Here is a 144,179-nt window from a genome sequence, read left to right as displayed (position 1 = left end):
GTGATACTATTCATTTGATGATAATGGAAAAGATGCTAGCTTAGATTTTACGCAGACGAACAGCCAACGCCACCAGCTAAAATCGTCAAAAGAAATGAAATAATCAGTAGGATTATATTTATATGCTTTCATTATTAAAACTGAACACTAAAACTAACAAAGAGAATAACCGAAACAGTCCTGAAAGGTGCAAAACACTAAACAGAAATTAACTACCCACAAAAAAACATGTGGGAAAAAGCTACCTAAGTACGTTTCCCAATCAGAGACAACGATAGACAGCTGTCCCTGATTGAGAACCATACCCAGCAAAAACAAAGAAATACAAAAACATAGAATAAAGTACATAGAAAGGCCCACCCAAATCACACCCTGACCAAACCAAAATAGAGACATAAACGCTAAGGTCAGGGCGTGACATACACTGAGTACAAAATATTAAGAAAACCTGCTCTTTCCATGAGATAGACTGACAATGTGAATCCAGGTGGAAGCTATGATCCCTTATATATGTCACTTGTTAAATCAACTTCAATCAGTGTAGATGAAGGAGAGGAGACAGGTTAAAGAATGGTTTTCAAGCCTTGAGACAATTGAGACATGGATTGTGTATGTGTGCCATTCGGAGGGTGAATGGGCAAGACAAAATATTTAAGTGCCTTTGAACAGGATATGGTAGTAGGTGCCAGGCACACCGGTTTAAGTGTTTCAAGAACTGCAACGATGTTGGGTTTTCCATGTGTATCAAGAATGGGCCACTGCCCAAAGCACATCCTGTCACGCTGGTATAAAGGACTTGGAGACAGGCGCAGGTATACACAATAGGGTTTTTTAATACACACAAAACAAACACGTATACAAAACAACAGGGCTGTACCCAAACAAAAGGGCGAGGGTAAACCTCGTTGAACAACACGGGACGATACCCGTAATACACAATATATAAAGCACGCAGCATAACAGCTGCACCAACGCATAGGTACTCACACCACCAACGAACATGGGAACAATCAACGACAAAGACAGAGGGCACATATAGAACATACTAATCAGGGGAAATGGGAACCAGGTGTGTAATCAGACAAGACAGTCCGGGGTTGATGATAATGAATCCAGTTCAGTGAAGCCTAGAAAGCCGGTGACGTAGAACTGGTGAACAGAATGAGTAGCAGTACCGGGGGGGATCCGTGACACATACAGCCATTTTGACACAGCTGTGAGAAGCATTGGAGTCGGCATGGGCCAGCTTACCTGTGGAATACTTTGACACCTTGACCCGACAAATTGAGGCTGTTCTGAGGACAAAAAGGGGTGCAACTCAATATTAGGAGGGTGTTCCTAATGTTTTGTACACTCAATGTATATTTATATGCTAAATGATTTCCTATACATTAGCTGTGCTTGATGGAGCTTACCTGTTGACATGGAAATAACAGAAAAGTTCCCAGAGGTTCAAATCCTGTCCACCTGAAACTCCGAAGTCTAAACCAAACGCTCAATCTGAAATATTTCAAATAGTATGTGAACCCAGGCCTGGTTATCACTTCAAGACCACTTGAACCCAGGCCTGGTTATCACTTCAAGACCACTTGGCCTCAATGTACGAGACTGTTGCGTCAACTTGATTTAGTTGGTCAAATGAAGTGCTATGCCAACCCAAAACTATGATTATCAGGGGGACCATTTGTTAGTGTAACTTGTGACTGCTAAGTATTATTATCACTAGACAGCTTTGTGAGACTTAATTGTTGTACTGTAACAAAGTAGCTGTTGTCTGGGCCCGCATATTTCGACTTATGCCCTCCAACCCTACATATTTTCCCTGTGTTGCTTCTGTCCCTTGCCAAATGTTTTGTGTTATTGGTCGAAAAAGGTCAGGGATATTGTAGATAATTTCCTTTCAACACAGTGAATTTGCAGGAAGTACAGGAATCAGTATGACGCTGCAACACATTGTATACGGTTGTCATTAAGCATGACTTAGAAGATAGATCAATTTGAATGATTGGTCATAAACTTTCTGTCATTCTGTCACTTTAAAGGCTATGATACACTAGCAATATTTGGAGGCAATGAAAATACATCTTTGATGCAACATTTTTCCATTGAAAATTAGCTCGTAGGCAATTTTTTGAAATCCTTCAATCAGAACACAGATATTGAGTTTGAGTTTGAGTTGATTTATTCTTGCTCATAGATGAAACTGAAGAAATGCAGAATTTACTTGACTAATAATTGCAAAACACTAATTTAAAATAGATAACACATAAAACGTGACAAATAGAATATTGAACAATTTGAAATGTAAATATTAAAATGTGTTTTTTTTTTTTTTTACTATTTGGAGAACCATTTAAGAGCTAGAGTTATATTATACAGTCTGATAACAGTGGGTAGAGTGGCATTTCGCAGGCGGTTCGTACGGGCAGTTATACAGGACAATTTGTGGCTGTTTCTCAGGAGCCTTGTGGTGCAGTTACCTCTTTTTGGAGGGAGCAGGCCATTCAGTGGATGGTCAAGTGTATGCATGTCCTTCACCAGTTGCACTGCAGCCTGCTCTTGCCTGCACTGTAGTGAGGGGAGCTGTGGTTGGACTGCTTCTCCTCTGGAGATGATCCTCAAGGCCCTGCTCTGCACCCGGTCTAGTTGGGCCTGCTGCTTTTTACTGCATCCAACTAACAGCACTCCACTGTATTCCAGACAAGGCCAGACCAGTGTAGTATGGACTGTGACCAGATCTTCAGTGGGTAGGCCATTTCTGGCAAGAACAGTTAGGTTAGAGTCTAGATGAAAACCAAAATACTTAGTTGTTGTTACCACTGGTACTTCCTGTCCTTGGTTGTGGATGGTCTCTAGAAAAACACATCCCAATTTCCACAGACTTTTTCCCATTCAGGAGCATGTTGTTGGATGCGGCCCACTCTTCCAGCTGCTTTGGCTCCAAGCCCATGGAAAAGTCCTTTTTGAAGCTGGTTAATGTGTCACTTAATGTGTCACTGAAGACAACTTTTCTCGGATGGACATGTGATGGAGGAACAGATATGGAGAGACCACGCCCCCTTGTGGCACACCAGAGGTGACCTCTGACCCGGAGCTAAAAGTGCCATTTGCCATCACCCTATGCCTTCTTCCTGTGGTGTGGCTGTGGAGCCAGGCTAGTAACCTTGGACACAGTTCAATGTCAGACAGATGTTGCAGGAGCTTTGCTTGATTAACTCGATCAAAGGCTTTGGACATATTAGCAAGTAACACCCTCACCATTGTTGTTTTTTTGGAGTCTGTAGCTGTCAGCCAGGAGTGTGTGGCTTTCACAAGGGCAGTAGTTGTGCTGGACTTTGGTAGGTAAGCATACTGATCCCGCCCCCTATAATGTAAGTCAGGGGCCTAGCCCGAACCTTGAAAAACATCCCCAGACCATTATTCCAGGAGAACGCTACCTGCCCCAATGCATAGTGCCAACTGTAAAGTTTGGTGGAGGAGGAATAATGGTCTGGGGATGTTTTTCATCAATCCAGAGAATAAGTTTCCACTGAGTCCAATGGCGGCGAGCTTTACAACACTCCAGATGACGCTTGGCATTGCACATGGTGATCTTAGGCTTGTGTGCAGCTGCTTGGCCATGGAAACCCATTTCATGAAGCTCCCGACAAACAGTTCTTGAGCTGGCGTTTCTTCCAGACTGAACTTGGTAGTGAGTGTTGCAACAATTTTTACACACTATACACTCGGCGGTCCCATTCTGTGAGCTTGTGTGGCCTACCATTTTGCACTGAGCCGTTGTTGCTCCTAGACATTTCCACCTCACAATAACTACACTTACAGTTGACCGGGGCAGCTCTAGCAGGGCAGAAATTTTACAAACTGACTTGTTGGAAAGGTGGCATCCTATGATGATTCGGTGTTGAAAGTCATTGAGCTCTTCCGTACTTCTACTGCCAATGTTCGTCTATGGAGATTTCATGATTGAGTGCTCGATTTTACACACTTGTCAGCAACGGGTTGGCTGAAATAGACACATTTCTAATTTATGATTATGAAGTTAATCTGCACTGTGATTTGTCTGCATTGCCATTGACTTGACTGGCAGCAGGGGCAACAGCTCTTTATTGCTTGTTTGTTAGCTGATACATTTCAGTACAGCTGTGGCAGTCAGCTGCCAATAACAAGCTATAGGAGATAAGTAAATGAATGGAGAAATTGTGTTTTAAATTGATGTACATATGAAATCTATTATTTATGTCCATGTGGCTCCAGTGTCTCATACCCCTCTCCGTTGCAGGCAATATTGCTGAAAAAAAATGTTTGTGTTTCATAGCCTTTACTGTCGAGAGAAAGCATAGTAGAGTAGCCTACACAACGTGCAATTTCGAAATGTGGTATTGCATCAGCAGTTTCTCTTGTTGTGTCAGTCAATGACAGCCAATCAATTAGCCCATGTCAGCTAACATTTTAGAGATTTCTAGGTAAGTTAGTCTAGCCAGCTATCTAAACTTTGTATTAATCAGGATCAAATCATGCCCCAATTGGGGGGGGGGCCCAATTGATTGTGTTAGTCACTCACTCAGATAAAAGTCACTCACTCAGATATCATATGGATATCATATATCATATAAGTCACGGCAAAATGTGTAGAATCGCATGAAATGAATTCTAAAAGTGAAAATGTATTCTAAATCTTGCTTATGTCCCCCAAAATGTCTAGGGGCAACTAGGAGCAGTCCTTGAGAACCACAGTATAGCTATGATACAGTGGGGTGTAATGTGCAAGAGGCGTCTGCACCGCAGGGCTCTGGTCATGAGGCTTGGTCATCCCATTAGGAGTAGAGGCATGCTGTATGCCAGTCCCACCTTAACCATAGGGCATTCCTGTATGGCCAAGAACCGACCCTTATGTGGTCTATAAAACCTATAATACTTTTTCTCAGAAGTCAAACAGGCTAGACATTACGTTATATAGACTAATGCAGCATGTGTCTACCGTTGTAGTAATTAGAAATCATGTGAATTAATTCATATTAATCTATTTATTATCTCATGTAACCACACAAATACTTATTTTCAGTCAAACAATACATTTAAGGGTGTCAGGAGTTGTGCACTTCCTGACAATTTTTCTGTACAATATTTCTGTTCATTTAGAGGATCCTCGTTTTCTCAAGAGCACCTTCAGAGGCAACGGTTCCATATAGCCTCTTTAACTACTGTGAATTAATGGGAAGTTGGATATATGAAGGAATGATTCTCATAATCACATGACTGGGATAAGAGAGGAGAAGAAGAAAATGTGGGGGTGGGGGATAGTGGGCTCCATCCAAGAGGTAGTCAAATGAACAGCTCCTACATTCAGTGTTAATGACTCCCATTGGGCTTTTTTGACCATGGGCTCCAGTCACATATTCTCACATGATCCAATAGGTTGTAAAGTGTGTACTGCACATAGACAGAATAGTAAAAATGAAGGGTAATTAGGAATAATGGTTGGTCATGGGATGTGCGCATGCATGCATCTGAAAGAGCGACAAAATCTGGATCCCTACAAATCAGCTGGGCTAGACAATCTGCACCCTCTCTTTCTAAAAGTATCTGCAGAAATTGTGGCAACCCCTATCACTAGCCTTTTCAACCTCTCTTTCGTATCGTCTGAGATTCCCAAAGATTGGAAATCTGCCGCAGTCATCCCTGTCTCCAAAGGGGGAGACACTCTAGACCCAAACTGCTACAGACCTATATCTATCCTACCCTGCCTTTCTAAGGTCTTCGAAAGCCAAGTTAACAAACAGATTACCGACCATTCAGAATCCCACTGTACTTTCTCCGCTAATCAAGACAAAGGAAAAAGGTAACATGGATCGGTGATGACTAGAAAGCCGGTGACTTCGACCACCGAATGACGCCCGAACAAGGAGAGGAGCCGACCTCAGCCGAAGTCGTGACAACTACCCACCACTGTGACCTGTACGCTCTTGTTGGCTGGCCCTCGCTTCATACTCGTCGCCTTACCCACTGACTCCAGGTCACCTGCAAGTCTCTGCTAGGTAAAGCCCCACCTTTTCTCAGCTCACTGTGTACCATAGCAGCACCCACTTGTAGCACGCACTCATATCTCACTGCTCACCCCCAAAGCCAATTCCTCCTTTGGCCACCTTTCCTTCCGGTTCTCTGCTGCCAATGACTGAAACGAACTGCAAAAATCACTAAAGCTGGAGACTCATATCTCCCTCACTAGCTTTAAGCACCAGCTGTCAGAGCAGCTCACAGATCACTTCACCTATACATAGCCCATCTGTAAACAGCCCATCCAACTACCTAATTCCCATATTGTATTTATTTATCTTGCTCCTTTGCACCCCAGTATCTCTACATCCACATTAATCATCTGCACATCTACCATTCCCGTGTTTAATTTCTATATTTTAAATTTACTTCGCCACCATGGCCTATTTATTGCCTTACCTCCCTTATCTTACCTCATTTGCTCACACTGTCTCAGCCTCCAGTATTTATGCTCGCACTGTCTCAGCCTCCAGTATTTATGCTGCAGTAGTTTATGTGTCGGGGGGCTGGGGTCAGTTTGTTATATCTGGAGTACTTCTCCTGTCCTATTCGGTGTCCTGTGAATCTAAGTGTGCATTCTCTAATTCTCTCCTTCTCTCTTTCTTTCTCTCTCTCGGAGGACCTGAGCCCTAGGACCATGCCCCAGGACTACCTGACATGATGACTCCTTGCTGTCCCCAGTCCACCTGGCCATGCTGCTGCTCCAGTTTCAACTTCCACCTGACTGTGCTGCTGCTCCAGTTTCAACTGTTCTGCCTTATTATTATTCGACCATGCTGGTCATTTATGAACATTTGAACATCTTGGCCATGTTCTGTTATAATCTCCACCCGGCACAGCCAGAAGAGGACTGGCCACCCCACATAGCCTGGTTCCTCTCTAGGTTTCTTCCTAGGTATTGGCCTTTCTAGGGAGTTTTTCCTAGCCACCGTGCTTCTACACCTGCATTGCTTGCTGTTTGGGGTTTTAGGCTGGGTTTCTGTACAGCACTTTGAGATATCAGCTGATGTACGAAGGGCTATATGAATAAATTTGATTTGATTTGATTTGTATATAGACTTGTTTTATTTTTTCTACTGTATTATTGACTGTTTTGTTTAACATGGCATAAGTAATGGAAAAATGTGTAGCATTGCAGGAAATTTGCTTTAAAAACTGCAGAAATGCCTCCACAACCCCATGGCAAAATGTCTAGAATTGCAGGACATTTGCTGGAAAACTGCAACAACAAAAAAAACTCTGTAGAGCCAGCGTATTTGTTTTGTCCCCAAAAAATACTTGTTCTGCTACAGATTAAATTATAGTTTTTAATCCCGATGCTGAGTTAATGTGAGTTAATGTGTAGCGGAAAACATATAGCTAATAGGCTATGTGTTTGTATATCGTCTGAGGTAAATGAAGCTACAGCAACCAATGTGATAATGGCTGTGGTCATTTTATATTGCTTTTGCTGTTCTCCATAAAGCATTTTAGATTTTCTATTGTATAGAAATGCAGTAAATGTGTCACGTTCTGACCCTAGTTATTGTGTTAATTGTTTGTTTTCGTTGGTCAGGATGTGAGTTGGGTGGGCATTCTATGTTTTGTGTATCTAGGTTGTTTTTCTGTGTTCCGCCTAGTATGGTTCTCAGTCAGAGGCAGGTGTCATTAGTTGTCTCTGATTGAGAATCATACTTAGGTAGCCTGGGTTTCACTGTTGTTTTGTGGGTGAATGTTTCCGTGTCTGTGTTTTACACCACATGGTACTGTTTTCGGTTTTCGTTATGTTTATTGTTTTGTATGCAGTGTTCAGTTTGTGTGTTTAATAAACAACCATGGACACTTACCACGCCGCATATTGGTCCTCCGATCCTTCTCGCCTCTCCTCTTCAGACGAAGAGGAGGAAAACCATTAGAAAATTAGCTTCAAATGTCTTACAATTTCCCAAATCCCCTGGCTACGGCCCTGGTTATATGTATTCAATACTTATGGAGGGATTTGTTATTATGTTGTACATGTATTGTATGTGATTGTCCTCATTTATAACGGGAGTGCCCAGCATTGCCGTAATTTTGACCATATATGAACTTTCATTCCAATCATGCACTTGCACAAATATATTGGCACCCTTACACTTTTCTTAAATAATTCTCTATTTCTTCTCAAATATATTTAAATTGAAAACAAGGGTGCCAATATATTTGGCCACCACTGTAAGTAGATACAAATCAAAAGTGAAATGGGTTGATTAGTGGAATCAGGTGTGTATGTTAGGGCAAAAACAAAAATGTGCACCCTTTTGGGTCCCCAGGACTAAGAAACACTGACCTAGAGATGTGACCTTATAATGGCTAACATGCATGAGAACATTACCTTCCAGGACATTAGCTTGTTTAATTATTCAATATACATTGAAATGAAATACCATTACATGAATAAATTACGGTTCAGGACTGTCAGCAAGCAGGAACTGCTAAATAAGATTGTATTGTTTTTGAGACAATAGGTATTCCATCAAATTATTACATGATCAAATATGACAGTACACCTGCATTTAATTTAAAACAAGGAAAGGCAGTTCAAAACAGATTCAGATATAGATTTAGTGATGCTTAAATTATCAAAAGAAAGTTCTGTAATGAATCTACAATATGCATTTCCCTACACAAACCTGTGATCTTACAACTCCTAAGGAATGTATTTTCATATGTATTTCATTAGAATGGGATTACATCTTGCTTATCCTCACACCCCTATTTAAGAATCTTTCCCTTCAGTATGTCTGCTGGGAGCCAGATGAGTAAAAATGGCCTGACTTGAAGGCTGATACGTAAGATGAATAAATGGACGTGATACTGCCAAGAGCAGTGTGCAAGTTTCTCTTTTCTTTTAAGATATCATACAAATATTCCCGAGCACCAGCAACAAACCAACTCAGATGTGCAAAAATGTGCCTATTTTTAGGCCTACATGAAAAAAAGTATGTGATATAGCTAAATTATTAATACACTTTTTCCATTTGCAAACAATGATACTTGGACATTACAAAGAGTTTATTAAAAAATAATCTCCTATATGTACTTGTTAATCATTTCTACTTCAGCTACTTGGGAAAAATGGCAGGTTTTCGTTTGTAGGACAACATGAAGAAAATAATGCGGTGGATTCCAAAGTCAACTTTTCATTGGCTAACAATCTGACTGAGCTCTTACAGAGATAATTAGAGGTAAATTGAGGACTTGTGTTTTCTTCTCATAAACGGACTTTTTCATTATTACTTCTTCCTTTACACACTTAGCAGCCTTACAGCCTTACGGTCCGCCTTCCAAAATGACGTGGCTCTCCATTCCTTTGTACCTGTTTAGCATTTTAAAGGAATGTTGGCTTTCTGCCAAGTTCTTTCCAACAGTGCTGTCTGTGCTTTGAAGTGGGAAAGAGACATATGGTAATTCAAAGCTAAAAACCTGCCATTGGACTTTCTTTCCACAGCACTCAACTGATGTTTTCGCCCAACTATCCATCAAACCATAGCACCGAGAAAAATGGCCCTTCGCTAATTAGGAGGAGTTCACCCTCCTGAGGAGGACGAAACCATCCACGTCCTAGTTATTATGAAATAATGACTACTAATTAGTGCCAATAAACAACTACTGTCTGTATTCGGAGATAACCTCGGAATAACCCACTGCAAAGCAAACAGTATAATGTGGGAAACTTTAAATATATTCCTTGCAGGTTAGGTTTTGGCCTTTTTGTGATTCATGTATTGTGATGTTCTTTTAGGTTTGTTATCACACTGGTGGTGTCTTCTCAATGTGTTCCAAATCCATGGAACTCCACATATCTTGAAAGAGGAATACGTTTGAGCTGATGACGATGCAGTCCCAACTAAAAAAATCATTAACAATATGTAAATGCCAACTGGCTATGAAGCCATCGGCTGAGAGTTGGGATAAAAATGTCCAGAATGCTCTCCATTCCTAGAGGCAAAAGTAACGTGTGGTCTGTAAGAGCTATTCAACTATACTCCCTCGCTATACCGTGCTGCCACTATCACAAGGGCCTCGAAGGATTCTTAGCTCACATGAGGAGGGAATGACTGGAGCCAGGGAGGAAAGGGCAAGCGAGGGTGGAGGGGGTGAACGAGTAAGGGAGGAAGGGGTGCTGCGTGAGAAGTCAAATGACTTGGGTATGATGATCACATTCCAACATGAACTCATGAACCTGCGAGCGTAAACAATTAGGGATTAGCTAAAGGAGAGCTCATGCATTGCATACCTTTTATTTACCTTTAACGTTGTATCAAAAGTTGTGTTTTATCTGTGCAAATAAATAACCCAACTGAACTGATGACACTAGGTGTAATGAAACAAATGAGTGACAGTAAGCAGTACATCACAAAGGACAATGTAGCTGTTCTCTGTGTTATTATAAGACTACTGTAATGGTCGTTAGGTCGAGGTGGGTTCTTTTGCAATCACATCCAGATGAGTGGGTTGTATTAGTGATAAGGTCAACATAAATATATGTAGGCATAATAACATGTAAATATGGTTCCATTTTATTCCAAGTGACACTTAACCATGTACTGTAGCAGACCACACTTTGTTTGTTGTTGCTGTGTACTTCCTTTGATTTGTAATACTAACTTAGAGCAGTCACTCTATTTTGTGGTTTTCAATGTGGCCATGTAATTTAAGTGTAATCCCTTTTGACAACATGTGGTGAAATGAGTCCAGAAATTCATAAACATTAATTGATGGGGTTAAAACTGGAGGACAGCATTAATTCAATAGCTTCCACAGGTGACATGCCAAATTATGTTTCACAGTAGGACTGGTGAAACAGTGTGCGTGACTACCTAACCTCTATCCCTCTCAGTCCGGTAAGAAATGTGATGTGATCACGAGGAGATCAGAAATCCGGGCAGTCATGCGCTAAATCCAGTATTTAAAGGCCATGGGGTTATTTGGCTGGTGTTGGGGCAATTAGTACAAGAGGGTCGGGCGGCATGGAAATACAAACGCGCACTGAATTGAAACAGAAAAATAACTTTGAAGTGATGAGGTTACGAGTAAGGTACTGACTAACGTTAGTGTGATTGAAGAAAGAGAATTGGGTGATCCATCTTTCCATTTAACTAACTTTCTGGTGTGTGTCTTTTTTTGCCTATTCGTGGCTATGTGGAAGTATGGCTTGCTGGTGCTCTTGGGCGCAGTGTTTGTGCGCGCGCAGTTTCCGAGGGAATGTGTGACTCCAGAGGGACTTCGGAGTGGTCAGTGTTGTCCATCCCCGTTTGGGGTCGCGAATGACGACTGCGGGTCCGCTACTGGACGTGGTCAGTGCATTTCGATAGCGGCAGACGCAAGTGCACACGGCCCCCAGTACCCCCACGATGGACGGGATGACCGTGAACGTTGGCCTATCCGCTACTTCAATCGAACCTGCCAGTGCAACGGGAATTTCACCGGTTATAATTGTGGCCGTTGTAGGCATGGATTTGCCGGGTTAAACTGTGACCAACCGGTTGCTGTTGGTACGTTTTTTTTTATCCCCCTGGGAAACAAATATTGCAGTTTCCATTACAAATGATTTTATGTTTTTACGCAATTGAAAGTGCATAGTAACCTCCAATATGTGTTTCATTTAGTGGTGTGGTCAATCTCACACTTAAACCAATTTAACTGAGATCAACAGTCCATATATATGTTGATTAAAATAAGTAAATGATAGTCTACTACAAGCAACCTCTATACACGGCACCGCCACACCGTACTTTACGTACGGCCGCTCAACTGGTTGAAAATCACATTTCTGCACGGGATTATGGAAAGCATACAAACTTTACAAATGTCAAGGACAAGAACGTCAATGGATTACATTTAGTTGCATTTAATGTACGATATAATGACATGTTTGCCTCAAATTTAGGCAATGGTGTAGGTCTATGCGTAGAGGTTAACGGTACTATGGATAGACTACCTGCCCTATCTATACCCAGTGGGCACAGACGTCAATTCAAAGTCCATTCCACGTTGATTCAAAGTAATTTCATTGAAATTACGTGGAAACAACGTTGATTCAACCAGTGTGTCCCCAGTGGGTAATTTCTCAATTTCTTCCCACACAAGAATGTGCTCATTAACGCATGACTGGTTTTAATCCTTCAGTCCGGAGAAACGTGATGCAGCTCAGTGTGGATCAGAAGCGAGCTTTCGTGACCGCGCTGGACCAGGCCAAGCGCGCCGTGCACCCGGACATTGTAATTGCTACCAGGCGGTACCAGGAGGTATTCGGTCCGGATGGAAACACCCCGCAGTTTGAGAACATCACCATCTACAATTACTTTGTGTGGACCCACTACTATTCGGTCAGCAAGACCTTCTTGGGGGCCGGCCAGCCGAGCTTTGGTGGAGTCGACTTCTCTCATGAAGGTCCCGGTTTTGTGACCTGGCACAGGTTTCACCTGCTCCAACTTGAGCGTGACATGCAGGTGAGATGGGGTACCGGCAATATGTCACTGTATACATGTAAAATATGAACTGAAATAATGCATCATAATGCAAATAACTTTTTTTTTGTAGTGTGCCAACCACTGGGGGTTGATTATTTAATTGTATATCACAGTCTAATAGGCCATCATCTAATGCTATTATGGATTTTCACCACCAGCAAATCCATTTGAATCTGTATTTATTGCCCATCAATAGTCATTTCACTTTCCCTATTGTTTGTTGGAATTAGTGCCATATTAAAGGTGAGGATATCTTTCCAGAAGAAGCCATTTCCTGCCAAAATCAAGCAAGCTTAGCAGAAAATGTGCATCTGTTGCCCAAGTCATTTACTGGATTGTGTATTAGTCATTGGTTCATTACTGACAAAGATTGTTTATTGTTTCCAAAGATCATTATCTTGGTCATTATCTTGGCATAACCATACATTAGGCTATAGCAATAAAGGCAAATCATTGTTTCATACAATGAAATACATTGAATCAGTTGCAACTAAATATTGAGATTGTGGTGTGTTGTTTGTTCAATTGAATGGAAATAATGCAGCCACGATATACTCCTCTATGCCCATTTGTAACTATTTTAATTGCAGTTTATTAAGGGGTTTCTAATTGCACAATATGATTATTAGAATTGTGTGCCCTTTATGTAATTTTTTCTTACCCTACTTTCCATTTAGGATATGCTGCAAGACCCGTCCTTTGCCCTGCCCTACTGGAACTTTGCCATTGGTGGAAGCACCTGTGACATCTGCACAGATGACCTATTGGGAGCGAGGAGCAACCTCGATATGAATTCCATCAGCACCAACTCCATCTTCTCCAACTGGAGGGTGATCTGTGAGAGTGTGGGGGACTATGATACACTGGGGACCATCTGCAACAGTAAGCCTTCCGTAGTGCTCTCATATCCTTCCAAGTGTTGAAGAGAACCCCCTATATGGTGGGTAGAAGTTGTCTGTGGGCACAGATGTTAAAATCCGTAAATGTCACTGAGATTATATAAACATGCTCAGTAAGGTTGAAAAATGACCAGAACATCAAAGGACGTGTAGTGTCCCTTTGATCAACTTCAACATTCCATATTGTGATGCCTGTTGATTACTATCATTACTTGCTTAAGCCTGGTTCAAGTGTTGGTGCTATTGGCGCAACACCTTGTCAGAACACTAGGGGAAGCAATGAGCTTGTCAACATTAGTCCCCAAGCACTATCTCCATCTCAATTCATCTTTCCTCGATTCCTTGCATCCCCTCTCCTCGTCTCCTCAAAAACCCATCAGAGAACAAGATTCAAAGTGGAGGGGCCTTCTCCTCCACAACAGGGTGATTTCCAGAAGGAAGGAAGGAAGGAAGGAAGAAAGGAAGGAAAATAATGAAATATCTAAATAGTATTTAAATATGGCCCTGGTGTTTTTTTCAGCACATCCCAAGCCCATTTATTATTCCGTCTACCCAGGTTACTAAGACCACCCTTTTTAACCCTCTCCTCTCTCTAAACCCAGATACTGAGACCACCCCCATCAGGAGGAACCCAGCTGGAAACGTGGCCCGCCCCATGGTGCAGCGTCTCCCTGAGCCCCAGGATGTGGCAGACTGCCTGCAGGTGAACACCTTTGACACCCCTCCCTACTACTCCACCTCTTCAGAGAGCTTCAGGAACACCATCGAGGGTGAGTGGCTATTGCTGGTCTACACCAATAGATATAGTAATTCACATTGAAACACACAGATATCACTACACTTCCTGTAGTGTACATAGGCTCACACACACTGAACGTTGAGGGTTGTTGTGCATGATGATACACACCGAGACACACGCACGCATGCACACACGCAACAGAGTGCATTCTGTTCTGTCCCGAGCAGGGTGTGAACCAACAACCTTCTGCACACGATAACACACGCAACTCAAAGCCAACTGTCTTAGAGCAAGAGTCTAGTCACGCTGAGAGATGTAGGTCACCCATTTCACTGGTGTACTCCTGCCAACATGCTACTGGCGAGACTCACATCCACTACACACAGTTTCCTGTATTTAATCCACAAGCTACCTGTGTTGTGTGCACAGGCTATAGTGCCCCCCAGGGAAACTACGACCCAGTGGTACGGAGCCTCCACAACCTGGCCCACCTGTTTCTGAACGGGACAGGGGGACAGACCCACCTCTCGCCCAACGACCCCATCTTCGTGCTTCTCCACACTTTCACAGATGCCATCTTTGACGAGTGGCTCAGGAGGCACGCCCCTGGTAACGGATCCCATCCTCCTGTCAATCTCATGTTCAATACCTGATCTGTTGTCTTCATGTATTGGCTTTGTCTGTGCTTGCTTGTCTGAAGATATAATGTTCTTCTATGTACTTGTTGACTATGCGGTACAGGCCGTTTCTAAATTACATGGTAAAATGGTAATTACACAACAATTACACGATTACTATGCACCCTTTGTTTATCTCTGGCAGGATTTTTTCTTTGTACATCAGCGGCACATGTTCATAAGCTGACTCTTAACTGATACATTTTGCAGATTTGGCAGTCTATCCTTCAGAGAATGCCCCCATTGGTCACAACAGGGGGTACAACATGGTTCCCTTCTGGCCTCCAGTGACCAACGCTGAGATGTTTCTTACAGCCCCAGAGAACCTTGGCTACTCCTATGAGGCCGAATGGCCAGGTGTGTATAATGTCAATATAAATACAGGCTGAATAGCCAGGTGTGTATAATGTCAATATAAATACAGGCTGAATGGCCAGATGTGTATACAGGCTGAATGGCCAGGTGTGTGTATTATGTCAATATAAATACAGGCTGAATGGCGGCTGAATGGCCAGGTGTGTATAATGTCCATATAAAAACAGGCTGAATGGCCAGGTGTGTATAATGTCAATATAAATACATTGTGGATATTTGTCTTGTCTATTATATACAGTCAGGACCGGAATTATTGGAAGCCTTGATAAAGATGAGCAAAAAAATACTGCATAAAATAAATACAAATACTGAGCTATATTGTATGGGAAAAAGGGAAAATGATATATTTTATACCAATACAATTAGAAAGAGATTTTGTTTAGAAAGTGATAGATCCACCACCATATTTTATATATATTGTCCCATTGTTTTGTAGCTCAGTTTTTATTATATTTTATACCGGTTTTTTGCTCATATTTGTCAAGTGACAATAATCATGGACCTGACTTTATGTGCAATGTTATGATTATAGTTTCTTCATTGTATCTATTTTGGTGAGTGAGTGAGTCAGTCAGTCAGTCACTTTGCGAGTTTCACATTCCATATGACGAATGTAAATGTTATAAATCTTGTCTCGTCTCTATAGCTGCTCCTTTAACTTTGACTGAGATCATCACCATTGCCATCGTGGCGGCCCTGGTCGTCGTCGCTGTAATCTTTGCTGCAACCACATGTGCTGTGCGCTCCCACTCTTACAGCAAACTGGAGGGCCGCCAGCCCCTGCTAGGAGAACAGTACCAACGCTACGATGACGACAAAGGCCAATCCGTGGTCTGAGCTGTATATGAAACTAAAGGGTTATGTTCGTTAGGGCACGCTTTTTGCAACAACATTTGCGCAACATAAAATGAGTCCATCCCTGTTTGTCAATTTTCTCCTGTTTCGTGCCTAATGATCATGACCAAGGCTTAGCTGAGCGTCACATATGTTCAAACTTTTTTATTGTTAGCAGTTATGTTTAAAGTGCCGTAGAATATGCATCACAAACTGTATTCCGGGAGTGGCCAAATGTTGGCAATGCAGGGTGTGGGTTGAATGTAGTCTAACAAAAACCTGAACACTGCGGTCCTCCCATTGCCAAGTTTTACCACCACTGCTGACTGCTGTAGTACATAATATGGAATCTTATTGATTGCATCACTCATTCTACTTTACGGAGTGCCTTGACCTGTATACCTACAGATTCTGAGTATAACGATGGTTTTCTGTAAATTTGTAAACATATTTCGGTCAAAATTGAATTTATTTGTAATTCCATTGACAATATTTGGTGATTAAACAAAATAAAAGGTTAAGAATTTGTCTTGCATTATTAGAATTTCTGCAACACTTGTGGAGTACAATGTCATGATTCATACACATTTTCTCTCCTTATGTGCCATGACAGCTGAGAGCAAATTACTATGTGGACGAAGTAGAAACAAATAGAATGTAATTTAATAGAATAGCGAAAACGACAGGATCCTCATTCTCATGAGGATTCTCAAGTTGTATAGCCTACTTTGCCATTCTTGTGAAGGTAATGTCAATTCTCATGTATTGCCACAAGGGGGTAGAAGTGTGAAGTCCAATACGACTTGAAAAGGAGTCAATAAGGGTTCAATTAATTTGTGTTGCTTTGAAGAAATATATAATTATTAATCAGGTCAAACTTAGGTTCATTTGCTTGCTTTAAAATCGTTCAAGATAGCCTTTTAAAAAGTGTTGATTTTATTATGCTGGTTTAATAACAATGTATGCAAACAGGCCATTAGGATGGCTACACAACATTGGTTTGAATTCAAATAAATTCAGAAATACAGTTTACTGTAGCCTACTTTGCTGACATGAAATGGCAATGTAATCCGTTGTATGATTGAACTGATGATACTGATGAAAATACTGTCGGCTACCATATGGGTGTATTTTGTGCACCATACACCAAAATATATGCTGCGACAATTGCCTTATCATTACGGAAAACAGGCGTAGTTGTATAGTCCCACTTGTCCGGGGTGTAAGGTTTCAGTCATAAACTGTGTGGTTGAGCAGCACGTCGTCATCCTACTGTGCCGCTCCGTGGTACGAATATTGTTTCAACGGTCACGGCTGACATCCCTGCGCAAGGGACTTCCGAATCTCTCAATTGACGTCTGTAGTGGCTGTGCTACAGGAATAACAGGGGTTGTTTCGATTTTGTTTTGAATTGCACTCTATATTTTGAGTTGGTGATAAGAAGTGGATTGGGAAACTGTGTTACTGTGCGCCTATGGATATAGCAGTCGCTTTCAACATCAGACCACTAAGACCATCCGGGCTATGACCTTTTCTTTGGAAGTGAAATCAGACGGAGCCGTCAAGCCACTGAACCCCATCATTTGCTCTCTGTGTTATTTCTACTGCACGTAGCATATATCGTTTTTTTCGTTTATATTCTTACTGCAATTCTATCATGGAAGAGGACAACGTTTTATCCGATTTTAAGGACATTGAGAAAAAGTTGGGTCGCAATGTGCCTGAAAGTCTCATTCGTTCCCTAGCGGGAGGACATCATCATCACGACAAACATGAGGAGAGAAAACCAGCGACACCGAAGAACCGCTCAAACTCTGCTGACTTAAAACGACTGGAGAGCAAGATATTATTTTTGAAACAGGAAATGGTAGGCTATGTGGTTGCCTTAAAGATGCAACTTCAAATATATCTCCCTCTGTCGCTGTTGGGTCAGTGAGTTGTTTCGTGCAGTAAGCCTATAATAAAGTTTATTGAATACCGAAGCAGACATCCAAATCCGGTACAATTTCAATTCGGACCCAGGCTTTTTCAAGTCAGTTCACTGCTCCTTCAAAACCATGCTGTATATTCATTGGTGCATTGCATTAAATGCAATTGACCATCGACACAAGATAACAAAACAAGCTTTTAGCTGCAGTAGTCTAGTTGTTGCCGCTGTTTGCTTTAGGCCTTAATAGAACTTGGACGTTACGTTAGTTCACTGACCTGTGATATGATAACTCGGCATTGTTATGCAGTAACTTCCAGACGACTGATGGCAATCCAACTGTATTGGCATTGTGTTCATAGTGTATATTTGTCATCTCGGAAGTTTATGGATGACTTCAAATGCCGCCTGGTCGCAAGGCATCGGAAATAATAGTGAGTGGCATGTCTTATTTATGTCAAATTGACTTCCACTGTAACTCCATCATCTGCAAAAGAAGGATATACACACTACAGGATACAGTTTTTTTGCCATATTTCTGGCCGTCATTTAATACATAACAAGACAATGAGAGTCAGTGTCTCAATCCCAAAAGGATCAACATTGGCCCACCTCTTAAATAACCAATTCTATTGAGTATTGAGCTATAAATCTATGGATTTAAGTGATGTTTCTCACGCTCTATCAGCTACAGATGTGATGCCACCCAGTTGGCGAAAGCCATTAACACTTTCTCTCTACACATAACAACAACAATGCATAGTTCTTAACTGACTTGCCTAGTTAAATAAGGGTTAAATTAAAAAAAATCTATTGTCCGGTATCACGCAGGCAGACAATTCTCACCTCAATTAAAGCTCATTTACACAAATTCCAAACTCAACAAAAATACAGGAGGATAGCCTGGAATTCAAATTGATTATCACTTGGATTCCATGCTACTACTTGCCTTGTTTTGTCCCCCTGTATTGAGGAGACCCCCCCCCCCCCCACCCCTTTTAAGGCTTAAGGTCAGTCAAGGCATTAGGACCCTTGAACAGATGGTCAAATTGACAGAGTTTGTACAGAAGGGTACTGTGTCATTGCCTGGTTAACCAACTAATGGAAAAATACCTCTCTCATGTTAGTTTCCATGTTGAAGTCATTGAAAGGGTGGTTCATAATATGATTATGATGACAGGCCCAGTAAACTATAATAACAGAGAAGATATCCCACCCAGGAGTGCATTTTGCCGGACACAAAGGCGTATCGTGATGTAGGAAAGCTAGTCTTTGTCTTCTGACTGGACAGTCAAAAATTATATTGATGACAATGACTGAAATACATCCACCATGCTCTCTTGGGAGTAAAGCAGAAAAATACCAGTATTATTCCATTCAGTTTAATTACATTTAAAACAAGTATAGTCCGCTGTGCTCCCTAGGACCCTACTATAGTGAATGGCACATTTGGGCCATCTAAGGCTTTTGCTCTGCTGTCACTTCTTCAATCCAATTAGGCTGCTTTTCTCTTGGCCATTTGGCTAACCGACTGGTTCACTTTACAATATACATGGTCCAACAGTTTGTCAAATCTGTATAGGGTTGACCTGTGTCGCCTGTAACTCCAGTTTTAGACAAAAGTCCAGAATAATGTAACTAGTTTTAAACAGAGTTCAGAAAATATCTTAAACATATATCATAAGTAAGTATTGTTAGATACTAAATCAATGAAGTTGAATTTCAATGACTAACAAACAGGCAGCAGTAAATTACATTAGCTATACCCATCTTGTGATTCACCACCCCATTCAAGCCAACTTTAATTGACACTGCTAATGCTTCTGTAAAATTCCACTATGCTCCGGCTGGGCGTCTGTGCACACATAAAGGACAGGTTATATCTGTAAGCAAACACTGGCAGCATTATGAGCTAGTCACGATCCACTCCCAAAAATGGCACTGTTTTATAGCCAGCCAGCTGTCTGGGCCATTGTATCAGCCTTGTCAACCACCATCTGGCATAATGCTTTTTGACTGGCTCGAGACTGCTGCTACGGACTGTCCATTGGTGTAAACGGCTGTCTATTTGTCACTAGTAGCCAGGGAAAATCTTATCGTGAAGTGATAAATCAATGGTGGTACTGTATGGGTGTCAGGGCGAGAATGTCCTGCTATGCCCTCACATACCATGCTGTTACATGCCAAGGACGGAGTGATTTCCTGTGGCATGCTTTTTTGTTTTACCTTTGTCCTTGTCCACATGCCAAAGAGTAGAGTGGTGTCTTTACAATCCCCAAGGGACAATTAGATTTTTCAGCATTACTTTGTCAACTCAAAATACATGCTGGTGATGTTCTTCTCACAAGAATGGAATAGGAAAGCAGTGAATTTAGAAAACAAATAAGATTGTGGGCCTAAATGTTGGAAGTGTGATATTGTGTGTAAATGTTGCCAGTAAAAATCTATAATAAAGTCCTAAAATGAATCTCCTTCTAACACCAAACGCAGGCCCACCTCCGTGCCATCGATGTCAAGCTGATGCAGCAGCTGATGTCAATCAACGAGGGCATCGAATCCATCAAATGGGTGATGGAGGACAAGGGGGGCCTAGCCAGTCGTGAAAGCAGCCTGACCGGCAGCCTGTACAGCTTAACGGACAGCGAGGACGACACCTCTCCACGCGGCAGCTTCACCAGTCTGCAGGATGGAAACAGTGACGGATTGGACGGGATATCCGTGGGCAGTTATCTGGATACGTTGGAGGAGTTAGCAGAGGACCTCCCAGACCACCCTTCTCCAACGGATCTTAATCTCTTCTCAGATATACCCATCATAGAGGACAAGACTTTCAGCAAGCCACCCATGCAAGTCAGAGTGGATTCCGATGAGTACTATTGCTTTGGATAGTGCTATCAATAGTGCCATCAGGCGTTATCAATGAGTTGGCATGGTAATAGTTCATTACAAATGTTTCATATGTTGTCTGGTTCATTGAGCTCGCTGTGGGAAATATAGCACATGGATGTTTCCCTTGATGATCTGTTATTTTCCTGCTGCTAAGTATTCTACAGTGACATTTAAGTTGACCTTTATTTAATAGGCAAGTCAGTTAAGGACAAATTATTATTTACAATGACGGCCTACCGGGGAACAGTGATTGTTCAGGAACTGCCTTGTTCAGGAATTTGTTCAACGCTCTAACCACTAGGCTACCTGCCGCCCCTTGTAAACCCATTTAAGTGGGTTTACCAAGGGGCAAATACTCAGTTGTGCTATTTTGTATCATGAAACCAAATTCTTTTTTTGTCTTTTGATGCATTTCCACCTCACTAAACCTTAGCCACTTGTCGCCAGTTCGGAACATCATTGAGAATTCAACAAAGGTGCAATTTATCTGCCCCCAACAATATGAACTACAAACACAATCAACAGGTCTGAAACCAAAATAATTTAAAAAAAATAAAGTCATGCATTCTCATCATCTTTGGTGTTGCGTTCGAGTGCTCTTACCAAGACCCTTCCCTTGAATCCTCCAGAAGCATTGAGGCGACTCTTTGACGGGGAATCTTACTTACAAATCTAACCTTTAAGAAGTATTTTGTTGTTTGTTTTGTTGTTAGAACAGCACGACTGAATTGGCAAAAATGTGATGTGTTTTTCACAAAATGTTCATTCAGTGCACTCTGACTGTACTCCAAAGAGTCTTGATACCTCAGTCTCTTCTTTTCTTTTTCACTTAGATACCATGTCTTTGGTTAGCCGCTCATCCATCTGAACTAAGTTAATGTAGTAGATAAGGAATTTGTGGTCATTTGGAGCATTAGTGGTTCCGTGCGGTGACATCGACTGGACTGGTTTAATGCGGCAGAAATACTGTTTTCCCTCAAATAGAGGCTGTATCATTCAAGTGCAATTTGTGAACATGCCAAATCGCTGTATTTTAGCTCATGTACCTAATATGGAAGCTAGTAAAATGAAAATTAAACATACATTTTTACAGTTATATGCTTACATATTTAACATTGGACAGATACATTGTTCTTGCTGGCTTTTTTATTTAGACAGATGGCAGTCGAATTTCCATAACAACAAGGTCATTATTTTACTCTTTTTGTTTTGTTGTACCACAATAGATGAATTACAAACCATTTACAAAGTGGAATTCTTGACATTCACAACACTCAATTAATTTAATTACTAGATAGTATTTGTCGATCACAGTTTATAACTTACTGTTGAACCAGTCAACTAGTTAATGACTGGTAACTAACAAAATTCAAGTACAAAAGTAATGCCATTTATTTCTGTACAAAGATGATATAGCTTTAAGCTCCACTTTGTGTCGATTCACATTACCTGTGAGTATTGTTTCATGTTGCTTACTGTAATTTATTGTTTTTATTGGTGTTGTTGAAAGGTTTGTTGGGGAAAATAAATAATATATTGTGATGGTCTTCTTTCTCAGTTTCCTTCTCACACACACACACACACACACTGGTTCACACAAACATGCAATTAGTGGAGAGAATTGTTGGATTATTTATTAAAACCACAGAAGCGATTATATGCAGATTTTTATGATGAGGCAGTCTTGCTCCATTTTTGTCAGACTAGTGAAGTTCCAAAATGTGTCAATTTGACCAATGTACCATAGATAATTGTACCCTGTTAGAGCTAGATTCTATCAGATCCGAGCTAACTGACACCCGCATAAATGGTTGTTTTGGCTGTGTCGGAGGTGGAACTGCGTTAGATCTGTCAAATCTAAAAGCGTCTCGACATTATACCTAAAGTGGACATTGCCATTGGCTGCATAGAGTCGCATTAAGAGAAATCCCATGCAGCCTTGTTCACAAATTCGAACACTGAGATATATAGTAATCTACACCTCGATTAGGCAGATAGAAATCCTCATTATTTTGTTTAATGATGTCCAATTTGAGCTTCATAATTTCTATATAGCCTACACTTTCTCATTCTGAACTTCTAACGCAAGTGGGATGGGTGTGGCTTCGTGACTGAGCAGCTGCTCACTGACTTGGCAGCTCCAATGCAGTTGCACATAGGACACCGCCAAAACATCAGCTATGTGGGTGTCGGCTATCGCCGGTTAACGCTAGATCTGATTAAATCTAGGCCTTTGTTTTTTAATCTCCACACTTTAGATTACTTGAAAAAACAACTCGAAGAGGGCGATTCATATCCTAAATTCTGGAAATGGTAGTTTACTTTCTTTTAAAAACCCGTTCAACTATTAATGGAAGGAAAACCATTTGGGATTACACTTTAGTAACGACTTAACTTCTCATGAACGAAGCATAATTTTACTCGAACTAAACCTTGGGAGTATTCAACACACAATATTATAGTCGGATCAAGTCAATAAAAACGAATGTCCGTCAGAACGAAGACAGAAACACAAAATGAGTGCTACCCACAGTATGTTTTATGGACATTTTAATTCACCACGATGGCTTGTTGGATGCTAAGGGAGATAATTGAATTTCAAGACCGGAGTGTACATATATTCATTGGAAAGCGGAGGCCCTTGTGGCACGATGAGCAGCCCCACTACATTCCAGTTCCCACACAGTGATGACATCACCATCTGCTCTGTTTAACACTGCAGCTAACCCATATCACCTATCACGTCTTTTTTCTAATGAGACTACAATGATCTATTCTATTTAACTGCATACAATATCACTTCACTTTATTTTGGCGTTAAAGACAGCCATTGTGGTCACATACGCCTCTGAGTCACAGATAATTCTGATGATGGGCAGCATGCAAGTTAAATACAAATACCCTTGCAAGGGGTTTAATATAATTTCATATTGGTTCAAATGACATGTTTTCCTTAACATTGGAGGAGAAGGGATTAGTGAAGAATCACAGTTAAAAACAGAAATAGGAAATGCATTGAATTGGTATTAATCACTGCATAAGGATTGGGAGGAATTACAGTACATCTCAGTTAATACCACAATGATTTGTGTTTAGCTGCAGCATAGAAAATGCCTTTTGTGCTATATGTTTGGGTGTCTAAAGTATTGGTCACATACTGTTTACCACTTTTATGATAGCTCTTTCTCTTTCTTCAGCCTCACACCATATTGTCTGAGATCACACTGAACTGGTGTTAAGCGAGGGGAAAATTGAGCATACTCTTGATTCCCTTAACTTGACAATCCAACAAATTTCCATGACTAAAAGCAAAGCAGCTTTATTTGGTTTACTTTGCCTTATCTCGGCTTCTTAGGCCTTTAGCACACTTGTCAAAGCCAAACGTACCACCCCAGAAAGCCTTTTTGAATGACTGTTTGACCATATTCAATTAGAAACAGACAATGTACCATCATCATTTCCTGTCAATGAATCTTAACTTTGTCGCCACTGGCTATTATTTGACTATCCCCTTCAGGGAAACAGAATGACTAGACCTAGTGGCTCATAAGGTAATTGGAGGATTTCAAGAAACAAGAACAGGTTCCTCAGGTTGATTTGCTAATAACCCCTTCCATGCATCGGAATTCCTGAGAGAAGGGCATGGTACACCACCCATGTACAGTTTTTGGGTATTTTGTATTTCCAAGGCGGGGATTAAAAGCTTACTTTCTCTCCACATGCTCATATTCCTTTAGCACCTTTGTGACAAAAGATTCTAAGACTGTCTCTTTCACATTAACATTCAGCACGTCAAGTCTATCTCTCTAAATACTGACTCAGCTAAACATGGCGTTGGTTGCTAGTGCAAACAATGCAAAGACAAGGGCTCTCTTTGACACAGCATGGGGTTCAACAGTTTACTGTTCACCTTCAACAGAGGTGTGTCAACCCAATGAATCACAAGGTGCACGTGCTCCTTCAATTTGATCAACTCTTAATGTCAGGACAGTGTCAACAGAAAAGTGGCAAATCTGATGTCGAAGAAAGGCAGGTTTTACATCATATTTTTTGTTAGTGTAAAAAAGCCTGTTGAATCAAAATACAATTTTAAAGATTGAATTCGGTATTTACAGACAGTCAAGGTATTGAATATGGTTCATTCGTTTTCCCTTAATTTACTCCTTGGACCTTGAACTAAGGGTGGATTTACATTAGTAAAATATGTCTAGTGAGATCTACAGTATCTTCAACATCAGATTTGCTCATTTTCTGTTTACACTAGCCTTAGATAGAGAAAAATGTACTTTCTATAGCTGTGATATGTGGTTGTCCCACCTTTCTATCTTAAGATGAATGCAATAACTGTAAGTCGCTCGGGATAAGATCGTCTGCTAATTGACTAAAATGTAAATGTGTGAGTGCAGCACACATACATATATACATATACATACATACATACATACATACATACATACATACATACATACATACATATATATACATATATATATACACACACACAAACAAAATAAGTATATAAATTCAAACTATGAATTGAGCTTCTCATCTAAACCATGTTGTACATAGTATTGCACCCTTTATTAACTCAACGACTCACAAATGTGTGGATATTTTAAAAGCCTTCCATTTTCAATTTGGCTAGCAGAGAAAAATAATGTGTCTACTGACGCTACCAAAATCACATAGAAACGTGAGTTATAGATCTGTCATTATCATTGAAATCAAGCCTAAGAAGTGGTAGATATGTTCTATGTGCGCTATTTCTGTGCTTCAGGTACTTAAGTTGTGTTTTTGTCTCTTTAACTTTTGATTTTGGACACCAGCTACAAACAGCTGATATACAATATTTTTGGTTATTGGAAATATATTTCACAGCGGTTTAGATAGTACAATGATTCCCTACACAATCCATTGCTTGTTTTGTCACATAAGCTATTTGAATTTTAGCAACCAGGAAATGGCAGGAGTGATTTCTGCGTATTGCACCTTTAAGGTAATTAATGTAGTTCTTGCAGGGACATGTGGTGTGTAAGAGCCTTGTCTTTACACTGTACCACTCAGAGGAGGTTATGTGGTGTAGATGTCTCCCACACTACCTCTGGAGGACATCCCTTAAAGAGATATTTGAATCTAGATTTGTCTGTTTACAACACATACGTATCTTTCCTGGACTTAGTTTGTGTCCTCAAAGTAGTGCAGCGTAAAGAGGCCCCAACAAGAGCACCAGGAAAGTTCAGAGAACCACTTTTTTCTCACCACCTTAATGAACCATATTCTAACCAGGTGATTGAATAGGCTATCTGCTAATAATCAGCTCCCTTCAGTCCTGTCATGTCATGGCTGTTGTACTATGTACTGTATTTCCTATTCACGTCATGCAGTCCGCCAGATCACAGAGAGATGTTAGAATTGTTTTGGAAGCTAAGGGAGTCGGCTAAAAGTCATAAAACGGACCTGTTTGGCATAGTAATTCCATATTATCATAAGAGGCCTTGGTAAGGCCACATTTTCAGGGATATACAAACATAGATCACTTCTGTTTCCATACTAATTTTGTATAGAAATGCCAAGGCTATGTCAAAGATCCTACCTCCAAAAGACATATCTTTGTACTAAATGTCATAATAATTCACAATTGGTACACAATTTCCTCTGACATTTCTGTTCCAGTTTCACACGGAATGATCCCACAACGGGGCAAGTCATGCCCTTGTCTCAACTACATCCGAAGGGAAAGATACGCATGGGAAACAAACACAGGGGGCCTAACTATCTCCGAGTCAAAAAGATCACACAAGTCCAAAACAATGATTTATTCATTCAAGTAGCTTGGCCCCAATTACTTCCCTCCAGAGCAAATAATTACACCGACATGCGTCTGAGAAAAAGAGCTTCCAATGGAGATCCATTAACAAATTAGACACTGTATTGGGCCTGTGCCACCAGGCTTGGGATACCAATATCATGTGGTATCTGGGGAACTGTCACCATGCGACACTCAGGACACAGGATATGGGTTAGTGTAGTAGGGGGATCAAAGGGGGTCCGTACAGCAAAGGCAGGGGCCCCTGCAAACAGGAAGGAAGGCACAGATATAGACGTCTCAAACAAGAATCCCAAGTCAATTTAAAAGTCATTTAATAAGATAACTGTCATTATACTATGTGCTGTGCTATATCAACGAGGCAATGTTTTCCTGGCATTGAGAGAATATTGAAAGTGGTTGAAAATGTACTTCTGATGGATTATTTTCAACATCTAAACAAAGTATTAGTGTTAATGCCTAGCTCAAAAAATTGTATACTTTATCTCTTGGTTTGACTAATGCTTTTGGATCTGTGGCCCCCATAGCAAATCGGATCCACTGTCAGCCTGCCATTTCGCCATTTCGCATTCCGAGACATAAAGGAGTGCATGTTGGGAGATGTATGAACCTGTGTGGAAAACTTAATAAGGGTGGTCCTTTACCATGAATATCTTGTTTCTTCCTCGGGAAAAATACTTAGTGAATGCCAGTCAACTTCACAGCCACGCCAAATATTTCAGACCAATTAGAATTCTCCTCATACATAACTGGAGAACTCTCAACTGTGACGCCCACAAGTGTTGGGAAAATGTCCCAAATGTTTAATGCATCTCTAGTGTAAAATAAGCCCCTGTTGAGCACTTTCCCATCACTCATCAGAATATGTTATTGTATTGTTAACCTGTTGCAATACAAGCTAGACTAACAATGGGAGCCTCTAGTTTGGAACAGAAATGCTTTGTCTGAAGTTTACTACAATTTCCATTGTGGAAAGTTATGGGAAGCTCAATATACAAATGCCCACCACTCTGAGAACGTATTACCCTCAAGTCTATTGTGGTGCATTCCACACACAGTAAACTTTTCTGAGACATTTATCAGATTTTAGAGTGGGTCATTCCCAAGTACTACAGACATTCCCAATCGAAGGACATTGAAAATGCAAAAGATCATTCTTCCCCTATGGTTTTTATAAGGTAAACTATGGAGAATTGTTAAGTATATTTATTATGACATTAACATGATCCAACCAGGCCCAGATCCCCGTTATTTGCTGGAGAAGGACAACACTAAAGAGAAAATAACTACCCACAAGACACAGGTGGGGAAAAGGCTACCTAAGTATGGTTCTCAATCAGAGACAACAATAGACAGCTGCCTCTGATTGAGAACCACACCCGGCCAAACACACAGAAATAGAAAACATAGAACACAAAAACATAGAATGCCCACCCCAACTCACGCCCTGACCAAACCAAAATAGAGACACAAAAAGGATCTCTAAGGTCAGGGCGTGACACCATGCCTTCCATCCTGTTAGCTAACGTTCAATCGCTGGAAAATAAATTGGACAAACTGAAAGCACGTTTATCCTACCAACGGGGCATTAAAAACTGTCATATCTTATGTGTCACCGAGTCGTGGCTGAATGACCACATTAAGAACATAAAGCTGGTGGGTTATACACTCTATTGGCAGGACAGAACATCAGCCTCTGGTAAGACAAGGAGCGGGGGCCTATGCATTTATGTAAACAACAGCTGGTGCATGATATCTAAGGAGGTTTCGAGGTTTTGCTCACCTGAGGTAGAGTATCTCATGATAAACTGCAGACCACACTATCTACCTGGAGAGTTTTCATCTGTATTTTTCATAGCTTTCTACATACCACCACAGACCGATGCTGGCACTAAAACCGCACTCAATGAGCTGTATACCGCCATAAGCAAACAGGAAAACGCTCATCCAGTCTAGTGGCCTGGGACTTTAATGCAGGGAAACTTAAATCAGTTTCACCTAATTTCTATTAGCATGTTAAATGTGTAACCAGAGGGAAAAAAATTCTAGACCACCTTTACTCCACACACAGAGACTAGTACAAAGCTCTCCCTCACCCTGCATTTGACAAATCTGACCATAATTCTATCCTCCTGATTCCTGCTTACAAGCTAAAATTAAAGCGGGAAGCACCAGTGTCTCGGGCTATAAAAAGGTGGTCAGATGAAGAAGATGCTAAACTACAGGACTGCCTTACTAGCACAGACTGGAATATGCTCCTGGATTCTTCCGATGGCACTGAGGAGTACACCATATCAGTCACTGGCGTATCAATAAGTGCAAAGTGCATCAAGGATGTCGTCCCCACAGTGACGGTACATACATACCCCAACCAGAAGCCATGGATTACAGGCAACATTCGTACTGAGCTAAAGGGTAGAGCTGCCGCTTTCAAGGAGCGGGACTCTAACCCGGAAGCATATAAGAAATCCCACTATTCCCTCAGACGAACCATCAAACAGGCAAAGCGTCAATACAGGACTAAGATCAAATCGTACTACAACGGCTCTGATATTCGTCAAATCTGGCAGGGCCTGCAAACTACTACATACTACAAAGTGAAGCGGAACAGAGCTGCCCAGTGACACGAGCCTACAAGACGAGCTAAATAACTTATCTTCTCGCTTGGAGGAAAGTAACACTGAGACATGCATCATGAGAGCATCACCTCTTCCGGATGACTGTGTGATCACGCTCTCCGCAGCCGATGTGAGTAAGACCTTTAAACAGGTCAGCATTCACAAGGCCGCAGGGCCAGATGCATTACCAGGACGCGTACTCCGAGCATGAGGTGACAACCTGGCAAGTGTCTTCACTGACATTTTCAACCTCTCCCTGTCTGAGTCTGTAATACCAACATGTTTCAAGCAGACCACCATAGTCCCTGTGCCCAAGAACACTAAGGTAACCTGCCTAAATGACTACCGACCCGTAGCACTCACGTCTGTAGTTATGAATTGATTTGAAAGACTGGTCATGTCTCACATTAACACCATTATCCCAGAGACCCTAGACCCACCACAATTTGCATAACAGATCCACAGATGATGCAATCGCTATTGCACTTCACACTGCCCTTTCACACCTGGACAAAAGGAACAGCTATGTGAGAATTCTATTCATTGACTACAGCCCAGCGTTCAACACCAGTGTCCTCAAAGCTCATCACTAAGCTAAGGACCCTGGGAGTTAACACCTCCCTCTGCAACTAGATTCTTGACTTCCTAACGGGCCGCCCCCATGTGGTAAGGGTAGGTCACAACACATCCGACACGTTGATCAGGGATGCGTGCTCAGTCCCCTCCTCTACCTCCTGTTCACTCATGACTGCACGACTCCAACACCATCATTAAGTTTGCTGATGACACAACATAGTCACTTTATTAACTCTACCTACATGTACATTTTACCCCAATTACCTCGACACCGGTGCCCCTGCACATTGACTCTGTACCGATAGCACGATATTGTTACTTACTGCTGCTCTTTAATCATTTGTTATTCTTATCTCTTACTATTTTTTTAGGTATTTTCTTAAAACTGCATTGTTGGTTAAGGACTTGTAAGTAAGCATTTCACTGTAAGGTCTACACATGTTGTATTCGGCGCATGTGATAAATAAAATTTTATTTGATTTGAAGTTCTTCGCCTCATTTAGTCTGTCATATTTGTGCTCATTACATAGTTTGGGATATGGTGCTGCATAACAATATTAATGCAGAAATGTATCATGCAGAGAGGAAAAATGTGCCTAATTCTTTAATAAGACGCATATTGATTAGATCACAATGATGGTAATTTATAATTACAACCTAATTGTACACTTGTGTGGATCATCCCTAACATTAGACTATACAGAAAATATATTTGATGACAGGCATTTCCCCCCCCCCCTATGAATAGTGTACGTGTACACAAGACACACATGTAAAAAATCCCTGTTCTGAAGTTGCATGTGTCTACTTTCGCCATCCCCAACTGGTACAAGCAGTGTATAAACTATAATAAAGTCAATATTTCTGTGGTGACATAGTCATTCAGGTACATGTCCTTGGAAGACATGTTTCTGTTTGACTTGTGATGGGCTAATTAGTCAGTATTAGTCACACACTCTAGGCCTTGGGTGTGGTATATTTTAGATCTGACTTGCCCTTCTGTTTAGACTGTAATCTGGGGGCACGTTTAGCAGGACTTAATGCTTTAGAACATTCAGATAGAAATGTGCTATGTAGAACAAGCATGCCTCTCTGAGATGTAGAATAAAGAAGAATGTTTGCTCTATTCATGGCCTTTCTATCTGCAACGTTTAACAATGTTTGGCTACTGAACGTGGCCCTGTTGTTGACTTCACTGTGACCTTTTGACTCCTAGCTTGTGTCACCCCCACCATTTTGAAAGGCCAAACCAAGGTATAGCAGAATGCCATACTGATGTGGTTGTCCAGATTTGAATAGAAAATGGCTACGTGTGACTGAATGACAGACGTGTCATCACTGTAGTAAGGTTGGGTTTGAAGATCATCTCCCATCATGTAATGTGACCATACAGTGGATAAACAGTTAGGACCAGACCAGAGGAGGCTGGTGGGAGGGGCTATAGGAGGATGGGCTCATGTGGATGTTTGATACTGTTCAATTTGTTCCATTTTAGCCGTTACAATGAGCCTGTCCTCCTATAGCTCCTCCTGTAGGCGTATGTGTTCTCTGTCACCTGGGGCTGCATGGCAAATAATCCAGGAACAAAGGACAATGCCAAAGGACTAGTCAGCCCTTCCGTCCTCTGAGGAGAACAAAATGTATCTTGGTTACAGTATCCACAGGACTGACTATTGAATGAGTGATAGAATAATGATATAGTATCTATGCTTGGTATCTGAAACTTGTTCTCTGGGGATAACTCTGATGCTGTCAATATGGATGTATGATCTCTGTGGTAAGTTGTATCTGGACAGGGTGAACTCTAAATTACACTCAACGAGGTTCTATTGTCCTCTCAGGCATGCTGTCTGATTTCCATTGGTCTCATCCCCCACACAAGCTATTAGATGCTATGACATCCTGTGGAGATTGGACCTTGGTTACACTGTAAACTTGGTATTGTTTGACTGGTCAAAGGTGATTGGTTTTGTGTTGAAAGGTTACAGATGTTATGAATGGAATTGAATGCCTTCGTTCTCTCTCTTATTCTGTATTCAGTCCACGGAGGAAGGTTGTACGATCAATTTTAATTTCCTAGGCTCCTAAGCCTCTGGCCTAGTAAGACTCTTTGTTCATGCTTTGTCTTCTAAGTTAACCTGAGGATCTATATGCCTAGAAGTATGCTTTGTAATGCTTGTTAATGCTTGTTACTTAAGCTTCATGCCTTGTATGTGAATCCCTGAATTGTACCATGTTAATTAAATATCCGCCTTTGATATAGACCATTCTCAGACCAATTCTTACTAGTCAATGTCAACTCATTGCCTAATGTTTGCATGCATATTTTACTTATCTTTATGGAGTCAGATAAACATTTCAATAGGCTAATTGCTTATTACAAGTCACATGTGAGGTATTTATAATATCATATACAGTATACTGTATATACACATGTCAAATATTATTGCCCACTACACTCCCACCAGCCTCCTCTGGACCAGAGACTGTGTTGCAATGAATTTGAGCCCAATACCTATCTTTAGTTTAGCAAGCTGTAACACGTGAATATGCAGTAACCACAAGAATATGCACAAGCAAAGCAAAAAGCAAAGCCTGTCTCAAGCATTTGCCGAAAGCTTTGATTAGCAATACATGGCAGCATCAGAGCAGCAGCAACATTAATCACAAACCAAACTGGGCTCCCGAGTGGCGCAGTGGACTAATCAAATCAAATTGTTTTTGTCACATGCGCCAAATACAACAGGTGTAGACCTTACAGTGAGATGCTTACTTACAAGCCCTTAACTAACAATGCTGCGGTTTTAAGAAAATACAAGAGATAAGAATAACAAATGATTAAAGACCAGCATTAAATAACAATAGCGGGGCTATATAGAGGGGCAACCGGCACAGAGTCAATGTCTGGGGGCTCCGGTGTCAAGGTAATATGTACATGTAGGTAAAGTTATTAAAGTGACTATGCATAGATAATAACAGAGTAGCAGCAGTGTAGAAGGGGGGGGGCAATGCAAATAGTCATGGTAGCCATTTGATTAGGAGCCTCATGGCTTGGGGGAAGAAGCTGTTTAGAAGCCTCTGGGACATAGACTTGGTGCTCCGGCACTGCTTGCCGTGCGGTAGCAGAGAGAACAGTCTATGACTAGGGTGGCTGGAGTCTTTGACCATTTTTAGGGCCTTCCTCTGACAATGTCTACTATAGAGGTCCTGGATGGCAGGAAGCTTTGCCCCGTGATGTGCTGGGCCATACGCACTACCCTCTGTAGTGCCTTGCGGGAGGATGGGCCGAGCAGTTGCCATACCAGGTAGTGATGCAACCCGTCAGGATGCTCTCGATGGTGCAGCTGTAAAACCTATTGAGGATCTGAGGACCCATGCCAAATTTTTTCTATCTCCTGAGGGGGAATAGCTGTAAAACGTATTGAGGATCTGAGGACCCATGCCAAATTTTTTCAATCTCCTGAGGGGGAACATGTTTAGTCATGCCCTCTTCACGACTGTCTTGGTGTGCTTGGACCATGTTAGTTTGTTGGTGATGGGGACGCTAAGGAACTTGAAGCTCTCAACCTGCTCCACTACAGCCCCATCAATGAGAATGGGGGTGTGCTCGGTCCTTCTTTTCCTGTAGTCCACAATCATCTCCTTTGCCTTGATCACGTTGCGTTGAGGGAGAGGTTGTTGTCCTTGCACCACACGGTCAGGTCTCTGACCTCCTCCCTATAGGCTGTCTCATCATTGTCGGTGATCAGGCCTACCACCGTTATGTCATCAGCAAACTTAAAGATGGTGTTGGAGTCGTGCCTGGCCGTGCAGTCATAAGTGAACAGGGAGTACAGGAGGTGATTGAGCACGCACCCCTGAGGGGCCCCTGTGTTGAGGATCAGCGTGGCGGATGTGTTGTTACCTACCCTTACCACCGGGGGCTCATCTGGTAGGCTCATGTCACTGGGAAGCTCCCGGCTGTGCTTTCCTTTGTAGTCTAATAGTTTGCAAGCCCTGCCACATCCAACGAGCATCGGAGACTGTGTAGTACGTTTCGATCTTGGTCCTGTATTGACGCTTTGCCTGTTTGATGGTTAGTCGGAGGGCAGAGCGGGATTTCTTATACGCTTCCGGGTTAGAGTCCCGCTCCTTGAAAGCGGCAGCTCTGCCCTTTAGCTCAGTGAATGTTGCCTGTAATCTATGGCTTCTGGTTGGGGTATGTACGTACAGTCTCTGTGGGGACAACGTCCTCGATGAACTTCTTGATAAAGCCATTGACTGATGTGGTGTACACTTCAATGCCATCGGAAGAATCCCGGAACATATTCCAGTCTGTGCTAGCAAAATAGTCCTGTAGTTAGCATCTGTTTCTTCTGACCACTTTTTTACAGACTTTTATAGACACTGGTGCTTCCTGCTTTAATTTTAGCTTGTAAGCAGGAATCAGGAGGATAGAATTATGGTCAGATTTGCCAAATGGAGGGCGAGGGAGAGCTTTGTACTAGTCTCTGTGTGTGGAGTAAAGGTGGTCTAGAATTTTTTTCCCCTCTGGTTGCACATTTAACATGGTGATAAATGTGCAACTGATTAAAGTTTCCCTGCATTAAAGTCCCCTGGCCTTCCCCTTGTCTATGTCTAGGGCACTGCATCTCAGCGCAAGAGGCGTCACCATAGTCCCTGGTTCAAATCCAGGCTGTATCACATCCGTGATTGGGAGTCCTATAAGGCGGCACACAATTGTTCCGGGTTTGGCTGGGGTAGGCCGTCATTGTAAATAAGAATTTGTTGTTAACTGACTTGCCTGGATAAATAAACGTTAACATTTAAACATTAAAAACTCAAAATCATATGCGATAAGACTTTCTGTATTGAATATAGCCAGTGATGCATCCATAAATGTTGTATAATTTGTAAATTCATATTTATATTCAATGTGGAGATGATATAGGAGTTAAACAGTTGATAAAATGCTGAATGGGATTTAGCTCTGCCTTCCTGCCAGTCTCTGTCTGACTGTCTGTCTTGCTCTCACTCTCTCTCTTACTCTGTATACTTATGCACTGAACAGTCACATCTAAAGTGCTCATTTTACAATGTGCCACTTGATTCAAATCTTGATGTCCCCATCCCCAAAGTGCTGTATTGAATATCAGGAATATGATGGAAGATTTGTGTTAGTAGGGAATGATATGTTGTGATACAACTCTGTCAAAGTAATGAAAATCAATGGTAGCATGAACTGCTTATGTAGTTTCATTCCTCTCACTCTATTTCTCTCCCATTTACTTTATTTTTCACATAATCTCCCTCTCTCATCCTCTTATCTCATTCCTGCCTCTCTCTCTGCCTCTCTCTCTGCCTCTCTCTCTGCCTCTCTCTCTGCCTCTCTCTCTGCCTCTCTCTCTGCCTCTCTCACCCCCACCCTTTCTCCCTCCCTACCCCGTTCAACTCCCTCTTTCACCTTGATGTTTGTAGGGAGGGTTACCTCCCAACCCCTTCTGTGTCTGTCCTGTTTGATTTCTGTCTGGGATAGATGCTCTCTCTCCTCTACCACTCTATACAGAGGCTCTGTCCCAAATGGCAGCCTATTCCCAATAAAGTGCCCCATGGGCCCTGGTCCAAAGTATTGATCTCTAAAGGGAATAGGCTGCTATTTGGGACACAACCTGATAATCAAGCCACTGAGCTGTGTAGATTAATAAACACAGTGGAACATCAGCCAGGAAGCTTCAACTGTAAAAATATGTATATATAAATAAATACAGTTAACAAAACAAACTCCTCATTGAATTTGATCTTTTTACATTTTTAAATGTTACTTCTCTCGAGCCCAGAAACCCTACATGGCTATATTAGGAATCAAAGACTAGGCTGTTTCAAGGCTTTGACACCTTCAGTGCTTTTGACAGCTAACTTTATGTATCATGAGTGGTAATAGATTGCAGAGAAGAGACAGGAGTTATTTTTGTTTACTTTGAAGAGATTGTTCACTTCACATGTAGTTTTATTTCCACCAGCTTGGAAATTGTTATCACGCCTAATATGACAAATGTGGAAAGTTGTAACTTCATTAGTGTAGAGAGCTGGGAATTCCACCCAAAGCCCTCAGACACTGACCTTTGAACCTCAGATCCAATGAGGCCAGTTTCAGGTCAGCAGTGTGTGGTCAGACACCACAACAACAGATAAACAGGCTTACAGAGGTCAAGTGAATTTGATCTTCTGCCCTATAGAACATGACCACCCCCCCTGAACAACAGACAGCATTGGGGTTCCGCAGTTGACTCTGGACTTTGGTTTTATTAGCTCATGGTACATGTTGTTAAAACCTTTTTGGGTTAACGTTAATATGGTAAATTCATTCAATTTGACTCTTGAATGTTCCTGTGTTCCCATGTGGCAAAACACACAACAAAAAAAGATTACTCGTGAAAATGTTTAATCTTATGTATTTCCAATTCAACATAATTACACTGCAATCATGTCATTTCTAACTTCATTCCATCAGAGAATTCATCTAGAACCCCATATTGTATTGGCCTTTCGTGTCTCCTTTCCTGTCCTGTTCATGCATTGTGGAAAGAACAATGTGTAGCTTTTTAAGACTGGCTGAAGAAAAAAAACCAGCCTCAAACCAACAACACACTCATATGCATGCACGCACGCACGCACACACACAGTATTCAGTGGAGACAGACCAGACAAGATGTGACAGAGACACAAGTGTGTAACCTGTACAAGTGTGTGGGGATAAATGGAAATGTGTTTTTTTGCATATCCAACTGCCCTTGAGAGACACACACAGACATGATGAAGAAGGTAGTTGACATCGAAAAACATCCTGTCAGACTTCAGGAGGATTCCCCATTACCACTGGCTGGAGCATCGACAGCGCTAGTGCTGGTGCTGGTGCTGACCGATCTACTTCATTAAGTCTTCATTTTAGTTCTGTTTTTGTCCCCCGTCCCTGTCCCTGTCACTCTTTTGGCTCAATTTCTCTAGTTGTATTAATGTGTTCATTCAGACTCTGAATTCATGTCTCATTATTGTCACTCAAATACTATTTTATATCATCTCAAATACATGACTGAGCTTGCCTTGCACAATGGAACAAATAGAATAGTTCAAAATCGCAAACCCCAGCTACCTGGCACTCCAGGCAGGCTAAAGCAAACTCTAAATGTATCTGAAAGATATCAAATAGCATGAGAACCTAGTTCTGTCATTATGGGGCACCCATCATCCTCTGTTCCAAACCGTCTGTCTGCACTTCTTCATAAAAACGTCTTTGAATGTTTTGACAGTGCTTAAATGTGGCTGATGTGAAATGGCTAGCTAGTTAGCGGTGGTGCGCTAATAGTATTTAAGTCGGTGGCTTCACTCGCTCTGAGACCTAGAAGTAGTTGTTCCCCTTGCTCAGCAAGGGTCGTGGCTTTTGTGGCGCGATGGGTAGCGATGCTTTGTGAGTGACGTGTGCAGAAGGTCCCTGGTTTGAGCCCAGGTTGGGGCAAGGAGAGGTACGGAAGCTACTTAGCAGGGATGCCATTCCCATGGGAAGAAGCACAAAGTACGCTCCCGATCACTCTTTTCCCAACCAGATCCCTCCCTCGTATCTGTATCACAGGATGGATTTTCTTCCAATGATGGCCGATTTCTCTGATATCATTCAACCTCATATGTACAGTAGAATCATTTTACACATATTCAAATCTGTTTTGGGGATGTAGTATAAAAAGTGGCTTGTACTCTTTGTTGTGTTTGCAATCACCACATCACTGTTGTTGTTGTCACGGATAGCTAGGAGTGGTGGGTGTGGAGTCAGGCGCAGAGAGCAATGCGTCCAATGCATATGTTTATTAAGCTGGGTCTAGCCAACAAACAGGTAAAATTACCAATAAACAGGTACAGTGGGGCAAAAAAGTATTTAGTCAGCCACCAATTGTGAAAGTTCTCCCACTTAAAAATATGAGAGAGAGCTGTAATTTTCATCATAGGTGCACTTCAACTATGACAGACAAAATTAGAAAAATAATTCCAGAAAATCACATTGTAGGATTTTTAATGAAATTATTTGCAAATGATGGTTGGAAAATAATTATTTGGTCAATAACAAAAGTTTCTCAATACTTTGTTATATACCCTTTGTTGGCAATGACAGAGGTCAAACGTTTTCTGTAAGTCTTCACAAGGTTCTCACACACTGTTGCTGGTATTTTGGCCCATTCCTCCATGCAGATCTCCTCTAGAGCAGTGATGTTTTGGGGTTGTTGCTGGGCAACACGGACTTTCAACCCCCTCCAAAGATTTTCTATTGGGTTGAGATCTGGAGACTGGCTAGGCCACTCCAGGACCTTGAAATGCTTCTTACGAAGCCACTCCTTCGTTGGCCGGGCGGTGTGTTTGGGATCATTGTCATGCTGAAAGACCCAGCCACGTTTCATCTTCAATGCCCTTGCTGATGGAAGGTTTTCACTCAAAATCTCACGATACATGGCCCCATTCATTCCTTCCTTTACACGGATCAGTCGTACTGGTCCCTTTGCAGAAAAACAGCCCCAAAGCATGATGTTTCCATCCCATGCTTCACAGTAGGTATGGTGTTCTTCGGATGCAACTCAGCATTCTTTGTCCTCCAAACACGACGAGTTGAGTTTTTACCAAAAAGTTATATTTTGGTTTAATCTGACCATATGACATTCTCCCAATCTTCTTCTGGATCATCCAAATGCTCTCTAGCAAACTTCAGACGGGCCTGGACATGTACTGGCTTAAGCAGGGGGACACGTCTGGCACTGCAGGATTTGAGTCCCTGACGGCATAGTGTGTTACTGATGGTAGGCTTTGTTACTTTGGTCCCAGCTCTCTGCAGGTCATTCACTAGGTCCCCCCGTGTGGTTCTGGATTTTTGCTCACCGTTCTTGTGATCATTTTGATCCCACGGGGTGAGATCTTGCGTGGAGCCCCAGATCGAGGGAGATTATCAGTGGTCTTGTATGTCTTCCATTTCCTAATAATTGCTCCCACAGTTGATTTCTTCAAACCAAGCTGCTTACCTATTACAGATTCAGTCTTCCCAGCCTGGTGCAGGTCTACAATTTTGTTTCTGGTGTCCTTTGACAGCTCTTTGCTCTTGGCCATAGTGGAGTTTGGAGTGTGACTGTTTGAGGTTGTGGACAGGTGTCTTTTATACTGATAACAAGTTCAAACAGGTGCCATTAATACAGGTAACGAGCGGAGGACAGAGGAGCCTCTTAAAGAAGCCAGGTCTGTGAGCCAGAAATCTTGCTTGTTTGTAGGTGACCAAATACTTATTTTCCACCATAATTTGCAAATAAATTCATTAAAAAAATCCTAAAATGTGATTTTCTGGATTTTTTTCTCATTTTGTATGTCATATAGTTGAAGTGTACCTGTGATGAAAATTACAGGCCTCTCATCTTTTTAAGTGGGAGAACTTGCACAATTGGTGGCTGACTAAATACTTTTTTGCCCCACTGTATGTCCCCAAAACCAGGGAAAATAACAGACAGCAAAATACGTAAGCAAAACAATTACCACTGACAGTGAGAAAAACCCTGCACAAAAGCAGGCGGGCCCTGGAAGTTTAAATAGGCCATAATTAACACCAAATAAGTAACCGGTGAAAACAATCAAGACAAAATTAACAGAAAAGAAAAAGGAATTGGTGGCAGCTAGTAGACCGGTGACAACGGCCGCCGCCCGAACAGGGAGAGGAGCCACCTTCGGTGGAAGTCGTGACAGTTGTTCCCAATCGTATCAGATGGGAGCTGATTTGTTATAGGTCTAGGAGGAAATAGACGTGTCTTTACGTTTTAAATCCTCTTAGGACTACTGACTGAGTGGTTATCCAGTTTTGGTGTGATCGTGTAACTAACTTTATCGGATCAGTATACAGTATATCCTCCTCTTTCACAGACCTCCACTTCTTACCGTCTGAGATATCGCTTTCAGCCCCAAGTTTGATGATGTGACGGCGCAAAACAGACAAAGGTCTGGTTGTCCATCCCGCTGCAACTGGAGTATCGTAGGAAGCCAGAAATAGGAATTCACTATTCAAATTTGAGGCTAGACCGCAAAAAAAAGAATCTATTGCTAGACAGTTCTAACCGATGTAGTATATAAAAAGTCTACCCAGGTGACCAATCCTCATCAGAACTGGGTTCAACTACTATTTGAAATCTTTCAAATACTTTGAGCGTTTGCTCTACTCTGCCTAGAGTGCCAGATGGGCAGGGCTGACCGTTTTGGGACTATTTTATTGGGCCATTAAGCCAGACAAGCTCAATCAAGCACAGATGAAGTATTTAAAATTCATTCAAGTACTATTTCAACCCAGGTCTAATCCTCACTCCACCATCAAGACTCTCTAAACAGTGGTTGGTTCATGAGGAACCTCTAACATCTGGGCAGACTAGGCCTTGATACTGACAATTGGCACAACCTAAAGCCCCCTATTCAAATAGGAAGAAGAAAAAGAAGATATTTTGTAGAGAGGGGATTTGGAGCAGCGTAATGTCAGCAGGTCCAAATAACTGTCAACGACCCCTCTACTCTGTCAACGACCCCTGTACTCTGTGGTGTGTGTTCTCAAAAAAACACTGATGCTTTGTAGACTCATGTTATTTGGCTTCTGTTTTTCCAAGAATAAAGTCCAGACACTAGAATTATATCCTAAATTAGTTTTACATATGCGCCGTGATACAAGAGCCTGATGGATAATTAAGCCGATGAGTACAAATTAAGTATATTAGAATACTTCAAATCTTCTTCCAGTAGTCCTTTACACTCGTACCTGTGTGCGGGTTGAAAATAGCAGATTTGGACATTGAAAGCGCTTCAATTGGAACAGTGGCTTTATACTAACATACTATACTTGACGTCAGACCTCAGGGTCTGCGCTTCACAGCGCTGTATGGGTTTTTGCCAATGATGTAAAGTACCAATCAATTGTTTGGACACACCTACTCATTCAAGGATTTTCCTTTACTTTTTACTATTTTCTACACTGTAGAATAGTAGTAAAGACATTAAAACTATGAAAAAAACACATGGAATCATGTAGTAACCAAAAAAGTGTTAAACAAATCAAAATATATTTTATAGTTGAGATTCTTCAAAGTAGCCACCCTTTGCCTTGATGACAGCTTTGCACACTCTTGGCATTTTCTCAACGAGCTTCATGAGGTAGTCACCTGGAATTTCAATTAACAGATGTGCCTTCTTGAAAGTTCATTTGTGGAATTTCTTTCCTTCTTAATGCCTTTGAGCCAATCAGTTGTGTGGTGACAAGGTAGTGGTGGTATACAGAAGACAGCCCTATTTGTTAAAAGACCAATCCTTATGGCAAGAACAGCTCAAATAAGCAAAAAGATATGACAGTCCATCAAGGCAAAGGGTGGCTACGTTGAAGAATATATTAAATATATTTTGATTAGTTTAAAGCTTTTTTGGTTACTACATGATTCCATATGTGTTATTTCACAATTTTGATGTCTTCACTACTTTTGTACAATGTACAAAGAAAATAGTAAAAATTTCAAAAAACCCTTCACGCCTTGGTCTTAGTGTTTTGTGTTTTCGTTATATATTTTGGTCAGGCCAGGGTGTGACATGGGTTTAAGTGTTGTGTTTCGTATTGGGGTTTTATAGGATTTGGGATTGCTATGTTTAGGGGTGTGTCTAGTTAGGCTTGGCTGCCTGAGGCGGTTCTCGATCAGAGTCAGGTACTTCTCGTTGCCTCTGATTGGGAACCGTATTTAGGTAGCCTGAGTTTCACTTTGTATTTCGTGGGTGATTGTTCCTGTCTCTGTGTTGTGTCACCAGATGGAACGTGATACTTATTACAGCCTGTTTGTTGTTTTTGTATTTATTTATTTCATGTATCATCACTTTTTCATCATTAAAGAACTTGAGTAACCACCAGGCGCATTTCGGTCCGACTCTCTTTCAACAAACGAAGAACGCCGTTACACCTTGAATGAGTAGGTGTGTCCAAACTTTTGAACACAGTAAATCCTAGATTGCTGGTACTATGTATTGGCTATTGAGTTGCTTTGACCACCACCGGTCGGCCATTTTGGCACTCCCCAGTAGAAGTAGTTTTCCATGGAAATGAATGGAATTCCACAGTATTTCAATTAAATGTTTCAAGGACAAAAATCATTTGTATTTAAGTATTTTTGTTGTTGTTGTGGGGACAGTAACATTAGTCATCTCAAAATAATATATTTTAAGGAAAGGGTTTTATACATTTTTTATTTTTTTATGTTTAGCTTCCATAATATCATTTAACAGTAGACATTAAGGTGTCTGAAATATAATTAACGTGGCAAAAACAAATGTAGACATTACTATAGCTTCCAAAATTACAACAGTGAGGGAGTGCAAAGATGAAAAATGTGTCTGAGTGGGGACTCTATGTATTTTTAAAGATGAGACATTGAGGATTATAATACATACCGTTTTGATGTCATACAAGCAACCCATTCCCTCTTGAGTCCAAATGTGCACTTCACATTTCCATATCATGAAACTCCTGTAATATACAGTGTCAGCGTTTATGATTACATTTACAACTACCTGTCCTGATGACTCTTGGCTACCCCTGTCCTCCTGGTCATGCTGCTGATCCAGTTTCTGCTGCCTGTGACTACGGAACCCTGATCTGTTCACCAGACGCCCTACCTTGTTCCAGACCTGCTGTTGTCGACCCTCTCCCTACATCCCTCCCTTTACCGCACCTGCTGTCTCGACCTCTGAATGCTCAGCTATGAAAAGCCAACTGACATTTACTCCTGAGGGTCTGACCTGTTACACCCTCTACAACCACTGTGATTAGTATTTGACCCTGCTGGTCATCTATGAAAGTTAGGAACATCTTGAAGAACGATCTGGCCTTAATAGCCATGTACCCGGCACAACCAGAGGAGGACTGGCCACCCCTCAGAGCCTAGTTCCTCTCTAGGTTTCTTCCTAGGTTCGTGCCTATCTAGGGAGTTTCTCTTAGGCACTGTGCTTCTACATCTGCATTGCTTGCTGTTTTGGGGTTTTAGGCTGCGTTTCTTTATAAGCACTTTGTGACATCTGCTGATGGAAAATAGGCTTTATGAATACATTTGATTTGATTTAGTGTTTTTACTGTCTTATGTCCCCCCCCCCCCTTTTATGTATTGTTTTTTTGCTCATAAAACTTGGGGCCAAATAAAATCACCACCTGATGAGGGACCCTGCTCTAGTTCCTCAACAGTACAGGTTAGGAGAGCTCAAAAAAAGCACCTTGTGGTGAAAGACTCTTCTTTGAGTCATAACAGTGCATTGAAATAACTTAGGGACTGTGCATCCTTTGGAGAGGTGTGTGGCCGCTTGGAAACACCAGTTAGACCTCTCACTCAATATCCTTGCCATTTTATTGTTTTATGTTGCACCTACCCAACATTTTCCAGGAATATTCTTATCATGTTACTGAACGTATCCAGAGTTATCAGATTTTGTCGTCAACAAATGCGGTGAAAAGAACAGTAAATGTAAAATTCACATAAAATCAACACTAATGTTTGAATTCAGTCTTGTGTCAGATGAACTGTTGTGTCCTCACCTTTATTCTAATCATTTCCCCATAATCTCCAAACTGTTCCCTCTCAATTGCTACCATGGTTATGCATATGCATTTCTTCTGTAAGAAACATTTCGATTTAGCCCTCTCCCTATAGGCCAATTCCCACAAGTGTAAGGAGCTAAGTGGCCATAAGCCATTGCCTACAGCGGAGGGAAACAATTTAATGCATGGAAAAGGCGGTTGAACTCTTTAACCGTTCTTTAAGCCTCTTCTCTTACTGGCCATTTTGAACTGTCCCAATATTTATTATCTCTAACATACCACAGAATATCCATTATATTGACCAGATACTCAAGTGGCTGCTCATAAAACATGTATTAGGGAAAAAATTGAAGGCAGTCGGGAGTAGGCAAGATCAGGTGGGACCATTCTAGCCAATGAGGGAGGGGGCAGATATGCGTGTGGAACAGGCACAACTCCGATATAAAGTGTTTTTTCTCAGAATTGCCAGGATGTGACGTGTCCTACGTATATCAGTACACTCGTAACAACCTAAGCATTATGGAACTTCTATTCGATCAAATAAGACAAAGAAAATAAGCCATTACATTTTTCGTTCACCAAATTTGACACGCTCATTGACCTCAAAGCAAAAAAATATGCCACTTGCTGGAGAAGACAGATTTTGGGCCCAGTTATTCCTCTCTGAATATACCTTTGACCCAGCCATGGTAAGCATGTTGTTGAACAGTTAGAAACCGTTTGAAACACACACCGCACACCAGCCGACACCACCACAGCACATTTGTCTCAGCCACACTCACTCCTCAGCCCCCACATACACTCCCCCTGAAGATAGCCCAGTTGACTCCAGGGATCCCCGGATCCCCCTGGCCTAACAGACAGCTCTTTGTGCTTAGGAGAAAAGCCTCTTAGCAGCCTGTTACTCATAGGACTCCTGGGGCCTCTTCTGTTCAAGGAGGAAATACAACTCTGTATGTTCACTCTGCTGTCGTGGGTTTGTACTGTTATGTTTTTACTCAACGAATACATGCTTTTTGGGAGAAAAGAGTTAGGGAATTGAAGTTGTTCTTATTTACTTAGCTATTATTGCTACTCTGTTCAATTTTGATTAATCTCTACGGTATGATTTATAAATAACGATGAATAGAAGGCTAAAGAGCCAATGAGTCATTTGAATCAATTGCAGGTAAAGCATTTGAGCCTCCCCTATGCCAGCGTACTTTACCAGACACATGAAGTAGCTACATTTCAACCTACATCACTACACTGCCCTGACTATTTCTCATTGGTCCTTACAGCGAGGTCAGATGTGATAATTGCAATTATTACATTTTCTACAACACATTGTAAATGTGTTTGATTTCTTCTGATTTGAAGGTGAAAGAAATGCACACCTGTTTAGGCGAGGTGCTGCTAGCAGAGTAGAACACTTGAAAAAGAAAAGGAGAGCTGCACATTCTAGGAGCTCAGATGCAATAATTTAATAACCTAATAACCAACATTTGGACAGACAAGCTGATTTCTTCTGATTACCTGAGGACTCTGACCTTTGCTCTATGCCAATTTACAATGACTTCAACTCAAACACACGCCAGAGAGACATCGTCTGCTTTCCAAAACGGCACCCTATTCCCTGCATAGTGCACTATATAGGGAATGGAGTGCCATTTGGGACGTAACCAGCTGGCTGTGCATTGCAGCAACCAACAGGGAGGTAATTGCAGTCAGGCATTCAGCAGTGACTGTTAATGATTATCTTTAGGCGGGCTAATCATTATGCATCCCACTGACAGGCATTATGCATCCCACTGACAGGCACCTTGTCTGTTCATTGAGGAGGATGTCTAACCCTTACAACAGTCCTCATTTACCACTGTCATTGGATAGTGAGACATGTCGTACGGCTGGGAAGACTGATAAAGACAAATTAGTTGTCAGATGTGTAAATGGTCATTCATGTGGGAACGTGTGAATGTTGTGGGATTACATACGTATACATTGTTGTGTGCCTCACGTTTGAGAATCTCTCTCTCGTTCTCAGAGCAAACGTTTGTTAAGTATTGTTAAAACCATTGGTCTGACAGGAAGATCTGGGACACATTGTCCCAATGTAACCCCGTGGAAGTTAATTTAATGTTGGTGAAAAACTTTTGAAAGTAACTCTCTCGCAGCTTTCACTGTATTTCCTCATTTCAATTCTCTCTACATCACAGCTTGTTTGCAACATCTCTTGTTACTGTCTTCAGAGACTGTATCTCAGAAGATTCACAGAATAGGATGTCACACATCACTCAAAGATATGCCCTTTCTGTTACTCTGGAAAAGGAAAGCATTATTTCATTACCTGATGAAAGAACGAAAAATGCTGCTAATTCTCTTTGGATATGGAGGTTTTTCAAATAGCACAGCAAGTTTTACTATGAGTAGCACAGTACAGACGTGGGAAGTCGAGCGTTTGTAGAAAGAAAAGTAATTCTGGCATAAGCACAGATATAAGTAGCTGGCATTAGCCATTTGCTGAATGTTGGCTAGCTAGTCAAAATGCAGTAATTCCTTTACAGCCCACCAGTGAAAACAGTAGTATGATAGATTCCCAGAATGAACTGGTTGGCTGAAAGACCCCCGTTTGTAGTCAGAAGAAGGCTATTGTCTGTGGCATTATGGCAAAAAAATTATAGCATTTACTGTATTAAACATTCCTTATAATGTTAGTATTTTGCATTTCAATGGAATACAGTTATATTTTCATCCTCAATGTTTTTGTCTATGATACTTGCCACTAAGGAGTGTCTACAGCATAGCAGATTTACCAACCAGATATACCAACTAGTAACTACTAGCCAAACTGGAACATTCAGGTAGGCAATTGGTGACTGATAACCCTCAAACCACAAGTGAGACTTGCTTATTGGACGTCACACAAGTTCAAAAGATACATGTTCTACTATTGTATAAGGCTGTTTCCCCTAAATGGATTGAAATAGCATGGGAATGAATGACATCGATTGAAATGCAGACAGGCCTAGCCCCCAAGTCTAATTTAAATGTACATGTGAATACGAGAAATTAGAAAGAAACACATGGGAGGATTATCCATTATTGAATCACATCACCATTAGTGATTAGCATTGATGATTATTTAGTACCTACAGGTTTTGCCCCAGGTGAGTGTGGCATGCTGTGTTGCAACATGTGCAAAACAAATACTGCATCTTTAAAGGGATACTGTGATACAGGCGTTTTTCTACTTTTCCAGAGTCAGATTAACTTGTGAATACCATGTTTAGGTATCTGCATGCAGTATGAAGGACGTTAGAGGTAGATTCACAAGCCAATGCTAACTAGCATTAGCGCAATGACTGGGAGTCTACAGGTTTGGTAGAATAAGATATAGGTCATGAGAAAGCATGTTGTAAGGGAAGTTTGGGCAATAATGGTGATTAAGTAAGTACAGAAACCCAAATAGACTTGTCAGATGTTTTAACTAATCTAATGTCTCTATAAAGTAGACTCATGCCACATCATTTTATGGTTATGAATTACGATCTAATTCTATCATTCTTTCTTTGACATTTGCCCGTAGGAGAACAGATTAACATGAGGTTTGAGCATGTCTAAATTGTTGATCCAGTGAACAGGTTGATACGTGTCTGATGGAACATTTCAGACAATGTCAGTGAAGGAGGACTCATTCTGCAGTATCGGATGCTTGTGTATGTAGCCAAGACCTATTAAAGACAACTACTACCACAATCGGGACAAATCGAGGTCGCGTTCAGTAGACACCAAATTGGAGGAAAGGTTTTGATGTACTACCATAACTGAATAGGAATTGGCACCTTTCATTTTGAAGTTCAAAAAGCACACAATTGGGTCAAAGTGAGCCAAGCAAAGACAAGCTGTACTAGAACCAGCACAGTAAGGTCCCGTTCGGCCCTATAGTGTGAAACGGGCAAAAGTGAAGTATGATTTAAAAAAATGGAACTGACAACACTTTTCAGAAGCTGAAAGCCTTTGCCTCAATGAGTAATGCTCTGTACTTTAGACAGTGCAGTCAGTTACCAGGTGTGTGCGTGCGTGCGCGCGCGCGTGTGGTTTAGTTTGGTTTTATTAAAGGTTGGTTTAAGGGAAAATAGGATTTTGAATGGAAAAACATTCTTGGGTCCCCACAAAGATAGTAAAACAAATGTGTGTGTGTGTGTGTGTGTGTGTGTTTTCTGTATTTATATTCTTTAATAATGTGCCATTAATTATATCCTTGTTTTTGCCGATCCAGTCAGGAGGCTAGTGGCGTGTATCTTAAATGCTTGTTCAAACCCTTTAGCCTCCAGCACCATGGCATGATCTTAACCACACTAAAGAATCCACGGTGTGAACATATTTCTGCTGTAATTATTTCATGGAGACGCCGGACGGCATTCCACTCTCCACGGTGCAAAGGTGACAGACAGCATTTGCATCACAAAATTGCGTCCATGGAATCCACTCCCAAGGAGAGATGAAGAGTTTAGGCTGTTGTTAATCATGGCTGCAGCTGTACGTAACCTACACCTTCAATGTTTACTTACTGTATGTATGCATTTGGGTGTAAAGGAATGCAAATTCCATCCCAACATGGTCGTGAACTCACAACCCTCTGCTCACCAACTCAAGAAGCACTGTCAATACCACTGACCCCAAACAGCAGCAAGGTTGTCAAACTGCATGTTTTATGGAATTTAATGGGGAGGTAACACTCACCTGGCAATGGGAGTGTAAACAGGTTTTAATGCCCCTTTGAAGATGGTATATTGCCTGTCACACTCTATTTAAGAGGCATATGGCAGCTCTTACGAGCGTCCGTCCCAATGTAGGCATTCTTATTCCCTACATAGTGCACTACTTTTGACCAGAACCCTATGGACCACGGCCAAAAGTTGTGTACTATGAAGGGAATGTGGTGCCATTTGGGACAGAACCCTGCTGCTTCCTCTCCAGGGTACGCTCGTAAATCAAATGGTGGAACTGGATTTGAAGCACTGCACAGCCACTATGATACACTGGTAGGTCATGTTTTGCAAAGACAGTAGCATATGAGCATACTAAATTCTTGTTAACAAAAGACACCTTGTGTTTTGACATTCATTATGTAGGACAATGCCATGCATTATTGTGTTCACCGTTACATGTGTGGTAAGGTGAAGTATATACAAATCAAAAGAAAATACATTTCTTTAATCTCATTGGCCTATAATGTACTGTAAAGCCAGAGTGAACTTAACATTTTCAACATCTTCGAATTTAGGGATACCTACAGTACCAGTCAAAAAATTGACATACCTACTCATTCAAGGGTTTTTCTTTACTTTTGACTAATTTCTGCATTGTAGAATAACAGTGAAGACATCAAAACTATGAAATGACACATATGGAACCATGTAGTAACCAAAAACAATGTTATCTTTGAGAGTCTTTAAAGTAGCCACCCTTTGCCTTGATGACAGCTTTGCACACTCTTGGCATTTTCTCAACCAGCTTCATGAGGAATGCTTTTCCAACAGTCTTGAAGGAGATCCCACATATGCTGAGCACTTGCTGCTTTTCCTTCACTCGGTAGTCCAACTCATCCCAAACCATCTCAAATGGGTTGAGGTCGGGTGATTGTGGAGGCCATGTCATCTGATGCAGCACTCCATCACTCTCCTTATTGGTCAAATAGCCCTTACACAGGTTGGAGGTGTGTTTTGGGTCATTGTCCTGTTGAAAAACAAATGATAGTCCCACTAAGCGTATCGCTGCAGAATGCTGTGGTAGCCATGCTTGTTAAGTGTTCCTTGAATTCTAAATAAATCACTGACTGTGTCACCAGCAAAGCACCCCCCCAACATCACACCTCCTCCATGCTTCATGGTGGGAACCACACATGCGGAGATCATCTGTTCACCTACTCTGCATCTCACAACGACACGGCGGTTGGAACCAAAAATCTCAAATTTGGATTCATCAGAAAAGGACAGATTTCCATTTCCATTGTTCGTGTTTCTTGGCCCAAGCAAGTCTCTTCTTATTAGTGTCCTTTAGCAGTTCTTTGTTGTTGCAGCAATTTTACCATAAAGGCCTGATTCATGCAGTCTCCTTTGAATAGTTGATGTTGAGATGTGTCAGTTACTTGAACTCTGTGAAGCATTTATTTGGGCTGCAATTTGAGGTGCAGTTAACTTCATTACAGTTATCCTATGCAGCAGAGGTAACTCTGGGTCTTCCTTTCCTGTGGCGGTCCTCATGAGAGCCAGTTTCATCATAGCGCTTGATGCTTTTTGCGACTGCACTTGAAGCAAAACATTTTTTTCCTTCGAATTGACTGACCTTCATGTCTTAATATAAAATGACTCAAGTAAAAGTAACCCAGTTAAACACTACATGTGTCCAACATTTTCAGATTTGAAATGTACTTAAGGTCAGTGGTGGAAAAAGTACTCAATTGTCATACTTAAGTAAATGTACCAAGTAAAAGTAAATTCTACACAACAAATTCCTTATATTTAGCAAACCAGACGGCACAATTACCTTATTTATGAATTTTTTTTAAACTTCGACAGCCATGGGCACACTCCAACACTCGGACATAATGTACGAAGTCTACCAGATCAGAGGCAGTAGGGATGACCAGGGACGTTCTCTTGATAAGTGTGTGAATTGGACCTTTTTCCTTTACTGCTAAGCATTCGAATTGTAACTAGTACTTTTGGATGTCAGGGAAAATGTATGGAGTAAAAAATGCATAAGTAGTTAAAAATGTATATAGTAAAGTACAGATACTCCAAAAAAACTTCTTAAGTAGTACTTTAAAGTCTTTTTACTTTACACCACTGGTTATTTCATAGTTTTGATGTCTTCACTATTATTCTAAAATGTAGAAATGAGTAAAAAAATTAAGAAAAACCCTTGAATGAGTAGGTGTGTCCAAACTTTTGACCTATGTAGGGGAACTGTTGAGTCATTTTTCCTTTTTATAGGTCCGTCTTATTGCCTAACCTTTCAAGAATGTCTTTGACTTCTTAAAACCATCCCTGGAACACTGCTCGGCTGATAAGACGATAATAGAACGCTGCATAGGAACCGCTGCAAAAATGCCACTGAGGGGTTTTAACTGGGGAGCTAATAAAATAACATTACAAAGACAGATTTGACGACTTTCTTGGATTAAGCTATTGTTTTGATGTGGCGATTGTTAAAGGCTATGCCATATGCTTTCATCTGGACATAATTATGGCTCGAACCTCACAATGACATACACAACAGAAGTGATTGACTGCCGTTTACAATGACTGATTTTGACTGCCGTAGACGAACGCCCTTATCTTGACCCTGACAATAACAGGAAACGGCAATAATATGTCATTTTAACACTTGAAGTGATGACAGAACTGAGTACACCATGACATATGGCTTACTTCTAACCCTAAAAAAAATGTACAGTCAACAATAGTATGGAGGGTTAAGCTTTTATTATGTGCTGTTGTGATTGTAGAGAAAACTGTTTGTTATGTTGTTATAGCTAGGGTTGGTGTACACTTGATGTCTGATGTCTTTTGAAGTCGGATTTGAGTGTTAAAACATAGACAATGAAGCTCCACAAGCTATACCTTAACAGATATGGATAGACATTTAGATCAAAGCTTGAAGAAATCTCCTTGACTCCTTGGGTGATACAGTATATCATACTTGATGACGATGAATATTGTAGGACCTACTCTGAAACTGACGGCATTTCATCAAATGGTTCAAAACATAGCTGTTTATCTGTGTAACATCCAATCTAAGATCTACTCAGAATATCGTCTACAGCCTCTCCCAAGTCCGTACGGGAGTTGCAGCGATGGGACCAGTTGGATATCATGAAATTGGGGAGAAAAAGGGAAAAAAAGAAAAAGAAAAGTGAAATATATATGTATATAGAATGTTGTCTACAGTTCAGTATAGTTATTTCTTGGCATTATACACGCTGCTTTTTGGATGGTAGCCATGCTTTCTCATTTTGCTCACAGATTAAGTGGTTTAGCCAGTCGATGAATGATGATAATGACCCGTAACAGTGGTGTCAGCTGCTTAAATCCTATAGGGGGATCATGGGATGTTTTTCCATGCCTACATCCCTCACTCAATCAATGGAGTAGCTTTATTTTTTTACATACATACGTGGCAGAGACTGACATCAGTTAATAATGCAGTAGGTCCATTAGCAAGTCAAAACACAAACACATGACGGACTGTAATAATAGTGTAGCTTGCTTCACTAAGTAAGGTCCATTATGTAGCACAGTGTTCCTTCTTTGTCAAGCATTGTGGGAGTTTTGGACAAATCCACGTTAACAGAATGACGCTGAGACTCCGATTAATTACAAATGTAAACAAAAATCTCCATGTACAATTACAACTTTTAACAATTTTTAACAAAAATCAATTTAGCTCGGAGAACAGTGCAGATGTAAAGTTTGGTAACAGAATGACAGTAAAATCTCCCTCAGTTTTAAATGTTTTAAAAAACAGAAATAATGGGGTGTCAGCTAATGACATGACACCTTGACTTTGAAAAAATATATTTTAGTTATTGAACTACAGTAAGTGAAGTGGACTAACACCTGGTAACAAAATGATAGTAAAAGAATGCCATCACGGGTCTCTGATCTGTACTATACAGAAATGCATCATTATGAATGTCATTCTCTTCATGCCAATGTTTTCTGAAAAGATACATAAAGGTAGAAAAATAGAGCATCCTTCTTTGTATGTTTGGGTTTTATTCTTCACACTGGCTATTATTCTAATGAGCCAAACAAGACCAAATTTGGTTGGTCCGGACCAAATCTGTAGCAATCATAGATGTCCATATTCCACAAGTTTGGACAGTACAGCACAGCACCGTAAAGCACAGCAGAGCACAGCACAGTATAGTTCAGTACACTAAAGTAGAGTACAGTACAATACAGTAAATTATACCTTACTTATCTTTACTGTACTGTACTGTAAATATAGACTGGCTTTCATCAAGCTGACCACTCAAGAAAAAGCTTCAAACTGTAACCAGTGCCTTCAACCAGGTTCAGGTTATCAGTCAACCAACCAGGGTATTTACAAACACAGGAATGAAGTCATCAACATGTATTGATCACATCTTTACTAAATCGGATGAAATTCGAAGTATCCAAATCCATCAGAAGTAGTGATCACAATATAGTAGCCATATCTAGGAAAACCAAAGTTCCAAAGGCTGGGCCTAATATAGTGTATAATAGGCCATACAATACGTTTTGTAGTGATTCCTATGTTGATGATGTAAAGAATAATTACTGGTCTGTGGTGTGTATTGAGGAGCCACCAGGCGCTGCACTTGACACATTTATGAAATTGCTTATTCCAGTTACTAATAAGCATGCACCCATTAAGACAATTACTGTAAAAACTATTACTTCCCTATGGATTGATGAGGAATTGAAAAACTGTATGTTTGAGGGATTTGGGAAAATAAATGTCAAATAAGTCTGCCTGCACAGCCGATTGGCAAACGTACTGTAAATTGAGATATCATGTTGTTAAACTGATGATATTGCCACTCCTATTTTCCATCTCTTTAAGCTAACCCTACAGGAAAGTGTGTGCCACCAGGCCTGGAGGGAAGCAAAATTATTTTCGCTACTCAATAACAGCAAAGAACCATTTACTGGCTCAAACAGCTGACAAATCAGCCTGTTACCAACCTTTAGTACACTTTTGGAAAAGTTTGACCAGATACAATGATATTTCACAGTAAACAAATGAACAACAGATTTTCAGCATGATATTATAGGGAAGGGCATTCAACATGCATGTCACTTACACGAATGACTGATGATTGGCTGAGAGAAATTGATAATAATAAGATTATGGGAGCTGTTTTGTGAGTCTTCAGTGCAGCTTTTGACATTATCGATCATCTGCTGCTGGAAAAACAAATGTGTTATGGCTTTACACCCCCTGCTATATTATGGATTGCCTGTCTAACAGAACACAGAGGGGGTTCTTTAATGGAAGCCTCTCCAACATGATCCAGGTAAAGTCGGGCGTTGCCCAGGACAGTTGACCTTTTTCTAATACTAATGACCCTGAGTAAAGCATGTGTGTCTATGTATGCTGATGACTCAACACTATACACATCAGCTACTACAGCAAGTGAAATCAGTGCAACACTTAACAAAGAGTCACAGTCAGTTTCAGGATGGGAGGCAAGAAATAAGTTAGTTCTAAATGTTAAAAAAAATAAAAAATACATTCACTAAAGGCTAAACCTCAACTAAATCTTGTAATCTTGGAAATTTAGCTGAGGAGTTGAGGAGACTAAACTGCTTGGAGTAACCCTGGATTGTAAACTGTCACGGTCAAAACATATTGATGCAACAGTAGCTAAGGTGGGGAGAGGTCTGTTCATAATGAAGAGTAACTCACTAGTAACGACTATCAACAAGGCAGGTCCTACAGTCCCTAGTTTTGTCGCACTTGGACTACAGTCGTGTGGTCAGGTGCCACAAAGAGGGACATAGAAAAAGTACTATTGGCCCAGAACAGGGCAGCACGGCTGGCCCTTAAATGCACACGGGGAGGTAACATTAATAATATGCATGTCAATCTCTCCTGACTCAAAGTGGAGGAGAGAGTGACTTCATCACTACTTGCTTTTATAAGAAGTGTTCACAAGCTGAATGCACTGAGCTGTCTGTTTAAATTACTAGCACACAGCTCACACACCATGGTTCCAAAGGTCTCTTCACAGTACCCAAGTCCAGAACAGACTATGGGAGGTGCACAGTACTACATAGAGCCATGGCTACACTATTCCACATCAAGTAAATCATGCAAGCAGTAAAAATCAGATTTGAAAAAAATGATAAAAAAATACACCTTATGGAACAGTAGGGACTGTGAAGAGACACATGTACAGACACACGCATACACACACAAATAACATACGCACTCCACACATACGGACACACATGGATTTTGTGTTGTAGATATGTGGTAGCAGAGTAGTGGCCTGAGGGCACACGCTTAATGTGTTGTGAAATCTGTTGCGAAATGTAATGTTATGTTTTTTAAAGAGTAGCTGCTGCCTTGGCAGGAACTAATGGGCGTCCATAATGAATGCAAATACAAGTACTGTGCTGTCTAAACTTGTGAAACATTCTAAGATTGGTTCGGGTTTGGAAGGACCAAATTTCAACTGCTTTTTAATTAACATCCATGGACATCTGGTGTTAGTCAGAGCTCAGTGGGTGAGGGGACTGGTTACAGTACATGGAAAGACAGGCTAGGTGTCAGTAAGAGCTGGGAGAGGTGACATTAACTGGAGAGAGAGATAGGGGGAGAGGGAGGGGTTTTCCAGACTGTTTAATCAATCTTGCTTTGACCACCAGACGTCAGAAAGAAAACAGCTATGAGCTGAACAGTATGCCAGTGGAAGGGAGGACAGTAGCAGGTGACCCAACTGTGGTGTGACTATTATGATTCCCCATTGTAGCCAATTCAGTAACAGAATGACACATTTTAATCATACAGTAACCCAAATTGTTATTAGTAAAAAAAACATAACTAAATGGTCTACCTTTAGTTGTAACTTCTGTGAACTTGTTTGGGATGCTCATGATCGACATGTATGACAGCGTGTTCCAGTTCCCACCAATTCCCAGCAACTTCGCACAGCCATTGAAGAGGAGTGGGACAACATTCCACAGGCCACAATTAGCCTGATCAACTCTGAAGGAGATGTGTATTGCTCTGCATGAGGCAAATGGTGGTCACGCCAGATACTGACTGGTTTTATGATCCATGCCACTACCTTTTAAAAAAAAAAGGTTTTTAAATACATTTATTTCAAATGACTGATTTCCTCATTTGAACTGTAACTCAGTAAAATCTTTGAAATTCTTGCATTTATATTTCTGTTCAGACTCTTAGCTTTCATTTGAAACCAACCTGAATGTGCTCCTACAAACTTCACATGTGTAATAATGGAGCTGTGAGTCAGGAAGCAGGTGAAAAATTTAATAAAACAAAACCAGGAATGAGACAATTCCATGTGGCTACACACCAGTACACAAGAATAATACCAACTGGTGAACGAACATGAGAGTGACATATAAAGGGGAGGAAATTATAAAGGTAATGAAGTCCAGGTGTGAATCATAATGATTAACAGGTGCGTGTAATAATGAGTGCCAGGTGTGCGTAATGATGAATCCCTGGACCGGTGGTTGTTATTCCAGCGACGTCATACAGGGATAGCTCACCCAAATTACATATTTGTTTCTTTGCCTAGTAACCGATCTATATGAACCAGAAGAGACTGCAATCTTCGGGTTTGCTTACCTAGCCACTGACACCAATTAATGATACATAGCCATTGATTTTTGAAGAATGTAAGTTGTCCGTGCTTTTGAGAGTGGTTACATTTCTCCAGCCACATCCCTCAGCTGTTTAAAAAAAATAGTGGAAGGCCAACCACTTGTTGTTTTTCCAGTTGCAGATTGACCCTTTAATGCCCATACCAAATTTTTGGGCTACACTGTTAAAATCTGAAAATTCAAGTTTGCTTCTCACACATTAAATCCTGATTTCTTGATTACATGATTACTTGAATCCAAATGCATTTTTTCATCCAGTTTTATTGAAAAATACCATCAAAAGGCTTTCTTTCTGAAACGTTGCTTGGACCACCATTTGTTCGTCATTCTTACCGATTTCCCAGGTATCTTTTCTCACTATTGTCTGTCAGGTTAATAAATTGTCCTTTACCGAGGCTACGCAGCACGTGACCCTGTCGTGTTCAGCCTGGTGGTCTCCCAACCGTCAGCTCTGTAAACATACCGTGCAGCTCGCTGTGTCATTACATCACTTCGCACAGGGATCATAAAGGTTGATTAAACATGGACTTATCAGGCTGCTGTGATATAATGAGTTGGAAGCTGTAGTTAGAAGACAAACATACCAAAGGTAGCACACAATGTTTGTATTTTCTCCCTCCTCCCTTCCCGGGCATAGCTGACAGTTATCAGCTGAGATATGAGAAGCCCATGGGAATGGGAGACTGCAGCTACATGGGTATGGAGTGAAATTAGTGCCAACAGAAATTGAACCAAAACTGTAAATGTTTTACTGAAGCAAGGGCAATTACACAATTATTCCCTTAAATATGATTGATGGATGGTTCTTCACCATAAGGATGATTACTATTCAAATCTATTCTACATTTGCCAATTTATTTAAATATTCATCCAGTCTCTACTAGATATCTCTGTACCGTGACTAATGGTTGTCAATTTAACTTGAGTATATTTAAACTAATCCAACATATATAGCGGGGCTTCCAACCTGTCACAATCTATTACTCTACTCTGTGTGACAGCACACCTTGTCCAGACTTCAGGGCACTTTACTGTGCTGCTGTAGGTAATGTTATCTCCCCCAGACATCTTGCTAAGACAGTGAACCATTGCTTACTGAATTGATGATCGACTTCAACCTCTTTAAGAGACAAAAAGTAGAACACGGAATCCAAACCGGCTGCGCGCGTGCGCCATCGTGCATAAATGTAGTTTGTCCCCCTACACCAAATGCGATCACTACACGCAGGTTAAAATATCAAAACAAACTCTGAACCAATGACATTAATTTGGGGACAGGTCGAAAAGCAATAAACATGTATGGCTAGCTAATTTGTCCCATTGAGCTAGCTTGCTGTTGCTAACTAATTTGTCCTGGGATATAAACATTGAGTTGTTATTTTACCTGAAATGCACAAGGCACTCTACTCCGACAATTAATCCACACATAAAACGGCCAACCGAATCCTTTCTAGTCATCTCTCCTCCTTCCAGGCTTTTTCATCTTTGGCTACTTTGAAGAATCTCAACTCTAAAATATATCTTGATTTGTTTCACACTTTTTTGGTTACAACATCATTCTATGTGTATTTCATAGTTGACATCTTCACTATTATTCTAAAATGTTAAAATAAAGTAAAACCCTACGTGTCCAAACTTTTGACTGGTACTGTATGTACACCTGTTGTGACATATATTGCGTTATTTTATGGCTGGTTATGACACCTAAAAAGGAGTGTCACAACCCTCCTTTATTTTCCTTGCCAAGAAGTGTGCTTCTTACTATAAGTCCTTTGTTGCTGTAATGAATTCTTTAAAGCCATGTTTTATTTGAAAAAGCTTGCATAAAATACACTTTATGACACTATCATGAAGCACTTTGACCAACATGTCACTTTTCTTGGACTCAAAAAATGCACTTTAAAACAGTGTTAATTAAGAATCATGACCCTCCTGTGTCACTTTACTTGGACTTAGAACATCCTCTTTAAGATACCGTCAAAAATAATATAAACCAGATAAGTCTATCACTTACATGCCCTTATGTCAGTTGTTAGTCAAAAAGAGGGTGTTTTGTCCTGCATTCATCCCAGTCATCAGCAACAGAGCATTGTGCATTGTGGGGGTAAGTGCATGTCTGACATCAATTTGTGTGCAATTACAATGAAAATGTAAGATGGTTAGTTTCAGAAAATGTTATATAAGATAAACATACTGTTGATAATGGAATGTTTTGCCTTGTGTGGTAGATTTGATGGGTTTTACACTCTTATGTAGGTGTCATAACCAGCCATAAAATAATGCAATAAATGTCACAACAGTTCTAAATATGTGGCATGACAGTGTTATGGCCATCTTATGACAGGTTATGACAAGTTATATCATGACATATTACATGGTTAAGACCGTGTCAAGTAAAGCTTTACCCTGTTTGTAACGGTTCTCTTCTTCCTCTGAAGACACAGCGTGGTTATAATTCATGGTTATTTTAATAACGAAACTATACATGAAATAGACTACAAAACAAGAACATAACAACCCGAAACAGTCCCATGTGGTACTGACACAGGAGACAACCACCCACAAAACCCAACACAAAACAGGCTACCTAAATATGGTTCCCAATCAGAGACAATGACTAACACCTGCCTCTGATTGAGAACCATATCAGGCCAAACACAGAAACAGACAAACTAGACACAACATAGAATGCCCACCCAGGTCACGTCCTGACCAACACTAAAACAAGGAAAACACACAAGAACTATGGTCAGAACGTGACACTGTTGGTCAATATATAGAAGAAACATGAAAATGTAGATTGTATCCTTTGCCAATCAATTTCCTCAACTGAAAAAAAAAGATGTTAAAACGCATTCAAAAACATCAAGCACTGCTTGGTATATCAATTATTATATATCCTTATTCATTATATATCCTTGAGAAGCCTAAGAGAATATCAAGGTAAAAACCTGTGTTATTTCCTGTTAAACTCAACATGACACTGGGTCTCTTCCTCCCTCCCCTCCCCGAACACACCTATGCTTTTGTAACCTAGCTTCTGTTAACCTAAGCCACCTGTCCACCACCAGTTTCTTTCTCATTTTTTAAAACATTTTAATTTAATTTAATTTTAGCTTGTTCTCTTGCAGATAAACCCCTTAAACAGTTTGGGTGCCTCCGTTGTTGCCATTATGACTGAACCTTTACTTCATCACAACGTCTCGTCTGAATCAGTGCTAACAACGAGCGCGCTTGCTAATCTTATCATCCAGGTGCATATTTTCCATTGCTACCCAAACCCATGTCAACCGTGTGTAAATGTGTATGTTGCATCTTTGAAGATGTTTATATCCATGGAGATTATAATACTATTGCATAATGTTGAAGAAAGAGATTTAACACCAACATGTGATGTCACATTTAGATCCTATTTCTATTGGCTACCTAATTCATTGTCAACACGTTGATGAAACACAAACCGGGTGTGTCAGTGGACACAACCATCTCAAACAGAACCTGCCCAAACAATTCAATATTTGACTGACACACACACACACACACACCCCTTAGATTTGGTTACCTCCCATCTCTATTTGACAGTCAGGAGACATAAAACTAGCAAAGCTTAAAAGGGGCAATCTGGGATAAGGTTGATACGTTTATAAGTAAATACTTCAAGAAAAAATGGCTATATTCAAAAGTCCAAAAATGTATGTACCAATCTCAGATTGTCCCTTTAAACCTCCACTCAAGAAGGAAGAAGCTTTAGTAATATGTTAAAATCATAAATCATACCATTTATCATCCTTGCCAAGTATGGCATTCACAAAATTCAGAGTTGTTTCAAGTTTGTTTGTTTATTATGACGCCTGAGACTGAGACAAGCTATATCATCTATGTTATTATAATCTAAATTAGGACATAAATAAAGTGTATTTGTCTCCTTGTTCTCGTTCCTTTGCTCTGTCTGGGGCTGGAAAGTGACACCGGAGAGGCAAACGGGGACATGAGCACCTAAAGAACTGTTCTGCAGGTGTGGGAGAACCTTTTCATGCAGCGTCTTTTACTGAAAAAGTTGTTAGAAACGAACCACTTGTTTACTAATGGCAGACAACGTCCACTGTAGGTGACAGAAATGACATGCCCTCATCAATCCCCATTGACTGACTTTATGAGTTATTTGATTTACATTCATTAAACAGTGTTGATACCAACCTTATCTAACTCTTATGAATAGGTATCTCACCCATGACATGGTGCGTCATCCCAAGTGACTAGGTTCTTGCATCACACGTCAACACTTGCCACCCGAACTGTACACACTGAGTCCTTTGTGTTGACTGAGCAAGACTTTTCGGAGTGACAAAATGTATGCCGACTTCAACAATTCAAGGATTGTGCAAGCACGTGCCCTCACTGATCTCTAAAACAGTGCTTCATCAAGAGCACTGAGTAATAAACCCACAGGCAATATACAGGCACGGTGTAAGAAGGACAAGCGATTGCTTCACATGACAGGACAGTTGTTCAATAAACAAGGCATCTGTTGACGTTAATGGAACGCATTGTACCTCGGTACATTTCATTACCGCCTCTAAGGAAATTAAATTATGTCTGCTAGTTTGTCTGTGCATATATTAGAATTAACTATGGCTCAGTATGCGATGACCTTTGACCCTTTGCACTCTCAACCTGCTCAACTGGTCGGTAGACTGTTTTCCTTGGTGTAGCCTACATAATAAGGCCTTTCATATAAAGTAGAAGCCAGATCCATGCAAAAGATAACAGCCGTGCCCCTGTGTGCAAACATATATCAGTGTTCTGTGACACTTTTTTTTTTTACATGTTAGGGCATGTCTGAGATCAACAGGAAAATGTATTCCATACCAGAATAGTGACTATTAAGCTGCACTGGGGAATCGCAAAAGCAGTAGGTTTGGAAAATAAAACAAGAACATAATTTTTTGCAAGGCTCACGTGGAGCCCAGCACACTTATGCCCAGATTTAATTGAAATTAATATAAGCGTCTCCCTGCAAAGTTACCTGTCTAGTGTAGTAGTCTAGTAGCATACATGAGTTGCTTTAGCAAACCAGCCATGACACTTTTATGAGTGTTGCAGTATCATTCATAACAACCTTCAAGAAAACAGTTACCTGAATACCATTGTGATGACAATAATGCGACATATGACTTTCATTTCAAGTGAAAAAATGCCTACACTACAGGAAACGGTCGTGAGCCCATTTAAGTTTTACGGTGTCGTTATGGAGCAAAAGTTAATTGCCCTTTTGAATCATTGTGTAAGAACTGTCTACTTCAACAACTAAATACCATCAATTAAAAACGTTTGGCTGCTTGTCAGCATAGACTGTTCTGATCCACTGTCTATCCCCATTCACTTCTTGGTTAACCAGACCGAATGTTCTGCTGCTTGATAGTTTTGCACTCAAACAGGACAAAACAAACCTAAATCTTGCTAGGTTTGTTGACACGCTGTCTGCACACTACTGATCTTGATATAATGTAGTCTTTCCAAACATTGAATTTAGCCACTGTAACGTCTGTAAGGTGACAGTGTGTGTGTGAAAAGTGTGAAAACCTTGCAGTCAATGCTTATCATAAGACGATGAGGTTGTTTTAGGTCAATACTTGCAACAAACTACTACTGTAACATACTGGGCCAGCGTTATGAGGGGCCTTAGGGGGCCTGGCCCACCCTACTGTGCCTCCTTGCCCATCCAAATAATATTTATAAAGGTAGACTCAGGAATGACGTAGATGCAGAAAGTAAATAGCACATTGGGTCAATGTCCGCATCAACTAAGAGCGTTGAAGTGTGACGCTCAACTTCTCCGCTATTTTGGTCCCATGGGTACCACGCTTTAACAGCGTGAAACGAATCGTGCACATGAACAGGTACTTTGTGTGGATGTGTGAGAGCATATATAAGTCATGCATCTTGCTCATCTCAATATCTGTGGTGCTGCTTGCAGAGTCTACTTGCTTTTCTGTGGTTGTTTTTTTACAATTTTTGGGGAATTTTTTAAAATATATATATTTTTACAATTTAACAATCATCAGCAAATATGACACAGATAATGCCCCGTTATTCCTTCCACCTACACAAAACAGCATGCTACATGGGAGCATATCTGTAACGGTTTTCTTGTGGTGAAGGAGAGTCGGACCAAAATGCAGCGTTGTGATGATTCATGTTATTTTAATAAAGGAAAACCTATACATGAATAAACTATGAAATGTGAAAACCTAAACAGTCCTATCTGGTGAAAACACAGAGACAGGAACAAGGACACTAAGGACAATCACCCACGACACACTCAAAGAATATGGCTGCCTAAATATGGTTCCCAATCAGAGACAACGATAAACACCTGCCTCTGATTGAGAACCACTTCAGACAGCCATAGACTTAACTAGAACACCCCACTAAGCTACAATCCCAATACATACACACCACATACAAAAACCCATGCCACACCCTGGCCTGACCAAATAACTGAAGATAAACACAAAATACTTCGACCAGGGCGTGACAACATCGTACAAAACCCTTCCTTCCCCAACCATGAACACCCCCCTCCCTCCCCTCTACCGGTATTAGCTTCAATGATTAACAACAAAAAAAATTAAAAGAATGATCTTAACATCCAATGCTAGAAAATGTATTATTCAACGCAAAAACAAATAATAATACATTAATGAAGAAAATAATGAGCCAGCTAAGGTCACGACTCTAGAAACTGCTGAAAGTCCCCCCAGACATCAATCAATTCTAAGGGTTTATTACGTAAATTGTACGTAATCTTTTCAGATGGAACATAGGAAGTTAGTTATTTTATCAACATCTGCTTGCTTGGCGGAGTGTCACTCTTCCATATAATAGCTGTGCATTTATTGGCTGCAATGACTGCCAGTTTAATGAATCTGGTTTCGCTACAATATAACTGGTAGAACAGTCATCTCCAAGACGAATAAGGGAAGGATATAGTGGTAGTCATATAAGTGACCTGTGATAAGATCTGAATAATCATCCCAATAATTGCCTAGTTCAGGGCAGGACAAAAACATATGCATAAATGTGCCCACCCCCTTTTTACACCTTGGGCAGCATTTTATACATTTAGAATTGATCTTATACAGTCACTCTGGTGTAAAGTAGACCTTCAGAGCCTCATCGTTTCCCAACAGATCTTGAAGACCAGAGTGCATGTAACAAATGAAACCTTTTACCTCTTTCCTCTCCAGCCACAGTTTACCAGTTGCAGGTTTACTCATGGGCTGAATCCTACCTCTCTGCCGAGTGGCAATATAATGCCTAACCTGTAGGTCCGTGAAGTAATGGCTTTGAGGTAACTGAAAATGAGATGCCAGTTGTTGAACAGATAGTAGTTCACCTTCTCTATACAGATGACCAGTTATTTTAATTCCTTTGTTGAAACAAGAACATGTAACAGCATCTCTCAGGGGTTTGGGTAAGATGGGGGTTATTATAGAAAGGTGTTTGTTCATATATTGATCTTTGTTTTCAGACTTCAATCAATAGATTTAAAGTGTTTTTAATGAAAGGGTTGTTTATGAGACCTGGCAAAGCTTTACTATAAGTTAAAGATGCCAATGAAACAGGGGAAAGACACTCTTCCTCTATCTGTCTCCAAGAGGGTGAACTTGTTGTATCTTGCCACACAGCCTTTAACTGAGATGCCCAGTGAAACAACTGGAAGAGAGTAGAGTAAGTCCTCCTTCTGAGTATGGTTAGAATACAGTTGTGTTTCACTCCAGGGGGTTTCCCTTTCCACTGAAATGAAGAGACCTTCCTTTTAAAGTTGTTTGAAAAATAGGAAATGTGGGAATAGGAAATGGCGAGGATTGAAAAAGGTACAAGAATTTTGGTAATATATTCATCTTTACACAATTGACACACCCAATAAGAAGAATTGTTAAATCCCTACATCTATCCAATTATTCCCTAACCTTTTTGAGATGGGGAGTATAGTTCAGTTGATATGCAATCCTAGATATGTCATTTTCTGAGGTCTCCAAGAAAACGTCTGGTCTAAGATCGGGTTCTGCAACGCTGCCCTGTTAAAAGGCATGATTATACTCTTCTATAGATTTTTTTATATCCTCGAAAAGGTCCCGTACTCTTTCAGGATGTCAACTAATGCTCGGGTGAAATCTCTGGTTTCGTGAGGTAAAGCAAAAATGTAATCAGCATATAACGAGACCAGATGTTTGCGCCCACCTATACGAACACAGTGGATGGATAATCTACAAGCTTCTGCAATTGGCTCGATAGCCAAAGAAAAAAGGAGAGGAATAGCGGGGCAACCCTGTCTTGTGCCACGTGATACGGAGACCTGGGAGGAGACGTTTCCATTAGTCAGGATCTGAGCTACCAGACCTTTGTACATTCATGTAATCAGACCTACATACTGATATCCAATAATCATCATCTGTAAAACTTCAAACATGTAGTTCCATTCTATGCAGTCAAAAGCTTGTTCCGCATCTAATGAAGCCGCCACTACAGGTTCTTGGTCATTCTCTACATAATGCATACTATTAAATAATCTCCTGATATTGGTCTATATCAACCAAGTCAGGAAGAACTTTATCTAACCTAAGAGCTATGAGTTTGCAAGAATTTTCTCTGAAGTGTTCCATAAAGATATTTGTCTTCACGACCCACAAAGCAGAGGATCTTTCTCAGGTTTTAACAAAACTGTGATCAGTGCTTGTTCAAGTGTCTGGGAGCTTTTCTGTCTCTATGGCATAATTAAACATACTGCGAAGAGGCTCAATTAGTTTGAACAGAATTCAATAGAGAATCCGTCTAACCCTGTAGATTTTCCCCCAGCAGTTTTGAAAATGGATTTCCTAATTTCCTCAGATGTAATCTCTTTCTCCAAGGACTCTCTATCCTCATCAGTTAAATCTTGTAAATTGAGTTTGTTCAAAAACTCATGCAGTGTGGCAGGGGCATCCGTTTCAGATCTATCCAATGTTTCATAAAACTCCCTAAAGACTAGATTATTTTCCTCAGGACCCTGAACAGCTGTGTTATTTGGCAGCTTAATAGAGCTAATAACTCTACTAGCTAGCTTCCTCTCGCCTTATCTGCCAAGCAAGCAACTTTCCTGCCTGATCTCCATGTTTATAGTAGTTTTGTTTTGTTCTCCTAAGTGCGTTTTCGGTTTTGTGGGTTGTCAGGGTACAATATTCCAATCGCTTTGAGTCAAATTTTTGTAGAGTTGAGTCGTCAAATGTTACAATATATTCCTTTTCCAGATCTCTAATTTCTTTCTCCAACGAATCTACTTGAGCCTTATACATCTTACAAACACCTAAACAAAATGATTTCCCACCTCAGATATGCAAGGAGAGCTTCCCATCAAATTAGGGGGGAGAGTCTACATTTAAATATTGAAAATGTATTTGACCGAGACACGCACTGACAGAAAGACTCATCAATCTCACATAAAGCATCCGAGCGAGTGAAACAGCCCCCCTCTGTCTCTGTATGCATAGCACATGTTTCTGATGCTGTCTGGACAAACAGAGTAGGGCATGTCATACTATTTTTGGCCTGACAGCATCAGATACACGGGCTACATATAGTAAGACAGAGGGGTGCTGTTTTTCTGTTTTGCTCTGAATCTTTCTCTGGTGAGATAGTTTCAGCCCCACAGTGCACTGTTCGGATGCTGAAATTATTTCAACATCCCCAAATTATTTGGGACAAACGTTTGAAGGTAACCTACTTTTGGAAGTGATTTGCTTGATAATCAGATGAAAACATCTAACATTGACTGTTACTGTTCATGCCACATTAAAAGGTAATACATTAAGATACGTTTTTACTATAAAACCGGCAAAAAAGAATTGGGCACCACCAAGTGCACACAGGAGGTTCTGTGAAAAAAACTTGCCCCTTTATGGAAATAAAATGCCTGTCCAACTGATTTGTTCTGCTTATGTACTGCTACTGACATCCTTATATGAAGGCCCCCTTCAGCTGTAGCATTCCCATGAGATCATTGTATTCCATAAGCAAACTGAAGACTGCTGTAACAAGGGAAAGTACCATTCTCTGTGCTCTATACTCTAATCCATTCCACCGCCCCACTGCACGCACTCGGGTATTCCAACTATGTGAGTAAATCCTCATTAAGTGGCAATGAACTGAAATGTCATGAGAGTTTGGTAACATGACGTACCCTACCTTGGCATGTTAGTTGAGTCATCATGGCACGCTCGGTTTCTGTTCGCTTAACCTCAATGTCCACAACGTGTAGTCACACCACGATGTGATACTGTAGTAGGTTTTTGAACAACTGACAGTTACTGGCTTCACAACCATAGACTAACGCCCAGGGGTTGAAGCATTAGTCAGGGGTTGACGATTGTCTGTTGGGGAAGACATGGAAGTGACTATCGCTGTAAAAACGTATCATATTCATATTTTGGACCCTAGTGTGCCCTTATGACTCTGATAGTTCATTCCAAATTCAAACTTTGTCTGACTTTGCTGGACTCATAAGTCTTAATTTCAGTCCATCTTAATTTCATCATTTTAGTTGGTGCCTATCCTACCTATTAATTTGATGAAACTAGACCTACATAAAATATAGTACAGGGCTTGGACTCCTCTCAAAATTTGAGGTCTGAAAATGCCTGACAACATTAACCTCGCTCGCTACAGTAGGCCACTGAAATCTGACCTTGCTCAGCTAAGCGTGACCTGGTCACCACATCTGATCATACATCTAAGGAACTAGCCCAGACAAGCCTTTCCTCTAGTCAGCCATCCCATGTGTCTTGAGTCTGGAGTGTTTAGGTAACTAACTCACAACCCCACAGGAAATTAAAGCAGCAGGTGTTTGGAATAGCTCAGCTGTCTATAGCATGTGCTGGGTTCTTGAGTTGTGGCACTGGGCTAGCAGCTGTAGGTGACAATTCTAGCTAGTAATACAGTGAAGAAAGGTCCTAATCATGCAGCAATCCATGTAGTAAATGTATATGTTTATACCCTTGTCAGCTATTGTACTGTAAATGCAATGTGATTTATTGCCCATGTTGGTGTGGTGGTATAGGCTAATTGTTGATGCATTTAAATGTTCCTTGGAATCTCGTATTTACAGTTCTGAAGTCGTAAATATGACATGATTGTGTTCAAGTGCTTTTAAAGTCAGAACAATTCTTCAACATTACATTTGAGCGAGCTAACGTCACAGATAAAGTTGGCTAATCTGCTAATGTTGAGAATTGGCCAAACCAGCTACATTATCCACAATGTCAAAGTTTGACATTGTTTTATATTTTGGTTGAAAAGGTGTAAGGTCAGTAATGAAACGCCACAAGTTGTTATTTCCCAGTTGGAACCTCATATTTCTGAATGTCTAACACGCGTTCCTTTTTGTGATGCTTTGTTTGTGGTTCTTAGAGTTACAATAACAAAATTGTCCATGAATTGATGGATGACTAAAAAGGAAAGTTTCCCCACCTGAATAGGGGCAATTGGTGGAATGAGCACTTGTTCAGGTTAGGCTTACATTGTGAAAGGAAACAGGAGATTAAATAGGTCTGGCTGACTTGAGATAGTGGGTTGAGGTCATTTTCCCATGTAATTGTGAATCAGTAACCCCTTGACAACACCTTAGCAATAGCATGACCACGTGCACACAGACATCCCATTGCGCGATCTACAGTAACAAGCCCAGCCAGAGACCTCTTACAAAAGGTTTCACCCTTTCAACCGGTCCGCTTGACTTCCCTTGGTAATTGGACACTTGTTTTCTGTAAACCAGCTTAAGAAAAGGATTTCATGTGTAGGAGGACTTCACATGGACCACGTGCTATGCTGTAAAACAGCAGTCTGTAGGGTAAATCTAGTCAAACAGTCCACTGGCAACACTGGTTGAATCAACGTTGTTCCCAAGTTATGTCAATGAACTTACATTGACGCAACATGGAATATGCGTTGAATTGATGTGTGTGCCCAGTCGGATAGCCTTCTTTCTCTACCCCCCCCCCCCCCCCTCAACAAGCTTCATAGAATAACCGAGGGTTATTCATTAGGGAACACACCCAAAACATTAAAACAAACTGTGTTTCTTAGCTACATTTTCTACTGCGGTGCCTAATGAACACAGCCCAGGATGAAGTAATTTAAGACAAGACTACTTTCTGATGCATGAACCCACTGAGCAAAACCTGGTTGAATCAATGTTGCTGACACGTCATTTAAAAACAGAATTCAATTTGGTTACATTGAATCAATATGGAAAACTGACTGGATTTGAAAAGTTAACGTGCGGGAATTTCATATTTTTTCTCACAGCTTTTAACCGAAATCCAATGACATGGAGACATTTTTTTTAAATATTTCACGTTGGATTCACATTAGTTGTCAACTCAACCAAATGTAAATCAAAACTACACATTGAAATCCTACAAAATTCTGTTTTCATGTACTATACAATTCTACTTAGATGTGTGGTTTTGAAAATAAATATATTATTATCTGGCCATATCCATGATTAAGACATCAGATATATAATCCACAGTTGCGCCACACATCCTCAAAATAAATAAACATGAAAAAATATGATATATTAGTCAGATGTGAGGGTCTTGTGTCATGCCATGGGCCTCCAATAATAACCCCCAGCTGGCTCACTACCAAGTCTCAATAGAATTCACAGCAACTGTTAAGAAACCAGTTAGCCACACAACTGAAGAACCTATGGACTGTGACTTTACCCAACTGGAACACATGAAATCAATCAATAACTGGGGTTTGAAGGTCAATTTTATTAATTCATCCTGTGAACTCAATACTGTGCTGGAAATACTAAGTACACATGTACGGTGGGTGACAAGAGTGTGACTGATGCCACGTTGAATAGGGGATCCATTATTGTGAAACTAGAACATGGGGTATCCAGCTAATGCTGGAGATAGATAGGGAGCACCAACTCCTACCAAAAAGTAACTGGGTATACAGGCTTTTGCTCCAACCCAACACTAACACACTTGATCGTGGTCCATATTGAAGAATGTCAACGGTTGATTATGTGAAACAGCTGTGCAAGTGCTAGGTTGGAGTAAAAGCCTGCATACCCAGTAGCTCTCCAGGACCAGGGTTGGAGACCACTGAGCTAGACCATAGAAGTTGGCTGGTTTCACCTTCTATCATATTATGACAAAGTACGGTCATGACAGAACAAAAAAAAAGATTAATACTTGAACGTTAAAATAGTGTAAAACAAGGCTTCACATCATCATATGCATTAGCAGCAGTGAATGTCTCACACATACTCTCCTTTCCCTGACTGTGACCCGCGTACACACACTTAGACTTGGTCTGTATAACTTCTGACCAAGAAACCAAAGATTTCAGACCATGTCCCTTCAGAAAAGGTGCTTTGCATCACAGATAAAACCTTAATCAAAAATGATTGAAATGTTATTCAAAGAGTCTAGACTTGCTCTGTCTCTTCGCTAGATCCACAGTGACTTCAATATAGTGCTGTCCGTCCATATAAGTGGACGGACAGCAGTTTACAGTAGCATAAGCCTTAAATGGCCCTCATTCTATAGAAATCTTTTCAAGGGCTATTAACCCTAAATATCATAACACTACAGTCCATGTCCGAGCACAGAAAACTAGAGTATAGATGATCTGAGCCACAGTGTCCAGTGAATACGTCAGTCTACCCGCAGTAGCTTCAAATAATATTGATCACAGTGTTTCTTGCTACAAAACAAGGTTAGCGCTTAGGAACATATGGTAGTGTGTGTTCACATTTCAGTATATATTTCTTTAGGTGTGTGTGTCTCCCTCGAGGTATGATTCTTTGTCTATGTGTGCATCTAGGAAAGCACAGTCAGGGTGATTGTTCCTTTGGTCCTCTTCAGGATGCCCACGGCATCCTCGTGGGTGACCCCCTCCAGACTCTGTTCGTTAACAGCCATAATCTGATCCCCTCGCTTCAGATGCCCGTCCTCTGATGCTGCCCCCTGGAGAAAACACACCCACACTTTCAATTACAACTGTTTTAACTATCAATTCAAAAGGAATAGATTTCATCAATCTTCAAATGAGCTTGTAAGAAATATACAAATTTAGCATTATGAAGTGGTTTACCTTCAGTTTTAATGGGAGGTATTCTAACATCAGATAGACACAAGCAAATCCCCTGCAGATTTCAGGTCAGAATACTGACCTGCTTTAGTTAATTATAAAGTATGTTGAGCAAAAAGAGATTTCCCCAACCTTTCCGAACACGGTTTTCACATAAATGGGCAGGTCTCCGTGTGGGCTCCCGAAGCCACCAACGATGCTGAAGCCCAGTCCGTCTGGGCCTCTGTCCAGTGTGATGGTTTTATATTGAGGAGGTCTGTAGGACGTACAGAAATGTTGTCATTAGATATCTAGATATGAGGAGCTCTAGGAGGAAGGGCTCATTCCATTCCAGTCAATACAATGAGCCCGTCCTCCTATAGCGCCTCCCAACAGCCTCCTCTGCTAGTTTGCTTCTATTGATGTTTATCTAGCTTTTGTACGGGTTTCACAGGAACGACAGGTGTGTGTGTGTGTGTGTGTGTGTGTGCGTACCCCAGGTCATCGTGGAAGATGCTAGTAGCAGTAAGACCTGAGACTGAGAGTCCGGTAGCGGTCTGCTCATGAAAGGGGCCGGTCACTGTGGTATCACTCCCTGCTACCACCTGTTGGGTTTTGTGGTTGCAAGATGAGTGATACGTGAAAAGGTAATTTGGGTGTTTAATCGTTCAGTTCATCAGCTCAGTTATTGGCCTTTTACAGGAATTTGTCTCGCATTTTAGTAACGCTGAGATAAAGACAACATTAATCAACATTTACAGACAACATGACAGGGATGACAGCAACCACATCAAACAGACAGACAAGCTACAGATAATACACAGTTATCATTGATGAAGTGGGCATTGTCGCTAAAAGACCAGTATAAGGTTACTGTAGTTGGGAGAATGACTGAAAGACAAGTATTTCACTGACCTGAAGGCCAACCGTGCCGGTGGCGTTCTTCAGCAGGGTGACGGCCTGGCTGTGGCTCATACCCTCAGTAGCAGTCCCACAGATACTGACGATAATGTCACCGATCTGGAGGTCAAAGAAGTCACGAGGTTCAAATCAAAATGTATCAGTCACATGCGTCGGCAAACATTGTGGACTAACAGGGAAAAGCTTACTTACGAACCCTTACCCACAATGCAGAGATAAAGACAATAGCGAAATAATCAAAGTAAAAACACATAATATTAGGCCGTCATTATAAATAACAATTTGTTCTTAACTGTCACGATCGCTGTATGAGTGAGACCAAGGCGCAGCGGGAGTAGAGTTCCACATAATTTTAATAAGCTGAAACTCACCTAACAAAACGAACCATGACGCTACTGCTGTGCACTAAGACAACTAAACAGAGACAAGATCCCACAACACAAATGAGGAAAATGGCTACCTAAATATGATCCCCAATCAGAGAACGATAAACAGCTGTCTCTGATTGGGAACCATATCAGGCCAACATAGACATAAAAAAAACCTAGACATACAAAAACTAGAGTACCCACCCTAGTCATACAAAAACTAGAGTACCCACCCTAGTCACCCCCTGACCTAACCAAAAACAGAGATATCTAAGGTCAGGGCATTTTTCTATATACACTGCTCAAAAAAATAAAGGGAACACTAAAACAACACATCCTAGATCTGAATGAATGAAATATTCTTATTAAATACTTTTTTCTTTACATAGTTGAATGTGCTGTGGTCTGTGGTCACCACCTGCAGAACCACTCCTTTATTGGGGGTGTCTTGCTAATTGCCTATAATTTCCACCTGTTGTCTATTCCATTTGCACAACAGTATGTGACATTTGTTGTCAATCAGTTTTTGCTTGCTAAGTGGACAGTTTGATTTCACAGAAGTGTGATTGACTTGGAGTTACATTGTGTTGTTTAAGTGTTCCCTTTATTTTTTTGAGCAGTGTATTTTGGTTAGATCAGGGTGTCACTATGGTGGGTACCCTAGTTGTTGTATCTCTAGGGTTTTTGTCATCTAGGGTTTTTGTAAGTCTATGTTGGCCTGATATGGTTCCCAATCAGAGACAGCTGTTTATCGTTGTCTCTGATTGGGGATCATATTTAGGTAGCCATTTTCGCCATTGTTAGTTGTGGGTTCTTGACTATGTTTAGTTGCCTGTCAGCACTAGTTTGTATAGCGTTTCGGTCAGTCGTTTGTGTTCATTCATTAAAAAGAGACTGTACACATACCACGCTGTGCCTTGGTCTGATCCTTATGAGGAAAGTGACATTAACTGACTAGTTAAATAAAGGTTAAATAATTTTTTCCTTTGATTTCAAATATTAGAAGTAGTAAGGTCATAGCCTGTGTTAACCCCTTGGACACGATGTTTGTAATACCGATATATTTGGGTTAGAGACAGAATACTAAATCGACCCCTAACCCCTACCTCCTAGGCCCTTGTAGGCGTAAAGCAGAAAGGAGATAGTGGTCTGTGCTGATTGAGACTAGAGATGCATTAACCCTAATCAGTCGGCTTTCAGCCAGGCATCAAAAAAACAATAGATTCTGGTAATGAAAGTAATACTGACTTAGTTATGATACAATGAGATAACAACTGATAACATTAATTTAGTTCATATCTAATGCAAGCGAACCATATGTATCAAAACCTCTGCTTTGTGTCTTGCCTGTTTTAGTTCACCCTGAAGGGATACCAATGTGATTGTTTTCCATTAACGTGTAAAAAGGAAACAAAAACAGCTTCTTAGCAAGGACTGTCTGGGAATGGTCTGAGTGGGCATTTGAAGGGATACCAACATAGATATTCTATTCAAGACATCCACACAGGCCCTCTATTCTGTTACATTTTATGGGTAGAGTTAGATATATGGTCCCAGATGGCTTACTGCTTTAGTATTGTCTGCTGCCAGTCTGTATGTGGGGGCTACAATGGTTAGTTTGTCTGTCCTTCTGCAGGAGACCATAGGCCATCGCTTTCAGCTGTGAAGGCCCTCGAGCCTAATGGGACCAACCTACGTGATGACTTGAAACTGACTAAGGGGAGTATTTAGACTTGAGATACAATTTTCACCCACATCCCACATTGACGTCACTGAACGATTTATGAAAAAAGTCTGAGTTACACACAGAAATCTCAAATCTGAATAGCCCACCGCCCCAAGTGAACCAGCCAAAAGTGAAGGGGTAATACACTTAGTTGTAAATATTCTAGAAGTTGGCTTAATACTGATGTTTGCATTTGTAGCTTTGGGGAATTTGTATGACCAACATGTCGACATGTTGAAGCTCCTGATTCCATGTGATCTGCGGAGTCTGACTTTCTAAGAGGATTCTAGAACTCAACCAACAACATTAGTCTACATAGCCCTGTCCTGTTTAACTCTTAAGGATCCGTCCCTTTTTTCCCAATTTTCTCCTAAAATGACATGCCCAAATCTAACTGCCTGTACCTCAGGACCTGAAGCAAGGATATGCATGTTCTTGATACTATTCGAAAGGAAACACTTTGAAGTGTGTGGAAATGTGAAATTAATGTAGGAGAATGTAACACATTAGATCTGGTAAAAGATAATACAAAGAAAACACCAACCGGTTTTTTTTTTTTGTACCATCATCTTTGAAATGTAAGAGAAAGGCCATCATGTATTATTCCAGCCCAGGCGCAATTTAGATTTTGTCCACTAGATGGTAGCAGTGTATTAGCAACATTTTTAACTGATTCAATGAACCATTTTATTTCTGTTCAACATTTTGTTCAAGACTGCCCAAATGTGCCTAATTGGAATATTAATAACTATTCAAGTTCATAACTGTGCACTCTCCTCAAACAATAGCATGGTATTCTTTCACTGTAATAGCTACTGTAAATTAGACAGTGCAGTTAGATGTCACATCTGCTCCTGCAATGCACTCTACTGCTCATCCTGTGTCTCCTTGACCTGCCGCCACTCCCCCAGTACTCTCTCCCTCTCCCTCTTTCTCTCTCTCTCTGTGTGGGCGGAGACAGGTGTGCTGGAGTCAGAGCTGATCCCCACCAGCTGCAACCTGTTACATAATCAAGACGTCTACAAATACTCAGCCATGCCAATTCCCCACTGCCAGATCATAATCTCTGCTCAGTCAGTCTACGGTTCGAGCCGTTTGGATACTATTCAGATCCTTTTGTGCCTGTTTTCCTTGCCTGTTTTTCTCTCCGCTACAGTTCTGCCCGCTCTGACTCTGGTCCCTGTCTCCAGTCCAATGTCTCGTCATCCTGCTACTCTGTCCTGGATTCCCCACTCTACTACTCCCTTGGATTCCCCTCCGGACCTGCTTACCCTGTCTCAACCCCTCTCGGTCCAGCCTCAGCCTCCGCACCTGGTTTCCAGCAACCCGCCCAGCTTACCCTGACCTGCACTCCATCTCCCCCCTGTGTTTCAATAAATACCTTGGTTACTTCATCCCAGTCTCCTCGTCTGAGTATGCTCTTGGGTTCCCCTCTTCCACTCCGCGTAACAATAGATTAACAAGAATTTAAGATTTCTGCCAATATCAGATATGTCTATGTACTGGGAAATGCTCTTGTTACTTACAACCTCATGCTAATCGCATTAGTGCACATTAGCTCAACTGTCCCGTGCGTGGGACACCGATCTGTAGAGATCCTTATTAACAGGACCCTACAGCTGCTGCTGTACCAACCTACCTTGAGTTTGTGTGTCTGGACAACAAGGCTAGTAGGGTTTATCATGGCGATGAAGATGGGCACATCACCCAGGGGACTGCCCACTCCACCCGCAATACTGATGCCCAAGGAATCAGTAGGGCCCTATGAGGAAAGACAACCAATTACACAAAGTACATCAAAATCCCTATAACCACAAGGTGTATTAAGTTACCCCCCTAAAGACAAATACAACACATATAGGAACAGTAGTAGTGGAAAAACCAGTACAATCCATATGTTGCATATCTTAATACAAGGACAAGCTAAAAATTGTTTTGTTTTTCCAAATAATGATGAATATTATAAAAGAACACTGACCTTAGTGAATTCAACACTTCTGATCTCCTGGTGGTCCAGTGCTGTGCAAACAACAACAGTAAACAGCCTAAATGAATCAAGACAAATGAATCAAGCCAACTTCAGTTTTCCAATCCAGTACATGTTAACTGAAAATGTCTTACACTCCTGATTTGTGTGTTGTAAGCTGTCACAGTCCACTTGGAGGCTTCCAGAGGAGGCTGACAGAGAGTGAGGGGTCACCTTGCAGCTGCCTGTTTCACTCATCTACCCAAATACAAGGGAAGAGAAACTTAAAAATGTATGGCATAAGTTTCTTTCCTTCTTTTCATGTTGGGACTAAGGACTACCAATAGGACATGGAGGCAGTAGAAGAACTGGGGTGTATTCAGTGAGCTGAAATCATCAGAGTTTCAGATAGAATTTCAATGAATAGAGCTGACAGGGTGTCCCTATTCTACATGGGTCATATCTGTTAGCTGCATTTCTATCTGAACATGCTGTAATGTTGCCCCCTAAACAGTCCCCAGCATATAATTAAGGTCCAGAAAACAAAATGGCAGCTTACCTGACTGTTCTGTGAGAACCTCCTCTCAGAGTGGAAGGGCCCGGCTTTAAATCTGCCCACCTCCATCACTATGGGTCCCACACCACACTGTGAACACAAACATGTAAACACATAAAATGTTTTTTAAACTAAACAAACCATTAAATAACAGATGCTAGTGACGTATTCTACACCAACTGGTGGGAAAAGAGCCAAAACAACACACTTTAACAAATTCCCCAATACATAAAAACAATTTGTAACTTAATATGAGACAACAAACACATTGAACCAAGCCTGGCCCCAGATCTGTTTGTGCTTTATAGCCAAACCTGTGGTAATGTATATGTATCTAGCAAGATGGCAAAAATAGATCTGGGACCAGGCTTAATTTGACCCAGATGGGATTTCCCATGGTTTCTATATAGGCTCACCTTCAGCAGCTCGGCCACTAACTCCTGGGTGGCATTTCTGACGTCCTCCTTGTTGACGGACAGGATCTGGTCTCCCTGCATCAGCCTCCCGTCACTCTCCACCACGCCCCCTTTCACTATGTCGGACACAAACACCCCTGTGTCGTTCCTGTTGGGGATAGAAACATCATCATATGAGTGAACCAGGGTTTATGTTATGTTAGTGTGAGTGCTTGGTGTCTCTGTGAATGTGTCTGTCATTTGTGTGTGAGCATTTTGTAGTTAGGGTTAGATAGATACAAGATCAAATCAAATGATGTACTTTGAAGTGTCATAATTGTTTGTGTCGTCACAAAATGTTGTATTTAACTAATAGGCTGTGGAAATAATTGTCCTCTCTGAGGAAAATAAGGTATCTATCTATCTATCTATCTATCTATCTATCTATCTATCTATCTATCTATCTATCTATCTATCTATCTATCTATCTATCTATCTATCTATCTATCTATCTATCTATCTATCTATCTATCGCCACCTGCTATAGTTGGTTGACATCCATTTTGTTTTACCCCAGTAAGAGGCATGGCGGTTCAGGATCTGTAGGTTAAAGTAAAGCAGGGTCCAAAGCAGCATAGAATGACCCAAATACACTGAAGGCAAACCCGGGTAAAAAGCCAGGGTATCAGGCTTTGTGTATGTTGGGCTTGTCCATCTACTAGGGCAAGGGCTGGGTATCTTTGGGAATTTGTTCTGTTCCGATACCCGTTCCAGTTATGACTCTTATATTCGGTACCGGTTGGAGAATGTTTCCTTTTTCGATCCATATGTTGAATGAAAAACACATTTAAATCTTGAAATGCCTAATATGGTTTTCGAGCAACTAGTCAATTCACTGACCGATGTCAATCACTGAGTTAGGAAAGGTCAAACACATTGAACCCTGCTGCTTAACAACCTGTGGCCTACACGTACGCACACGCGCACGCACGCACGCGCACGCACACACACACACACACACACACACACACACACACACACACACACACACACACACACAGCTCTAGTGAGTCTAATAGGGGATTAGTAACTCTCTGATGGGTTGTGTAATGATTCAACATCCTAAATACTTGAGGGGCCCTCCATCCTAGTAAAAGAAAGCTTATCTCCAACATCCTTACAGACATCCATTTTAGGACATCCATTATTTATGATGTACATTTTAGGACATCCTTGTTAGCGGTGCACATTTTAAGACCTCCTTTTTGCGGGGTACATTTCAGGAAATCCCATAAATGTTTTCAGTCAAACGTCCCTAGAAGACGTATAGGTTCTAGTACCTTCTCCCCACGATACTGAGGCCCAGGCCCTGGCCGGGCTTCTTGTTCAGCTCCACGGTGAAGGCATCCCACAGGTCCTCCTCCTTGTACTGAGCCTCGTCCCTGTAAACACTGAGACGCACCCGCTGAGGGGTCTGGCGCAGCACGTTGATAGCTTCATCATGAGTGGCGACGCGCAGGTCAATGCCATTCACCTGTGGAGAGAGGGAGGGAGGGAGGAGATGAAAGAGGAAGGGATAGAGATATATATATATATATATATAGAGAGAGAGAGAGAGAGAGAGAGAAAGGAGAAAATAAATCACACGTCAACCATCCACGGCCTAGCTAAGGTCAACCACTGTTCAACAGAGTTTAGAAAATGAGAATCATGTAGCTATGAGCTTTGCTTTATATCACCTGAACTCCAGAGCGAGAGAGATTGCAAGAGAAAGAGAGAGAGCGAGAGATTGCGAGAGAGAGAGAAAAACAGATTTGTCCATTTAAAAATGTTTCAGCAAGAGTACAATCAATAGCATTTGATATTGTTCCTATGTATATAAACACTGTAGACTGAAACACATTGACAAACACGAATATTGGTGAAGGATGTGAATAGCGTGACATACACAGTCAACAGCTAGCATGAGGGTAGGTCTATACATTTTGAAAACGTTGTCTGGTAATAAACACCATAAGGTACTTAGCTTAGAGCTGAGAACCGCAACCTATTCTAAGGGTCCATATCAAGGGGAAATAGCCCCATTAGCGCTAGCATAGCCATAGCAGACTGAAATGGGTCACTAATGACATTGGTTCTGCTTGAACCACAGAATGGGTGGCCACTCTTTCACTTTTCTCCCTGACCCTATCATGAGCAGTATGAATACTACGGCTTGGCTGGTGGCCCAAAGTAAATTACTTTCGAGGGGGGAGTAATTAAGTCATAAGGGTGTGTGTGTGTTTGCGTGCATTGAAAAGGGTTGACTGAGCTACCATGACTAACTGCCCCAGTCACACCCCTAGTCTCCATAACAAAGCAAAGGGCAAAGGGGTGGCTGTCAGAGAGTTAAGCTGGCTTTTAAGATGTCATTCTATATATCATGCCATCTATACATGCTGACTGGTCAATTTTAGATGTTATATATGATTCAAGTGAAATTGCAAAGTTCTTTTTTAGACTATGAACCAAATCCTTAGATTCTTAAGATTCACGTACGTATTGCAACACAATATTATACCAGAGATTGAAATATGTGCCATTATCTCAAGTTAGGATTGGGTTCTCCTATCTGATATTGTCCATCACACGGGATTGCTGAAGATGCACGGGCCTGGCCAAATAGTCTCAGAGTAGGAGTGCTGATCTAGGATCTGTTTAGCCTTTTATATCATAATGAGATTACAGCGAAGGGGGGGGGGGTCTGATCCTAAATGATGAACGCGTTCCAATACCTCCAGGATCTGGTCCCCAGCCCAAAGTCTCCCATCCTTGGAGGCAGCTCCGTCCTCATAGACCTCGTGAATGATGATGGTCCCCTGGAGAAAGAGAAGCAAAAGAAAGAAGAGTATGAGAGAGGCGAAGAAACAAGTGACGAAATCGGAGAGGTGTGTGGTTGGAGGGAAGGAGAAATAGAAGACAGAGGGAGGAGGGATGAATGAAGATTAAATTGAGAGACGTTGTCAGATAGAGAGAGAGAGAAATGAAGATAATATAATGACAAGACAAAGGAGTTCAGGAATACATGAGAGGCAGAGTGGAACAGGTTGGCATTAGCTGGAGTCTGTGTATGTGGGAGGTGGGTCATTCTCAGGTCAATGGTCACATTCCAGGCCTGGATATTGTCTCCTGTGGCTGAGGCTAGACAAATGGCTATTCCTCAGGCCTGGCTGAGCAAACAGAATGGAGGGGAGAGAGGAGCAGCGGTGTGTGTGTGTGTGTGACAGACTGCATCACTTCCTATATTCCTTTGCCATTCCACTGCCTCCACAGCTATTTCCGCCCGGGATACTACTAGCAGCTCTAATAGCACAGGAACCAAACTTTCAACTTTGTTTAAGTAGTAGTGGGTCTTCTCCTAATGTTAGTGGCTGAAGTTGGGACTAATTGTTTCTTATGTATTTTTATAAAATATAGAATTGGACAAAAACACATTGTAAATTCTGATTTAAAACTCCAGATAAAACTATGTATATATGTAAAACTATGTAAAACTAACCCATATTCTTTGTCAGTATCTGTGAATTTGCAGTCTGATAATTGAGATCCAACAACCAGATATTATTCTATAACACGAGTGGACACTTCAAAAGCCCACAGTCATATCCACAGTCATATCCACAGTCATATCCACAGTCATATCCACAGTCATATCCACAGTCATATCCACAGTCATATCCACAGTCATCACAGAGCTGCTTTGATGAAAAGTTCCTTGGTCGTGGTCTTTGGCCTACCAGTAGAGTGTCACAGCCCCCCACGATGCTGAGGCCCAGGCCTGTGCGGCCCTTGGAGATGTCTATGGTGGTCTCACAGCCGGGGATGATGGGACAGGTCACAGGGTCAGAGGAAGCCAGAGTGCCAGGGGTGGATGAGCGACTAGAGCCTGATGAGAGAGAGAGTGGGAAATTGAGATGAAAGGATCAAATAAATATATTAATTCTAGCCTGGTCCCAGATCTGTGTGTGCTTTTAGCCAAGTCCTCTGATTATTATTGGCATGCCATTCAATATATCCCAATGACAAAAATATTGGCGAAAGCCATTCGATGCCAGGCTGAAGTCAGACTAAAATCTCTTCCGACACTGTTGACAAGGTATACAGTGCATTCAGAAAGTATTCAGACCCCTTCACTTTTTTCACATTTTGTTATGTTACAGCCTTATTCTATTAAATCGTTTCCCCCCCTCATCAATCTACCCAAATACCCCATAAAGACAAAGCAAAAAACTTTTATTTATTTATGAAAAAACAACATTTTAGCACATAAAAAAAAAGAAAACTGAAATATGAAATTTACTGTATAAGGTATATTTAGGTAATATTGCTCTTTGGAGTTTTGGCTGGGTTTGTGTATAAGCACTTTGTGATAACTATTGATGTAAAAAGGGCTTTACTAATACATTTGAGTGATTGAATATTATATATTTTTAATACTGTATCTGGTTTATTCTCCATTATGTAAATCAACAGAAACAGTATTGACTAACAATCACAGACGTGATTTCTATACCAAGTGATTGGTATTGAAGTTGGGGGCACTTGCCCTATAAACATATAACTCTGCCCTATCTAACTGATTGAATCATACTTCTTTCAGATTTTGTGTTATAACTAGCTCCAATATTTAAGTGTAAAACATCCTCAGTTAGGTTGTTTATGCTTAATAAACCCAATTGCTAATGATCTATCACATTTCCTCCTGACAACACATGACAAGCGGTTTACTTACTCCTGATTGGCTCTGACTCAGACTGGCCCAGGGTAGCCATGGAGATTCTATGAATGCTGGCTAGGCTGGTTGCCTGATCAGTACAGTGAGGGAGAAGGGGTGATGACTTGTCTGTGCAGATAGTCAATTTCACTGAGCTTTTGGCCTTCTTCAGTAAAGAGTGGACCTGAAATGTAGGAAAAAAACATGAATAGAAAAAAAGTGCTATCTAGAACCTAAAAGCATTATTCAGCTGTCCCCATAGTAGAACCCTTTGGAGAACCCATTTTGGTTCCAGGTAGAACCCCTTTGGGCTCAAAGTATTACCCTTTTCACAGAAGGTTCTACTTTAGAACCCAATAGGGTTCTACCTGGAACCAAAAAGAGTTCTACCTGGAACCAAAATGGCTTATCCTATGGGGACAGCCGAAGAACCATTTTGGAACACTTTTTCTAAGAGTGTAGTCCCCAACAGATGGTCTATGTACGGGATAATAAACGAAGGGCTATGCGTTCTATGGAAAATAATGAACGACGTGAAAGGTGTGTTCGACGACGCGCTAGCGGAGTGGAACTGACCTTTCACGGAGTTGCATTATTTTTCAGAGAATGCATAGAGCCCCGAGTTGATTATCCCTTTTATACCAAGGCTATAATTGACCACATTTGAAATGTGTTAATTTGTTCAACATCCACTGAAGTAGCTAGCAAGTTGCCGTGGTAACCAAACAAACAGACTTGCTAGTTTAGCTAATCAAATCATCAGTCCTAGCTTGCTATTATGAAAATGAAAAACTAATAGCCATTGAATTCTACATTAAATTATACAGTGGGGCAAAAAAGTATTTAGTCAGCCACCAATTGTGCAAGTTCTCCCACTTAAAAAGATGAAAATACTTATTTTCCACCATAACTTGCAAATAAATTAATTAAAAATCCTACAATGTGATTTTCTGGATTTTTTTTCTAATTTTGTCTGTCATAGTTGAAGTGTACCTATGATGAAAATTACAGGCCTCTCTCATCTTTTTAAGTGGGAGAGCTTGCACAATTGGTGGCTGACTAAATACTTTTTTGCCCCACTGGTGGTTCGAGCCATGAATGCTGATTGTCTGACAACCATGGTATATCAGACAGTATACCACGGGTATGACAAAACATTTATTTTTACTGCTCTAATTACGTTGGCAACCAGTTTATAATAGCAATAAGGTACCTCTGGGGTTTGTGCTATATGGTCCATATACCACGGCCAAGGGCTGCGTCCAGGCACTCCGCGTTGCGTCGTGCTTAAGAACAGCCATTATCCGTGGTATATTGGCCATATACCACACCTCCTCAGGCCGTATTACTTAACTAACACAAGATAATCGCACAGCAAGATAATCATCTAATATACATTAACCCTGGAATAGGGTGTGGGTCTCAAATGGCTGCAGAGGCAGCTCTTACCCTGTCCACAGTATAGCCCATCACTGGCTTATCCTCCACAGCCAGGAGTTTATCTCCAGATTTGATGCTGCCGTCCTGCATAGAGAAATACAGGACTGGTGTTAGAGAATGTTTTGCAATGTGTAATATGTGGGCAACCAATTAGCATAACATGTAGGATTGTCCAATAGGATTTTCTGTAGAGTATTGTTCTTTAAAACTAGTCATGGACCACTACTCTGCCCTACCCAGCAAACAGGCAGTAACTGCTCATTGCGTGGAACTGAGAAATATGCCTTTTATTTACCTTGGTCTCACAGTAACTTTATGCAGTTACAGCTAACATGACCCCCATTTTCTCCAAAACACATTACAATAGAGGTAGGATACTAGTCCACATGATTAAGCATGTATTTAATGTAGCAAAAATGACATTGACTCATTTTTGATCAAATGAGCAGTTACTGCCTTTTTGCTTGATAGGGCAGGTAGTACAGGGTGTACAGGCTTTTGGTCCAACCCAGCCTTTTATTGATTCAACTAATCAAGGTCCTAATGAGCAGTTGATTAGTTATTTATATTTTTGCAGACGCTCTTATCCAGAGTGACTTACAGTAGATTCATTTTCACATTTTTATCTTCCATACTGGTCCCACATGAGAATTGAACCCATGACCCTGGCGTTTGCAAATGCCATGTTCTACCAACCGAGCCACATGTGACCAGTAATATTAGGTGGTTTTGCGCTGGGCTGGAACAAAACCCTGCTCCCTTTGTGGGTCCCCCAGAACACTTCGATATAGAATACCTCTTTGAATCAGAAGAGTAAGAAACAGTAGAGTGACATACCTTTCCTGCTGGTCCTTTTTCAGTTATACTCTGAATCACAAGCCCATCCTTGGTGTCCTCACTGAAAGTGATGCCGAATCCACCCTCCTCCTAGAGTTAAACGGTGATAATGTATTTGAATTGTACTCAATAGCTCCCTGTCAACCATAATTATAGGCACAGTGAATCACAATTGAAAACATAATTATGCACATGAAATGTGCATGACGACACATTAAACATGAACATAGCGATCAGAAACAACACAGGTTTGTTTTCTAAATTGTGAGGCCTTTTGGAGCATTATGGTTCTACCGGCATCAAAGACTCTAAAGAAACAGGGAGGTACCATCTGAACTTGACTAATACGAAACACTTGTTTACATTTTCTATGGCAAAATATTTTGGTACGATGTGCCGTAATGAACACTATCCAGCTTCCCTCAGCATCTTGATCTTTTGTTCCTGGAGTGCGAGAGGAAGTTACAGGGAAGTACGTGTCTGGTATGTGCCCATACCAGATGTTACCTTCATACCTTGATCCTCTAATAGACCATGTGGATAGATAGCTAGGCTGAGACTCCCATCCAGGTGTTTGGCTTGTCAAAAGACCCATTAATTTAGAATAGGTTCACATCCCCCTCTCTTATTTTTTCTTTCTCTCTCTGTCTGTCTATCCTGCTCTTTCTCAGTTCCCAGGGTAGATTGCTGTCGTTCCTCGATCATTTGCTTCCTCCTCTCTCTGTCTCTCTGATAACAGACTATCCAATTAGAATAGGCCCATTTTCTCCACTCTCTCATTCTCTCTCTCTTTTACCAGCCTATTAAACTAGAATAGGCTATTTAGACCCCCCTCCCTCTCTCTCTTTCTCTCACTATGGTTCTCTCTACTTCCCTTTGTTTTATGACCTCATCAATAAAACCTTTTCCTGAAAAGGTCTGAGGTTATATAAATCATAGCAGCACGGGAGCTTCTCCAGGTAACATATAGCAGAGCAGCATGGGAGTCTTGAGTGTCTCACCTTCAGCAGAATGACGTGCTGCACATATTTGAACATGTCGACATCGATCGCCGAGGGTGCAATGGAAGAACATGTTTCCAGCTGTGAGAAAATGAATAATAAAGAGATTGAAAGAGTAGAATATATGAGTGTATTTTCAGTCATTGAGTTGCCTCACACTGTAAGGTATTTTATATGCATGTGGCGTGTGTGTGTGAGCATGTGTGTGTGTGTGTCAGCGTGCATGCCCGCATGTGTGTGTATGTACTATGCCTTTGTGTGCACATGCCTGCCTGCCTGTGTGTGTGTGTGTGTTTACCTCTGTCTGGGGCTCCAGTGTGTCTCCATGCTCCCTCACTGGTCCCACAGCCATCTGGTTGAGAGCATCTGTGTTCCTGCCCACCAGTCATAACTCAGAGTAAACCACCAATCAGAGGAGATCACACCCAGCTTTCTGCCTGTCTGATACTTATAGCTCATATGAATCACAGAGCTTGTGCCCCAAACGGCACCCCTTCCCCTATACAGTGCACTACTTCTTGTCTTAAATGGTTGGACTTTAAAAAATAATGGAAATTTGTTCCAAAGTATTCCTACGCATAATAGAGAGATATATGTGACCGTATGAAATGATTATGTTTAAATCAAATAGTCTATCTGCTTGGGCTTCTTGCGGTCAATTTGCAGTTGACTAATTATTTCTAACTGTGTTCCGGCCCCCTGATCATCCGCTCAAGAATAAAAATAGGCCCGCGGCTGAATCTAGTTGATGATCCCTGATGTAGGGAATATTGAGTCAATTGGGACGCAGGCTGAGTCTGTAAACCACACAAGTCTAATTGAGGCTATCAGGTGAGTTAAGTAGTGTGTGTTCCTGCCCGTGAGTCGAGAATCCCTTATTTTGGTCTGATTCATTTGGGCCTGTCTATGTGTGATAACTAGCCGGGTTTTCACAGATCCTGACTGATAGTAACACAGGTAATAGAAGAAGACATCTTGGAGTATTGAGATGCCCCTTGTGTCTTCCCTGATATCAGTTTACATCAGTCCTTTGTAACACCACAGCTCCCTCTACTGGGCTTTATATGGTGACGCATTAGACTTGAACTAGTCCTTTGCTATTGAAGGGGCTCAGCCACAACAGTGTTTTCCAACTCCAGTCCTCCACTACCCCTAACAGCAAACACCTGAATCAACTTATTGAGGGCTTGATGATTGGTTGACAAGTTGAATCAGGTGAGTTTGTCCTAGGCTACAACAAAAATGTGTATGGTTGGAGGTACTGGATGACTGGAGTTGGGAAACACTGAGCTACAGTATATATACATTTTTATCCTTGTTAACACTTGGTAAAGACACTTGAAACAATACTTGGTTGGGGGATGGAGATAAGGACTTGGGATATATGTCCCTGTTTCTTCAAATACACCACCTGATGAATATGATCTTGACCTTCGATGGGGCACTTTTAATGATGGAGGAGGCATTCTGGTGACTCCGCCCATACAGAATCTGCCCGTTGATCTGATAGGGTGCAGAAATGTACTTATTACTACTGTCTTCATAGCACTTTATTCAATTGAATTCGATGCAATACTATTCAATTCCGCAACTGTCATTAAATTTGCTTGCTTCCTGCAAACCTCAGATAATATAGTCGAGACTAAAACTCAACGCAGATCTCAAATCAGAGAGGAGAATCTAAATCAAGTCATATTTGTCTGATTCAGACCATACAAAACAGTAATAACCACTGGGCATCAACTCCTGGTTAAGGAGCACCCATCTAAAGCATCTGTGACCACTAAGTTACTAATCCAAGCCCCTCACCTCCAACAGTTCATCCCCGACCACAACGCGACCGTCTTTGCCGGCGGCTCCACTGGGGTCGATCCCGACCACAAACACGCTCATGCGGGAGCGGTCACGGTTGCCAGCCAGGCTAAGGCCCAGGCCAGTCTTCCCCTTCTCCAGCTCAATCATGTGGAGAAGCCCTGGGAGACTGTCGTACCTCTGACTGATGTTCTCTGTAGAGAACAGTAGATAGATTGAAATGGGTTGAAACACTGACAAATCATACTGATGGACGTGAATACAGTGGAGGGCTTGACTACAACCTGTGTGTGTTGTATAATTATAATTCACATGTGAAATGATTGAATAGAGCCACATACAGCTATAATGGATAGATTTCTATGTATTTTATAGTATAGCTTTAAGCTGGCTTTTCTTGACTTACTACACTCACAACCCGAACATAAGAAGAATGTGACAGAGAAGTCATGAATGGGAATCAAACAAAAGGATTCAAAGCACAAGGATAACATCAAATGCAAAGTCATAATCAATACAACATCTCACAAGAGTCAAATTCTTCTATTACACTCCCTGACTGACAGGCCTCTCTCTCTCTCTCTCTCTATCTCTCATCTATGTTGTTCTGGGCTGTATGCCTAAATGCTCCTGTACTAATCTCCCTGACTCAGCTCTCCAGTCTCCACCTCATTAATCGGATCACCACAGGACACACACACACACACACACACACACACACACACACACACACACACACACACACACACACACACACACACACACACACACACACACACACACACACACACACACACACACACACACACACACACACACACACACACACCAGGGGCCCAGGAGGGACTACACTGCCTGTAATCAGAAGAGCCTGAGGCCCCATCCAGAAACAACCCCTTTCCCTACCCCCTAGGCTAGGGGTATTCAACTCTTACCCTACGAGGTCCGGAGCCTGCTGCTTTTCTGTTCTACCTGATAAATAATTGCACCCACCTGGTGTCGCAGGTCTAAATCAGTGCCTGGTTAGAGGGGAAGAATGAAAAAAAAAACACAGTGGGACTGGCCCAAAGCACTTAATTTTGAATAACTGGATAGGTATAATATCACTGTGCTAGTCTAGTTCACTTGCCTTGGGATCCTAGTAGCAAGACTTACATTGAACTCCATTCCACATCAAGTAACTCATGCAAGCACATTATGGAACAGAGGGGACTGGGAAGAGAATCTGTTGTAAATGTAATGTAATGTTGTTTTTTATTGTATATAACTGGCTTAATTGTGCTGGACCCTGGGAAGAGTAGCTGCTGCCTTGGCAGTAACTAATGGGCATCCATAATAAATACAAATAAAAATACTTAGCTCTTGAAGTGGACTGAAATTGGTGTCGGTAAGAATTTTGGGTATACCGGTGTGTTCCGGCCCAATTCAAGCACTGGCAAGACCATGATAGCAATGTGGAGGCCCTCTAGTGGCCACTAGGTCCTAGCACATGGGAGCAGGAAAGCCAAAGGGGAAATATCTGAATCCATTACATAGTCTAGAAACAAACCCTACTTCCTACCCACTGTGCAGTGGATATTTGTGTAAATCTGAAAGGAGTATAAATATGGTAGTAGCTGCACATTGACCTCTTAAGAATTTGTTGGACTTTCCCCTATCAAATCTATCCAGTTCTCCACAAGTGCCTAGGGAGTAGGGGCTAGGGGTTGGGTCTCTGGACTGGGCCCATGGGCTTATTCATTGTGTAATGATCACTAATAGCAATGTGAGAACCCAGATAACATAACTTGGGTTAGCCAACTTCGGTCCTTTCATTAAGGGGGCTGTTGCCCTTAATGGTCAGTCAGCCCCCCCCCCTCCATAATGGCCATGGTTAGGATTAAGAGGAAAGGCAAACTGTTCCTAGATCTGTTCATAGAGTCACACTCACTCCATCTGTAGCCAAACTTATCCTCCTCTTCTGTCTGGGACGGTCTGTCGGGAATCTCTGTCAGAGTATCCGTGTCTGTCTCTCCAACGTGGGGAACCACAGGAAGAGAGAGGTGAGGAGTGGTGGACGATGTCTTTCCCGCTTCCCGCTTTGGCGGCTGCCACATCACAGAAGTATCGGGAAAATAGATTTGTTGTGTGGCAAAAAGGCAGATAACAATCGCTTAGTTTCAACATAGCAGGTGTAGCTGACTACAACCTAAAGCTGTATTGTTAAATTCAGTCGGTAAAGTAAGTTTTAGTCACTCGTGTGCAGATGGACACTTGAAAATAATATTACGCTACTTTTTAGGGATTCTTTTTTGTTTATGCCTAAACAAGGAATGCTTGTTGTAAGCAAAGTCATAAGCAGTGTATTTATAGATTACTTCAATATTCAAGACTGAGTTTAATAACAAATGTTCCTTACTGATAGGATTCAATCCAACCATTGTATATAAACATACCCTCTTAAAACTGACTATCCTACCGATCCTTGACTTCAGCGATGTCATTTACAAAATAGCCTCCAACACTCTACTCAGCAAATTGGATGTAGTCTATCACAGTGCCATCCGTTTTGTCACCAACGCCCCACATACCACCCACCACTGCAACCTGTATGCTCTCATTGGCTGGCCCTCGCTTCATATTCGTCACCAAACCCACTTGCTCCAGGTCATCTATAAGTCGTTGCTAGGTAAATCCCCGCCTTATCTCAGCTCACTGGCCACCATAGCAGCACACACCCGTAACACGCGCTCCAGCAGGTATATTTCACTGGTCACCCCCAAAGCCAACTCCTCCTTTGGCCGCCTTTCCTTCCAGTTCTCTGCTGCCAATGACTGGAATGAACTGCAAAAATCACTGAAGCTGGAGACTTAAATCTCCTTCACTAACTTTACGCATCAGTTATCAGAGCAGCTTACCGATCATTGCACCTGTACATAGCCCATCTGTAAATAGCCCACCCAACTACCTCATCCCCATATTGTTATTTATTTTTTTGCTCCTTTGCACCCCAGTATCTCTACTTGCACATTCATCTTCTGCACATCTATCACTCCAGTGTTTAATTGCTAAATTGTAATTATTTCGCCACTATGGCCTATTTATTGCCTTACCTCCCTAATCTTACTACATTTGCACACACTGTATATAGACTTTTCTATTGTGTTATTGACTGTACGTTTGTTTATGTGTAATTCTGCATTTTTTGTGTTGAACTGCTTTGCTCTATCTTGGCCAGGTCGCAGTTGTAAATGAAAACTTGTTCTCAACTGGCCTCCCGGTTAAATAAAGGTGAAATAAATAAAAATAAAAATCTGATAATGGATACAAAAGAAAACAATGGATTATTTTGATCAATTTAGTTAAATTCAAATGCATTTTGATTCCGAATCAAACCATTGCATATTTTGTGGATGAATTTGGCAATTTCAATTTCCACATTTTGCAAAAAGATCCAAAATTCTGAAATTTGTATCGATGCTATCTGTAAACATCAAAAGGCAAAAAAGAAAAAGGGATTCAAACAGGTTTAGTGAAAAGATGCTAGGACAGCATGCATGCATGTAAGGGCTGTCCAGTATGTGTCTCCACATATATTCCATAACACAACCGTATGAGCATACATGGAAATAGAAGGTGAAAAGCACGACAACACAAAGACCCACAAACCTTAAACGGAGTAGGAGTGAAAGGGTTAGTTGGGGAGAGGCGTAGGAATAGTCTACTGTGACACTCAACCTCCTACAAAGAACAGAGAATAGTCAGTGACTTTCTAGGACAGCATCATAGGGAAACTAAAGGCAGAAACTTCACTCCACTGCTATGATGGAGAGTATGAGTGAAGTGCTAGGTCTACTAAAAATCCTAATTTTATGAGCTAAATATGATTTGTTATTGCAGACTAAAACTGGATAACTGAAGGGTCATGTGTATGCAATCACACATTCACTCGTTGTGATGGGACCTGAACTTTAAAAGTACGATGAACAAAAAAATGTTTCCCAAAGCCCTGCGGAAATTTGGTTTGAGACTTCTACGACAATACAACGTCAAGTTACAGGCATTACCTAAGTTTAAAAGACCGTCGCCCAAACACTTTCAAATACAGTACTTGAGCAGTGCTTGTTTGCTTGCTCCGAGCTAAATCCAGAGCACCTCAAGTATTTGAAATGATTTGACATATGTATTTGATGCAGGTTTGAAGGTTGCATAGAGACACTAACCTTGTCACTATTACGCCGCGCCACTCTCTCCTCGTTGGTGTCCGTGGTTGAGGACTGTTATGTACAAAAGAGACGGAGACATGAAAAATACACCATTAGGCATTGTCATCAAATTACATATCAGCAAAGGTTGAACTTACAACGGTGAGACATCATACTGTATTTAAATTGGTGAGGCGTGCATGGTAAATGTCTAAAATGTATAGAATGTACATTCAGTAAAGTAAAAGAATCCATATACACTACCGGTCAATGTTTAAGAAAACCTACTCATTCAAGGGTTTTTCTTTATTTTTTCTATTTTCTACAATGTAGAATAATAGTGAAGTCATTAAAACTATGAAATAACACATATGGAATCATGTAGTGACCAAAACAAATATTTGTCACGCCTTGGTCATAGTGTTTTGTGTTTTCGTTATATATTTTGGTCAGGCCAGGGTGTGACATGGGTTTATGTGTTTGGTTTCGTATTGGGGTTTTATAGGATTTGGGATTGCTATGTTTAGGGGTGTGTCTAGTTAGGCTTGGCTGCCTGAGGCGGTTCTCAATCTGGAGTCAGGTGATTCTCGTTGCCTCTGATTGGGAACCGTATTTAGGTAGCCTGAGTTTCACTTTGTATTTCGTGGGTGATTGTTCCTGTCTCTGTGTAGTGTTCACCAGATAGGCTGTATTAGGTTTCACGTTCCGTTTGTTGTTTTTGTATTTATTTAGTTATTTCATGTATCGTCACTTTTTTCATTAAAGACATGAGTAACCACCACGCTGCATTTCGGTCCGACTCTCTTTCGACAAACGAAGAACGCCGTTACAATATTAAATATTAAATATATTTTGATTTGTTTTAGATTCTTCAAATAGCCACCCTTTGCCTTGATGACAGCTTTGCACACGCTTGGCATTCTCTTAACCAGCTTCATGAGGTAGTCACCTGGAATGCATTTCAATTAAAAGGTGTGCCTTCTTAAAAGTTCATTTGTGGAATTTCTTTCCTTCTTAATGCGTTTGAGCCAATCAGCTGTGTTGTGACAAGGGTAGGAGTGTTATACAGAAGATAGCCCTATTTGGTAAAAGACTAAGTCCATATCATGGCAAGATCAGCTCAAATAAGCAAAGAGAAACGACAGTCCATCATTACTTTAAGACATGAAGGTCAGTCAATACGGAAAATTTCAAGAACTTCGAATGTTTCTCCATGTGCAGTCGCAAAAACCATCAAACGCTATGATGAAACTAGCTCTCATGAGGACCGCCACAGGAATGGAAGACCCAGAGTTACCTCTGTGGCAGAGGATAAGTTCATTAAAGTTACCAGCCTTAGAAATTGCAGCCCAAATAAATGCTTCACAGAGTTCAAGTAACAGACACATCTCAACATCAACTGTTCAGAGGAGACTGTGTGAATCAGGCCTGCATGGTGGAATTGCTGCAAAGAAACCACTACTAAAGAAAACCAATAAGAAATAGAGACTTGCTTGGGCCAGGAAACACGAGCAATGGACATTAGACCAGTGGAAATTTGTCCTTTGGTCTGGAGTCCAAATTTGAGATTTTTGGTTCCAACAGCCGTGTCCTTGTGAGACGTGGTGTGGGTGAACGGATGATCTCTGCATGTGTATTTCCCACCATAAAGCATGGAGGAGGAGGTGTTATGGTGTGGGGGTGCTTTGCTGGTGACACTGTCTGTGATTTATTTAGAACTCAAGGCACACTTAATCAGAATTGCTAACACAGAACTCTGCAGCGATACGACTTCCCATCTGGTCTGGGATTAGTGTAACTATCATTTGTTTTTCAGCAGGACAATGACCCAACACACCTCCGGGCTGTGTAAGGGCTATTTTACCAAGAAGGAGAGTGATGGAGTGCTGCATCAGATGACCTGGCCTCCACAATCCCCTGACCTCAACCAAACTGAGATGGTTTGGGATGAGTTGGACCGCAGACAGAAGGAAAAGCAGCCAACAAGTGCTCAGCATATGTCGGAACTCCTTCAAGACTGTTGGAAAAGCATTCCAGGTGAAGCTGGTTGAGGGAATGCCAAGAGTGTGCAAAGCTGTCATCAAGGCAAAGGGTGGCTATTTGAAGAATCTGAAATATAAAATATATTTGTATTTGTTTAACACTTTTTTGGTTACTACATGATTCCATATGTGTTATTTAGTTGTTTTGATGTCTTCACTATTATTCTACAATGTAGAAAATAGAAAAAAATTAAGAAAAACCCTTGAATGAGTAGGTGTTCGAAAACTTTTAACCGGTAGTGTTAAAACAAAACAAAACATTTGTTTGAATATAACAAAAAAAAGTAGCCTGAGCAAAATATCAGTGTTTTTTTTCTTCATGAGTTGTGATTGTATAAGCTTGGCTACACTAGAGTATTGATTACCCTTTGTCATAGTAGTTACTGTACACGTTACACATAGGGAAAACTAAAATGATGCGTCCAGTGAGGTAGGCAGGCCGGTGATCGATATTCCACCCAAGCCTGACCACTCAACCAGGAGCTGACTTAATATATTCTGCCTGCCAGCCAGAAACCACAACAGCAACATGGCAGTGAACCTTGTGGTTTGGGGTACTGAACATATTGGCTATTGTGTTCTTTTAACTTTTCCTGTTCCTTAATTCTTTCTCAGTTCACAAAACTTTATGAGCTGGTATCCCAGGCAGGCACAATCTATTCCTGGAATGGTGATTTTCCACTGAGCATGCTTTTGAGTTCATTAGTAGAATTAATCTGGTTCTGAGAAACTGGGACAAAAATAAACTATTTTACACTGAGAGAGTATATTATACACTGTATGATTGACCACCCAAAAGCAGACCTTGAGCAGCAAAAGGAGGAAAAAGCAATCAGTCTAAATGAAGTAAGATTGGGCACTGACAACATTTTTATCAAAGGCTCTCATGGAAAGAAGGGAATTTGGAGGCTCAAAAGTTGAAACACCAAGAAAATTTAGGCTCAATAGTAAAAACACCTCTGTAGTTCTTCAAATGATTCCAAAAATAAGTGACTGGTAATAAATGTCCTCGAGGAGACCAGTTTTTTAAAAGAAAATCAAAGTTGAGCTCTTTCTTAGAAGACAAACAACAAATGTTTCCAAGAATCCTCAAGGGTGCTTTTGGATTATTCACTAGTGACAGAGGAGTGTAGAAGGCTATAAAGGGGAAACTGCTAGGAAGCATCATTACGATCTGTAGGTGGGCCCCAACGGCACCATTTAAAAGGGCAAGAGCAATACAGACCTGACCATAGCAGTTAACCTTTGCAGCATATAACATTTACCCTGGATGCAACCCGATTCCATTGGGTATCCTTTTTTTGCACACACATACATACAGTAGTCTATAAGCAAGTCTGTGAAAACTTCTGAATGGAGAGATAAAGCAACATAGACTCCACTGATGTGCAAAGAAAAAGAGGAAGAAAGATAAAAAGAAACCGAGAGAGAGGGAGAGAGAGAGAGGGTGAGAGAGAGAAGGTGAGAGAGAGAGGGAGAGAGTGAGAGAGAGATTACCTGGCACATGTGATGAGGCAAGCGTTTTAAAGCGGTGCTGTACTCTATGACTGGTGATGAAGTGGGGCTATAGCGGGACTTGGGCTGAGGAAGAGGTGCATGCTGGACTGGTTAGTGGAAGGTTGCAGAAAAGGTCTGTAAAGCTTTAACCATGCATGCAAATTGATGATTGTGGGTTGTATGTCAATATTACACAATATACACAATTTATTAGGTACACCACCACATTCATGAAAATGGTTTGCTCCTACAGACAGTGAGTCAATTGGCCGTGGCTAGCTATATAAAGCAGGCAGACAGGCATTCAGTTACTGTTTGATTGAATGTTATAATGGGCAAAACGAGTGATCTAAGTGACTTTGAGCGTGGTATGATCGTAGGTGGCAGGCGCGCCAGTTCGAGTATCTCAGAAACGTCCGGCCTCCTGGGCTTTTCACGAACGACAGTGTCTCGGGTTTACAGAGAAAAACAGGCAAATAACAGTGCAGTACAACAGTGCTGCGCAGAACGGCATCTTGGAATGCACAACTCATCTTTCCTTATCACGGATGGGCTATTGCAGCAGACAAACAACATCGGGTTCCACTCATATCAGCTAAAACTAAGAAGTGGCTCCAGTGGGCATACGATCAAACACTGGACAATTGAGGAGTGCAAAAACATTGCCTGCTCCAATGAACCCTGGGTTCCTGTTGTGTCATGCTGATGTCAGAGTCAGGATTTGGAGTAAGCAGCATGATTCCATGGACCCATCCTGCCTGGTATGAACGGTACAGGCTGGTGGCGGTGGTGTGATGGTGTGGGGAAGGTTTTCCTGGCACATGTTAGGTCCCTAGATACTAATTGAGCAACATTTGAACACTACACCATGTAGAATCCATTCCCCGAATAATTCAGGCTGTTCTGGAGGCAAAGATGGGTCCGACCCGGTACTAATAATCTGGCCACTGAGTGTATGTCGGCGATTGCAAACCTTGTAGCAATTCCAGTAGGATATTAGTTAGTCATGCTAATGGTGCTTTCAAACCAATCAAGATTGTGCAGCAAAAATACAGTCAGTCTAATGTTTTGTCATTTTAAGTTTCTGTTGAACTTTTAATTAAATGGTCCTGACAAGGAATCTGTCAATTAATTGAATATAAGCAAAAGCCTTTCTCCCACTTGAAATCCGTCCTCTCACAAAGCACACTCTCGGGTGTGAAAGCTCCCTAATAGCCAGTCATGCTTTTGAAGCCATGTCACAGATATAGATACTGTAGCTACTGTAGTCTTTGTTGGATACAGGATGGTTAAGTAGCTTTTAGAATGGGATAATTAATGGTGAGAGATTAGGAAATCTCCATCAACAAAACAAAGGAGATGATTGTGGACTTCAGGAAACAGCAGAGGGAGCGAATGGACAGCAGTGGAAAAGGTAGAACGTTTTAAGTTCCTAGGTGTACACATCACATACAAACTGAAATGGTCAACCCACGCAGACAGTATGGTGAAGAAGGCGCAACGTTGCCTCTTCAACCTCAGGAGGCTGAAGAAATTTGGCATTTCACCCAAAACCCTGACAAACTTTTACAGATACACAATCGAGAGCATCCTGTCGGGCTGTATCACAGAGGGTGGTGCATCCTGCCGGGCTCAACCGCAAAGCTCTCCAGAGGGTGGTGCAGTCTGCACAACGCATCACCGGGGGCAAACTACCTGCCCTCCATGACACCTACAGCACCCGATGTCACTGGAAGGCCAAAAAGATCATCAACGACATCAACCACCTGAGCCACTGCCTGTTCACACCGCTATCATCCAGAAGGCGAGGTCAGTACAGGTGCATCAAAGCTGGGACCAAGAGACTGAAAAACAGCTTCTATCTCAAGGCCATCAGACTGCTTAACAGCAATCACTAACTCAGAGAGGCTGCTGCCTACATTGAGACACAATCACTGGCCACTTTAATAAATGGATCACTAGTCACTTTATACAATGCCACTCTAAATAATGCCACTTTAATAATGTTTACATATCTTACATTACTCATATCACATGTACTGTATATACTGTATTTTATACCATCTATTGTATCTTGCCTATGCCGCTCAGGCATCGCTCATCCATATACTTACATGTACATATTCTCATTCACCCCTTTAGATTTGTGTGTATTAGGTTGTTGTTGGGGAATTGTTAGATTACTCGTTAGATATTACTGCACTGTTGGAACTAGAAGCACAAGCATTTCGCTACACTCGCATTAACATCTGCTAACCATGTGTATGTAACAAATACAATTTGATTTGATTTTGATTTGAAATTAAGTATTGTTGCTGAAAGACATTAACCACACAGCCAGCATGCTAACATGGGGAGCTAGGAACACTTAGCTAGCATGCTATCACAGTAAGATAACATGCTAGCATACTAACACAGGGAGCTAGGACCACTTAACTAGAATGCTATGACAGTAAGCTAGCATCCTAACATAAGGAGCTAGGACCACTTGGCTAGAATGCTGTCACAGTAAGCTAGCATGTTAGCAGGCTAACACAAGGAGCTAGAGGGCTCACCCTGGGCCTGTGGACGATACTCTGGACCAGGAACACTACAGGGTTTCCTGCCCTGCGGATGGCCTCCACAGCCTGCTCGTGACTGGCATCACTCAGGTCCACACCGTCCACCTGAAACATTCCAAAGAAACAAACAAGTAATTCATAGGTTATTACTGTGCAATTACCATTTCGCCATGTTAAAGTAAATGCATGCTAATCTCTATAGTGTGAAATAATATTGATTGGTGTACCTCAACAATCCTGTCTCCAGTCTTCAGGGTTCCATTGCGGCCGGCGGGGCTGTCCGCCATGATGTGTTTGATGAAGATGCCCCGCATCACCTCACCGTTGCTAAGGCGACTGCCCATCCCTCTGCCCCCCACAATGCTGATGCCAAGGGACTTGCCCGCTTCTCTTTTGAGCTCCACCCTGAGCGAGGTAACACACATTGTAAAATATATTTTTAAAGGGTACTGTATTGTGCCACTTCTTGGGACAGGGTTGGGGTTGTTATAATTTCATTTATTTGCATACAAAGTAAAAATAAGAAGTGACATTGAGTGAGGAAATGGGTTGTGTAAAAATCTCACCTATTGAATACAAATTCAGGGAAGTACAACAGTACAGAATGTTCAACAATTGAGAATGGAAACGATTGGGGCATTGTGGCGAGTCGGTAAATTAGGTAGACTGGATATGATTCTCAGTCATTTAGATTAGGGAACTGTGTCAGTTCTGCAAATTGGCTACATTTCTATCTGTGACATTCTAAACGTTGTAGCTCATTGAGTTAGCCTCAGCTATCAATAACCCTACTCCTGGAGTGCTACAGTGTTTGCTGATTTCCTCTTATAGATATATATGCAGGCGCTAGCTCAGTTCCAAAGCGGTATAACTAATGCTTGCTGTCCAAACACTGCTTATTACTTATTTACCCAATCAGCTTTGTTTCCTTAACATTAAAGTTGGAAAGAAGGTACACCCCCCATCTTTAGTGAACAGTGAAAGCCTTCAATGGCGCTGCCCATGCTAAAACAGGCTTTGTGCCAAGGGCATGTTGTTTGTTCAACTCTATGTTCTGGTCCAAGCCAAAGTCCAACTTCCTACTCACTTCATAGGCTGGTTCCAGTTACTGAAGGTGGCGGTCTGTAACTCGCTCTCCTCTCCCTCTCCATCCTCCCGCTCAGGAAGTTCTGGGATTCCTCTTCTGCAAAGAGACAAACAATTGTAAACCTGGTGGTTTGTTCATCGACTTGTTTTGTCTGGAGTTAAACAAAATAATGTCGTGAAAAGCCGGTCTATGCTGGAAAATAAAAGCATATACTTTTACTTAAGGCATCGTTATGAAAACACTTTCTATAAATGCATGGCTTCTATAAAGTTTTATAAAGTTTGAGCTTACATTGGGGCTGGAGGTGCATCAGAGCAGATGTCATCTTTAGGCTGCTCCAGGCTAGTCTTATACTCCTCCAGATACTCCACAGGGACATAGGTAATGCTGAGAACACACACACCAATGAGCATCAGCACTCCTCCGAACAACCTGACCAAGATTTGTCATCATCACTACGAATACTCCCAAAATATATAACCTGCCCATAAACATATGACACGGGAGTTCAACCTTGTGTGCAAGCATGTCAGAATTCATCATTAGGGATGATATGATCGTTTAACAAAGCATTAAAGTGGAAGTGCCTGCATTCATATGCAACCCGATATGTCAGAATGAGCCTTTATACAAAGCAGCCTTTTATTTATTCACCAATTTACATTGTTCTCCTCCCCGTCCAATTTACCTCTGAGGCCCACGATTGCAGGAGGGGAAGGAATGAGCTCTGTAAATTTCTCCGGCAATGCATTCTGCCTATCATGAGCCCAAGGTGAGCCGTCAATGAATAATGTAGTGAGCCGTCAATGGATTGAGTGTGGGAATTCTTTCCAAAATAATGTCATTGAGTTTTGAAGGGAACATCAATTGGAACAGCAATTCTTAATTTACTGGAACAGTAGAGAACGTTCAAACTATTAAGAATCGAGGGAAAGGGAGTAGAAAAGCGCATAAGTCCACTTTGGTAAGCCCAGTTTCAAGCAATTAATCATCCGTAGTTGATTCTAAAGCACACACACACATTTGAGTGAAGATGACAGATCTAACAATGATGGGATGACTCATACTTCAACATTAGGACATGCAGACACGGAGGTACTTGAATCCCGGTTCATTCAAACAGCAATTAAAATGCCTCCAAAAACAGATGAAGGAAGAAATAAGTGAATTAGTGTGTGATGGGGTGGATACAGCACAGATGAAAAAGTGCAAAAATCTATCGTTATCACCCCACACAAATGGACCTGCATGCCCAGTAGTCAACGAGAGGCGTGTCAATGAAGTGTTAAGGATGAAGTGTTAAAAACCCATGGTTAGTGGTGCAGTCCAGTGAGAGACTTTTCCAGATACATTGACTGTGTGTTGGGACTGCGGTCAATGTGCTGTATGTAGCCTATACGATTATCTAATCTAGTGAACTGTAATCTCCACAGATGTCCACATTATTTGATTATTAATGAGTAAGAGGTAACAGTGCATTTAGCGAAGAAATCTGTTCAAAAAATGGTTGGTTGATATACAGCATGGTTGACTTACATTATGGTTGATATACACTATGGTTGATTTAATCTATGGTTGATATACAATATGGTTGATTTAAACTATGGTTGACTTACATTATGGTTGATATATACTATGGTTGATTTAAACTATGGTTGATATACAGTATGGTTGATTTAAACTATGGTTGATTTACAGTATGGTTGATTTACACTATGGTCAATATACAGTATGGTTGATTAAACTATGTTTGATATACAGCATGGTTGACTTACATTATGGTTGATATACACTATGGTTGATTTAATCTATGGTTGATATACAGTATGGTTGATTTAAACTATGGTTGATTTACAGTATGGTTGATTTACACTATGGTCAATATACAGTATGGTTGATTAAACTATGTTTGATATACAGTATGGTTGATTTACAGTATGGTTGATTTACAGTATGGTTGATATACAGTATGGTTGATTTACATTATGGTTGATATACACTATGGTTGATATACAGTATGGTTGATTTACATTATGGTTGATATACACTATGGTTGATTTACAGTATGGTTGATATACACTATGGTTGATTTACAGTATGGTTGATATACACTATGGTTGATTTACAGTATGGTTGATATACAGTATGGTTGATTTACAGTATGGTTGATATACAGTAGGGTTGATTTACAGTATGGTTGATATACAGCATGGTTGATTTACAGTATGGTTGATTTACAGTATGGTTGATTTACACTATGGTCGATATACAGTATGGTTGATTTACAGTATGGTTGATTTACAGTATGGTTGATTTACACTATGGTCGATATACAGTATGGTGATTTACAGTATTCTTGATATACAGCATGGTTGATTTACACTATGGTGATTTACAGTATGGTTGATTTACACTATGGTCGATATACAGTATGGTTGATTTACATTATGGTTGATATACAGTATGGTTGATTTACAGTATTCTTGATATACAGTATGGTTGATTTACAGTATTCTTGATATACAGTATGGTTGATTTACAGTATTCTTGATATACAGTATGGTTGATTTATACTATGGTTGATTTACAGTATGGTTGATTTATACTATGGTTGATTTACAGTATGGTTGATTTATACTATGGTTGATTTACAGTATGGTTGATTTACAGTATGGTTGATATACATATGGTTGATTTACACTATGGTTGATTTACAGTATGGTTGATTTACAGTATGGTTGATTTACAGTATGGTTGATATACATATGGTTGATATACAGTATGGTTGATTTATACTATGGTTGATTTACAGTATGGTTGATTTACAGTATGGTTGATTTACAGTATGGTTGATATACATATGGTTGATTTACACTATGGTGATTTACACTATGGTTGATTTACAGTATTCTTGATATACATATGGTTGATTTACACTATGGTGATTTACAGTATGGTTGATATACACTATGGTGATTTACAGTATGGTTGACTTTCAGCATGTGTTGTAATGTCTAGATCTGGATCAAACTCCCTTCCTCGGACAGGTGATGAGACTCGGGTGCAGAAGTGAGAAAATGTGGACAGAGAGGAAACAAAGTGGTAGATTTTGGTTGCAGACCCGTCGGCGTGGGAGTTAGCGGTACTCACACATAAAAGGGGCACAGATCTTCCTCTGGGGCACAAGCAGATCTAGAAGGTGAAGAGGAAGTTATGCACCGTGGCTAACATACTGGAATGTACTGACATGTTTAGCGTTAATCAAGCAAGACTTGAGATACCGAAAATGATGGTGCCCCAGACTTAATGTAGCATCCCTCGAATGCATGGAGAGAATACAATTTAGGAATGTAAAAGGCTTTAGTGAGTTGTTCAAATTTCACCATTGAGCGTCTTGTGCTAGGAGTCCAACCGCTGTAGGAAGCTTTTCCATATGACTGGAAGTCCTACCTTCATGTAGCCTACAGTATTCAATTGGTGGTGTTCATCAGAAATGTATGTACGGTAGCCTATATGCTATCATGCTTTGGATGGCACACCTTTTAAGGGATATTAAGGTGCTCTCTATGACTCACAACACTGGATGACAATGACATTTCCCACTATCGACCTGGCTAAAAGAAAACTGTGAGCTCCTTAACACAATTTCTACTACATTATAATGTTTACTGCATGGTTCATAAACAGGTGTTGTAAATATGCATTTCTTTCTTTATTATATTTGCTTTATTTATTAATTATTTGTTTATTAGGAACCCCATTAGCTTTTGCAGAAGCAGCAGCTACTCTTCCTGTGGTCCACAAAAAACCCAAAGCCCAAGTAACAAAACACTGGCACACTGACAGAATAGTCACACCAGTTTGTGAGGTATGTGTATTAGGCATCAGTTCAATTAAATGTGTGTTTGGATGGTTTGGGAAAACAGTTAGCTTTTGTATGGGAGATGTAAAAGGAGAAATAAAACTGTTTCTACGAGAGATGCAGAACAAATAGCCTTAAAGGGATCATTGGGAGCAATTTACCCAAATTGCCAAGAGTGTGCAGAGCTGTCATCAAGGCAAAGGGTGGCTACTTTAAAGAATCTAAAATATACAATATATTTTGATTTGTTTAACACTTTTTTTGGTTACTATATGATTCCATATGTGTTATTTCATAGTTTTGATGACTTCACTATTATTCTACAATGTAGAAAATAGTAAAAATAAAGAAAATCCCTTGAATGAGTAGGTGTGTCCAAACTTTTGACTGGTACTATATGTTTGTAGAGAGGATAAAGTTTGGGGTTTTGGTCTCCACAATATTATCCTCTGACTTTACATTGTAACAGAAAAGGAGTGTGTATCAATGTGTAGGGATTCTAGGGAGAATATATTTGAGGTGAAATCTGCACTCTTTGTGTTGGAAGTAGGTGGATATTTTAATGATGGCCTATAGTGAAACCATATAAAACAGGTTCCATGGACAAGGTATAAAAACACTGAACATGTTGCCCAAGCCCAGGTCCTTACCCCAAGTCTGGCCCGATGAGGGAGTGTCTCCGGAGCATGGCGCGGGCCTGGGTGTTAGTCAGGTTGGCCATGGACTCGCCGTTGATGACTAGGATTAGGTCCCCCACTCCCAGACGGCCGTCTCGGCTGATGGAACCTCCGTGGATGATGCTGCGGATGTACATCCCCAAGCCATCCTTGATTGTGCTCACTGTCATTCCTGTAAGGATGACAGCGACAAAATGCACAACATTCCCAAAGACCTGGAACCTACAGTATAGGAAAAACGCTTACCCACAATTATGTGTCAAATGTGTTCAAGCCTGATTCATAGCTGAGGCCCCTATGCTCCACTTGGAGCTAAACGCAATAAGCCAAGTAAGTTACTTTTTTTTTCATGAAATACAAATACTCCAAATGAACTGAAATACAACACATTTAATAAGTAATATCCGACAACCCTGACAGATATAAAGCACATAAAAGCATAATCAGATATTTTGCTAATTTAAATACAATTATGGTATGTAAGGAGGAAAGACCGATAAAGTGAAGGCTGTTCTCTACACAACAATTACTCATCAATATACAACATATTGCCAAAGAAATAATACAAACCGAGACTGGAGTTGCCCTTGACAACAGTGATTGTCCTTTCAAAATGACTCCCAGTGATTATAACCTCATCCCCTTCCTCTTTGGACTGCTTTACAGATGGCTCATCCCCCTTGGGAAAAACGATTCAATAAAAAGTTTTCATGAAACAAATTCAAAAACATTTCTATGGAGGAAGTTTAAGTACAGCATTTAAAAATGAATAATATTGACAGAATGAAATTGAGGTCATCTAAACTACCAGGGAGGTTAGGTGGAAACGATTAGTGAGGGCCAGGGAATCAAACATACGAAGTAAGGAAGTATTTTCTGTGATGCCGTTACCTTAGGAAAGTAAGTAATACCTAGGAATGTGATTCTAGTAAAAAGTAGAATGTTTCAAACTGGTTGGGTTATCATTATTCTCGAAAATTCAATCAATTTCACATTGGTCTGTGATCATTCCAGTGCATTTTGACATGGTTTGAATTTAACTTGTTGCATTTCAATTTCCTGAGCATTGCCGAGGACCGATTTACTCATGCTTGTTTGATTACGATGCACACTCAATGACATTCGATGGCAAAACGAAAGATGGCTCTTCAGATCAAGGCTCGTTTACCTTCATTAAGCCTTCCATCTCCCCTATGTCCTCAACAGCCATGGTGGACTCCACCTGAAAATGGAGAGACTGCACCGGCTCCCCCAAATCATTCAAACCAGGCTCAGGGTCAGTGTACGGACTGTATGAGTTTGACAGATCCGATGGCTCCATTTGGGTTAAGTGATGCGCCAGGTACTGATCGGAGCTAGTTAGTGCGTTATCGTCAACCGTTAGTGCGTGACCTCCAATACTCCTGGGCAGGGGGAAAACGATGGGCTTCTCCTCCGGGGAGAAGGGTTCAGTGTCGTCCGCAAGGCCGAACAACGTCACCAAGGGATGCTCAGTCAACAAGTCCAGGCGAGCACTCCGCTATGTAGAAGAAGAAAGAAATGACGAGTCGAAATGGAGGTTACACCTCGTTAGTTTCTACCTCGATCGCCGTTCTGCACTCTTCCTAATTTGCCATTGAAAAGACATCAGCAGCTGACGGGGAATAGCGATAATTACAGTACAGATGATCGTGCGCGATGCACCAAATATCTCTGTATTATCTCCCTAGATATAATTCATGAGACCCAAACTGTATGGAAATGAATCTCTTCAGGGATTCCTTAACTTCTTTGGGATAGGGGGCAGCATTTTCACTTTTGGATGAATAGCGTGCCCAGAGTAAACTGCCTCCTACTCAGTCCCAGATGCTAATATATGCATATTAGTATTGGATAGAAAACACTCTGAAGTTTCTAAAACTGTTTGAATGATGTCTGTGAGTGTAACAGAACTCATATGGCAGGCAAAAACCTGAGAATGAATCCAAACAGGAAGTGGGAAATCTGAGGTTTGTAGTTTTTGAATTTAGTCCCTATCGAATACACAGTGGGATATGGGTAATTTTGTCAACCGTCTTTAGAATGTTGTTTCAGGCTTCTACTGTGAAGGGGGGCCGGATGAGAGCTGTTTGACTAAGGGGTCTGGCAGCAGCCTCGTTCTCAGTCATGCGCAATTCATATGAGAGGCAGCTCTAGTTCCATTGCTTTTCTACAGACAATGAAATTCTCCAGTTGGAACATTATTGAACATTTATGATAAAAACATCCGAAAGATTGATTATATTCCTAGTTTGACAAGTTTCTACGACCTGTACTATAACTTTTTGAACTTTTCGTCCGACGTTCGGCTGGATCTGAACGCGCGGTTGGATTTGTTTACCAAAAGCCCTAACAAAAGAAGCTATTTGGACATAATTTATGGACTTTATGGAACAAATCAAACATTTATTGTCGAACTGGGATTCCTGGGAGTGCATTCTGAAGAAGATCATCAAAGGTAAATGAATATTTATAATGCTATTTCTGACTAATGTTGAATGCTTTTTCCGTAAAGATGTTTTAAAATCTGACACAGTGGTTGCATTAAGGAGAAGTTTATATATATTTCCATGTATAACACATGTATTTTAATGATTAATGAGTATTTCTGTAAATTCACGTGGCTCTCTGCAAAATCACTGCATGTTTTGGAACAACTGAACATAACACGCCAATGTAAATTTAGATTTTTGGATATAAATATGAACGTTACCGAACAAAACATACATGTATTGTGTAACATGAAGTCCTATGAGTGTCATCTGATGAAAATCATCAAAGGTTAGTGATTAATTCTATCTATATTTGTGCTTTTTGTGACTCCTCTCTTTGGCTGGAAAAATGGCTAGGTTTTTCTGTGACTTGGTGGTGACCTAACATAATCGTTTGTGGAGCTTTCTCTGTAAACGATTTTTGAAATCAGACACTGTGGCTGGATTAACCAGAAAATGGTGCCTAATACTTGTATGTTTGAGAAATTTGATTTATGAGATTTCTGTTGATTTGTATTTGGCGCCCTGCAATTTCATTGGCTGATGATGCTAGCGGAACCCCGTTCCCAGGCAGGTTAAGCATCCGAGACGGCACAATAAAACTGGGAAAAATAAATCCTTAGGAGAGGAAACTGTGGAATAACTGCAACAAGCAGAAACAATGATCTACAAGCTTATGCAAAATGTGAGACAAAAACAAGCTAAATGCATACAAAGAAGCGGCTAAAAACTACATAAACATTTTATCACTTCAATATAGCTGACAGCTTGAAGTAGTCAAACAATTATAGCACAGCACTTCTGTCAACCTCGTATGATAAAATAAGCAACTTATTTTGATTACGCAAGGAGTTTTCTTAGTGAAAAGGGCAGCAGCTTGCTTCAGTGAAATTCAAACAAATGACAGGGAACAGATACTGTTTTTGCATTGTAACAAGCTTTCTTAAAATTGCTGACTGTAATGGCTTTAACATTGACTCAGCTAACCACAGTGCACGTTTGTTGGCCTACTTTGGGTGTGGAGGACTGCAAGGTAGTCTGGTAGTCCATATCGGCGCTGCAGGTGCTGCCGTGCAGGGCGATCATGGATGCCTGTAAGGTGTCATCCTCATTGCCAGAGAAGCGATGCTCCAATGCCCTCTCGTCGGTCAGGTCTCCCTCATTGGAGTCAATCTGCACCAAAGAATGTGAATGTAGTGAATTAGATGGAGAATATATCTCTCTATGCCATGGATGAGATATCCATTCAAGGATAGCTTTGTTAGTGCCATGAGAGCTATTTCAAAAGGATATTCTAACTCCGATATTGGACATTGTTGTTCTTTCCCATTGTGTCTCAGAGAGTTTAGTCAAGTGATACTCCATAAATTGTTTGTCTTCTTTTTTTGGTTGTTAAATTTTGATTAGATACTATTGAGTTTTGCATTAAATTAAATGCACTTGATACAATATTTTAAAGGATACATTTGAAAGTTACAATGGTTATTTTGTGTTTTTAATTTTGATTGGTCGTTTTTTTCTTGTCCCTCAATTTCATTGGTTAATTTACATTTACATTTCAGACTCTTATCCAGAGCGACTGAGCGCATATTTTTTTGGTACTTTTTCGTCTTTGTACTTTTTTGTGCATACATATTTTGTACTTGTCCACAATGGCGACTAACCAATGCAGGCTCTGCCCGGAAAAGGTGATCCTCCGCTGGCTCCTCTTCATCGCTTTCTTTAACCAGCAGTGTTGAAGATAAAAAAAAACTGATTCCAGAGGATGACGACGGACTGTCCTCTTCATTGTATGGCTGTGGAGACAGGGCAGGAAATGGGAAAAATCCCCAGAAAATAATACTGAGGAAATTCTAATCATTGTCTACAGGTTTCAAATTTCTAGTCAAATATGATTGTAGTTGGGTTGTTAAAAAATATAAATGAGGTTGTTAGTAGCGAAAAGCATGTGTTTTAACGGTTTGATTTGGTCTCCATGGTTTTGTCTGTAGTTAGGAATCATGGGCTGAATATCAGACTACATCACAAGGTAATATTTCAGTAAAAAGTTATACATGGTTATTCGATTTCCAAAGGTGTTGCCACAGCTTTGCTTTAAAGGACCTTTCGATCTTGATTTTGTCTAATACGATGCCCGGAGAGAGAGAGCGCGAGAGAGAGATAGATAAAGAAAAGAGGGAGAAATTGGAGAAGGTATTGGAGGATCAAACTCAATTTGGAGAAGCAATACAACAACCCCCACCCCCCCATACATTCCAGGAAAGCTTGATAACTCCACAGAGGATTCCCAAAGACAATAACCTTGACATCCCAGAACCTGAACTTACAGTGTGTTCTCATCATAATGACAAGCCCAAGAGAGAGAAATGTAACTTTAAAGCTGAAAGGATGCGGCCAATTTTCACAGAAAACAAGACTAGAAATCCCTCAGGTGGTGAATGTGTTTGTGAACAACCCCTTTTGTTAACAGCTTCCTCAAGGAATTTATATAGGAGTCCAAAAAATATGACACAAAGGGCAGGGATGTTTGTGCTGCCTTGTGCTGTTGTCAGGGAGATTGGAGTTGAGTCAGCATGCAGCCTAACTCTACTGCCTTATCAGCATGAATAATACAAGCCATCTGTAAGATGAGCCCTCATTATTGGGTGGCCACACACCAGAGAAAACACACACACAAACGCTCACATACATATAACACACACACCCACGGGCACACAGAACACATTGCACCCCCAGCCCCTCCCTGCACACACACACACAAATACACACACACCAGCCTCTCTTTTGGACAAAAATCACAATAGGGTTCCCTTACAGGCAGTGGCTTGGCCACCCCAATGTGAACCATGCCGATGTTGGCCCCCTTCAGTGCCTGGACGGCTTCCTCCAGACTGGCGTTGTCCAGATTGGTGCTGTTGACGAACATGAGCCGATCGCCTGGCAAAAGCCTGCCATCCCGTTCGGCAACTCCTTCTGGCACCAGAGAGCGAATCACGATCACTGTCTTGGCCGGATCCATTGGGTCCTATTACAAGATCTGTGTCAGTGAAGTCAATGGACGCACTCGACAGATAATCTTATACAATAAGGACTAAAATCTATTATGTACTTTCAGTTGGAGGATTTGTTTATTCTGAATGTTCTGTATATCAGGTGTTCGAAACTAAGAGTAAGCAATTTAGTTAAAAAAATACAGCGCATTACAGTGTAATGAGTCAATTATGCTATTTGTTGAACTTCATTTCCCAGAGGGCAAAGGTCCTAAAGCTCACATGACCACTTCCTCCCAAAGTAAGAAGACAGAAACGACCTACAACAACAACTAATTGAAGTGAATGATAAGTAAATAAGTAAATTCTATAATTTGGGAAAATCACACTTGACAAGCAAGCGTGATTGGGTAGATTACTTTCTAAATGTAATCCATTACAATTACTAGGTACCTGTCCAAAATTGTAATCAGTAACGTAACTTTGGTATTACCTAAACTCAGTAATGTAATCGTATTACTTTCAGTTACTTTTAGATTACTTTCCCCTTAAGAGCCATTAGAAGAAGACACAAATGTATATTTCCAATTGAATGACATCTATTGCAGGATAAATCAATGTTATAGTTTACATAGCTTGCCATAAACGGACGTTACATTTTACTTTATGGGATGGTTATGTGGGCTTCTTCTAACTCATCCTTTTTTACTACAGATAACAACACGATTAGGCTATATCTTTACATTACAAACCAAAGTCGGTCAGATTTCCGGCAATTACAATTCATCATTTATTCCCCTTGATCTTCAAAAATAGGACTTGGAAATATGGGATTATAGATGAGCCGAATTGTTATTAGCCTACTCGGATGTTTATGATTTTGTTGTCATAGAGGACTGATCGGGCTCATTGTTTCGAGAAATACTGCGCTCATAGACTGGTATGCTTTGGGCACTACTGAAGAGTGAAACATGTGTGCCATAGGTTCCATTTGCTATAGGCCTATTGTTAAAATAGTTTGTTGGAAACACTTTGAATTCTCTATCATTTGCAGCAGTTTAAGTATACCAAAAGGGGCACAAGTTTGAGGATGTGTTCGTTAGGCCTATGGACATAGGTTTTTGAATCAGCGCAAATTAGATTGAGAAATAAAAGCCCCACAGTATGGAGCACAATACCATGGAGGAGTTGGGGAAAAAACGTTTATTCCAAAGGATGGGATCGGCACTATGCAGCTGTTGCAAGAGTCGTTTTTCACTGGCTGTACACTGGTCGCAAAAACAATGCTTGATAGGCAGCTTAACTTCTTCAATTCAACCATTATTGGGTTAAAATACTAATTTCACCTACATTTGTGAACAGCCATCCACAACAACCACAATCCATAAGGCAAAAATAGCTAAATGAGAGCTGCAGTGTGATTCACATCAATGTGCTATGTAGATATCAATAATATCCGTATCGCCCGTAGGCTACATCACTGCTGTCGTCTTTATTCAAGTTTGATCATCTATGGATACCAACAGCAGTCGCACCATCGGAAGACATACCTTGGACTGAAGCCTACAAAAACCTATTCCTGTTATTTTCCCTCAAACCATAAAACGCATTTGGTGTGTCATCATAGTGGTCTCTGACTTGTGGTCAGACTTGCTCAGGCTGAACAAACAAACTTTTTGCAATGCTAATTTGGATTTTATTGAGAAAACACAAAGGTGTCAAAGAATTTCTACACAAACATCCTTTTTTAATTTAAAAGTAATCATCTATTTTTTTCAAAAGTATCTGTAATCTGATTACAAATTGTTGCTAACGTAATGGATTACAGTTCGTTTTTTGTGTAATCGTTTACATATAACCGATTACATGTAATCTGTTACTCCCCAATCCTGCTATCAAGTATAATTCCCATGACAATCATTCCCAGAATTCCCATTCAGAATTCCCACCTGGTAGTCCAAGATGCTGAATCCCAGTCCACTCTCTCCCTTCTCCAGCTCGATGTCCTGTATTTCCGTCTCCCACATGGCCAAAGGAGCTCCCAGAGTCTCCTCCGTCACATTTTCCCTTGTTGCCGCCCCCTCGGAACCTCCGGGAACCAGGAAACTGCTGAGGTCTCCCTGTATCTACAGAGATATATCCTCAATATCATCCCTGCGCACGCATTCCTGACTCACTCCGAGCCCATAGGCCCCTAGTTCTCCGCTAGTTTGATTTTTGTACGTTTTTTTTGGCAGCACATCAAAGGGAATCTTTGGATGCTAGGCAGCAGAAGTGCTGTATGTTGTGTTTTTTACCTGAACTGATGCAGCTGAAGAGCTGAGGAGATATCCCTCAAAAATCATCTGAAAGCAGGTTTCCTTTGAAGGTTAGCTTTGTGTAGCTCCCTGGCTACTATCTCTTGTATCCCATGCATTGTCAAATTATCTGAGGTATTACTTTAGATGGATTGGTGTTAATGAACGGTCAGAGTCCTTCCTAATCCTAAATCTTAATCCTTTATTGTTAGCAGTCTGGAGCCCCGGCAGAGCATTGGACAGACTGTGCTAAAATAATGAGGGTGGATGAGTCAAGTAGGACTTAATGATGTTCAGTCCCAATTATATTAGCCATTCAGTATCAAGGGGTGTGGGAAACACTGTTTACTGTGAGCTACTGTATGTCCAGCAGCCACCATTTTATGAAGGGCTTTCTGGCTTTCATTCAGTTTTTAATCACTTCCTGAACAATTAATTTGCTGAAATGACTGAATTATATGGTTGAAAACTGTCACGCCCTGGTCTTAGTATTTTGTGTTTTCTATATTTATTTGGTCAGGCCAGGGTGTGACATGGGTTTATTTTGTGTTGTGTTTATGTATGGTTTTTTTTTCGTAGGTTTTGGGATTGTGGTTTAGTGGGGTGTTCTAGCAAAGTCTATGGTTGCCTGAGGCGGTTCTCAATCAGAGGCAGGTGATTCTCGTTGTCTCCGATTGGGAACCATATTTAGGCAGCCATATTCTTTGAGTGTTTCGTGGGTGATTGTTCCTGTCTCAGTGTTTTGTATTTCACCAGAGAGGCTGTATAGGTTTTCACGTTCCGTTTGTTGTTTTTGTATTGTCGTGTTTATTCGTCATTAAACATGTATCGTATTAACCACGCTGCATTTTGGTCCGACTCTCTTTCGACGGAGGAAAACCGTAACAAAAACAGAGTTGTCCCCAACCATGCATGTTAGATTGCATTATGTGGAGCAATATTATGCAATGCAATGACTATAATAGTAACTCAAAAATGGACCGTTTAAAAAATATGTACCAATGGTGATGTCAATAGCATATACTATAAATGGATGTTGTACATGTTTTGTGTATCAAGTGTAGGGAAATTACCTTAATTTTAGGTTCAGTGGAAAATTCATCCAACCCTGTTTGGCCAGAATCCCTGTCACTCTGAAGGAGAGGGACGGGCCTAAAGCAGGCCATGTAGACACAGACAGGAAGCTCCTTCAGAATCCTCACCACTTCCTTGTGGGTCTCACCAATCAGGGATATTCCATTGACCTGAATGGAGAGGGGTGGACGCACACATCCAATGGTCAACACTCATATTGAGTCAGGCTGGGATTCATACCTTGACAACAAAGTCAAGTCAAGGTATTGGAGTTGTCTTCACAAAGCCCTGACCTGAATCCTGTCATGACTGTCCTGACCAGGCCAGGTTACAGGAGACCATAACCCTACAGATGATCTCTCAACCCCAACAGAGGAGGAGAGATCTAGGGGTCTGAAGATATAGGGGTTTTATGACCCCTCAAGCCCCTGGTAAATCTCAGGCCACAGATAAATTCCTTTGTCCTGTACTATGAAGAACCAGCCTCAGAACATTAAACATGAAATAAAGGGACTTTGGAACAATGGTTTCTGTCAGCCACAATGGTGGTCATGACGATAGATGGAATATGAAAATGTATGTCATTTTTGTTTTGTTATTAAAGGTTAATAGATTATTACGTTATTACGAAAACATTGTAATATGAAGAGTTTTCCTAGTATATGTTTGATGTTTATACATTGTACGTTGTATGGAAAATGTCCAGATCAAAAGGAATGTTTTGCTAAAGATGAAATGTTAAGTTAGTTGTCTAAAATTGGATTTGAGTCAAATCTAGACCTTGCCTCGTTAACTTGGTACGCCCAGAGAATTGCCCTAAAGGCTGTTACGCCCACTTCTGACCCAAGGGTATAAAACCTGTGAGTATAGAATTTACAGACAAGACTACGTGACCCAAGCTGCAGCCAAGGTCTAAAAAGTCAACGAACCCAGAACGCAACACAAGTTTGAAGACAAAGAAATCATTTTCTACCCAAGCTATGGATGAGTAGCTGTGTCTAAGCGGGTGAATTCAAGTCGAACCACCTAGCCTCCATCTCCCATCGAATCGTGGTATCTACACTGTTTCATTCCAACGCTGTGAGCTCTGAGCTACAGAGCTGTCTGTCCTCAGAAGACCCCTTCCAGAGAAAGGGTGAGGGAACAGACTCCTAAGCCAAAAGGACACTGACATCGGAAGGACGATCAGAGAGGTGCGCAGGAGAAGTGCGTGATCGAGCAGCTGAATGGTCCCTTGAACGGTCCACGCAGAGAATCCTCGGAGGTCTACCCCACGTAATTACATCATTATATTCTGACCCATAAGAGCAGCAGTTTGGGGCAAGGCTAGGGTTAGAATAAGCATAGCTGACAGATTCACCCAAATGTATATTTCTCTTGTGTACTTTCTCTTTTTCTCTCTCTTTGAAATCCCCATTTTGGGTAACACGCGCCATAGTGTGTTGGCCCGTTATACTAAGTTCTAATCAATAGCCTATAATGTGTTTTGTCTATGTGTATCTTTAATCATCATTAAACTTTTTAGTAAATAAATATTCAACTAAGATTGGTGTGGTGTGAACTCATTGGTGAGACCCGGGTCCGTGCAGATTCACGGGCTATACGACATTCAGAACGAGATTGTAAGAGGTAACTGGTTAATTAGCGGCTGTTGTAAAATCGATATTCTGATATTCTTTGAGTTAATTTGGGAAATAGAAACGCAATAAAAACTAGTTTCCCCATGGTGCCACATGTTAATGAGTTAATAATTGCTTGATTCAGTTAATCACGCAATTAGAAACTTTTAATCATTCGATGAACAACAGTCGTCACATTAACTAATACAACGTCACGACAATCCTATAGAGAATTTGTGGGCAGAACTGAAAAAGTGTGTGCGAGCAAGGAGGCCTACAAACCTGACTTCACACCAGCTCTGTCTGGAGGAATAAGCCAAAATTCACCCAACTTATTGCGGGAAGCTTGTGGAAGGCTACCCGAAACGTTTGACCCAAGTTAAACAATTTAAAGGCAATGCTACCAAATACTAATTGAGTGTATGTAAACTTCTGACCCACTGGGAATACGATGAAAGAAATAAAAGCTGAAATAAATCATTCTCTCTACTATTATTCTGACATGTCACATTCTTAAAATAAAGTGGTGATCCTAACTGACCTAAGACAGGGAATTTTTACTAGGATTAATTGTCAGGAATTGTGAAAAACTGAGTTTAAATGGATTTGGCTAAGGTGTAAGTAAACTTCAACTGTATGTCACTCCCGTTGGTTCCTTCCCCAGGCATCATTATTTCTGTTTCAGTTTCCTGACTGTGCATTGTTCGTGTTTCTTGTTTAATTCATTTGTTTATTAAATTATGCACTCCCTGAACTTGCTTCCCGACTCCCAGCGCACATCGTTACAGCAGCAAGTAAGTTCCAGGCTAACTGTTGTTCACCAGGGGTGTATTCATTTTGCTGATTCAATACGCTATTGGCGGTGTCCCTTACCTCGAGCAGTTCATCCCCACTGATGAGTTTCCCACAGCGGCCCACTGGCCCCTCGGGCAGGACAGAGCGGATGTAGTGGTGCCCGTTGTTGGCCTCCAGACTGATGCCCAGACCACTGCTCTCACTGAACTTCTCCACCTGGGCAATCTGGCACAACAGGTGGATACAACTCAGTTGGCATGAAAATAAAACGTATATTTTTCAGAAAATCCCGCTTTCACACATTTTTTTCAATTTTCCTTTCACTGTCAGCATTACATTTACATAGTGTGGCATTATGGTCGGCGAGTTTTTTTTCTGACCAATGTTTTGACATTTTCCATTGATGACAAATACAACAGTGTTTTTATTCTGCAAACAGTGCATGTCCATCCATAAAATGCCAAAATAATGTCTATAAAACAGGAAAAAAATAGAACTACAGTATGTATCATTATGTAGAGACAAACTGGGCTTGGGTGAATGTTTTTTCTGTTTACTAACCACGACTTTGTTGCTGGGGCCGAGCGTCTCCTGCCACTTCTTCATCAGCTCCAACTCTTCATCCTCTGTTAACTTTGCTTCTTAAAAACAGCAATATAATATGGACTTAAATAGAATATGAAGCTTAACTATAATTCAGCCAACTGCCGTGTCCCACATGATTACAACGAAATGACTCATACTGTTATCTTAGCTCCTTAAAACACTGAAAAATAATACTAACCTAATTAAAACGTAACTATGAAACCAATAGACAGTCACACGCAATAACAGTCGTGAAGAGGGCACGACAAAACCTATTCCCCCTCAGGAGACTGAAAAAATTTGGCATGGGTCCTCAGATCCTCAAAAGGTTCTACAGTCGCATCACTGCCTGGTATGGCAACTGCTCGGCCTCCGACCACAAGGCACTACAGAGGGTAGTGCGAACGGCCCAGTACATCACTGGGGCCAAGCTTCCTGCCATCCCGGACCTCTATACCAGGCGGTGTCAGAGGAAGGCCCTAAAAATTAATTAATGACTCCAGCCACCCTAGTCATAGATTGTTCTCTCTGCTACTGCACGGCAAGCGGTACCGGAGTGCCAAGTCTAGGTCCAAGAGGCTTCCAAACAGCTTCTATCCCCAAGCCATACGACTCCTGAACATCTAATCAAATGGCAACCCAGACTATTTACATTGCCCCCCCTCCTCTTTTACACCACTGCTACTCTGTTGTTATCATCTATGCATAGTCATTTTAATAACTCTACCTACATGTACATATTACCTCAACGAACTAGCACATTGACTCTGTATATAGTCTCGCTATTGTTATTTTACCGCTGCTCTCTAATTACTTGTTACTTTTATTTCTTATTCTTATCCGTATTTTTTAAACTGCATTGTTGGTTAGGGGCTTGTAAGTAAGCATTTCACTGTCAGGTTTACACCTGTTGTTTTCGGCGCATGTGACTAATAAAATTTGATTACAGTACATTCAGCCACTGCTACATCCCATCTGATTCCGACTAAATGACTCACAGCAAGCGGAAGGCTACAGTTAGACAACTCCAAACACACTACTTGAAAGAGTACTTTAAGAATCACTTCAAAGACATCGTTCATCTGCCCTTTTATGCAATAAAAACAACATACCCTTATGCTCTACATGCACAGTCTATAGTCCATCTGTAGATGCTCAACAAACTATCAGCAGAAGAAAGTTGAATTACAATAGGAAAAACATCTATAGACATTCATTGATAGTTTGTTGAGCATCTACAGATGGACTATCCGAATAAAAGGCTACTGAAAATCTCTTGAAATACACAGTAGCCTAAAACCAATCATCGCGACAGTAGCATATTTTAAAACAGATTGCGATCCATTATCTCTACCACTGTACTTAGTAAAGGATCCCAGATAACAAGGGGGTGGATTGACTTACCGTCTCTGGTGTTCTTAGTTAACTGATCCTTCACAGTGGAGTCATCCGATTCCCCACTCAATGCCTGGTACTGTTTCTCACCTGCACCGGAGTACACAATACAAACAAGTTAATACACACATACACACACAACACACTTGTAGAGCTCTTGGTTAAGTCATCTTGTTCCCAGCCCGAAACATGATGGCTATGATGTTATGGGTTGTTCATTGTGTCTTGTATGGTTAATAAACACATACACACACACACACACACACTCACAGACACACACCACAGAAACATGTGTAGAAGTCTGCTTTAGTTCCTCCTGGTTCCAGCTTTGAACATGCTGGCTATGTCATTACGGGTTGTGTTATTATTGGCAGTATGCGTGAGTCTGCGTAAGCCTGTGTGTGTGTGTGTGTGTGTGTGTGTGTGTGTGTGTGTGTGTGTGTGTGTGTGTGTGTGTGTGTGCGTGTGCATGCACGTGTGTGTATGTGTTGTAATGCATTTTCCTACGCCTACGGTTCTTATGACGCTGGCCCAATTACAGGCTAAATGAGTTCAGGGTTTCCAAAGCAGGGTGGAGGGTGCTGCTTTCTAAATCTGGAGCTGTGGTTGTGGTGAGAGGGTTTAAGTAGAAGTCCCTTTCCCATCCTAACACAGATGGAAGCCATTCAAGTAGGGCATTGTTGTGGTATGTGTACTGTCGTCAAGTGGGCACAGCCCTGCAGCGTCACCAGGGATGTGATCAGGGGTTGTATATATGAAGCTTCTCAGAATATATGTGTATTGGTCAAGGATCTGGTCTTCCCTGTCCATGTAACCTTAATCATTGTCATCTAAAAGGCAAAACTGATCCTAAATCAGCACTCTGAGACATTTGATGCATACGGCACTAGGACGACATAGAAATCAGGTATATATGGGGGAATTTTGTCTAGGGGATAGGTCCATTTCAATCATGTATGAATGAAGGATAATGTCAGAGTACGATCTCCTGTGCCCTTGAGCAAGGCACTTAACCCTAATAGCTTCTGTAAGTCACTCTGGATAAGAGCGTCTGCTAAATGACTAACGTAAATGTATATGGAATAAAAATGTGTTTTGCTTGACTATAGACTACTGTTATAGGAGGTATTTGTGACTGTTAATCAAAGATGCAGTTGCCATGGTCAGGATCATTAGGGCACGCCACGAAAAACATTTAAAGCACTTTGTGAATGTTGTTTTGTTATTGGACAAATACAGGTAGTCTAGAGCTGACGTTTAGTCGACTGGTCGATTGTTTGGTCAACCGAGATTTCTTGAATCGAGCAGTCAGTTGGAAAAAAATGTCTTCATGGTGCACCAGACACCTGTCTGATTCACGCCTGTCTGAGTTGACTAACCCATTGCGGAGGCCGTGGGAGATGGCACAGTCCATCACTCTAAGACATGTGCTACTGAAATTGTATTTGGTTATATTATGTAAGAACAATGGCGCAACATTAATACAAATAATATTAGTTCAAGAAATAAGACAGATCCTGCTTCTGTTCCCTGTTTGAGTGTTTGGTTAATAGCCTACTGATTCCGTGAGCTCCAAGCCTCATGCAACCACAACATGTCGGAATAAAGTAATTTCCCAAATGCTGCTGTTTTTAACTTGTGCTATCCTGTAATAAAGTCTTTACACTTTTTTGTTTGTCAGAAAAGCCTCAGAAATGGCTGTAATTATGATGCAGCTTCAGCATCACAGACTGTGTGATAAACACTATTGATGTTCTGTGGTGGTTGCTGCAGCAGGGAGGAAAGCTGTATAAAATATATATAAATAACACAGCGCACACAGCGCACACAGCGTAGCGAGTCTAAGCCGGGCCCAGCACAATCCAATCAATTTGTCGGACTCCACCTAAAGTAATTTGTGTTTCTTCATTATTTCATCAAACAGCGTGCTTAAAGCATCAGACAAGCTCAGTGCATATAGCAGATTTTTTATTTCATTAAAACACATAAGGTGTGTCTCTATATGGAAAAATACACATTTACAAAATTTTGACCAATAAATTGGTCAAAAGAACAGACAACTCTTGGTCGACCAAGATTTTTTGGGGTCGGGGACAGCCCTAAGGTAGTCTCTCCCTGTTTCAGTCCATTTTCTTCCATTCCGTGCCTAATGAACACGGCCCACGCCCTTTGTCCACTGGTACCTTGAGCGGTGGTGTCCACTACATCTGTTCTCTCCAGTGTGGGGTCTCGGCCCCCTGGGGTTGGTGGAAGTACGATCACACTGGGCACCACAGCGGGTGGGATGTCCTCTGGACGGAATCCACTTCTGACCAGCTTCAGGTGAACCGTCTGGCCTGTGTGTCTCAGCACCTCCACGGCCTGCTGGTTGGTGTAGCCCTGGATATTCATCCCGTCCACCTGCAGGCGGCGATCATTCATGTAAAGATTATTGATACATCATAGAGTTGGATAGAGGGCTCTTCTTTGCATCTTTGCCATTATGGCTCATGTGCCATTACGGCTTCTGTGCCAGCATGGTCATTGTCATTGAGGGCTTTGTCCATGCTAAAACAGACTTTGTGCCACATGAGCCATCTATCCAAGTCAATAGGACAGCACACAAACAGGCAGGCAAGCACACAGACACGTACACACCCATACACACAGGCAGACACACACCCATACACACAGGCAGACACACAGGCAGACACACATTAATGATCGCAACCAACAGACAAACATACATCACAAAGAGAAAACAAATCATGATTGAAGATTTGCTCATGCTTCAAATCAGGGTGTAACACAGAAAGGGTATTGTATTCATTGTAATTGCTCAATTTAGCGTGATGATTGGAACAGCGTCTCAATACCCATTCAAGAAACAACACTTAAAATAATAGCTCTCCACTGAAGCTAAATTATTCAAATGTGGGGCCTTACTCTCCCCACATTATCTAAATCAGTGGTTCCCAAACTTTTTATAGTTCCGTACACCTTCAAACATTCAACCTCCAGCTGCGTACCCCCTCTAGCACCAGTGTCAGTGCACTCTCAAATGTTGTTTTTTGCCATCATTGTAAGCCTGCAACACACATACTATATGATAGATTTATTAAACATAAGAATGAATGTGAGTTTTTGTCACAACCCAGCTTGTGAGAAGTGACAAAGAGCTCTTATAGGACCAGGGCACAAATAATAATAAAATGATAATCAATAATTTGGCTCTTTAATTAACCATCTTACATATAAAACCTTATTTGTTCCTCGAAAATTATGAATAAATCACTGCAGGTAAATGAGAATGGTGTGCTTGAAAGGATGCACATTTAGTTTCATGCTAGTGAGGGCCAATAATCCACTCTCACATAGGTACGTGGTTGCAAAGGGCATCAGTGTTTTATCAACGCGATTTGCCAAGATACTCTGAGCACAGCCCAATCCAGAAATCTGTCAGTGGCTTCTGATTAAATTACATTTTCACACAACCGATGAGGCTCTCTTGTTCAGATATCGGTAAGTGGACAGGAGGCAGGGAGGAGCTCCAACTTCTTAATAATTGCCTCATTTTGTCCCGCACATTGAATACAGTTGCAGAGTGCCTGTAATCCTAGATTCAGATCATTCAGGGAAGAAAAAACATCACCCAGATAGGCCAGTCATGTGAGAAACTCGTCATCATGCAAGCGGTAAGACAAGTGAAAATTATGGTCAGAAAACTTGAAGCTCGTCTTTCAATAAAAAAAAACGTGTCAATACTTTGTCCCTTGATAACCAGCGCACTTCTGTATGTTGCAAAAGCGTTACATGGTAGCTGCCCATATCATTTCATAGTGCAGAAAATACACGAGAGTTCAGGGGCCTTTCTTTAACAAAGTTAACCATTTTCACTGTAGTGTCCAAAATGTCTTTCAAGCTGTCAGGCATTCCCTTGGCAGCAAGAGCCTCTCAGTGGATGCTGCAGTGTATCCAAGTGGCATTGGGAGCAACTGCTTGCACGCGCGTTACCACTCCACTATGTCTCCCTGCCACGGATTTTGCGCCATCAGTAGAGATACCAACATGAGCAGCAGCTACGTTTGGCTACATACGGACTGTTAGTGGAATTCCCACAAGGGAGTAACGGTTAGTGTGATTGGATGTTAATTATTTGACTAGGTTACATGTATTTGACATTGTGTTGTTATTTCGCTGAAGACTAGATGGTTTAATTACATTTTTGGCAGTGAAACGAGGCTACTTAGCCGCGGAAAAAAACTCACGCAAATGTATAACTCCGTTGGAAAATATAAATGGACTGTTTGAAAATGTGATTTTATGTGAATCACATTTTTATTTGGCGTACCCCCGACGGCATTATGCGTACCCCAGTTTGGGAATACCTGATCTAAATAGATAAAGCTCCAAATGATCCAAAATGAGAGATACCTCTGCACACTTTATTTTATACTTTGGAATGTAATTTAAATGTACATTTCATATTATTCAAAAAGTCGAGGATTTTGGCCTGGGGTGGTCTAGCATTTAGGGCTGCTGCCTTCAGCACACAGAAACGGTGTTGGCATAGGTTTGAATCCTGCCTACTGCACAACCTCTATCTTTCCCCACAGTCAACTTCTCTCTCTCTATCTGTTCAATAAAGTCAGAACTCTATCTGTTCAACAAAGTCCGAAATCTCTCTGTCTGTTCAATAAAGTCAGAAAGGTCCGTAAACATATATAAAATAGACACTTACGGCTATGATCTGGTCCCCAACATGGATGCGGCCATCTTGCTCTACTGCACTGTCTTTAGTTATACTTTTCACAAAAATACCAGAGGGCTCTGAAAATAGACACAATGACAATGTGTGGATAACATTCATAAAACAAGCAGAATCCTTTATACAGTACAAGAGACATCCTTTAACTGAATCTGCAGTAAATAAAACAAAAGTCCATTAAACAGCACTGCCAAATCCTACCAGAATTTTTGTCCCCCACATAGCCGGCGATAGTGATTCCCAGACCCTGGGCGTTCTTGGTCAGCCCAACGTCGAACGATTCAGCCTCCTCTTCCTCATAGCCCTGTGAAGAAACAGAGGAAGAGTGAGTCAGCTTCTACATTCTACAAAACGGCCTACAGAGAGTACAGTAGAGGGGGCGAGTCGCGGGGGCCAATTGTTACCAATTTACCAACAAGCATTCCTCACCTATGTATTCACACTGTCAGCCAGATGAGTTGTTATTTATTTTATGAATCAAGCAACAAGGTTATGGAGACTGAATATACTGTCTAGTTTGGGAGAGTGAGTCATGGAACTCATTCATATGTTGATAAGGGTAAAGGCTAATACTGCTTGATAATGGACAGCGAATTCCAGTTCTAAGCCTTTTGGAAAATGATTACTTCTGAGGCCGAGTCACAGATGATGTCACGTGTCACAAATTATACTCACTGGATCCCTGAGACGAAGAGAGATGGAGGAAAAAAGAGACAGAACCATGGGCCCTCTATGGTGGACAGCTGTGTCATATGTAAATATACTATTTTTATTCAATTAACCTAATAAAACCACCACCCCAATCCCCCCCCCCCCCCCCCCCCCCTACCCACCCACCCAACCAGCGACCCACCCACACCTCTGCTGTACAAAGAACATGTGCGTGTCGTACCTGTTGCTCTGTGACAGTGGGCAACGCCATTGGGACGATGGAGGTCTCCTCTGGAGGGCCTCTAGTGATGACCAGCTTCACTCTGTTGCCACACTGCCTCAGGACCTGGAACAATCACAATACAATTGATATCAGCTCTACACATTAAACAGTGTACTTGTTCCTGAGGGCTATACTGGAAAGAACTATAGACAAATTAGGATAAAGGGGATACAATTTAGACATTTTTGTCTCATTATCAGTAGTCAATTCGATAGAAGACTGAAACCACTCTTAGTACCTGAGCCACCTGCTCACTGCCCATGCCATAAAGGTCAGTGTCCCCAATTGTGAGGATGTGGTCCCCACTGTGCAGACGCCCATCCTAAGGACAAAGTACAGTAGGAAAGTCATTGGTTATTACTAGTAGGTATGTCTTCCAAAAACCAAGGTTTCTGCTTTCACACCCTTAAATACCAATGTGTGGTGCACCCATGACATTTAAGTCACCTGATCAGCGATGCCTCCAGGCAGGATGGTTTTGACAATGACACCGGTGTTCTTTCCTCCCACAATGCCAAAGCCCAGGCCTGTCCCGTCGTTGACAAGCTCGATGGTCTCCACATGATTCCAGTGGGCCTAAGGAGGGACACAGAGAGTGAGGGTCCGATATGGACCTCAAAACATTAATTCCAGGATGCATACTATATATAGGGTGTAACCCTCAGGGCAAAAGAGAGGTTGGCCGCAAGGAGAACAACAAGGACTAATGAATAGGACATCATTCCAGAAACCACCTGCACGGATGTAAAGAAAACTACCCAGAACAGGGTTCAATAAAGATACGCTCTTTAGTCTCTTTGCTCTACTAGGAACTAAAATGAACAAGTTAAAGAGATTCTCCTGCACTATTGTATACTTTTTAGCCAGTAGTTCTGGCTCACGACGTCGTGCTCACGACCCAAAAGTGGTCCCCGAACATTGCGTACTATGTGCAGATATGTGCACCACGTCATTGCCCTCTCCCTCTCACTCTGCTGTGTGTGCATCATGTGCCTCTTGCTAGCTGTCAGTCAAGTGGCGAGAGGCTGAAGCTCATTGGTTGAACTCAAATTGTTAAGGGGATGGCCCACACGGGGGAAAATGAAGGGGAAATGGCGCAGCAGAGCTTCCAGAAACACAGTCGCTTTCAAAAGAGGGATTTCGTTTGAGGTAAGACAGTAATTTTCCTCATAGATTATGCATGTATGAACTACACATTGACACATCCAGCCAAAAATGGGAGGTTTAAAAAAAAAAAGTAGTAGTCGACAAAGCATGTCTAAGTAAGTGCTCAAAGACGGAATTTGAATATTGTGGTGTGTGTGTGTTCCCCAGTGAGCTAACATTATACAAATGTCTGTTTATGAGGGGTGGATTTGTTTCTGTTTGTTCCTCATCACACTAGAGTGGTCATGCATGACACTAGCTTCCCTGGGAATGTGGGACACCATAGTGTGTGTGTGTGTGTGTACAGAATGTGAATGTGTTCATGTTTGTGCATATGTACAGAATGTGAGTGTGTTCATGTTTGTGTGTTTATGTGTGTGTATACTTCCACAGGCCTCTGTGTGTGCATTCTCCTCACCGCACTGGAGTGGGCAGACAGGGTGCTCGCAGCGGAGGGCGTGCGGGACACCACAGGGCTGGCCAGCTGAGGGATGGGTCCTCTGGCCACAGTAAGCTGCACACGCTCGGACGCTCTCTGCAGGATGCCTATGGCCTGCTGGTGGGTCACTGTCTGGTCCAGGGGCTGACCGTCTATGGCCAAGATCTGGTCTGTCTCCTTCAGATTCCCATCGCTGTGGGAACAGGATGATGCTCATTGATTTGTTTATTATTTATATTGGTAAGCTGCATTGAGATAAAACAGGTATTTTGTGAGGGAAACATGTAATGTACTCTGGTCAAACATAGTTAATGAGGATGTGGCCTCAGTGTAACAAAGTCCATTCTTGAATAGTTGATTGTCAACAGCTGATTTTCTGATGGGCAAGAAAGTCTTAGAACTGTGAATAATCTCACTGTATAAAAAAGACGCAGGTCGAAATAGACATGGGTCAGTAGTCACCAACTATGGTTTTGGGGAGATACTAACACACTAGATAATCAACTATTGACCTAGTGGCCAAAACTGGGGGAAAAACTGGGCCAAAACGGGGTTTCTGGTTATAATGACATCATTTCAAACTGATCTATCCGCTGGGGATGACCCTTATTAACTTTCCCATACCAGTGGGCCACGCTCCCGGGCTGGATCTCCTGGACGAAGATGCCCAGCTCCCCGCGGTTCTCACTCCTCAGACCAACCACGCTGAAGCCTAGGCCCCCAGACAGCGGCTTCACCAGCTCCATGTGTGTCACGTAGCGCCCCTAGACACAAACACACAAACACACGGGCGCACACACTCAGCATTAGCACTCCCCTTACCCCCTCTCACAACAGCATCAAAGACATACTCTCTCCTCTGAAGTCTATTTGAAGTCACTCAAGAGTGTGTAGTGTAGCGTGCACTTGTCTTGGAATGTCTTTGAATATTTAGCTAGCTTGACTGTGAGTGTAACCAGCCTTGCTTGTTATTATCAAGAGATATTTCTGGAGATATTTCTACAGAAATAGTGCCAACCGCCAGCATTTGTGCAAAAGTCAAGTCAGATTAGAAACAAAAACTTTATTACGAAATATGTGCCTCTTAATAATTGCAGCCTCGAGAAAATATACAGTGCTGTGAAAAAGTATTTTTCATATTGAATGTTATCAGATCTTCAACCAAAACCTAATATTAGATAAAGGGAACCTGAGTGAACAAATAACACCACAATTACATACATATTTCATTTATTTAATGAACAAAGTTATACAACACCCAATGCCCCTGTGTGAAAAATAACTGGTTGTGCCACTTTTAGCTGCAATGACTGCAACTTAACACTTCCTATAGTTGTTGATCAGTCTCTCAAGTTGCTGTGGAGGAATTTTGGCCCACTCTTCCATGCAGAACTGCTGTAACTCAGCGACATTTGTGGGTGTTCAAGCATGAACTGATCGTTGCAAGTCCTGCCACAACATCTCAATTGGGATTAGGTCTGGACTAGTCCATTCCAAATTGTTTATTTTCAGCCCTTTTCACATAGACTTGATTGTGTGTTTTGGATCATTGTCTTGCTGCATGACCCAGCTGCACTTCAACTTTAGCTCACAGACGGATGGCCTGACATTCTCCTGTAGTAATCTCTGATATAGGTCCTGGACGACTTGTCGCCCAAAAAGTTATACTTTTGAATCATCTGTCCATAGAACATTCTTCCAAGAGTCTTGATGATCATCCAGGTGCTTCCAGGTGCTTTTTGGCAAACTTGAGTGAACTTTTTGGATGACAAGTGTCTCATTATGCCTGGTGAAAACCAAACACTACATTCCACAGTAACAACCTCATACCAACGATCAAGCAAGGTGGTGGTAGTGTGATGGTTTGGGATGCTTTGCTGCCTCAGGACCTGGATGACTCGCCTTAATAGAAGGAACCATGAATTCTGCTCTCTATCAGAGAATTCTACGGGAGAATGTCAGTCTGTGAGCTGAAGCGCAGCTGGATTATGCAGCAAAACAATCATCCAAAACACACAATAAAGTCTACAGGAAAATGGCTAAAAAGCAACAAAATTGAAGTTTTGGAGCAGTTATGCAAAGGCATACACTTCACAACTTCTAAAATCTAAACATCTTGGACGTGCTCACATTTTCCGGTTTCCTTTTCCCAAATCTTTCATTCCATCCATCCTCAGCCCCAGGACGTGGGTACTCACATTACACATTTATTCCCTAGTTGATCCTGCCCTGCGTTGGTTGTCATAGGAAAAAAATGCCGACATGCAAACAGCGAGCTGGTTTATATGTGTGCACATTATTATGTGCAGAAACATTAAAAAAAGAGACTGAAGCACAGAATATGGACCCACAAATGGTTTGGCAGACCAATACAATATGGACTTATATTCTACAATGGGAATTGGATGTGAAAACTTTTAATATTAAAAAGGAAGCTGCATTCTCTCCACAGCGCCACCAATCTGTCTTCCAATACCTCGGTCCACACGGTGCGTGTTGGGTCACTAGTTACCACATCCACAAAGTCATAATTATTGCTAAACCCCACCTATTTCTAAAATGTATCTTCTTAAAATCTGATTTCTACTCTAACCTTAACCACACTGCAAACCTTGTGTCTAAATGTAAATTCAATCAAGATTTTTCTGACTCTGTGGCTGTGGCAACTAGTGACAACCTGCGTGTTGATGTTGCATTTTCTCTTCTCCATCATTGTTTTGGTCTCACATGCTAAGTGCTCACTGGCTTTTGGCAGTAGTCCTTGTCCAATCGCGTGGTAGGACTGCTAATACTACAAGATGCAAAACCAAAATGTCTGAAAATGATCTGGACCTCCGACAGGAGTCTGGAGAACGGTACAGTGCATCCTTGACCCACTCAAACTACGCGAGTCCCGACATACTGATCCTAGACCAAGCTCATAGGATTTCCTTCCCTTCATGAAAATGAGTCTGGGATGGCAAAAATGTGGCAAATTTGTGACGAAATCGTGTAGTGTATGCCCAGCATTACAGCATTGGGTCAGTAACTGAAAAGTTGCTGGTTCGAATACCAGAGCGGACAAGGTGAAAAATCTGTCGATGTGCCCTTGAACAAGCCACTTAACCCTAATTTGCTCCAGGGGCACTGTACTACTAAAACAACACATTTCACCACACCTATCTGGTGTACGTGACAATAAAACAAATGTTTTGGTTTTCTTTACCTGAGCCATGGAGCGAATGATGTGCTCAAACTCCTCAGGAGACGGCTTCCCATTGATCTGTGTACCAGTGGAGGATTCTGGGTAGGCAAGATGGCTGCCATTGGCATGGGCTGTTGTGTAGCATTCACTCAGGTCACCGCCAAATGTTGCTGTGACACCACCCTGAAACCATTCATGGAAATACAGTCAACAAGGGATGCATTCGAGACCGCAGGGTTGTGCAACATTTTGATTTAGGCAATCTTGAACTGTGTAAATTCTGTAAACTGTGTAAATTCTGTAAACTGTGTAAATTCTGTATGAAAAACATCAGCTGCTAAAAACTGTGTCTGTAATAGTTTGAATTTGTGGCAGTTGTTTGATTATCACCCACTGTAACCAAGTGACAGTAGGAAATATACATCTAGCCAGAAACAGACTTAATCCATAAAATTACAGTTCTATTTTGGGATATATCAACTTGGGTTGCAATGGGTCAAAAACGTTCCGGTAAATTTCCAGAATTCTTCCGGAAATTTTCCATAGGAAGTTAAGCACTGGAATTTGGGGAATTTTGCTTAAATTCATTAAGAAAAAGTTAGCATATAACAGTGAACCTTTTTTGTGGGATACACATGAGGCAATTCTAGGTATTGTGGCATATTTAGGTTAAACTATCCCCAATTCAATGGAATTGCAACCCTCTGCATGCACAGTGCATTCTTCCATCACATGTGCAGTGCACTCTTCCATCACATGTACAGCTGATTCTGAAGATCTTGCACACTAAAGAGATGTTATTGAGCCCACATTCCTACACTGTCTGAGCCAAGGACTAAAGGCTTTCTGGTAAGTTTTGATTACAATACTGGGTGGGGTGAATATTTTATATGACATACATGATTTTTTTGTTAACTAGTAAATAGTAGCCTACAGCAAAGTGTGTTTAAATCATTTCTAACTTGTTAACAATTTCTGCTAGGTAGTTTTTGCTACCATGTGGGTTTTACCTTGCTTAAGCCTTCTAACTGAGGACTGTTAATTCACCTGTTTCCATACATGTTTCAATTTAAAATATTTATCATACAAAGGAGTTGTTTAATCTAACTGCTTATCAACTATTTATTTGTACATGGAATTGTATTTGGGGTTTTTTACAATTTTTTTCCTAATCTTTACAGGATGTGGATCTGATCTGATGTGTGAAGCCATTTCACTGCAGCTAATGTTGAAGGAAAAGCTGTGTACATTTGCAAACGCTGTGCTAAATCATATGTGAAGAATGCAACAAAGATTCAGGATCATCTGGCCAAGTGCATGAAGTTCCCTCAGCGCTCACAACAAGCAACCTCTGACAAAAGTCTACTTCTATTTGAGGTGAAAATTATGAATCAGACACCTTATCGATAGCAACAGCTCATGGTCCTCCTGGAATCAGAAGTTTTTGTTGACTCAATGGAGGAGCGTAGTCAGAGAAATGCTGATGAATGTCTTGATCGAGTTATGTATGCAACTGGTTCACCTCTGATGCTCACAGGCAAAGTGTATTGGAAGAGATTTCTGAATGTTCTTCGCCCAGTATACACCCCTCCAACCAGACATGTTTTATCTACTCATTTTCTGGATGCAGAGTTAAACAGAGTTCAAGTGAAGGTCAATCAAATCATAGAGAAAGCAGACTGTATTGCAATCATCTCTGATGGGTGGTCAAATGTTCGTGGGCAAGGAATAATTAACTACATCATCTTCACCCCTCAACCAGTATTCTACAAGAGCACAGACACGAGGGACAACAGACACACCGGTCTCTACATTGCAAATGAGCTGAACGCAGTCATCAATGACCTTGGACCACAGAAGGTATTTGCACTGGTAACAGACAATGCTGTGAACATGAAGGCTGCTTGGTCTAAAAAGTGGAGGAGTCCTACCCTCACATCACACCCATGGCTGTTCTGCTCATGCATTGAATCTGCTCCTCAAGGACATCATGGCACTGAAAACAATGGATACACTCTACAAGAGAGGCAAGGAAATGGTTAGGTATGTGAACGGTCATCAAGTTATAGCAGCAATCTACCTCACCAAGCAAAGTGAGAAGAATACGAGCACCACATTGAAGCTGCCCAGCAACACCCATTGGGGTGGTGTTGTCATCATGTTTGACAGTCTCCTGGAGGGGAAGGAGTCTCTCCAAGAAAGTCTGATCCAAGTCTCTCCCCATCAAGAGGATCCTCCTGGGTGATGTATTTTGAGAGAGAGTGGTAAGCAGCCTGAACCTCCTGAAACATATAGCAGTAGCCATTGCACAGATTGAGGGAGACAATGCCATCCTGTCTGATGTTCAGAATCTGCTTGCAGATGTAAGAGAAAAAATCCTTACTGCCGTGCCCACTTTACTTTTGCTCCAAGCAGAAGAAACTGCAGTTCTGAAATACATCAAAAAACATAAAGACTTCTGCCTGAAGCCCATACACACCGCAGCGTACATGTTGGACCCCAAGTATGCTGGCAAGAGCATCCCGTCTGATGCAGAGATCAACAAGGCCTATGGTGTCATCACTACCGTGTCTCGCCACCTTGGCCTGGATTAGGGCAAGGTTCTTGGCAGTCTGGTGAAGTACACTTCCAAGCAAGGGCTTTGGGATGGAGATGCAATATGGCAGTTGTGCCAACATATCTCATCAGCCACCTGGTGGAAGGGGCTTTGTGGATCTGAGGCTCTTTCCCCCTGTTGCCTCCATCATCCTCCAAATCCCACCAACATCAGCTGCCTCAGAGCGCAACTGGTCCTTGTTTAGGAACACACACGCAACAGGCTGACCAATACAAGGGTTGAAAATTTGGTGGCCATCCGGGCAAATTTGAGTCCTTTTGAGCCATGCTCAACAAGGTTGGAAAGTGACAATGAAGATGGGGCCTCAGAGTCTGATATTCAAGAGGTGGACATTGAGGAGGTCCAGGGAGAAGACATGAAGCCTGAGAGGAAGACAACCAAATATTTAGTTTCTAGACTATCATTTTACAGATGTATGTTGAAAAGGTTTTTGGGAGATATGATGGATCATTGGGGATCATTCAATATTCCCTTTCTTTTGTTGTTCAGTGAAATCATCCCATGTGAAAAGTCAACTCATTTAATTAAAGTTCAATTCGTAACTAAATCGTTTTTTTACATTTCTATTGGAAGGATTTAATCATTTGCAATTATGTGTACTTATGAAATGAAGGTAAAAGGTTTCTGTTTCTGTCTCCATATGATAGGGTAAATATATACAATGCAAAAAACATCTACATTTAACTGGTATTAATATTAATCTGCATATTTTTCCGTTAATTCCCATATATTCCAATATATTTCCGTTAGTTCCCACTGAATATTCCCCAAAATGTGCAACCGTAATATCAACACAAACCATGTTTACATGTCACATTCTGTTACATGCATTGCATTGAGTAGAACTAATATCCGAAATATCCTAAATGAGGCTACACAAGCTGATCCAATCAAGTTCTAACCAAAAACCTGCCATCACTGCTGTTAAAATAAACAGAGGCTAATTTTGTGAATTCCCTAAATCTAACTAAGTCTAGGAGCCTAGGAGCGTCAGAGGCGGGCCAGCTCGTTACCCAACCATGATTAGCTGGATCTATAGTAGTCTAATCCTTCAGGGATAATAGCTTTTTAGCTGATCCAACAATGACTCTGCTTCCAAAGCAATATTTTCATCATAGCCATCTGGATGCCTTGATATGCTATTCATTAAAGGGGCTGCAACCACTGTGTTTCTGTGACTAATGGATTATATGAATTAGACACTGTGTAAAACCCTATTTTTGAATATCATTTGCTTGTTGGCTCTAATGTTTGCTCATGATTAGTTTGAATGTGATCCACAAGGACTATCGATATATAGCTAACACTTCATAAGCACTTTGTTTGAAATATAGCATCCTCAGTTGCCCTTTTGAACTTGTAGTTGTGTGCTTAGCATATTGAAGAAGCATTGTTGACACACTAGCTGACATATCATCCAACCAGTTACCTATGTAGTGAGGTTTTAGCCTTTGTAAACAGAAAAACCCTGTAGTCTAGGCTAAGTTAGCATAGCGACCAAGTTGCTATCCCATTCACAAGCTATGTTAGCCAGCCGAGCTAAGAGGATTAAAGTTCCAGTTTGGTTCTTGCACATTTAAGAAATTGTTTCTGCCCCACTTGACATGGTGGCGGCTTCTCTCTTCTGCGAGCAGGCCCTGTCGCCATAGCGACACCGACAGGCCCTACTGGCTGGAGCAGACAGACTGTATGTGGGTTTAGGTTTCGACTGACACCAAAAACACTAACTGCGTCTTTCCTGCAAATTGGTTTCACCCAATGAAGCCGGAAACGTCTCTTTGTATCGCAAGCACTCAGCTTAATCTCTGTTCCACTCATTTGAATTTAAATTATTTAATGTTTTTTTTATGTTGTTTTCTGTGATTCGCTTTATCTTTAAACATAGACTCCATTGCGCATTTATTTTAGCTTGAAAACATTAGGGTGGAAGAGCAGTAGATTAGCATGCCACACAAACACCGTTAACCATGCTATACTGTGTGGTTTGGGTTGTTACATTGTGCATAAGAATGTGACACTGCTGAAATAAACTATAAAGCACCGGCACACAAAAAAATGTCTGCAAGGATTTTATAATCTAAATTCCTTCAGGGTTGAAAAAAATACAAGCTGTAGCAGCATCATTGCCTCCCACTGCATAGCTCACATACTTTCTCTCTCTGTCTCAAGCACTTACCCGGGCCCGTTCGCATACATCCACAGTGACCTAACAAGAGCTCTTTCTTGGGTAAAAAAATGCTCAATTTCTCATGGGTCCTGGATAAGTCAAGGAGGCCTTTTGGCTTTGGCTGGCTGTGTCTGCTTATATAACCTTATTAAAAGTGCCCAGATGAACTCTGACTGCAATATGCCCACAGTAATACATGATTTGAGAGAGAAAAAAAGCTATGTCTGTCTGGAGGCAATAAAAAAACAGAGAATAATTTGATTTGTATTCAACGCAGACTAAATCAAGACTGAAATAAGTAGTAGTAATTTCCTTCATTCTAACTCCTAGACATAATAATACTGTTGCAGCAAAGACCATACTTGGTCAATCCTGAACTTAAAATTGCACATTTAAGCTAGTGAATAGGCAGTGAATTATTTGCAAAAAGACAAGCTGGGTCTGCCGCTATGCCATTAACGCATGTATCTACAATGTGGACGAAAACTTAAAAGACCGATTAGGGAGTCGAAACAAGAGATGGGGTGAGGTTAAGTCTGTTTACTTTATTGCGTCATGTTTATGACCCCCTGAAAGGCTACCTAACCATCATTCTTAAAGGGATAGTTCACCCAAATTACAAAAACCAAAGCATGGATTGCTGTCATATGTCATTTGGGTGATCCCTTTCACCCATATCCATATCCACAGCTTGGATAAAACAGCCCAGTTGACATTTAAATTGACTCGCCACTCCCAACAATCCATTGACATTAAAACCAGAAAATCAAGATCTATATTTTATATTGTTCATCAAAGTTACTTAACTGATCCTGAGTGATCCTGCTTTGTGAACTTAGTGATCCTATTTCCCAACCCCCAAGAGAGGCCTGGTCTTACCCCCTGGTCTTTGAGGAGCTGGACAGACTTCTGCAGGGCCAGAATCTGGTGGAACAGAGGGCTTTGGAGCACCGACTTGAGCAAGCTTAGCTTCTCCTCGGTGGGGACCTCCCCCCGCTCCTTCAGCTTGGCCTGGAGCCGCTCCACTGCCTGCAAGGCACGCTGGGTATCTGCAAAGCATCGCATAGTTCAGTGACAGCATGGGGCGGCAGCCATGTGGAGAAAAGGGGACGAGTGAGGTGGCAGGGGGATAGCTATCAGTATGAACAGGCAGGCTGATCACAAGTGTTTTGAAATTGTTTATAAGTTGAGTATAGGTAGATAGGAGGCTGACATGCCCCCTTCAGCTACTCTAAAACATTCTGTGAGTTTAATCCAAGTGTTCCTAATTTGTTGTCAGTGTTTATTCAGGTTTTATTGCTGAGAATGTGAAGTCCATGGCAGATTTCTAACGTTTCCATCTTCATCTGAGTAACCCATGCTCCCGTTAACACACAGAACCAAACAAGCTTGCTAATGTGATAAGCCCTATGTGAATGATTCATTGGGAAGAGAGAGAGAGAGAGAGAGAGAGAGAGAGAGAGAGAGAGAGAGAAGGGAGAAAATAAATCACATGTCAACCATCCGAGGCTTAGCTAAGGTCGACCGCTGTTCAACAGAGTTTAGAAAATGAGAATCATGTAGCTATGAGCTTTGCTTTATATCACCTTTACTCCACAGACACACAGATGCATACAAAGCTCTCTCTCGCCCTCCATTTGGTAAATCTGACCATAACTCTTGTCTTCTTGATTCCTGCTTACTAGCAAAAACTCAAACAGGAAGTATCAGTGATGTGCTCAATATGGAAGTGGTCCGAGGAAGCTGATGCTGAGCTACAGAATTGTTTCACTAGCACAGACTGGAATATGTTCCGGGACTCATCTGATGGCATTGAGGTGTTTACCACATCAGTCACCAGCTTCATTAATAAGTGTATCAACAACGTCGTCCCCACAGTGACCGTATGTACATATCCCAACCAGAAGACATGGATTACAGGCAACATCCGCACTGGCTGCATTACTGCTTGGTATGGCAACTACTTGACATCCGACCGCAAGGTGCTACAGAGGGTAGTACGTACAGCCCTCTATACCAGGCGGTCTCGGAGGAAGGCCCTAAAAATTGTCAGACACCAGCCACTCAAGTCATAGACTGTTCTCACTGCTACCGCACAGCAAGTGGTACTGATGCACCAAGTCTGGAACCAACAGGACCCTGAACAGCTTCTACACCAACAGGACCCTGAACAGCTTCTACTCCCAAGCCATAAGACTGTTAAATAGTTAGTTAAATAGTTAACCAAATAGCTACCTGGACTATCTGCATTGACCCTTTTTTGACTCATCACATACGCTGCTGCTACTGTTTACTATCTGTGACTTTATTCCTAGTTATATGTACATATCTACATCATCGTACCCCTGCATGTTACCCCTTGTATATAGTCAAGTTATCATTACTCATTATGTGTCTATTATTTATTTATTTTCTTTCTCTCTGCCCTGGGCCTGAAAGTAAGCATTTTACTGTTAGTCCACACCTGTTGGTTACGAAGCATGTGACAAATACAAATTGACTGGATTTGAAATTTGATTTGATTTGCACCGGAAGAAAGAAAAAATTCATCAATGATTCGCTGTTCGACTCACAGACCCGGAATGGGCAACCAGAGAAAAAGGCCCTCCAGTTTGCTTGCTGGACTCTGCATAAGCTCCACAATCAAACAACTCAAGCCTACTCGCCTCTCTTGCCTCCTCAGAGCAGCCTGTTAGCCGAGGATGGGTTTGAGGTCCTCTGGTCCAGGAGGACGGGCCAATTTCAGAGGACCGCGGACTGTGACTAACACCTAATAGGGCGTGCACAAGTTCCAAAGCACTGTTCCTTCTGAGAGCTTGCCTACAGATGTAGAACCTTAATTTGATCACTCTTTTGTTGGTCAGAATTGTTCTGCACCGCAGGAAATGCAGATGAGCTTCGCGACTGAAAACCCATACTAACACACAGTTATATTAACAGTATTAGACTTTTCATGTAGCCTTTTGTACAGCTAATAGCCTAACCACCGATCAAGCAACATGATGGACTAAACGTTATTTTGCTGTGACAATATAGGTCAAATTCAGATCCTAAACATGTACCTCATTGAGCAGAGACAGTAAACAAACCAAAAATACGGGAGTCTCGACAGACACATTTCTCTGTTAACGGCTTGTACCTTTTGGAGTACCTTGTTTGAGTTTTCGTAGCTGAGTGTTTGAGCAATCATAACAAGGATTCTCCTCAGACTCTGAGTATGTTAGTGACATAGGCGGATTTTACAATAACAGAGGCCAAGTCAGGATTCTTTCTGTTTGGATGGGAGATGGAGAGTTAGGGAGTAACATATTATCTAAATACGTAATAACATCAATCAAATTCACTCTCTTGATCAAAACATTACAGTACCACCTCTCGCTCTTTTCATCTGGTGAGACCTTGCACATAATCGACAACATTAGCAATCAACACTTTTCTAACTTTGACATATCACAAATTGACTGATCTCTTACCCATTGTCTCAATCATGTCTTTTATTTCCGGTAGATGTGATAGCTGCCCATCAACCAGAGAGTGTAGTCAAGGCCTGCAAAATACCCATATCTGTGTTACACACCCTCCAAATGAATATGACATCAACATAAAACCATGATGACTGTTGCTGCAATGCTACTTTTATCACTCATTATCACGTAAGCTACTTACTTAATCAACGTTTATATCAGGCCAGTGTTTTCATACTGACTGACAGTAGACCTTTAAAATATCTCAGCAGCCCACTCTGAATTTTCATACATTCAGATGACATTATATAAAGTACCCGTTTTAACCTGGAGTATTTTTTTACTTCTTCAGAGGAGAGCTGCTACACTACTTACTTACTGACTTTATTGTCCCCATGGGGAGATTTTGTTGCAGTGTCATGTACAGTGGCGTTTAAATACAAAACAAAATTGACAATACAACTTTCATAACAGTTACCTACCAATAAAACGTCAATTTAAAGAAAAAGCCTAGCCTGCTGGCCTTACTGAGTCGATAGGAACATTAGCCCGAAGAGCTGCTACACTACAATAAGCAGGGTCTTTACTAGGCATATGTAGTTTGTTGGAGACTTTGTATTTGAGCTAATACACTTATTCAGGGATTAACATCTGCCAATTGCCATTCCTGGGGCCTTAATTGACATTGGCGATGGCTTTGTGACATGTATGTTACCGTCAGGCATCTGTGTGGCCTTAGCAAAGCCATTTACTATACATATTAGGCCTATAACAGGCAGGTGTTCTGCTTCTGTGTTCAGTAGCCTAACCAATAGCCATATATCACTTCTCAGTTACTGTAAATCAAGTATTCATTAACACATTCAGGAATAAATTATTTGTGTTACCATACCAAGCACAAGAATGATAACTTTTAAAACTGAAAGATTAAGTGATGGAGATTAAGTCAATGTTCTGACAGATGTTTCATTTTATATTGGGACCCTTTTTATACATCAAGATACAATCATGTACAAATCCTCGAAGATGAATATAGCATATTCATGACCTACAGTAAATCGTCTCACCAAATGCTCTGTAGTTGTAACCTAGTCATACCCACTCCAGCCATAGGCTATGCAAGGACATTTTCCCATTTAATTGCATTCATCCATTATCAATAAGAAGCGGTATGAGGGATGATCTTAATTTTTTGTTGGCACCTTATTTAATTGGTTTAAATCCCATATTAGCCTAATAATTAACGTTAGGTGCAGGTGTAAATGCTGAATAGCCTTTTCGAATGTAATCATCAGTAGGCTTCACAACAGGAAATGTCAATACACTTTTTTATTTTTTACAGACAATAGCATTTTTTGTCTCCCAATATAAAAACGAATTTGAAACCAAAATGAAAACAACTTCAAGTTTCATGAAGGGCCTTTCACAAGGTTTGGACAAACAAATAGCATAGCCCTAGCCGAGACGCGCGAATGGATAACGGTTTCTCCATGTATGTTTTGCAAGCCATAGCCCATATTCATAATCATAAACCCACTATAGCATAGGTTTCGTTCTTCGCTCACTCAAGTCATATTTTTTCAAACTTAAATCTGTTTGTATACGTGTCTGTTTATGCATTTAAATTGTATTATTTTGAAGCTAGTCTCGGCTACTGAGAAGGCAAGGAACACAATCCGCTTTTCTCAACTCCTCCTTCTTCTCCATCTCATTTTCGGGACACTGAATCAACAGGTTTCCGACGTTATCAGATAAAACACAAAAGTTGGATAATGTTGTGACAACGATCGAAACCACCCAAAGTGCTTGAAACATTCTCACAAAGCTATAAACGTATAATATCATAGGCTGTGTAAAATAATACAGATACCGTCGAAACATTTACTGAGCCAGCGGCTGAGAATGTAGCCTTTACAATAGCAACATGTTGCTCACAAATCCGAAGTCGGAATTCAGTTTTAGATTTGTGTCCAAAACAATTAGCCTATTAACTTTTATCTAGTCAAATGAATTGGAATTCGTGTTTTAGGGACGAAGGAAACTTACATAGGCGTTGACCCTTGTCTGACGGCTGGCATAGGACGTATATTGCCTGTCCCGTTGTCCTTCGGCTAACTGCGCATAGACAAGAGTTTAAAGATGGGGCGTACTTGTAACTCGATCTTCTACATACATTTGCAGTAATAGCGGCACGGAGAGTTGAGCTTGAGACAGTCTATGGTAGAGATGGCCGAGGTTTATTGGGAGATCACAAGCGCCGCTTGGTGGATACTGTGCCAACTAGGACTGAAGTGCAGCCTGCTGTAATGTACTACAGGTAATCTTATGTATTGCACTCAGACTAGTTTAATTTACGCCTGCTACATTAGGTTACACTCAGAAAGACGTGATTGGGGATTGTTGGGGTATTGCAACAGGCATGTCTGCAATTGCATGGGCTCGGGCTCAGTTAGGGTTTGGCCGGGGTAGGCCGTCATTGTAAATAAGAATTTGTTCTTAACTGACTTGCCTAGGTAAATCAAATAAATGTAAAAAATCCCATGCATGAATATTATAATGGATATATTGGGGGGTATGCAATGCAATGTAACTGAACACAAGCTTTCACAATGTTGCAGGTAACATCAATGCTTGAAGAAATAGTCACTGGCAGGAATGTTAAACCAGGGTCTCCACTCTTATCCATTTGTCAAAACATAGATAACAGCTCTTTATCTTTCTGTTTGTTATTCACATTGTGAAGTGCTGATCTCCTCTGCTATTCTGATTACTGGCAAAGTAGGGGTCCTGAAACTTATTCAACTTGGTGCAGAATAGTTTCCTAATAAACTTCAGTACATATGCCTATCAATAAAGACAAGAGCCCTTAAATTATAGACACTAATGATTGGATAGTACTAAAACGTTATGTTTACCGTTGGTATTTACCATTATCTCAAATCATTCAACGTTTAGCTGCATCTAGAGCCAATGCTGCATTTGCTAGTGCTCTTCCGGCACTATTGTCTCTCCGTTTCTTGCTCTCTCTCACACACACACACAGACACACACGCAAATTCCAATTCCAGGGATGTGCGGCCAAAGTACAAACGACATGCATTGGCCAAGTGCAGATGAGCATGCAAATGTAGGGGCATTATGTGATCGCAATGTGAAAAAACTAAAGCATTTCTGCTCAGCAGACACCTTGGAAAGGACACGGCGTGCTGTCTAGATCTTCTGTCTGTGTCCTGTTTATAGAATAATGTGCTCCATTTCAGACCCAGATGTGCCACGCTTATAAAATGTTGATATGAGAGAGAGGTGTTACTCAAAGTTAAATGTATCAAATGCCTGTGGGGACACAGTCCCTTTTTGCCTGTTAAATGTTGGTTTCCTTGTGGGAACATGAAGATTGTTCATTCATTCATCTATCGATTTGTTAATGAATTAATTTGTTAATTCATCCATCTATGTGGGTATTAATACAACTTGAATTTGAACTAGTATCATGCATTCCCACTCATTGAAATGTAGGCTAGCAACATAATTAAACACTTGTATGTATGTTTTATGAATAGGGGAGGCATTTGTGTACTATTGTTCCACTGATCGGGGCAGCAGCTCAACTATGTAGAGACCTGAAAACGTGTGTTAGCTCCCTGAGGTAATGCCTAAGCTTTAGCTCAGTGGGCTAACACTATCTTGTCGCAGTGCAGAATGTGCACACCTTGACATTGGTATCTACATCATTGGCATTGTCTAATGCAGCTTGGTTAATTTGTGTCTATATCATCATGGCACATAATAGCCATTATTATTTCAGAAATCCTATCTAATTGCTGAGGAAATAACTGCCATCATCTCACATATTGGGCTAGAATGGGAACTGTCTCTTGTCAAATCTGCCAGCTCATCCAATGATTCCCCCACTTTCGTCTTGGCCTCCTATTGGTTGATATATTAAACTGTCTAGGAATCGGGAAATGCATGACTGAAAAAGAACGTCCTGTTTTCAGAGCAAAATGGATTGAAAATGGGTTTTGTCTTCAGAGCTATTTAGCAAAAAAGTGTCCGACATTATCTCAATTCACATAGGATAAAGGTAAGACCCAGATGCAGACTGTGTTGAAGTAACAATGTTTATTACAGCAACAGGGGCAAAGCTACAGGACGGCAGGCAGGGTCAGGTCAGGCAGAGGTCGGTAATCCAGAGGTGGGGCAAATGTACAGGATGACAGGCAGGCTCAGGGGCAGGCAAAGTGGTCAGGCAGGCGGGCTAAGAGTCAAGACAGGCAAAGGTCAAAATCAGGAGGACGAGAAAAGAGAGACTGTGGAAAACCAGGAGCTGATACAAAAACGCTGGTTGACTTGACAAACAAGACGAACTGGCAACAGACAAACAGAGAACGCAGTTATAAATACACAGGGGATAATGGGGAAGATGGGCAACACCTGGAGGAGGGTGGAGACAATCACAAAGACAGATGAAACAGATCAGGGTGTAACAGAATATGGAGAAACTGTATCATAAGGGTGGCAAAAAAAAAGCTCTATAAAGTCTACCAGTTGTTCATTTAAAGTGGGACTGTATTGTATGTGTAACTCTTGTAGTGATGTTGCTCATCGATGACCCTTGCTGAACACTCATTCCAGTCCAGTATTTTTAAATTTTTGTATTATTTGTTGTTGACGCTGATGATGAGAAGCAGGTACAGAGAGTTGAACATTTAATTTCGCACAGACATGGAACAGGACAGGAACAGCGTCAAAACCAGGCAATACAAAGACGTATGACAATGAATGCTGAATTGGGGAACATAGCTGGGGAACAGACAGATATAGGGAAGGAAATAACACAAGTGATTGAGTCCAGGTGAGTGCAATGAATCGCTCATGCACATGACGAGGGAAGCAGGTGTGCGTAATGATGGTGGCAGGAGTGCGTAATGCTGGGTAGCCTGGCGCCCACGAGAGCCAGGGAGGGAGAGCGGGAGCAGACGTGACAAATAACTATGTTGTTTTGATGGCAAATGTGAACGAATTTGTTGAATATATTTAAAAGACTGAAATATCCCTGTCAATATTTATGGCTTGTTTGATAATCAACAATGTTTTATCTACTTCCGACATTCATTGAATTGACAGTTTTAAACAAGGGCATGCCATTTCAAGTGAAACACTACATTTCAAATTGATTATGAAATTCTGACTCACTGAGAACAAAGGCGTAAATTGATCTGTCCACATAGTGTTATGTTAGTCTTTTGGTGTTAGGAAGGCCGTAACAATGGATGGTGCAGTGAGGAGGCAGACATGATGTTCCCCTTGCAATGCCCGGAGTAAGGGCTTTTATTAGTGGAGAAGCTAAAATGTGGCAAACTTCTGTAACACATATTTCCAACAAAAATAACAAGCATGATGTAAACTATTGACAGGAAACATATAAACATATCTTTAAAAAAAAACTTTATTTAGGAAATATTTTCTTAAACCTTATTTTTCTTAAAACTGTATTGTTGGTTAAGGGCTTGTAATTAAGCATTGCATGGTAAAGTCGACATCTGTTGTATTCACCGCATGTGACAAATAACATTGCATGTGACAAATAACATTTGATACTCAGATAACTGAAAAACAATCGACAACTCAAAACAGAGCTCTGAATAACACAGGCCTCAATCACACCTGATAGAATGCCAGTATGACAAACGTACCCTATCTGGAATAGGAATGACAGGTTTTAGACAGGATGGGAAACCCTCAACACGGACCTTACCATTTTAGACCAATAATCAATGATTAGTCACATACAATGCAATAGCTATGCATAAAAAATACAATAGACCGGGGTAGACCTACGCCTTTATCACAACTACAGCAACATTGTATTTTTGGTACACCGGAAGTACATTCATTTCCAATGGAACGCTGGGGTTGCCTTGCAGCATTGCCTTGCAGTGCGTCCTGTGTGGTGCATACTATGGATCTATTAATCCAATGCGTGAAACTGTATACGTAGACGGTTTAACAGAAATGGTAGCAGAAGGTGAATGTTGAATTTTTGTTGCACACTTATCTTGATGATGATGCGTACTATTTTGCGCAAGATGCTTCGAACACACCAATAGTGTCATTGCGCAAAATAGTATGCATATTCATCTGAATATGTATGCAACCAAAGTTCAATATTCACATTCTGCTACCATTTCTGTCAAGCCTTCTATGCATACAGTTAGACCATACATTCGATAAATCCAACATATGTACCAAACCGAACACACTGCAATTGCCTCTGCACAGCAATCAATGCTGCAAGACAAACGCAGCGTTTCAGTGGAAATTAATGTAATTCTGGTGTCCCAAATACAATGACACTGTTGGTATGTTCGAATCGTGACACTATTGCTGTGATTAAGGCGCAAACTATGGCTGTCTAGTTTGGCTGACACCAGAAGGGGCTGTGCTTTTTTTGAACCGATTGGTACTCTGTCTTTCTCACGGGTTCCTGTCCAGACCAGTGAGCACGGTTATGTTAATATAATAGCTTGTTTAAAACGTTTACATGCATTGCAAGAAGAACGATTTCCCAAATAATCCTGTTTACATGGACACATCTGAAATCAGGCAACTGATAGAATTTATGTAAAAATGCAGGAAATAGCCAATCAAAATAAACGTTCTAACACAGTGGCCATGTTATTTTTGCAAATACTATTTGATTCTGAGTTTGGACCTATAACGTATGTATGTGAAAACTATTTACAAGATGCATACTTTAAGTTTTTCCCAAACTCACTTCACTTGCGCATTAGAGGTAAGGATGCGCTACCTGGTGCTGGCACATGCGCAGATTAAATACACCACTGGAACGGCGATTAAACTGTTTACATGTCCTCATTATTCGAAAGATTGCTCAGAAAACCAGGTGTTTTAATCGCCGTAAACTTACTTCGATTATGAGTTTTCGCCGATTAAGATAAGCATACTCGGCCTTCTGCCATAATCAGTTGAAAATATAATTATTAGTGCGCATTTAAACGTGCTCAGTAGCGTCACAGCTCTTCTTGGCTGTGTACCAAGTGATTTGCATCGTGACTGTCAGCATCAGACTACAAACAGCATTGTTTTTTCGCAAATTCTTTCGGCAATATTGATATGTTACCACGTCTCCATCCATTTTTATGTGAGTAAAGTAGGCTACATTTTTATTTATTTACCTAGGCAAGTCAGTTAAGAACAAATTCTTATTTCCAATGATGGCCTAGGAACAGTGGGTTAACTGCCTGTTCAGGGGCAGAATGACAGCTCAGAGACCTTGCAACCTTTCAGTTACTAGTCCAACGCTCTAACCACTAGGCTACCCTGCCGCCCCATGTTGGTTAACAGTATAGAGTAACTGTCAGTATGCCTTCCAAATGTCAACAGAACTTTTATGTGCACTACCTCAGGCCATAAGAAAGTAGGCCTAAGGCAAACATGAAAACATAATATTCAATTGCGCTTACTTCAAAGCCTACAATCAATTAGTAAGAAGGGAGTAACCCGACATAGTGGCTCAAAGGCCTAACAATTATGGCCCTGTAGTATAAACTAGGTTCATTATCTCTATACTGATGTTAAAAATATAAAACAACCCTCTATAAAGAATACAAAAACAACTGCGCATTCACACATTTTACCACAATAAGTAGACAACTAAGCTACCAGTTGTTTCAGCACTTTTAAGCATTCAGTACTATTAAAGAGTCAACACTCAAGACGAAATTGCTTGGAAGCATAATGAGATTGTGTCCTACTTTATTGGGTTTCCTTCATCTCCCCATAAGGCTTAATTTTCCTAAATAGCTTTATATTTGGCATAGTTTCGCAGCGGCATGTTACGTTTGTGCATTGAGCTTTTATGGTGCTATGTATCACTTTATGATGTTCATTTATGATAGTCTCAGGTGCTTAACTGTCTGTGTTGGTAAACCCCACTGTTGGCAGCTGTATTTGGCAGGAACACACACACAATTATACATTGTCCAGTAACTCAATGGTCGTGTTTACAAGTAATAATACATTTAAATGCACCCTTGTCTATTCACAAATGACTCAATAATGGTATCCTCCACTCAATGAAGCTCACTATTCTAAATCTAGTCACTACAGCTCCATAATCACCATACCATATAGGGCATACACTGGTTGAATCAACGTAGTTTCCACTTCATTTCAATTCAATTACGTTGAAACAAACATGGAATAGATGTTGAATTGACATCTGTGCCCAGTGGTAAGGCTGCAAGTGTAGCGCAGGGGGCCTGAGTTAGTAACATGATGCAGCAACAGGACGCACGCCTCTCTGTCTCTCTCAATCTCTCATTCTCCTGCAATTGGCATCCTATTCTCTATTTACTGCACAACATTTGACCAGGGCCCATAGGCCTCTGTTGCAAAGTAGTGTACTATAGAGAATATGATTCCATTTGGGAAGTGGCCTTATGTGCTGTGTTGTTGTACATAGAGACCTATACTATTAAACTGTCTCGGTCTCATTTGTGTCTCTGAAATGTGTGATGGTGCAAGATCTCAGATGTGGTGACATTTCCATAAGTGGTATGACATTCACATGATTGTTTGTGGAAAATGTTCTTTTGCGGGCAGTTTTCATGTATTGTTTAACGCAGTCAAGATGGCAGCAGTATATTACAGCTATAGGCTATATACAGTGCCTTGCGAAAGTCTTCACCCCCCTTGAACTTTGCGACCTTTTTGCCACATTTCAGGCTTCAAACATAAAGATATAAATCTGTATTTTTTGTGAAGAATCAACAAAAATTGGGACACAATCATGAAGTGGAACGACATTTATTGGATATTTCAAACTTTGTTAACAAATCAAAAACTGAAAAATTGGGCGTGCAAAATTATTCAGCCCCTTTACTTTCAGTGCAGCAAACTCTCTCCAGAAGTTCAGTGAGGATCTCTGAATGATCCAATGTTGACCTAAATGACTAATGATGATAAATACAATCCACCTGTGTGTAATCAAGTCTCCGTATAAATGCACCTGCACTGTGATAGTCTCAGAGGTCCGTTAAAAGCGCAGAGAGCATCATGAAGAACAAGGAACACACCAGGCAGGTCCGAGATACTGTTGTGAAGAAGTTTAAAGCCGGATTTGGAAACAAAAAGATTTCCCAAGCTTTAAACATCCCAAGGAGCACTGTGCAAGCGATAATATTGAAATGGTAGGAGTGTCAGACCACTGCAAATCTACCAAGACCTGGCCGTCCCTCTAAACTTTAAGCTCATACAAGGAGAAGACTGATCAGAGATGCAGCCAAGAGGCCATTGATCACTCTGGATGAACTGCAGAGATCTACAGCTGAGGTGGGAGACTCTGTCCATAGGACAACAATCAGTCGTATATTGCACAAATCTGGCCTTTATGGAAGAGTGGCAAGAAGAAAGCCATTTCTTAAAGATATCCATAAAAAGTGTTGTTTAAAGTTTGCCACAAGCCACCTGGGAGACACACCAAACATGTGGAAGAAGGTGCTCTGGTCAGATGAAACCAAAATTGAACTTTTTGGCAACAATGCAAAACGTTATGTTTGGCTTAAAAGCAACACAGCTCATCACCCTGCACACACCATCCCCACTGTCAAACATGGTGGTGGCAGCATCATGGTTTGGGCCTGCTTTTCGTCAGCAGGGACAGGGAAGATGGTTAAAATTGATGGGAAGATGGATGGAGCCAAATACAGGACCATTCTGGAAGAAAACCTGATGGAGTCTGCAAAAGACCTGAGACTGGGACGGAGATTTGTCTTCCAACAAGACAATGATCCAAAACATAAAGCAAAATCTACAATGGAATGGTTCAAAAATAAACATATCCAGGTGTTAGAATGGCCAAGTCAAAGTCCAGACCTGAATCCAATTGAGAATCTGTGGAAAGAACTGAAAACTGCTGTTCACAAATGCTCTCCATCCAACCTCACTGAGCTCGAGCTGTTTTGCAAGGAGGAATGGGAAAAAATTTCAGTCTCTCGATGTGCAAAACTGATAGAGACATACCCCAAGCGACTTACAGCTGTAATCGCAGCAAAAGGTGGCGCTACAAAGTATTAACTTAAGGGGGCTGAATAATTTTGCATGCCCAATTTTTCAGTTTTTGATTTGTTAAAGTTTGAAATATCCAATAAATGTCGTTCCACTTCATGATTGTGTCCCACTTGTTGTTGATTCTTCACAAAAAAATAAAGTTTTATATCTTTATGTTTGAAGCCTGAAATGTGGCAAAAGGTCGCAAAGTTCAAGGGGGCCGAATACTTTCGCAAGGCACTGTACACTCTTACATGTATTTATTTGGACAGTGAAGCTAAAACTTTTCATTTGGCTCTATACTCAAGCGTTTTTTTATTTATTTGAGATCATATGTTTCACATGAGGGGCCAGTACAGCATATCACCATTTATTTGACGGTATTTTCATACACATCTGTTTTACTGTTTATAAATGAATGTG

General features: G+C 41.1%; 3 protein-coding genes across 11 annotated transcripts; 2 read left to right on the top strand and 1 right to left on the bottom strand.

Annotated features, from left to right (window-relative positions):
• Positions 1–11,010: 11,010 nt before the first annotated feature.
• On the top strand, positions 11,011–16,598 carry LOC109897031 (5,6-dihydroxyindole-2-carboxylic acid oxidase). The gene is made up of 7 exons (XM_020491533.2): positions 11,011–11,570; positions 12,205–12,527; positions 13,226–13,430; positions 14,050–14,217; positions 14,616–14,795; positions 15,074–15,220; positions 15,885–16,598. Exons 1-7 carry the CDS (start codon positions 11,216–11,218, stop codon positions 16,073–16,075), a joined length of 1,569 nt encoding a protein of 522 aa, XP_020347122.1. The 5' UTR covers positions 11,011–11,215; the 3' UTR covers positions 16,076–16,598.
• A 704-nt stretch (positions 16,599–17,302) lies between these two features.
• Positions 17,303–22,435, top strand: LOC109897032 (leucine rich adaptor protein 1-like). Its single transcript, XM_020491534.2, has 2 exons — positions 17,303–17,939; positions 20,490–22,435. Exons 1-2 carry the CDS (start codon positions 17,730–17,732, stop codon positions 20,886–20,888), a joined length of 609 nt encoding a protein of 202 aa, XP_020347123.1. The 5' UTR covers positions 17,303–17,729; the 3' UTR covers positions 20,889–22,435.
• A 46,267-nt stretch (positions 22,436–68,702) lies between these two features.
• Positions 68,703–135,941, bottom strand: mpdz (multiple PDZ domain crumbs cell polarity complex component). Of its 9 annotated transcripts, none has more exons than XM_031832354.1 (51): positions 135,729–135,941; positions 133,692–133,765; positions 131,098–131,267; positions 125,456–125,617; positions 122,875–123,014; positions 122,230–122,443; positions 121,113–121,241; positions 120,904–120,987; positions 120,624–120,728; positions 119,933–120,035; positions 119,705–119,793; positions 117,168–117,384; positions 114,994–115,074; positions 113,566–113,645; positions 113,083–113,229; positions 110,590–110,760; positions 109,169–109,345; positions 107,045–107,254; positions 105,894–106,025; positions 105,241–105,402; positions 102,888–103,238; positions 102,290–102,398; positions 101,693–101,891; positions 100,331–100,372; positions 97,472–97,567; positions 97,181–97,276; positions 96,321–96,498; positions 96,088–96,198; positions 93,533–93,616; positions 90,012–90,065; positions 89,458–89,529; positions 87,740–87,896; positions 85,807–86,003; positions 85,409–85,500; positions 84,296–84,371; positions 83,998–84,078; positions 82,997–83,086; positions 82,169–82,243; positions 80,738–80,903; positions 79,743–79,891; positions 78,741–78,824; positions 77,307–77,500; positions 75,988–76,135; positions 75,575–75,661; positions 75,171–75,273; positions 75,028–75,068; positions 74,689–74,811; positions 70,950–71,054; positions 70,530–70,639; positions 70,188–70,311; positions 68,703–69,931 (listed from the first exon to the last, which is right to left on the bottom strand). In XM_031832354.1, the coding sequence occupies exons 2-51, from the start codon at positions 133,705–133,707 to the stop codon at positions 69,785–69,787; spliced, it is 6,330 nt and encodes a 2,109-aa protein (XP_031688214.1). In that variant the 5' UTR covers positions 133,708–133,765; positions 135,729–135,941; the 3' UTR covers positions 68,703–69,784. The 9 variants fall into 9 exon arrangements, with proteins under 9 accessions (XP_031688214.1, XP_031688215.1, XP_031688216.1 ...); XM_031832355.1 differs by having other exon boundaries at positions 113,566–113,642; XM_031832356.1 differs by lacking the exon at positions 100,331–100,372.
• Positions 135,942–144,179: the final 8,238 nt, after the last annotated feature.

The sequence above is a fragment of the Oncorhynchus kisutch genome, linkage group LG9 (assembly GCF_002021735.2).
Source record: "Oncorhynchus kisutch isolate 150728-3 linkage group LG9, Okis_V2, whole genome shotgun sequence".
NCBI classification, from domain to species: Eukaryota; Metazoa; Chordata; class Actinopteri; order Salmoniformes; family Salmonidae; genus Oncorhynchus; species Oncorhynchus kisutch.
The sequence above is the reverse complement of the archived record's forward strand: the minus strand, read 5'-3'. Positions and strand labels throughout refer to the sequence as shown.

Coding starts and splice junctions, on each gene's coding strand:
- mpdz (XM_031832354.1), bottom strand. Junction 119,794..119,932: donor TGTGGGGGACAAAAATTCTG/GTAGGATTTGGC, acceptor GTCTATTTTCAG/AGCCCTCTGGTATTTTTGTG. Junction 107,255..109,168: donor TCAGCATCTTGGACTACCAG/GTGGGAATTCTG, acceptor ATCTTGTAATAG/GACCCAATGGATCCGGCCAA.
- LOC109897031 (XM_020491533.2), top strand. CDS start 11,216: ATGTGGAAGTATGGCTTGCTGGTGCTCTTGGGCGCAGTGTTTGTGCGC. Junction 14,796..15,073: donor GCTCAGGAGGCACGCCCCTG/GTAACGGATCCC, acceptor TACATTTTGCAG/ATTTGGCAGTCTATCCTTCA. Junction 15,221..15,884: donor CTATGAGGCCGAATGGCCAG/GTGTGTATAATG, acceptor TCGTCTCTATAG/CTGCTCCTTTAACTTTGACT.
- LOC109897032 (XM_020491534.2), top strand. CDS start 17,730: ATGGAAGAGGACAACGTTTTATCCGATTTTAAGGACATTGAGAAAAAG. Junction 17,940..20,489: donor TATTTTTGAAACAGGAAATG/GTAGGCTATGTG, acceptor CACCAAACGCAG/GCCCACCTCCGTGCCATCGA.